The sequence below is a fragment of the Struthio camelus genome, chromosome Z (assembly GCF_040807025.1).
Source record: "Struthio camelus isolate bStrCam1 chromosome Z, bStrCam1.hap1, whole genome shotgun sequence".
Classification (NCBI taxonomy): Eukaryota; Metazoa; Chordata; class Aves; order Struthioniformes; family Struthionidae; genus Struthio; species Struthio camelus.
In genome coordinates, this window is record NC_090982.1 from 38,446,141 (window position 1) to 38,568,036 (window position 121,896).

Below are 121,896 nucleotides of genomic sequence, written 5' to 3' on the forward strand. Positions count from 1 at the left end.
CTGTAAGCAAGCCAAATTTCTTATGAGCATTACTTAGTTTCTTACTGCTTTTACCTGGTGCACTGCTGGAGATCCTGGTTTGTCTGTGTCTGTGACTAAGGGGCCGTCACATTAAGGCTACGTCTATCCTATTAGATTATGTGTAATCGGGGTTGTTCTCTGATGCTAAAAAAAATGGGCAGGGGAAGGCTTTTTGGACATGTTGTTAGTCTCCCTCTTTAGTCTCCAAAACACATGGGCTACAAGCAAAGTGCAGGTTTGGAATAATCTATAGCCCCTGCTAGCTCCAGAAGCACAAACAGGAATCCTTAATGAGCGTTAAGTGGCTTGGGCCAAAACCATCCCAGAGGCCGTTAGGACAGTTTAACTGGATGGACAGTTAAAAGCTAATGTCTCAGAACAGTCTCAGACTTCACGTAATTTTCTAAGGTATAGGTGTCCTGTAAAACTGCTATAAATACCGTAAGATTTCTGAAATCTGAGGCAGTCCTGTCATGCTTGAACAGACTTGAAGAGTACAGCCTGAGGCCTGAAGGAAAAAAGACTAGTAGCAGAGAGCTCTACATTGATGGAAAGTGAGGAAAACTTGTTTGGCCTTCATTTGAGAGAGAGGGAGTTGGAACTGGAGGGATTAAAGAACAAACGTAAATAATATTTAATTTTAAGTTTTATGTTTTGTCATGGTTGTAGCCCTTTCTCCTAGTGGGGAGATGGTCGATAAAACGGAGAAGAATGTGTTGTTGAAGTGGCGTGTAAAAGTTTTGTCACACTAACTAATTCTTGGGCATACCGGGGAAGAAAATGCTCGCTCTTACCAGTACCTTGTAGCCTTGGGATTCATTTTGCAAGAGCGAAATCACTGAAGAAGAGGAGTAGACCAAGGAAAGCCCGCAGCTGGGTCAGCTACAGCTTGCTGGATGCTTTGCCACCCAGCAAGATTGGTTATAGAGCCCTGGGATTTGATCTCCACATTTTGTAAGTGGAGAATTACTAGCAGAGGAGGAGGGGAACAGGCAGTTCTCCAAGTAACTGCGTGATCAAGAATTCAGAGGGAAGACTTTAAATGATTATTGTTGTACTTTAGGAAAAGGCATAGCAGATTATTGAATATTATTTTTTCTTTTATGAGCTCAGTATTGTAAAACATTTGGTTAATTGTTTTTGAATGAGGGCACATAGCTGACTGACCACTCAGACAGTCTTTCAGTTTTCCTTCCAGCATTTTCAGAAGGGAGCTTGAGCTGCTATTTATCAGGGACCCTTTATTGAAAATTGGCAGGCCCTGCCAGTGAGGTTCTCATAAAAGAAGTAGACCAGTTCTTGGCAAATGAGTGGATTTAATGTTACTCAATTTTTTTTTTAGCAAAATAATATAAAATTGATATCAGATAGGGCTTTTGTTATTGCGATCACATTTTTTTCAAACCTTTTAAACTGTTGTAACGTTTTCTACCTCATATGCCCAGTGCTCCAGTGTTCTGCAGTACACATACATCATGCACGTTAGGTCAGCAAAATGGTGTTTTTCTATGTGAAGTGCTAGGCTTGTTTTCTAAACAGTAGTACATTAGGAAAAGTAGCAGATTTTGTGTAAGAATCGTTATATATTCACATATGTATTTGCAATCACAGTCTTAATAACACCTATTTGTTACTTACATAGTACTGTGTCTGTTATAAATATACAATGTCTGTTACTCCACTGCTCAGAATAGCAAATATTAGTTAAGTGTGCTGACAGCTCATAAGAAAGCAATGCTGTTGACCCCAATTACCAAAATCTGCTTAAGAGGCAAACAAAATGAAATTCACTCACAATCTAAAATGTGTAATCTCCTGTCAGGATAAATTAATTGATGCCAGCCGTTCTGGCTAAGCCTGCTGTGATGTATTCACATCCCACCCAGCAAATCTCTTCTCTGAAGTTTAATATCAAAATTGTCATCTTAACCCTAGTTCAGTAGATTGGAACTTCTCATTCAAAAGTAAGAGGACAACCAAATGCTATATGACAAAAAGGTAAAAATGGCAAGCTCAAGGGATGTATGAAATGCTCCTATTTTGTGTTTTTGCAAGGACAAAACAAGGTTCCTGACAAATTACTCTAACCTGCAAGAGTTAATAGAAAAATGAAAAGATTCCCCTATGTTCTCTTGGGCAGTCTCACAAACAGTCACACATTTGGGAATTTTACTATGCTCAGAATTCCAGCTTGCAGGAAGGCCAGGAGCTGCTTTTCTTCCATTGCCCCTGGGCAGAACTGCAAGATCTAGCTTTAGGCAACTCCCCTCCATCTGCTCAATGCAAACGAAGCAGCAGTGCTGCAGCAACACAAATAGCAGGTAAACTGGCAAGGACTCGCAGTGAAGGGCGCCAGTTCTAGTCAGAATCAGTTTCCAAGCCAATACCCACATCAAACCCTTGGCGACAGAGACCACCTGGCCAAAAACATGTCTAAGGAGCCATAGTTTTGCCAAATGCTAGTGTCTGAAGTTTTTCTCTAAAATGATACCGATTTAACTGGCAGTCATATCCATAACAGTCTAAATACAGGGGGGAAAGAAAAAGAAAGTACAAAACCACACATTTTCCGTCCTACCCTACTTGAGAATTAAACAACTCAGTGCTTACTCAAATGGAATAATTGCTTATTTAAGTATCTGTTTGAGAAGAGAGCAGGCTCTATTGTGCTTAGCTTGCAAGGTCTAATGTTACTATAACCTGTGATGAGTGACCACACTCATCACATCGTAGTCAAAAAAGGTAGTCTAATGCTTCTGAAATGTTTTAACTCATGAAAACCTGAACGGGAATAGCTGATTGTGATTTTATCAGTGGGTATTAACTTTGTGTACACAAATGCCTGTGGAAAATACTTCCCTAGTAATAACCAGAAAATATTAAGATAGCAGACTCATGGAATATACTTATGAAAGAGGTCAATATATAGATAACACAATGTTTTTGAAATAGTTACTGTGTTAGTATATCATTTATGATCTTTGGGAAACATGTGCAATCATTTTCTAATTTTTGCTATTCTGTTAACAACTTTATTGTGTAGCACTGGCTTTTCTTAAATCCCCAAGCTAAATGCCAAGGTTATACAGAAATAATAACTCAAGAATATGCAATAGACAGTTGGGATGAGATTTGCATAGCTTGGTAGGTGATAGGGATACATAACACACATCATTAATTTTATATTTCTTCAAAATTAAGATGAAAGACTAATGTTTTCACAGCTAAATTTTTGGGTTATATGCATAAAGAGTCTCAGATTTTGAAATATGTATTTTGAGATAGATACATATAGATAGATAGATAGATAAAATTAGAGAATAAAGTTTTCAAAGGTTAAATTCATGAACTGAATAGCAATGCGTCCACACTGAGTCTCAGTTCCAAACATCCAGAATTTGAGAAGCTCAGGTCAGGCCGTGAATTATTCAGAGCTCTCATTCATAAAGTATATTCAACAAATTATAGGACATACTTCTCTACCAGAACTGGACAAAAGTAATATGTTACAGAACTGATCCAGAGTCAGCAAATCTATGAAGTTATATTTGAAAAGACAGATATAAGGCAAGCCAAGACTGTAGAAAGCTTTAAGACTTTGAAAAAGAAAACATTCCACAATAGACCTTAAATCACTGAGGGATTTCAGGGCTGTCAGTGTGCTCTGCAGAGTGCCCAACTGAAAGTTCATAACAAGAAAACAGACTTTCTAGTCGTCTTAGGAAAGCACTTAAAAGAGGGAGCCTCTCTGATTCTTTCTAGGGCAGTCAGGCTAGAGTTAGTTCAGCAGCACAGTACGCACAGTGTAATGGCTATGGTTCATGCTGTTGGAATACGGAATGAATCAAGTAAAATATGGAGGCATCCTGGATATGCAAATCTGGAGCAAATTCAGCCAGGGATGTTTTATCCTCCAGTGGCAAAATAAGGCTTGGACTGAAAGCCACAGAGCACAAGACTGGTCAAAATGCTAGAAGCTCAGAACAGACTAATCTGCAGTGGCAGAAAGATAAAATTGGTCTTTCACTGACTGTTGATCTGTTCACTGTGGGGATTACCCTGAAAGAATTTGATTAAACGTTAAAGCCATCTTTTTAAATGTTTTTCCAGGTCCTGCATTATCTTGTTTGTTTCTTGGTGCTGTTTCACAGCATAGTTAGTGGAGCAGAGACTGAAATATAAACAAGATAATGCAGCCTGTGAACAACATTCCCTTTTATTTTGGGTAACTGCCAAATCTATCTTAAGCAGCATAATCTTATTTTAAATTTCTGCCTTGAAAAAACTTTCTAGTATTTTCTTGAAAATTTTGAAATAATAATGACCCCAGGATGCTGAGTGATAGAGTTAGAGATCTTTCAGTAACCTCAGGTAGAATCATTTGAAGACAAACGTCTCCTGCTAGGAAGTCTAACATTTCTGTTCTGTTTGAGGAATTTGATAAATGATAAGTTTTCGTTTCACTGCGTCAGGATCGCACAGAAGTCCTATCATCAGCCCCACACATAGGCAGCTGTGCTGTCAAGATTTTGTCACTTATCCCCCAAGTTTGGTGCAGAAGAGGATCTTTTCAGTGAGAAACCCTACTAGACAATCAGACTTCTGAAGTTCAGGAAACCAGTCCAGTTCAGTTCCATACATTTTCTGCATATCTCTGCTTGGAGCACTGCAGTTTCTTTGAAAGGATATCAGATTTTAAGTCTGGGTCTTCGAAGCTACTATGTCCAGTCAAAACAGAGGAATGCTATTGACATTATTGACATTAGTAGTTTGGACAAAGGAGAGAAGAAAATGGAATGTACTTTCACAGCAGAGATGATTGATTTATCTGGGAATCAGCTGAGGTGGAAGAAACTTGGCTGCATGCAAAGGACACACACACACACACACACACACACACACACACACACACACACACACACACACACACACACACACACACACACACACACACACACACACACACAAGCTCTTGTTTCAGTGGAGAAACAGTGTGCAGAGTAGAATGAACTTAGCCTCTTTACAGGACTATAGATAAAAAGCAAAGGCTTCCCAGGGTATCACCTTGGATATAACATCACCCCAACAGTGTTATCCCCTTACCCGTATTTTGGATGGAGATGGGGCAGTTAACTCTTTATGGAGACATACCTTTCAGTTTTATCAAAGCACAAATGATCATTATTGTGTATGCAAAGAATTATAAACACTGAGATTCCTCGTGCTGTGTAGGGTGTGGTAAAGAAGACTTGGCCAGATGAAATGAAAAAAGAGGAAAAATTGGAAGTGATGCATTTGTAATGCATGACAGCTAATAATTGGAAAAAATGAAGAACCAGGAACAGGACTACCTTTTTTCTCTATATTGTGCTAAAGAGGACTTATGTATGGAGCTAGAAATGTTCTTCCAAGCAAAGAGTTAGGGACACCTAAACCTCCTCCATGTACCACCATAACTCCCTCAACATATGAGCTAGAAGCCCCTTATACCATTCATCACTCTTCCTCTTTAGGTTTCTCCATTTGCCCCTCTCTCCCTGCTCCCCCAAAAAGCTTGCCTGCACTGCTGTCTTCTATATCATATTAAACATTATCAGGTGTGAAGTTAGAAACTATTTTGCCTGATGTCAGTCCTTAAACAGAAGAGATCAAGTTTGTTTGACTAATCCATGGTTTGGCTGGTAAAGACGTTGACAGAATATGCTTAAAACTCTTGATGCTGATACTTAAAACTCTTGATGCTGTTCAACTTAACTTTGCAAAATAGTCCAAAAAAAAAAAACACTACTGCTGCCTAAATGAGGAACAATACACCACTGACAGTGTTTCTGTTAGGATTCAGAGATACATTTTCTTGAGTCCTTGTCAACAAATTTCTTACCAATAATAAAGTAGACTTTTTGGGTACTGTTGCAAAGTTTAATGAGAAAATATTGATAGCGTTATAGATAATGGATCTAGCTGAAAAAAAGATGAGAGCCATTGGAGTCTGTCAAACAGCAGTTCTCTCCATACAGCCAAATAGAAAATTTCTATAATTAGAAACATGGAACCTAAATTCTGTTACACAATGATTAATTATACCTTCAGTGGAAGAAAAGAACAGAACTGTGGGATAAAGGTGCTAACACTGCTACTGTTTATTTCTCACATACATAGGTACCTGATAGTAAGAGATGCAGATAAAGATTTTTTTCTGTCAAACTAATTGTGTTCACGCTAAGAATTATAGTTCTAGAGGAAGTGATAAAGATTCAAGGGACAAAGGGTCTGTCAATCTGAGACGGGCAATATGGGCTAAAGTGATACAGAAAAGGAACGTTTGAGGTTTGTATCCATGCTCTGTTAAAATCAGTCCACTTTTAGGTATTCAACTGAGACAAACACCAGTCTAATGAAGAGTCAGTTTAGGATCAGCAGGATTTACTAGTTTATGAGCAACGCCATGTGAACACAGCTAAACTACTTTCCGGAGCAACTCAGAAGGTCAGCCACTTTTAAGTAACACCCAAGACATGAAGTCTGGAGGACTTAATGTCTTTATTAGACTCCTCACTGCTCTAGCTTACAAATTAACCACAACATAGTATGCACTTGAATGGTTTCTGCATTTTTGATGCCCTGCATTTGAGCCAACATGACTCACCAGAGCTAGAGTTCTTGGAGCTGCATTAAAGTAACAGTTAAAGTGCTGCCCCATGAGCTAACTCAGGGCTTGCAGAAGGAAGCTGTGCCCTCCATGTATATTACATAGAACTCATGTTATCTGGATTTTTATGGTGTTTTGGGTATCTCAGTCCCTAACTATCCTGGATAATGGAGAGTTGTCTACTGTTAACTGTATTGACTATAGAAATGACTATGTCTCTTCATTGTACTTGTGTAGTTCTCCAGCCGTCTGACTCGGGGAGAAGCATGTGCTACCTCTGCTTTCTTTTGTCTAGGCTAGAAAAACTCAGTTCCTTCAAAAGGCATTTTCCAAATCTCCTCTGACGCAATCATTCTTAAGTTCTCCTCAGCATCAAGCTCTTTATACAGTGTGTTAAACTGCACGTTCTACCTACTTGAGGCATTGCCAGAAGTAAGAAGTGTAATCTTTTATGTCGCAACACCATTAATACATAGGAAATGTCTTTTTTTTAATAATACTCTTACATTTTATTAATATTTATTTGGCAACTCACTTCAATCCACAGATTCTTTCCCACAGCACTCCTACCTAGCAAGTTATTTCTTACTTTGCAGGTGTGCGTTTTATTACAGCTTCCTAAGTATAATACTATACGTTGTGTATTATACTGCCTATATTTTCTGAATTTCACCTACTTGATTTCCAGACCAGTTGGTATTCAAATCCTGTCCTACACTGTGCTTATGACTCCTCATAGCTTGTTATAAATGCACTCCTCTGTCATTAATATCATTAGCAAAGATGTGAGCTAGACCTGGAGCAGAACAAATTTTCTTCCAATTGACCAGACTGTCCCAAAACCAACTTGAGATGTCCTCCAGGCTGACAGAAAATTACTGATAACTTGCTCAAATACTGTTTTTCAATCAGTTATAGTTCTTCCTTACTGTAATTTCAGGAAGCCATATCTCCTTAGTTTATTAGGAAAGTGTAACATGGACCTATTAAAAGCCTTACTGATGTCAAGAGAGTTTCTCCTATCCTCTTTGCTAGGTAGGCTGTCAAAGAAAAACATTGGATAGGATTTTTTTCTTTGATACATCCATATTGACTATCTTTTATGACTTTATTATTCCCTGAATGCTTACAAACCGATTCATATTTTTTCAGTGTATTTCTGGATAACTAAGCTGGTTGGTCTGTAATTCCCAAGGTAATTCCTCTCTTCTCAAGAAGTACTGTTTGTCCTTCTTCAGTCCACTGGGATCTCTTCCCGTCTTTCTGAGTTGTCCATAACAGTCTGTAATGGTTCATCTAGTTCTTTAAATGCCCTGAATACATCTAGCTTGTCTGTGTAATCTTTGGCTGTTGTTTTCTCCCCCTGCCATCTTGTCTATTTTTTCTGTATCTCCATTGAAAATGATACAAACATACAGCTTTTTTCTAATCTCCTTTTTTAAAGATATATCATAAATGTTTATGCTTTTGTCAGATAAATTATATGCAAACAAATACAAACGAAGGATTAGATTACATATATTAAAAAATTTATTTAACATAAATAGTATCATCATCACCAATGCCTAAGAACTAATGTGTGAAGAAATGCTATAGCTGGAAAGTGGCCAACTATTGCCTGCATCTAGTCTGGCAGAACCTGTTCCCTGACCTCTTACTTGCTTTTTTCTTTTCTAAAGGTCACTCAGCTGTTCACAGGCAGCCAGAACTGAGACATTAAATATTTCTGACATATTAATCCCCTGCCACTCTCTTTCCCAGTCACATAATTCTTGCATCTCTCTAATCATATAACCACATGCAGGCACCTGGTAACACAATCAGCTCACTCCACTACATCAGGAACCTGGTCCTGGGGAGCATATATCCAGCCATATGACAAGGACCCATTTTGTCATGTGTTTGTAGATGCTTGCGTTTTGGTCAAGGAATGGGCACATGACTGCTCTAAGCCAAGGACCTCATTTTTGGAGCAGATCCATCTCTTTGAAGTATCTAATAGAAAAATTTCCAGAACAGCAAGAAAACAAAAGACTCAACGTTTGTTCAGCTGATGGAACTGTGAATATTTTCTTTGTTACATCCCTTTCCCTTGGCTACATTTCTTAAACAATTAAGAGCTTGGCTGCAACTAAAAAATTAACTTTTTTTCAGAAATTAATGACTTAGCATAATGTTCCTGGCAAGTAAGACTGTAAATGAACAGCTAATGTAATTTAAGATAATGAAGGGTTCTACTTACTATTCCACTTATGCATTTTTTCCATATTTGTGTGTCAGTTATATACCACCTTCTTTACAGTATCCAATAGGTTGGAAGTCAGCATTGCCTCATGGAAACCAATGACTCCTTGTGACTTTTAAAAATCATATGGCAGGATATTTTTCAGTAAGAAGTATGAAGGAGGAATTTTGACTTGATCTGGAATTACTGACGGAATATTGTTAAGTAGATTTCAGACTCCATCTGTAATACATAGCTGTATCAACTACAAAGATATACAAGCAATCGATATTCCTTTAAATTGGAAATCACCCACCCCTCTTGGCTATGCCAGCAGGGGCAACAAAAGAAAGGTCTTTTGAATAACAAAAATCTACTTGCACACCCCTGTGTACAAAACAAATACCATGGAACTGGAGGTCAGTGACTTTGGAATAGACTCATTTCCTGGATGTATCTTGTTTGGCAGAGTCTCATGCTGTAATTCCCACCAGTTTCATTCGTAACTTTTAAACTGAGCAAGTATCTAGATGCGGGCTGCTGTACTCTACATGTATTACCTTAGTACCACCTAGAACCAGGCAGAGGATGCACCCCTCTCCTTGACTCTGTAGCCTCGAGATTCTACCACCACATGATGTATCTAAGTCTGATGAAACAGTAATCTAGTTGTGAAAAATTCGCATGTGCTGAACATTCTGCAGGTATTCAGCACATTACCTTGCATCAAGTTAAGCACAAAAACAGTCACTTATAGCATTCATCACACTGTGCCTGTAATTGTGAATTTCTGAGATTTTTTTTTTAAGGGAATTTAGAACAACCACAGAAAATTTTGCATTCTCCATTACTGTATAAAAACATCGGCATTCAGACTGAATGACAAATAGAACTACTTTATAATGGGCCTGGTTGAAAGCCAGTAAACTTCAGTCAAATACTTTTTCAGGGAGGCTTTAAATGAAGTCCACTGAACAAACGAAGCTCATTTTTCTCCGTTGCCTTGTTGTATTTGGTCTATTTAGTTTTTATGTTTAAGGAGACTTTTTCCCCCTCTGACTTTATAAGCCTTTTTCAAGTTGCAAACTAAATTATTTTATTTAGATTTCCTGGATTTTATACAGTGTATTCTATTGACTGTGTTACTCTAGACTTCATTTTCTAAGGTGCAGTACAGTTTGCCACTGTTGTCTGAAATAATATGGTTAAGGGTATTTTTTGTAATTGCATAATTATTCCTTTGGAATTAATTGCCTGTACAAATTCACGTTATTTTGTTAACTAAAATAAATATATGCTTTAAGTTATTTGATCATATCTCTTCTAATATTTTGTTTCTATGGGGAGTAAGGCTTTTCTTGTATTCATTCTGTTACCTTAGCATCATTTATGGAAGAGTAGTTTTTAATATTATGTTGTTTTTCCCCAAGTTTCCCTATAAAAGTCTAACCTGTGCCGCTAAATTATTCCTTGTCTTCTCCCTTTCATAAGGTAGATAGCAGATGACTCGGTGTATTGTGCTAATCACCTTTGAACTCCATATCCATTAAAGATATTGCTTAGGTAACTGAATAGTGTGAAACAAGATATCCCACATATACTTTTCCCCCCTCCTTCAAGATGTATACATTTCAAAGGAACAGTGAATAAGCAGGTAGTTTTGAGGACAGAATATAGAAGAGAAAGGAAGACAATGCAAGGAAAAGGCGGGGGAAAAAAATCAAAGAAGTTGAAACTCAAAATCAGATACTGTAATTTTTTCTTTTAATTTTTCTGGTGAGAGACAATTGAGCTGGAAAAGTTCAGCCTACTTTAATCTTGGGCATTGTTTATATCTTCAGTAGCACAGAAAAGTAGCGGAATGTACCAGCCCTCTTTCACTCTTCAGTTTCCAGTTTTAAACAAGTAACTCCCTCCCCAAAAGAATTTAGCTTTCTCTGTTTTCCTTGTGTGTTCATTTTCACTTGACTTTGAACATCCACCCTGAGCTGCAGAAATACACTCTTCATTGTGTATACACTGATCTCTGTACTTTCTGGGGTATTGCTTTGAAGATTAATGTCACGGAAGGAACTCTAACCACTAAGCCGCACTTTTCCATGTTACATGAGAGGAGAACACAGGGGTCATAAAGGGTAGAAATAGGAAAGCGATGATCTTCAAAATACAAAAATTCAACATACGGCAAATAGCAAAATACAAAGTATTCCGTTTGTTTAAAGGACACAACGTATCCGAGCTGATTAAAGCAGAATACCATACTAAGGAAAATTAAGGGTAAGATTTCAGCTGATGTGAATTATTTCTATTCAGTTGAAATCATTAGAGTTATGTTAGCTCTATAGCAGCAAGGGGCTGGCTCTAAAACCTTAGTAACATACTACAGGCTCGTTAAAAGCCAGATTTCCCATAACCTCCAGTGGTCTGGTTGTCACAAAGCTGTCCAGTTTGACCTTTTCCCATGAGAACAATTCAGATTGAAATAAAGTAACGTTCTGCTTTGTAAACAAACAGGACCATGGAGGACGTGGGCAGCAACCTCCCCAGAAGAGAACGTTCATTTTCAGATTGCGAGAAAGCAGAGAAGACGTGCCAGGAGGCATTTCTTTGCTAACGGTTACAGGCTGCGCTCTGAAGCGTGAAGTAAAACAAGTGACTTTTCAGAGAGTTCAGGTGTTATACACGGAACATACTTCCCATTATTTTTGTCTCCTTCATACTAACAACCTTAGCGTGACCACTGGCCTTGCCTTATTATCCGTGTTGGTGTAGGGCACAGTAACTGTTAAGGACAAAGATGTTACCCCAGTACTACTCAGATCTAAGTGAGGGGACTTGGCTTTGGATGCTGAACACCAGTTCTATTGCTTAAGTAAGTATCTGCACTCTTGTTGCTGGACAGTGACTAGAGCATGAGGCCCCAAAGCACAGCAAGTGTCAGTTTATCCTTCCTGTGAGTTCCCTGTGTTTAAAGAGAAGTCAGTTCAGTATGCAAATTAAACACATTCAAACAGATTTTTGGGCAACATACACAGAATTTGTAGTGTCAAAATTTATTCCTGCTCTTCCACGAAACTTCAATGATTTTCTAGAAGCGCAAATACTAAAATCTCAAGCCGATGTACCATCAAACTCAGATTTAGTATATAGCGCTCCAGCTTACAAAATTAAAAGATTGCCCTCCATACCTGCAAAAGCCAATCTGCTATACCAGAGGAAAGTTCAGGTTAGACCCTTTTGAAGTTGATGAACAGATTTCACCTTTATGCAATATGTACTCTGAAAATCTGAAGCAATCCTACCAGTCTCTGTCTCACCCTGCAAATCTCAGTTGTTACAGCAGCAGATTAGGATGAATCCTTCTGCAGTATAACTTCACTGCTTATCTGAGTTGCCTGTCCAAGTTAATATCAAACTGGTCAAATTTAGGTCAAATGAGAGGTATGGCCATTTATTGCAGTTATGTGATAAACACCATATGCAGTCCAAAGAAAGTTTCAAGAGGGATTTTCCCTGTTGTTCAGTAGATTAGTCACTGTATCTAGGATACTATTTCCTAATTATAAATTATTGGGAATGTTGTATGCCAAATTAAAAGGTGGAGAGTGACGGAACACCAAGTTGATAGTTTGTGTTCAAATATACATGAGCTAAACTTGTCTTGCCTGTGCACAAAGCAGTAACCAGCGCAAAGGAGTTCAGTCAACTTAAATACTCAGAGCGCTTGGGAGGTCCCAAATGAGTCAATAGGTCTGGGAGCACAGAGGCCTCTGCAATGTGCCTCTCTGTCCTACAGCTGCTCAGAGTCCACTTCAGTGAATCAGAAAAGCAGAAGCTTTTAGAAAGGCCGCGCACTGGACAAGTTAAGTTCAGGCTTACTCCCAAGACTTTCCCACCCTTAAGATTATGTAGGTGCTGTCCTTGGATGTTTTATACCTCTCTAACGGGGAGTGGGGAAGAATAGCCTCGAAACTGCTAAGAATTTTTTGAATGTTCGCAGACTCTGGAAAGATCTGAAGACAATAGAATTGCAGTGGCATGTATGTGTGAAACGTCGTTTCTGGGTGTACAAGGACCATGTGGCATTAGCAGAACGTCCTGTAAGAATACCCTTTACTGCATCATATGGATGTTTGTTAGGAGTTTACCGTTCCAGCAGTGACTCACATGTTTTTGCATCCTCTTTCAAGCACAACTCTTATCAATCTGTAATCTAAGTCAATACATTAAGTACTGGTTATGTTAATTTATTCTATCCGTAGGACGCATTCTCTGGCTGAGAATTTTTAGAGATTTTAATTTTACAAAAGCTTTGCCGCAGATCGCCTGTGGCTTACTTACACTGTTTTTTTGTTTGGTGACAGAAAATTAAATACAGCATCAGTCTGTAAGAGAGCAGAAACACCACACTGCTCACAGACAGTCAGCAGGGTCCTCGCCGGCTGCTTTTTATTCACAGTGATTCTACATTGTTGCTAATTTAAACAAGACACTGACAAGTTTGTTAAGGACTTCTCAATCCTAGGACTACTCTGAAATTTTCCTCCAATATGTTTCCTCTCCCACCCATTCGCCCCAAGAGAATTTATTACAAGAATGCTGCTTTCTTCAGAAAAACAGTTTTGCTGGATTTTTCCTATGCTCCAACAGGAACATCGAAACATATTTTCTTTCAGATTTTGTTGGAGTAAATCAACGTAGTTTTCCTTTTAATCCTGAAGTCACACAATGTGTACAGGAACTGCTGTAGGGCATCATGTCATTTTCCTCAAACGCATACCTGAATTAATACCCCTAAGCTTCTTAGGTAAAATGAAATTTGGGGTTGTTTACATCTTAGCAGGAAGATCAATTTCTAATACATGTGAAGCTCTCATTGGAAAACAAGAGAGTACAGAGTGAAATTTTAATAACAGACTCATAGGGGAAAATAGGCATTTGAGAGGCTTTTACTTCATGCCTGCTCCAAAGCAGGATTATTCCTCAACTATTCTTGATTTGTATATAAACTGAAATTACTGGGAAAATTTTGCTGGAGGCACACTTTGTAAAAAGTACTTTTCAGATTGTCACACTTCTCTGAGCTTTCTGAATCAAGTCCTCAGCAGTTTAGGAGTACTTCTTGGACTGGTCTAAGTCAAGGAGAACTGGGGAGTTGTCCAAGGACAGGGGATTTGCTTCTTTACAACCCATTAAATAATTTTAAAGATCCAAAGTAATTCTAAAGGTAGATGAGCATTTTTCAGGTAGGCTTGATACTGTTGATTGATGAGCAGCTAACATGCAAAGATTCCACACTAGAAACAATAGCAACTAGTTTTCCTGTCATATCTCACTTCCACATGAAATTACAATTTTCTGGCAGGTACTCAGCAGCAATTCTTTACCAAGTCTATTTAAGCTAACATATTTTTACATTTTGCATGTGATCAGTGTGGAATGTCTCCCCCTCCTCCATTAGAAATGTATTCAAAATGTGTTAAAAAAAAACTTATGATATTGTGTACATGCACTTGTCTGGCGTGGATGATTTTCAACTGATTTCCCATTTGCTTTGCATGCGGAGTATCTGCAACAGTTCGAATGGAAAAATATTTTCGGCCAAATGAAAGATTATAGTCAGAAAACAGAGCAGAAGTTAAATGCATCCAAGTAAAAACCTAAGTCATCCATTAACCCTCAAGCCCTCTTTTGCTCTATCCAAATGTCTCTAGTACTGATCTAACGATAAATTCCCAGTATTGAATCCATCTGTGTCTTGCAGAAGGAAGTGACCAGGTCAGATTTAGCCGGTCTTCTCTTTCAAGAGCAGGATGGCAGTCTGGTCTTGGCAACACCTCGCAGACTTTAAATTGCTTCCCCCAGGGGGCACAGACATTTTCCTCCCTCAGAAGTATACCCCAGATGTTATGGAGAGCCTTCTATAATGGAAGAGGTAGTAAGAAAATCATCCGCAAGCTAGGTGTATTGCCTAAAACGTATTCAGCTACTGCCAAAGCCTGCTGTCGAACTAGAAGGGTATGCTGCCTGTGAGGAACTTCATTTTAGCTAGGTATCACTTCACATACAGAAGTGGGTGGAAAGGAGCACTGTCTGCTCCTATACTCTCTGCTTCCATACATACAGCAAAAGAACTATTTAGAGCCGTAACACTTTTTAAGAAGCCTGTGCAGTGAAGACAATTCTCTTCCTCTCAAATAGCCCTCAGGTTATCTAGGGGAAATTTCATGTTTCAGTCATACTAAATATAATGTATTAAAAAGCTGTAAGAAGCAACAAAGATTTGCTTAGCTGAATGGTACTCAGCATGAAGCCAGGACTGAACTACACAGCACTTTAGACAGAGCTTTTCCCCAGTGCCTAGATACCCATACAGCCCATCATTTAAAGCTTCTAAAATGACCAGCCCCCAAACCTGGAAGTGGCTTTTCCAAACATTCACCCTTCTATATAGATTCTGGAATAAGCAGTGAGCTGTTTAAAGAGAGAGAGGAATCTGGCTTCTGGTCACTATGAAAGTCGTAGAAGGAAACTGGATGAAAAAGAAAAACCGAAACAAAACAAACCCTCCCCTGAACTCCAGGAAGCTTCCTGGAAGTTCGACAGGCATTTTAAGCACAGTAAGCAACACTGTGTGTATGGCGAGGGGATGTTTTGGGGAAAAGTTTTTGCCTCTGTAGCTGCCAGTGACAGCGCGGTACTGTCTGTGCTATTCGGCTGCCAGAGCAAGTGAAAGGGACACGGGACGATGATTGGTCATTACTCTTTCCACCTCCAGGCAGCCCCTGGAATTCCTACTTTACTGACCTGGCATGCCACAGCTAAGACAAAAATATGCTTTTACAGAGTGCAAATAAGTACAGAAATAGAGAAATACAGTGTTCCTTTCGTCAGCAACTGAATCACAAATAAACTTAAACAATAGCCTCTTTGAAGTTTGGCTAATGCCTGAAGAGAAGAGGAGGAATGCAAGACCAAAAAAATCCACCCACAGTCGCAGCACACTGATAATTAAAATCATGCTTGTTTACCGTTCTCAATTGGTTAACCTTTTTGAGTCGCTTACCTCTACAAATTCCCACATACCTTATTGTAAAAACTACTTGTTACACAGCTGACATCTGAATTTAGATGGACTTAATTCTACTTCTGCAGAAATTTTGCTTGAATTATGTGTTAGAATATGCAGAACAGCTAGATTTTCTGAAAAATTATTTCATAAGTGCTCATGTCCCTAACAGCATATTTATTCCCAGTGTGATTAAAGCTCCCCAACTGTTTTGTTTAACAGAAACTACTTTTCTGCAATGCACGTTATGCCTACGTAATACAGGTGTCTAAGATTATCCTCTCTATCTCTCAGGTCTTCTGTAACAGGAACCTAAAAGGATCTTTTTATGTTATAACCATATTTTCCCTATCTGACATTAGAGACAATGGCATTTTACAACGCTCAATGCCTTGTTACAATGCCGCATTAAGAGAAACACTCTGCAAATGACAGAAGGCAATGCATCATCATTTCACTGCTTCACCATTTTATAATCACCTCCTCTTGCTCCCTTGACCCATGCCTTGCCTCTGGTGTATACGGTGCTGGTGTTGCCGTGACCTCGCAGCTGAGGCCTGTCCGCACTGGAACCACAGTTCCCGTAGGCTATGTCATGTGCAGTTACAACCAGCCACCTGCCTTCTCCAGGGAGCATGCCACCTTTGCTTTGAACTTCATCGCTTTTTTAGAGTCTTGTGGTTGTTTCCTATCTCATAACAGCTGCCTTAGGAGAGGCAGCAAGCTGCCAACAGCAGGATCTTTTCTTAACTATTACACAGCCAAGCAAGGCTTGAGCTCATAAGAGTTAAATATTTAGTAAGATAACATTCTTCCACTTCTGATCACCTCAGTATTTCCTACAGAATAAAGAGTTATTTTCAAGTCTACTCTTTGCTCTCCAGATCAGAATGGCTCTTGGAGGTGAACAGTCTGCCTCATTACTCTCAGGGAGTATTATTTTTAGACTCACTGCAAATTGTCCACAAAGAGTGATAAGATTATCATTTTAAAGGAAGCACCTCGAGACTAAGCAATCTGCCTGAATCTTTGTCCCATAGGTCTGAGCAGAGAGTACCTCCAATCTGTTCACAAGTAGGAAGGAATCAGTTTAGGCCATGGCTTTAAAACCGAGCAGATGTCTCAGCTTCTCTCCGTCTCTCATGCATTACAAAGGACAAGACAACAACAGCTGGGCCAACTGAAAAGCTATTTTTGTTCTAGCTGGGGAAAAAAAAAGCTATTTCTGTTCTACCTGGTGCAACTGAAGTGGAAAAATAGGTAGAAATTACTATGCATTACAAGAGGCATAATACCGCTGGGAAGTGAGCCCTGCGGAAAAGGATTAGAAGGAAGGGTATAAGGAGTCAAAAATATATCCCCGAAGAGGTGCCCCAAAAGCTCAGGCAGGTACAGGTTGCCAATTTGACTCCAAACGTGAGTTATTAAAGATTTCACCCATGAAAAGAATATGCTAAAACTGATTTTTCTCCACAGAATATAATGAGACAACAGCAATTTTCCTAAAGGAAAATATTTCTTTAGAAGTGTTTTGAGCTATCTTAACAATGAGGAGAACTGTCATGGCTCAGCCCACACTCACTCAGATGGCAAAGCTGGCAAGGGCGTTTAGCTTCAATATTATATTTTTTTTGCTATTGGGGACAGCATACTTAGGATTGCTTATTTCTTGAGCACAGCCTCATTTTGGCTGATCAGAGCCATATGTCTTTGCGCTAGTGTCTTTCTGTCTGTTTCAGCCACTGGTGTACAGCATGTAAATTCTCCAAATATCTCAGCATTAGTAAGCCGTATATCTGTTTGAGAAAAAAAAAAATTATCACCACAAGCCTGATATAGCTACGTTATTAGCTTGAGGCAGGTGATACATGTTAACTACATGGGGTCTATTTTTGAATATTTTGGCTCTGAAAAACCTTTTCCTAAGATGAAGGTATCTCAAACTTGGGCTTCTCAAACACATTTTGAAAAATCATGTGGCCACAGGCTATGGAAACTGTAGTCCTAAATCTTACCTATCCTTCAGGTTGCTTATTCCCCTGTTCTGCGCTGAATTACAAGCAAACAATCTACCCTGAGAAAAAGAGAAATATTTAATTGCCTTGGCAGGGGCGGGTGGGGGGGTGGACTATTGGGTCCCACAGTTGCTTTAGGAAAAGTTAAACTGCTAAGGCAAAGCAGTTCTGAGCTAGCTACCATATCTGTGCTGAATGTGACACAGGTCACTGGCTGAAGGACTAAGTTTAAGATTGGTGTTGCAGGGAAGGACTAGGGGACAGTGCCTCGGTTTGCTTTAGATGGCTGGAGACTCACCATCCATTTCCAACAAAAAAAAATGACTATATGAAAGCAAAATTTTGAAAGGAACATCTTACTCTACAATTAGACTTGATCACAACCTGATGGCTTGAGTGTACAAGGACGCTCAGGTCTCTGATCATTCTGGATCTGTTTGGCTTGAAGTGCTATGTACAGCATCCTATTCTTCCAAACTCCCAGAAGATCAAATTAGGATTTCCGTATTTCATAAGTTATAGGCAAAACCACAGTTTCCTGAAAAATGAAGTAAGATTTCACAGCCTAGAGAAGTGATGAATTCCTAACATTTTGAAATTGATTGTATTTTGCAAAAAAGTCAGCTCTCAAAAGAAATGTTCCATAGTAGATCAGCCCTGACACTGCTGACAAATAAAGGTGAAGTGTTAGATAACAAACTGCTCCCACTTCCATATTTCCTGTCAAGAATCTGAAGTGACAGCTTGTTAAGATTATTCTCTGATTTTTTTTTTATTTAATAAGCAGACTGACAAATTCATAGTCCAAAGCTTTGAAGTTTTAAAGTGTATAGCAGGAAGAGCGCACAGAGCATCTGCTTTCCAAAGGGAAGGGAGAGGGGTCATCCAGTTACGTGCATATAACAACAGCTCAAAATCCACAGGAGGGTCATAACCGATCACAAATCTCACTTTAAATGCCATCAAGTCATAACTTTTTTTTTTTTTTTTTTTTTTTTTTTATTTCTGACTGGAAGCTCAGATTCCCCTCTGAATGTTTCTCACATCTCCTTTTAGCACCTGGACACTACTAAACATCCTTTGACAGAAACAGAGCAACTCAGACCACAAGCCCTCAGCAATATTATTCTTTCTTCCCATTGAATGTAGTGATGAAATCTTCCATCAGTTCAACATATTAGAATCCAGCTCTTGTGGCTTCTTTGGTGAGATCTGTCTTATTTTCACAGCACACCAGCAGCTACAGATGTCAGAGCTTTCAATGTTCATTAGGCCTGCTTTCCTTTGGCACCTTTTATGCTGCACAATGTTGTTCAGAGCTTGCCTGTGGGTTTTGACCGCATTGGTATATGTTGGCTGGCATACAAAACGCGCTTTAGACATAACATAGCTTTACTTTCACAGTATAGGAGGGAAGTGGAGTTCTGCTTTGACCATCTTCCTACAGTGTTTGGCTGACCTGCCACTCACCTGCTTACTCTGCTGGCTATCCCCAGTCCAAGACAGGTACCAAATGCCTAAAGCAACATCCCCTACTCACAGTCCTTCTATCTAATTAATTCATCCATCCGTTGACTTGCTCCTAGTTTGTACTGGCATAGGTGAGATAAGAGTAAGGGCTGAAGACTTCCCAGCTATCCAGGAATATGAGCCTGAAGATCGAATTAAATGATGCAGATTTTAGATGACTAGGAACAAAACAAACCTCCAAAAAACAAACCAACCAACTAACCTACAAAGATGAATGAGAGTTCTGTCCAGGAATTCAGGCTACTGTTAAGGAAGAAATCCCTTCTTAGTGATAACTGTTAGTGTCTCAACTTTAGGTACTTTTAGAAAACATAGGCAACCTCCTTGGCTCTTGATTTCCGTGTGAAATTTCACATTGCTCATACCCTTCTATTCTCTAAGTATCTGCTTTCAAGCTGATTTTAATTACCACTTATGATAATAGTGAAGGGAAGCCAAGTGTACAAATCTGCTTTCAAAGGAAGCAAGTAATGAATAGTTGCTATAGCATCAGACTGAAAATCTCTGCTTGGCAAATATTCTGAAATAGCAAGATTTTTATTGTGAGCATTGATAATTAGAGTCTTCATGGTCCAATAGTGGACTACCATCTCGTTCTTCAGTAGAGAGAAAAAGCATTAGGAAATAGTCTTAAGATTCTGATACTGCTGGTAGTCACAAGTCCCTAGCCCACCTATAAACATACCACAATATGCTGTTGTAATCAGAGGTGTTCCCAGCTGGAATTCCAACCCCCAGTTTTATTTGACTGTATATAGCTGTGAATAGGTTATGTACAACTCTATGTTCAAGCAGTGACTTGTAAACTTGGAAGCGTCAGTATACTGACAGCTGAGCGAATCAGGAATTCTGCAGTTTTCTCCCTTCTGCAGAAAATCCAGAACTGCAGAGTCCTTTAAATGGGCCAACCAAGGGACCTTTCTGAGTCCTTATGCCATCTGTAAATACCTGAGAGGGAGAGCAGAATACCTCACCTTGAGTTCTTCTAGCTGCCAGAACGCAAACAGCATTTCAATATGCTCATAAGTAGAGGAAAGGGTATCATAGAAAATACCAAGCTCTATTCACAACAGCTGTAAGGATGATCCAGAGCCTCAGTTCTCCTGCCCCTCCTCCTCTATCACACAAGTCCCTGCACTCCAAACACACACACTGATACTCAGCCAACACAGAAGCATGTGTTTGCCCGAAGAACCTAGGAAAGAAAGGATAATTGCTAGGATTTCTGTCATGAGCAGAACTCAGGATTTTCTAAGGTATACCTTCCTGGTGCTATTGCCCACATCCTCTCTGTAGAGTGCAAATGCCCAGAGCACAGTGGCTGTACTTCATAATTTCACGAAATCACAGAGCTGGGCCAAAAGCGACGCCAAACCCAAGTTCAAGGTTTTGTTAGTAGGCAATAGGTGAGTTTGAGCTGAAACCTGCAAAACCATCTGTGATTTTGCAGACACAAAAGACTGACTCCAATACATGGTGTCCTTCAGATAGCAGAGCTAAGAGGCCTTGGTTTCTTACCGATTTGTATTCTCCTTGCAGCGCAGCAATTCCAACTCCTAACTTTTCCATTGCCCGCCAGCATTTCCACTTTCTGCTCTCTCCCCACAGGTGCCCTTCTACAAAGGCAAAAGGCAGTATGTCAGGGTTGGCTGACCCATGTACCTGCTGATTATTCTGCTTGGCTTGCTGGCTGACCACACAGAAAAGAACTCAAGCTAATGTGAAGCTGAGTGGGATATACTAATTAGTGCCTTATCTCTCTCTATCTTCTCATTAGTCAGAAAATTTCATAAACCTGGGGAAACTTGTCTGCAAGATCATTGCTCCTGTTCTGAATGTCACTAAAAATTTTAAATTGGTCCTAAAAATTAAGGGAGACAGCTACCATAACTGCAGAGGCTTAGTTTCTTAACTGAACTAAACATGAAAATGTTTCTACAGTAGTCAGCTGTCTCCAGCCAAAACCAAAGCACTCTCTACATAGCAAGGAGTAACTCTGGTTGTGAAACCTTGATTGAGCAATGCGTTAGCTCAACAGCCAACTTTTTTTCCTTGTATCTTTGTCTAAAGAGAGATTTCTGGCGAGTAAGTGTGCTGGGCATGGTATTTTTCCATGTCTTCATAGCAAATTCTAGGAATACAACATTGTCTTCTCTCCCACCCCTTTTTTGTTTGGCTTTTCACAGGGTTGTTTGCATTTTAAGGAATTAATATTTCACTGACTTATATGTTGTTAAGCTCCATTATATTGTTCTCCCTAATTAGAGCTTGTAGTAAAAACCCCTTGAGCTTCAAGACAGACCAGCCTAAAGTCCATTTGTTAAAACATAGGTTTGCTTAACAGAAGATGCACGAAACCTGGGCAGCTGATACGACAGCTATCTCAATGGTTATGGTCCTGGTCAGCAGCTCCATCAGTCAGGTTCTCTCTTTGACCTGCCTTAGGGTAACAGGGATCACAAGGTTCCTTTCATGCAGCTTCTTTTAGTGCAGTTAAGTCTAAGATCTTAGCTAAAAAGGGCCAGCATTTTTATCCAGGTATGCAGCAAGGGTTATAAGTAAAGAAGCACAACTCTTTAATTGTTGGCTTTGTTAGACGGTTTTGCTACATGAGTAGGAAGAAACTGTAGCACTATAACTACTGAAGTCTAGTGATACAAAATAACTTGTTATTTCACCTCCTTCCTTCCTCTTTTTCTTACTATGTCATTTTGCTACAAGCTTTTTCAACATCAAACTTTCATTAGCTAAAACAGCTGCTTATCACAGCAAAACTGAGACTGAGCCTATACTAAGTTCACCCTGTCTTCACCAGGGGCAGGCATTTGTCATAGGCATTCAAAGCATCACTAGCAGTGCTTTTTCAGCCTTAGAAAACAACTTTTGGCAGAGCAATTTTACCAGGAAAGTGGGTGAAGTTCCAGGTATGAGCAGAGACTCAGTTCGAGTAACCGTAATAAAAGGGCCAACTTACAGAAACGGCACAAATTTAATACAGCAGTCTTCACTGCTAAGTAACGCTAGTATAATAATATTTCAGATACAACACTAGAGATTCAGTAGTCTTTCATTTCGCTAGTTAGTGTATTTATGAGAACCATAAAGGCAGCTTTGCAAGACACCAACACATTATAGACCTGTAGATGGGTTGTCAGTGAACCAACCTCTGTGAGTCAAAAATCACCTAAAAGTCTAGCTGATTTCAATAGATAAAGAGCCCAGGAGAAGTAGTTTTACTATCAAACATGGCTAATTTTAGAAAGTAGTAGAAAACTGAAAGGCTTAGAAAGTGATCCATGCTATTAAACTAGCTCATAGAACACCTCTAATTTAAAAAAAAAGATGACAAATTTTCAGTTTTTTTTTTTTTTTTAAAACAGCAGGAAGAAAACCTTGAAGTGATATATTGTTTGAAAACAGAGCCCGGATTTAAAAGTGTTTGTCCTTGTACCCCACCCTTGGAAATAATTATTCAAAGTCTGCAGGCAAGTATCCCAACACAATTTAGGATTAGTTTCTTACTGGCAGGATGCTTTAGCTCTTTGTTCTGATTTCATGCTTTGAGACTAGAGGAAGGCCACTACTCACTTATGCACACATATACCCTTACTCACCTACCCCACTTTTGCTCGTCCGTATGCCAAGATAAGTAAATGGAAAACTGTGAGATGGAAGGTTACCTGCACCAAGATTAAAACAGTTTCGCTTGTTAGACACATGTGCTTCTTTCAAGATGAAGAAAAAAATATTACCTATATATATGTCATGCATCTATACATGCCAAGAATTCTGTCTGTCCTGGATGGCTAAGGACAAGAGTGGATCATTTTCCTCTTCACTTTTCCCTAGTTAGAATTGATTTACATGGTATGTTTAAGAACTGCAGGGAAAAGGACAGTCTCAAAAGTTTTATATACAGATTTGATGGCACAAATGATACCCAGAAAAGGCTCATCTACAGCAGATTCTTTTGACCAACATGCACAATTCATCAAATAAGCAGCTCATTGATAAAAATGGTGAAACAATTACTATTAATTACATAAAATTAAATATGTGGAGGAAAAGATGCATTTCATCTTCAGATAATGGCTATTTATTCTTGTTTATATCATCCTGTTTGTATCTTCTGACTTCTTTGTCAATACTCCTTGCATAAAGGTTTTGGTGTTGTTTTTTTTTTAAAGGTAACTTTCAACATTGTCCAATAGGACATGCATCTGATTTGTCTATTTTTAGGTCATCTCTGTGAAAAGGGATACCACGTTAAACTCCTTCTCCCTCAGTTTCTAAACTGAGGAAGATAGAAAAGGAAGGCTCATTCTCATGGAAAAGAAGGGGTAGGAGAGCACTTCATGTTAAAAGAGTAGGAAATCTCCAAAAATATTTTAGACACAGAGAGGAAATTTCATAGCAATACCAAGAAAGCTAAGAAGTAACTGAGGAAAACTGTCTGAAGACAAGCAACATGAGAGTGCTTGAAGGAGAGGAGTCAGAATAGCAAGCTTATTTAAAGAAAAGAATCAAATGAGGGAAGCTGGAATATACTGCAGAGACTGAAATGTCAAACTAAGAGAAAATTTTTACTTCAAAACTGGAGCTCAGAGGACTGCTGAAATCAGTGTTGAACAGGATCAAGTAAAAACCTCAGCAGACACTTCTGAGAAAGTCATAGCAGGACCACCATAAATGTCCTGTAGCAAGATTGCAGGCTAGTAAGCATGGCTGAAATAGCCCTGTGCTGAACAAAGCTTGAGAGTTGTAGTTCAAGAGAAAGAAAAAGAATTAACTGAGGTAAAACAAAAAAAAAAAAAGCCCTCTTTGCTAGTGAAGAAAGGGACAGTGCTCAGGAGTGACTAGCGATGAGGATTGGGTGGGGGGGGGCAAAGAGAGAGATTGCAAAAGACAGACAGGCAAAACAAGGTGATGGTACGGGGCACTATTTGAACACGTCACATTTCTTTCCCTACAACAACTGGGATTTGTACCACTGTCTACTTTAAGGATCGTTTTCACCGAATAAGCTGGTCAGTGCATGTTCACAGCCTGGCAGGATCACTCTTTTCCCTCATGTAAATTCTCTCCTGGGAGGTTTGTTACTTTGCCCGCTGCCTCATAGTTACATGCTCCAGCAAAGATCTCTAAGTCATCACTTACGAAGACTGTTTAGCTTTTTGGTTATTTGAGGCCAGCTATTGCGAAAAATGGAGCATTCTTGTGTAACAGAGAAAACTCCTCACATAGCGGAAACAAGGACTCGTTGCAGATGAGGCAAAAGAACAATCGACTCACTGTTGAAGAAAGGCATAAATAATTGAGAACGTCTGCAGAGGGACTAAGTTCTCATGAAAACTGGCTTTTAGCCACTGGTAAATTAAGTGTGAAGAGCACAGAAATAGGAACAAACAAACCTGAAATGATCAGGCAAAGGAACTGCCAAATACTAGTTCCATTCAGGCAGTCATTGTATTAGCTGTGGCTGTAGATAAAGAGTAACATAGACATTCTGGATGAGTTTGTAACTTCAGGCTACAGCCTTTTTTGACTGCATGATATGTGTGTGTTTGTGTGTGTGTGCGCGCACACATGCCCATTTGTAAAATAAGGCATACTCCAGTATGCAATACATGAGCATAGGACAGTTTGTAGTCTTCAGTTGCGGGAACCCCAAAAAGTTCTATTTGGAGGAACTTTTCCTATGGCATCCATATATCCAAGCTCATACGTCCTTTCACATGTTTGATGTTTGCAGTCCTCTAAGCTCATGCAAACCCTGCCATTCTTTAGAAGGCTGGACTTTTACCAGCCCCTAACATAAGGCAACATCTGCTGGGATCTTCATTGCCCTTTAGTTGCAACAAATTTGAGACTATCATTTCTCCTGGAGTCTAGACCCCTCTTTCTGACACTGTGAAGAAAAAAGGCCACACAGGCCTAGACCTGTTCTGCCTTTCTCAGAAAGATTCCTCCTTACAAGTATCAACAGCAAGTATCCAAAGCAAGAGGTTTTCCTCACCAACTGCCTATTCTAAGTGGGTGAACCTGTATCTGTTAAGCACTTTTCTTTCCCTTTGCAGCACAGAAGGTAACTCTGCTGCCTACATCAGCCTAATGAGAAGAGGGGGAGAGGGACCAAAAAAAAAAGCTCATCTCTGGGGTGACACATCCATCCCGTCTGTGAGCTGCTCGAACGGCTCCCCATCCCTGGCCCTTCTGGCAGGGTAAGACATTCATTCCGCTTTAGCAGTGCAAACTCAGGGCAGGAATTGCTCACAGGCTGTTCCCTGTATAGAAACCCTGGAGGACACATAGGTGCTGACAACTTACCTGTGCCACAAGTAGGAGTCTCTCATACTCCACGGAGTTACAGCCTACCACCAGTCTTGTTGCAAAGCCTTAACTCACAGCCTTGAACTTAAATTAAAAAAAAAAAAGTAGTTAAAGGGGCTATTTTCCCCACCACAGTAGCTCTAAACACAAGAGATTTCAGCTTACATTCATACAGCAGCCTGCACCATGCGTTCTTCCCTCTACCCCACCAGGATTAAAAGCCCTCAGCCAAGAATCAGAAACTTCTTCAACTGCTCCAGCTAAAATCCAGCAAGGCCGTGAGTAAGAGACCTCAGTCAGCCAGGGCCTCTTGCTACAGTGGAGGTGGGCCCTGTTATCCTTATTCCTTCTAGTATATGTACTACCTTCTCAGTCTTTTCGCTTACATTTTCTTAAAAGCTCCCGCCGTTGCATAGCAAACACTCACAATCATAGGGAACTTCACTCAAAATCAATCAATTCCTTTCAACCACACATCTCCTCCCTTCTTCCCCTTCCCCCTCAAGCTGGATGTAGCAGTATATATCCCGCTACACCTAAGCCAGGTTTCTGGCTAGAGAGCCCTCACACCGACTGGGCATGCCTTTTAACACTTTCCTGACTAGCTGCTGCCAAAATGTCCTACTACAGAGATTTAAGGTTAAGCAGCAAAGCAAAAGCCCTTACTGGTGTGATTGCAGAGGTTTTGGGTGGCATTTATGGAAGGCTTCAAGCTGGACATTCTCATTAAGATTTGCCTTTAATATAACAGGTGAAGAACAAATATCAGGAAACAGATGGGCTTTGTGTGTCTCCCCCCTCCAAGTGGCACTCCCAACCATCACTCACTGCAAAGAGCCAGGCTGTACCAGAAAATGCTTCCGGTGAGGCCTCCCTCACAAAGCCCATTTCAGATTACTTTGTAAGATTTGAAAAACATCCAGCAGCTTCATTAACTAGCATTTAAAAAGTCAATCACTCTAAACAATGCTTGATTTGCTTAAACTGCTCTGTTACAAAATAATTAGGTAACAACTGCTGCTCCTCTAACAGATACATTCAAAGAAACAGGAAGCAACCTTTGTTCCTTCTAAAATGGCCAGTTGTCCATAAAACAATAGATGGTCTCTGCTATTTCAGCCCCATGCAGTTTTTGGCAAACAAATCACAAATAAGCTGTACCTCTGTAGCTGCTGAGCTTCCATTTTCACAAGGGCGGCTAGAGCTGGGAAAGGTGATCAGGCACTGGTAGAGCTATGTTACTGAAAGGCCGGTGCTGTGTGATGATGGGGCTGAGCTCTGAGCATGACTGCACAATGTCCAGTGGTATCTCTGTGTGTCGAGCTGTACTTTCTCTTAGTCTCCTTTCTCTTGTTTTTTTGTGTACGTGTCAGTTTGGGTCCTGTTGCACACTATGTATACATGAGGCTGATTGTTTCTCTTTTCTTTCCATCTGGCCGTGTTTCCTTGTCTTTCTGCTGCAGTTTTTCTGACCACAATAATGTGTTTTTTTGGTGAGGAGTCTGTCTACCACTTTGCAAGGAGTAATACTCGTTACTTGCTAGGGAGAGCCCACCACCCCAGGGTGTCATCCTGCTTATATTCATATCTCTGGTATAATTATGGGAATTATCAGCACCACTCTGTGGAGCATGTATGGGAAAATAACGCCTTTTCTTTTTGCTCACCTTCAGCTTACGCTGTGCCGAAAGACTTACTTGCCCTCGGAAGGCACAATGCAGGAGATTTAACCTTTTTCCTCGCAGCAGCCGTGAGCATGACTCTTCCTCTCCAGGGAGATCCAGCCCACTCCATCTGGTCAGGCAGCAACTTGCAGCAAAATTGTGTTACTAGTTAACCTGTGCACCCATCAAATGTATGATTTCAAATTTTGCAAGGTTGATCAGCCTCCTGTTGACACATAGACATCTGTTTCACACTTTGTTGTGCATCTGTGTCGGCAGGTAACTGGTCAGCATCAAACCATTCGGTAGAAATGCTAATTTCTGAAGTGTTACAAACATGATTATGAACATTTTATAGAAGAGAACACTTTAATTCACTCAGTAAGTTTAGTCACCTTTACCGTCAGTACATGAGTAATACTGCCAAAAAGGATGGCCAAATCAATCTGCCTGGGCCAAAGACTTTCTCCTACATGTCTTCCACACCTAGCCTACTGCCAAGAGTGATTTAGGTCATAGTTACACTAGGAAGTAATTGCACCAGTTTATACTGGTGTGCTTAATAATTTTTTTTTTCTAACTTGCTATTGCAGCCTTCAGCTGAGTGATAAATTGAGCCAGCTGTAGTGATTTAATTGAAATCGCTATACTGCTGATGTAACCGTTTTGGGTCGGAATATGGAATCTTCTGCTCAGGAGAGATCAAACTTCAGTCTTATAAATGTCACTGACTGGCAAGCAAGCTTTGCCTCAATGTGAGCGTTAAATGTCTCATACTTACAGACCAGATATACCATCGTCAGTTTTGTCCTTTGTAAGAAGAAGCTGAAAAACGAGGAGAGAAGACAGGAAAAAATATCCAATAGCAGCACATGTTCAGTGCATCCACCACAGACAAAGTGCCCACCTGTGGCAGCAAGGGTCTGGGGGAAGCCCAGTGTCAGCTGCGGTTACAGGAGATGAATGCTCAGAGAATGAAATTTGCCTTAGGGATTCGTAAGCACCTTGCGAGTATATTGAAATAAACGTACAGAACCTGCTTGCCGTGGCAGAGGGTTGCGTTCCTGTGTTCAGAGGCCAGCAGCGGGAGTGATGCGCCTGCTCTACCCTCCTCCCTCCTGCCTGTTATTCTTTTCTTTCATCAATTCTTTCAGCAATTCTAACCTGTTTCTGCAGGTCTTTCCTCCCACTCTTCAGGCCATGTTTTCAAGCTCCTCCTTTCACTAGTAGTGAGAACACTGAGGAATGCTCTCCTAAGAGCAATTTTAAGCCTCTTGGGCTTGATTCGGGTTTGACATGTTTGATTCACTGCTTCCTTATGGCATTTCCTTGGCATGGGAGGATTAAGCAGGCACACGGACTTTAGCTGCTTTCCTCATAGCCCCAAGAGGAAGGTGTGCGTTTGGCAATGAGGCACAGCTGACATGCTATTACATATTCTGCTCTAGGTATCTATGGCAGACCAAATTGTTCCCTGGGGCTATAGAGAGCTGGAGAGAAACTGAGGCATTCTGCTGCACTTCTGTGCTCCAAAAGAGGCGCTGGCTGGTCCCGCTATTAGAAAGACGAAAGGAAAGTCTTAAATCAGCTTTTTTTTTCCTTCTCTGGTCCAGGCCATACTATGGTAGGCACAAGTAGGTAGGACCATTTGCTGCTACAGTATCTCAGCTAGCGAAAGTGGAGAGAACTTGCATTCCTCCTGCGGGGCTGGGGCTGCAGGTAGGACAGGCATCTGCAGTGCTTTGAGAGTCAGGTGAAAAACGGGGAGACTGGGAACATGGTTAACCAAATAACTTTGTAGAAAAGCAAAGAGATGCTAGAGCAGGTCCAATTATTTCTAGTTCCAAAAGAAAAATCTACAGGTGTTAAAAAATCCTGTTTCCAGGGACCTTACTCTATATTTAGCAAGAACTGAGAAATAACTCTCAAGGAAAGAAGAAAGGGAGTCAGCTGTGAAATGAGGGGCTCACAGAACAGCCCTGCTGTTTAAACAAAATGAGGTGAGCAGCTCCTCAGACGTCAACTGGGAGATCTGAGTTGCTGCAGTTGCAGCAACTTCACATGTGTAATGGGTGAATATTTAATTTTTCAAAGTCTGTCAGCTATGCCAATCCCAAATGTTCTCTGCAGTCAGACTAAGCTGTAAATGACCCTCAGTACTGAAAGCCAACACTGCGATGACTGAAACTTGTACAACAAAATTTATATAATTCTCCTCAGTTGACAAAGATTTTAAAGTGCCACCAAACAACATATAGGAAAAAATTACTCTCTTCTGTCTAGGAAAAAACTCCAAGGAAATTCAGTAGAGGCTTGTGCTTATATTTCCCAGTTCTTACACAATATTCTAGAAATATATTTTAATTACATAAAGAATCAGTGTTTAGAAGAACAGCTTGGTCCATTTCAGCTTCAGTATTACATTACCTAAGTATAGCCGATGTATCTAACACACCCAAGTAAATATTTTGCAGAGATGAAATTTTATCTCTACAATGTGAAGGTGAAACAGATAAACTGATTGACATCATGTGAAATAGTTAAATGCATCAAATACACTGCAGATCTGTTGATTTTTACATCCTGTTTTTCAGGCTCTTGCTAATGCCAAAAAGATCTGAATTATTTGTAATTTTTTAAAAAAGGAAAGAGCTAATTACCGAATATACAAAGTAGCACAGAGTAGCTGGCTGAATACTATTAATAATGATCTGTCGCAAAAGTTTAATACACATAGGAAATTTACACTAAGGACTTCAAGGGCTGCAGTATATTCGCAAATGACTTGTAATACCCCAGGGTAATCATATTTTTAAAGAGAAGGCAATGCATTTCAGTAACCACTATTTCAGTTTCGTTTTTAGGCACTCAAAAAGTAGAAATCGAATCAGCGTTCTTCCAGCTACTCACAAAATAAGGCAGATATTCCCTTGCTTACAGCGTGCAGGTACACACTGAGGTTAGCTTTAGTTTTGTGACAACTCTTCTATAAACAGTGTCACCAAATGGTCCACAGAGTCCTCTGAGGCAAGGTCTGGTTTAAAGAGCGGTGATTCTCCCGCTGCTAGGTAGTCCGTCAGCACAAACCCCAGGGCTAGCTGAATCCTGTCCTTTGTGCTCAAGCTATGGCTGTGGCACATATTAAATAGCTCAAGTGGCCTTCGTTATGGCCAATTCTACAAAAATACCTTTGATCTGGACAGAATTATTAGAGTAGAAATTGTTTAACCTGAAATTAATGGTATACCAAGCAAAACAATGAGCCAGATATGATAAACAATGGTTACATTTCAAAATAGTGTATTTTGAGTAGTGTTAAAAAAAAAAAAAAACATACTGTGAACAGGATTGCTCATGTATGGGAGACACGAACAGGAACAATGTCCATAAATGACAGGCTTTTACTTCATGATTTTTACCCGCAAACTGAAAGATACAAATGAACAGACTGAAATGGATTCCACTGCATCTGGAGTAATCCCATTCATTTAAAATAAACGAGATGGAAAAAAAAAGGCTGGTCCTTTTATTACTCCTTAGCTTCAGACTCAATCAAACTGAGCACTGCAACGAAGTGTCAAAGGCAACTGTACGCACCTGCTGTCCTGGGTCAACAGAGAGCAAAATGGTTCCCTTTTGCCACTTGCAGCTGCTGTCTCTAATTCTTTGCGATCTGTCAATTTGTCATTCCTTGTTCCCTGTCCCTTCGCATCTCTGTAACACCTGCGGTGTGTAGGGAGCAGGAGTGGAACAGGGCTGGCTTAAGGACCTCTCCCTCTTTCTCACTCTTGCATGTGCATGTATCAGACGAGCTTCTCGTTTGTCCCATAGAATATTTTCTTCTTGCTTTATACTGCTTCTGATAGGTACTGCTTTAAGTTGGGAGTTTGTACGAGACTGATATCAAGCTCTGGTTGATCTATGTACAAGTTCTTGTGATCCACTGAGTTTATTTTTATAGAGCTGGTAAAAGCAAGCAAGCAAACCATTGATTCCTTACAGTGGTCAAGGTGCAAAAGTAATCGCTTGATCTGGTATTAGAAGTCTAAGGGAGGTTTGTTTTTGCCTTAACAATAACACTTAACAGTTTCCAACTTATACAAAACTTACAGTTTTGCTCATCGGGTTCTCCGAATGGTTTTTCTAGGCCAGCGCTTTGTATTGTCCTAGCTTTTATCACCAGACACAGAGGGATAGTACTAAAGTCCAATTTTGTTTTATTGTACACAATTCAAGGCAACAAATGTGTGCACAAATAAAAGAGTATCAAACTCCCACCTCTGCAATAACACTAACAGAAGATACATTCACCAGCCTTACCATACAGAGGCCCTTCAGAGCTATAAATATTTTGTCAGTACAAAAAGCAACCCCTGCCCACTTTTAGGAAGAACTGGCAATGTTATCAGAAAGAAATGGAATAATACCCTCTTAGGCTCCCTCTTAGGCTTTGTACAGGCCAGGATTTTCAGCTGTGTAAGTCACCTCATGTCCCACTCTGCTCTTGAATCTGTAGCAAACAAGGCTCAGGTAGGCAGGAGGCAGGTTTTGTTTGTTAACTATGTTGTGGTAAATCCCTTCCGTGCCACCGCCTCCGCATGTGCTCTCCCTGCAGGGAGTTCAACGTCTAAAAATATCATTTGCAGGCAGTGTGATACAGCCTGAAGCTGAGGGCACTCAGGCTTAGCCACACAGAACCGATCTAATGTGGACCTTCTTCCCCCAAATTATAACCATATCAGTGAGAATCAGATGGAAGCCTGGAATAAGCAAAATCAAAATGCAGACCTTACACTCTTGTATTGATTTTGGAAATCAAAATCCATAGAAATCATCCGGTGCTCTAGATCAATAATAGCAATTAATAAAATAATAAGTTTACTTCAGCAGTCTGGAGCTCATCAGTAGACCAGCTCTCAGCAACTTCTGCTTTGGAGCATATTTGCTTTATTTGTTGAATGCTCCTGAGTCATGATTCTACAGAATTGAAATTTCCTTTTCAGTAGGTTGCTCTCAGATTTCAAAATTTCTCTCCTAGAGAAATAACAAGCAGGATTTTCACAGCTGATGACCCACAGTAGAGGGTCCTAAACAGAGGGCTCATGAACCCTATTTTGGAGCTCAGAAACTTACTTAAATAGTGAAACCAAAAAGCCTGTCCAGCCAGTCTCTGACATATGCAGCAGCTGAAATGTGCCTTTGACAGGAAGAGAAAAGCAGCTTTATGACTACTTCTCTGTGGATTTGTGTTTCAGCAATGATAATGATTTGTCATCAGTCTCCTTAAATGAAATAGTACTGTAGGCAACATTCCTAAAACCATTACAGGGGAGGCTGTCCTAATCAGTTGAGAGAAGGCTCAGTTCTACCCTCAGTCGCTACGTAACACTTCAGCATTTGATAACGCTATAGGTGTTCATGACAAAAAGGTCTAAGTATGTCAGGAAGATTATAGGAAGAGGTAATGTGCTTTACTAGAGTAACTGACATCATTAGGTACTCAAGGTATTCAAAGATGTTCACTGATAAGCTGTACAAAGAGAAAATAAACTGTAGGCTGGTCCTCCTCCTTTTCTCAGCTCCCAATTGGCATGCTAAGACAAGAGCCATCCTTGCATGCCCAAACGGCCATTGAAATTGATTGTAGGAAGCGTGTTGCTTTTGGTTTGTTTTTTTTTCCCCTCCTTCTCAACGGATGATGACTCCGAGGAGGATTTGAGAGAGGGCATAAATAAAAAGGAAACAGAAGATTTATTTTCCTACTGCCATCACTGAGTCATCAAATAAGCCTCCACAAAGAGATCTTTTTCCACAAAGGGATGACAAGAATGACATTATTAAAGTAGTATTTGGCATAACCCACACTTTTCTCTAGCCTCACTGGATTTTTTAATTTAAAAACTTACTGCCAAAATGGTCAAACAAAACTTTCACTGTTTAATTTTGTCTATGTGAAACAAAACTCTGTATAAAATAAGCTCCTTTCCAGCAGATTGTAGGCAGTTCCATTTCCAGTGTGATCGTTTCTTTAGAAGAAAACACCTGAAATTAATGAACTGTGTTGCTGGGGAGAAAACAACTTAAGCCAGCAGTGTGTCCTTGTGGAAAAGGCAGCCAACCCCATCCTGGGCTGTATTAACACAAATGTAGACAGCAAGTCCAAGGCAGCGATCCTTCCTCCCTATTCAGCACTTGCAAGTCCACATCCGGAGAAGGGTGTCCAGTTTGGGGCTCCCCAGTACAAGACAGACTTGGACATACTAGAGCAAGTCCAGCCAACCCCAAGGGGTTTGGAGGCTGGAGGACTTGATGCTCAAGGAGAGGCTGAGGAGCTTGCTTTGTTTGACCTGGAGAAGAGAATGCTTAGAGGAGATCTTCTCGCTGTCTACAGCTGCGCCCTCAGCGAGTGTAGACAAGACGAAAACAGACTTTTCTCAGAGGTGCACAGTGGAAGGGCAAGAGGCAGCGGGCACAAGTTGCAAAACAGGAAATTCCTACATGATATAATGAAAAACTTTTTATTACAAAGGTGGACAAATCCTGGGACCAGGTTGCCCAGAGATGCTGTGGGTTCTCCATCCTTGGAGGTATTTAAAGCCCAGCTGGACACAGCTCTGAGCAACCTGATCTAACCAGATCAGCTTTGAGCGGGCAGCTGAACTACAGACACTCCCAGGTCCCTTCTAACCTGTGTGATTCTGTGATTCTATATCCCTGTCAGTGCCGTCTGCTAATGCTGCTATTAGTGTGAATCACAAAAAAAAAAAAAACCTTTCTTGATATCTCCTGTTGATGCACCTTTTTATACATTAGCATAACTTCATTTTTTTCAAACTTTCTTTTTGTTCTAAAGAAGAATGACTGAGTCTTTCCTAGGGTTTTGTTTTTGTTTTTACATTGTGATGGCCATCTGAATGTAAAACTGTCATGGAGAGACTGCATAGCGATTTTTTTGCTCTACTAGAGGTACATGGCTAGTAATGGCTAGTGCTGCAGTCCAAAGGGACAGGGGATGCTTCTGAGGTTTACTCATTTAAGTATAAGCTCTGTATTTTGGGCAAGAGTACCAGAGTAACCAAGTACCAAGGCACTACTATCCAGGATTCATCCAATGCCGAGCCAAAACATGCTTTTTACTGCTGCAACTACTACCAGAAATATTTGAGCTTGTTACTCTGGAGCTTAGCTGTGTTGTCCTACATAAACTGCAAACAGAGTAGACATACTGTATATGTCTATGTAGTGCAGGCACACATACAGACTCCACAGTGAGGGGTACAAGGTTGACTCGAAGGAGATGTACTGCAGCTATTGTTTTTGTTTACATTGGGATTTTATGCTGTTAGCTATCTTAGAGAAACTTGCCTCTATTTGTTATGCCATAGCACTGACTGCTTGAGGTAGTACTATCATGTGTTTAGTTGTATGTAATTAACCTCATCTTGCTTTACCTAAATGCACTGTATTCTTTTGCATTTGTACAGTCAGAGGAAATTAAGTCTTTTGATAAAAGCAAGTTAGAACAGACCACAAAGCATTTCAAAGCAGGTAAGCTACTTTCAGCCAGCTGCAGCTACTCTAAAATCAAGGAAGCACCTATGTACCCTAGATGCAAAATAAGTTTTTAAAATGTGTTAAGTGGCATGTGTGCATAATTGTTTTCTAAACACACTGCATTGTCCTAGTCTTGATACACTATTCTATAATACTATTTCGATGGCATCCATTTGCTTTAGGCAAGAACTTTCTCAGTCTATGGCTTAATCTCCATGATATATGTAGGAAATTGCAATGTGGTTTATTATTTCTGCATCTGCTGCTGTGTAACCAACTATACATGTGCCAACAAGTATTTACTGTCAGTCAAATTCCACATATCTACTCGTTTTAGTCACTTCAAAACTTTCATTGTTATTATTGCACTCTTCCACTTTCATAACTGCCATTTTCTATATGGGCAAGAGAGGAGGTCTGGAAAAGCTGGAAACATTGCATCATGTGGTAACTTTACACCATATCATGATAATTGCTAGCAGGATATGTGTTGCCAACACATCGCAGTACTTCGCGGGGAAGAAGCTGCGTTTTTGAACGCAACCATGTAACAATGTCTTTTGAAGAACGATGGAAGTGACTGGTTCATGTCTGCACTAGGAACTGCAACGACTGAAAATAATATCCTTGACCAGGTAGCCCATAACCTAAATCACAGGGATATGGAGAACAGAAATAAAAAAATCATAATGAAACAGTTTTTAAGCTCTGATTGCTGCAATACTTTGACTGCGTATTTCGTTACCTTGGCCACTGCAACACCTCTTCTTGCATGACTGTGCTTGACGATGACCCTTTCTGAGGGCAGTGAAGCTTTGGCAATAAGCAGACAGAGGGAACAGAGCTGGGATTCCCAAACAAACAAAAGAACTGCAGTATAGAAACTAAGGCACAAAGATCTGAAACGACAATTTAGGAGGAGAAAAAGGTGATCAATCATTTTTCAGGGAAGCAGCAATACGTAACACAAAGTCTCCCGACACTGAGAAATACAGGTGGTAAAACAGAGGACACATCATTTTGCACAGCTTGCATATACACAGTAATGTTTTTGTGGCTACTCTTTGCTGGTTATCAAACTCTTCATTTTTCTGTTCATCATGAAAGACAAAATACAGAAACTATCACTCAGAGAGGTTTTCTGAAAAACTGATTAGATTTTACACAGGTGAATTTTTTTTTTAATCTATCAAAATTGATTAGAGGCCTTTGACAAAGCTGTTCCAAAAACCAGAAATCAAGCTTCTTTGGGAAACAGGATAATTTTCAGGTCTTCGCCAAAAACTGACCAAAGTTTAAACAAATCAAATGCAAATAAAAAACCTAAGCAAACAAAAATCTCAACCAACACTAATGCCTAGCCAGAAACAAAATGACAGAATAATTGTGCTATCAATGGTAATTCCAATGCCTGCTCTGTCAGACTGGCCCCTTAACTAGCAGCCAAGTATCACAAAGAAAGCTATATCCTGCCATGTCAGAAAGCCTATGAAAGTATGTTATCATGACGATGATGTTATGGTATTTGTAGAAGCTACTGAGGCTTACCATCTAAGGATGTTACTTCCTAAAAATTAGCTGATAAAAAATACTGATTGCACATGTGTTAAACGTCAGTGCCACCCTAGCAATACTTTGATGCAACTGCACGTATTTAGAAGCTTGGAGCCTGATTCATAGTTACACTGCTGTAAATCTGAAGTAGCCCAGCTGAAGGCAATTGCATTAAGCCAAGGCAGTGGCGAATCAGCTCCTATGAATGCGACCCGCCGACTACAGAAGCTTCATAAATTTACTTCTTTTTCTGTGGCAAGGATACTGTGGCTAGTATCGCAAGGTTAAAGCTCTTTAAATTTGCTTTGATTTACACTGGAGTCTGAAGTGATCACCAGAATCAGCTATAGAATTACAAAGATTTGGCCTTTGCCATTATATGTGACTCTTTCTCCTGTCTTGGGCTGGGGGCTGGTAAACATGCTCTGCACTAAGTAATTCCCAGAAGTTCGCCATGGTTTCAGTGTTTGTAAAGCAGTTCTCCGCTTAGATGATAACATCTAATTTTCAGTATCACGTTTTATGTATTTAAACCCCTTGACACCAATTCTAAGAAGCAAAGCAAGAAGTTAAACCAATGCAGATGATAAGGGAGACTCTTAACAGTCTTACTGAAAATCACATCCATAAAAATGGATATATATTCTAGTTCAGGCACAGGTTATTATGGAATAGTTAAAACAACTTTAAGTTCCTCCTCTAATCAAAAATCAGGAAACTGTAAAGGTAAATTTTTTTCCTATAAATCAAGCAGAGCTTCTCCTTTTCTGCAATTATTAAAGACTGTAGTGATAGCACAAGGGTGGCCCACGTTACAAGAGCTGAGCAGATGCTACCAGGGCATCAACACTGCACCAAATCCCCCTGCTCCTTTGGCAGTTCTTGCGCTAGCCTAAAGCATAGGTTGGGGCAGTGCTTCTCCCAGTAAAAACAGAGTTCACATAAAACAGAAGGAAGCCTGATCAGGATTGTTCTGTTTTACAGTTATACCAGAAGCAAAGGACGCATTACTACTACTCTCTCGTCTAAGTCACAGTGACTTCGGCAGAGGACAGGAACCTACACTTCACAGATCCTGCCTTAGCACTGATAGTAAGTCTTCTTTACCTCTGCCTTGAGAAGTCCTTAACCTTTCACTCCCTGCTCCTCCTTCTAGATAATGAATGCAGATCCCTGGGGGCATGATGGAGATTGATTAGTGGGTGAAAAGGGGGAAAATGCTATAAAGTGTCAGCTGCTTTTACGGTGACACTCACACAAGGAGAGCAGGAGCCACTGCAGCCTCACATATCAATGCTGCAGAAAGGATACCAAATCTATTTATTAAAAAAACCAGAAATGTTGCTGCAAAAATCAGTTCTGAAGTACTGTAGCACTCCAGAAGCACAGAGAATAGGATATAAAATGTGGAAAACTACTGGCTTTATTTTCATGCTAACTACATCAGCATCAATAGATGCTTGCTCTAATTTACAGACTCAGCGTATTTCAAAAAAGCCAGGTGACCAAAATGAGATTTTGGGCTGGCATACTGGTCATGGCCACAGACCCAGTCACGCTGCAGATGAATGGGTTTTGCCTTCTTGCCTGCAGCCCTGGACAGTCTGCGGACTGCTTCTCGGTGGTCACTGACACGAGCGAGTTTTTTGATCTTTGCACCAAACTAATTGAGTGAAAGTCCTACCAAATAGTCTATGGATCAAAATAGATATTGTACCTCCTAAGTTAGACCTCTTGAAGGTGCCCGGTGAAACCACAGCTCTTATGTGTGCCTCTGGCACCTCTGCATAGATCTCCAGCTTGCTAAAGCCCTGTGTACCAATCCCATCAGGCCCATGGGTCCAGCTCTACCTGGTACCTACAAGCCTTCTCCTGGGGACATGTGAAGCAAAAGGTGACTAAAATGACTCGCTGACAGCTTCTTCAAAATCAAGCATTATGCATTTGCTCAGGCTACATAGCAGGCAAAACAAAGGGTAGAAATAAGACAAGTTCATATTCATATTTCCTCTTATTTACGCTAGAATACCTTCTTGCAAACTTGAACTTCAAGTCCATTCAGTTCTGTAAACACCACCTCTGGTGAGGGAGAGGAAGCTTGCCCTGCTGCAGACCACATCAGTCAGTTGCCTGGGTTTCCTTTTGTCTCTCTTTCTGTTAACACAGCTGTACTCATGGATCCCGGTTAGACTTAGCTTTGAAAACGCGAGCTCTGGACCTGTGTGGCAATAGCAGACACGTATCAGTGCAGGTCTAATACGGGAGTACGTATCCAGCAGCAGCCACCACACGGCTCTTGCAGATTGCACAGAGCTATGCATTTCTGTGGCTGTAGCATTCCTGATACCTGAGCTAGTTTAAAAAAAAAAAAAACCTCACATCCACACGAGATACACCCAAACCCAATTGCAGTGGAGAAGCAGCATTGGGGCTGTTCTCACACACATACACCCCGCACATTGCTGAGAGCAGACTGGCGTTTCAGCTCCTCTTTCTAGGCCAGCAGTTTAATTCTACAGTTGTGACTGACACGTACAAGTCTTGAGAGCGTGGTTGGAGTGAAAAGATTTACTCCTGGGTATCTACCAATAAATAAAGAGTCTTCTCTCTGTCATTATTTGGCTTTCTCTCCCCGCAGTAGCCTCTTGACTTAAACTCCTTGCACTTAGACTGTTTGTCAAACAAACTAACATAAATGCGGTATTTTTTAAAAAAAGAACACACGATTCCTTCTTTCTCTGCAGTATGTAAAAGTGTATTTGCTTAAGCTATGTGCGGGAATATTTGATTTTAGAAGAATTTTTAAAGATTGCGTAGGATTTTCTTCAGAGACCAATGTAATGAATAAAAGCCTATACCAGCGTGATGCAGAGCTGCAGAGCTGCCTGAGCACAGCTGCATTAGCGCACAGATCCTCTCTTTCCAGCCTCATTAATATTTCAGGTCATTCTACAGTGAACACCTACTCTTATGAGGCATTGCTACATGCCAGGGGCTGCTTCGTGGGCAGGAATAGCGCTCTTTCCAGTCAAAGCCTGGCCTGCTTTCTGTGGACAAAGGGGGAGTAGGCTATCACAAAGCTGAACTGCCAGCACGTCTTTAGAAAACTTTTATTAGACTTTAAAGCAAATTTCTTTGCTATGGCAGGGGAATTGGTGTGAATTCCCTGTCTTTGCTATGGAGAGTAATTTTGCGATAGCCAAAGACAGGATGAGTTAATGTGACTGCCCAACAGCATTAAATTCCCCTTAATAGATTGACTTAGCCCAGTGGTTTACAAAAATGTCTCCTTGGACTGCTTCTGGACATAGCAAAGATGCTGGCCAGCAAAGTCTCCAGAACAGTTCTCAGTTATCATCTTCCCAACCCTGCACAAAAAAACCGTATCACCTCACACGAACACTGTGCTATATTCATTTGGTCAGGGACACCATCTCCCTCTTTAGCTGTGATTAGAGGGAAAAGCGTTTTTCTTTTAAAAGGAAAACAAATTTGTGGTGTCTTCAATCCCTTTTCCTAGCAGATCACCAGAACCTGACAAAGGACTGAGATCATAGGCCAGAGGGAGAAACACGTTGCTGCTGCTTCATAAATATTGAGCACGCATTACTTGAGGCAGCACTGACTCAACAACAGGAACATTTCTTGTATTCAGCACTGCTGCTACCTTTGGGAAACAATCCAAAAGTTTAGGTTTGCTTTAATGTAGGTGCCCTGGTGCTGTTGTGTAAGTAGCTAAAGCCAGTATGTCCCGACTTCTGGTGAACTTAGTTGTGTCACCGTCCCCTTCTGCCCGTTCCATCTCTGAAAACTGCCGTCCCTGCAACAGAGAGAAGCAAAGCTGCGTGCGTACGTCAGCCGCTCCCGATCGTAGCCTGGCTTCTTTCTTTGAACTCGTAGGGAAGCTGAGTTTGCTCTAGTTGCCATCCCGTGACGTGCACTAGTCGATATGCAGAGCCGCCCCTCGTTCCACTGCCCCTGCTACAAATAGCTGCAACCTTTAAGCAACAGCCAGGACAGGCAGCAAAGGGGAAATCAATAGCTCTGTGTGCCATGGCCAGAGTGAGAGCCTCAGCCTGGATGAGTCAGCTCCGCTCCAGCTGTACCAGCTACGGCCCTGGCTTTGCTCCTCCATTTAGAGGCTGCAAGCCAAAACACAAACAGAAAACTTTCCAGCTGCCTGTTGTTAGTTTAGTAAGTGTAAAGACAGATAAATCTAAAGCCGTCTCTTAAAATAGGCAAGGCGCTCCTTCCCTTCCCCATGCCATGAAATGTTTAACAAGCTGGAGCACGCTAGGACACTTTTCAAGATTTTTGGGTGCTCAGGACTCTGTCCTCTCCACACCTGGCAATACATCAAATGTTGTTACCACTGTGGTATTTCAGTACCACTAAAAACCGCTTACAAACATCCATTTGGACTCCTAGTTGTTCTACCGCATTTTATGCAATCTTTTAAATCTTTATCAATCATGCAGATCGGTTTTTGTTTACATTGACTTGTAGGAATGGTTTTGCATTGTACAAATTCATTCAAGGATATTTATGTGTAAAAGGGTGGGTGGTTATTCATTGATTCTTAGCCCTGATGTTTCAATCACCCGATTGAGAAACAAAAACAATGAAATATGACTTACACACCAGACAAACAGGCCAAGTGAATGCTTGAGATGCACAGTTTAAAATACACGTAGACTGAAATTTGCTTGCTTAAGCTGTTTTAAGAACAATGCAATAACCTATCCATTAGTAGAAATCAGTTTTGGTACAAAAAGGCAAAGATAGGCCAAAATCATTACATATTTTATTCACAATCAAGATTACAGCCAGCAGCTTGTTACTAATAAGCAGCTTACTCACTGTTTAATGCTGAGAAAGAGCATCTCGTTGAATGCACGGGAGAACATGAAGGAGTTTTTTTTCTCCTGAAGTTTTCTAGTGCTCTAAACCTTATCGTATAATATGGCAAACTTCCTTACCTGTCTTCAGAGCATGGAAGTAGAGTGAAAAAGAGAGTTTTGTGGGACTTGAAAAGTTTATTTACCATATACAGATCATAAAAGCACATTCTTACCTTATTTATAAGAGACCTTTCTCCACAGACTCTGGTTTAATGATAAAAAGGCTACCCCAGAAAAAGCTTTCTCTAGTATCTGCAAATCAGCTATTGAGATATCACAAATGCTATGTATCATTCCAATGCGTTTGAAGCAAAGTTCTGCTAATGCAAGTTGTGTCTTTTTCCCCCAGGAGGGGATTCACTAATCTACTGTCAAAAATTTAACTTGTTTTTGTATTTAATTTTAAAAAGATCAAATCAGTGGTGTGTTTATTTATATGTTGCAACTCGTACAATATCTGAAAAAAACAAAAACAAAGAGAGAGAGAGAGAGAGAGAGAGAAACATTCTAGGGTTTTTCTTTCTTTATCAGGGTGCTAAATAAGCCTCCATAATTCTCAGTCTCTAAGCAAGAGCATAATCAAACTGGCCTTTCTCCAGTCCATCAAGTCCATCAGCCCAAGTTGAGGTTGGCATACTCCGGTAAGGGTCGAGGAGAATTCGGAAGCAGCGAACAATGAGGACTCCCAGGAAAACAAATAATAAAATCACAAAGACAAAGGTGGTTTTCTGTTCCAGAGTCATGCTAGAATCTGGTGGCATGCTCCCAGGTGGCACCAAGGTGGCAGCGAATACCTCCCCCTCCATCATCCAGGAAAGCTGAAAGGAATAATCCCACAATCTCCTCCTTTTCATCATCAGTTTGCTGCGGTCAGAGATGAGGCCATTTAGATGCACTCGGTTACCTGTAGGGCAAGGGGGAAGCAACGTTAACTGTGAATGGCCCTTTCCCTTGATTATTTCTGTACAACTTCCTCTTAACAGAGGAAAATGAGATGGGAAAGAGCTTGACAATAGTTCTGCTTGCCTCTATGTCACATACTAGAGATCTGTTAGTAATCCTGCATGCTTCTGCTGGCAATACCATGCCAGTAGAGACCAACTACTGGTATTAAATGTAACTAGATCCTGAGCAGGGGGCTACTGTATCATTTGGGTTGGGGCAGAACATTTCTTTTCTGCAAAGAAAAAAATGAAGATTTTAATCACCCTGTTCCAACTATCAACTATAGAAATGGCAGGTGTAAAGGTGTGCCTTTCAGCATGGCAGAAGAACCGCAGCCGAGATACTGATTTGAGTAGCAGGGTGAAAAAAAGGAAGGTAGTTACAGTTTTATCCATGTTGACCAAAACTGTTTTGAGATGGGATAGACCAGGGTCTGCTGCAGGCCAACAAAACGCATGCATCTCCAAGAGGGCAGATGCACCATTCAGTGCCTGTAACACTGCAGCATTTAGGAGGGAAAGACATAAATAATGTGTATTTGAAATGAACATTTTTTTAGGAAGGCACCCTGAAATAAGTACTAATTTAGCTCAAGGGGAAATGTGCCTTCTTCTTACTTAAAATCACAACTAATTTTACAAATGCAGTTAGCAAGAAAATGGTTTTTATGTCACCTGCTTTGTAGCATCGAGAAGATAGCGAGGATTTGGCAGTGAACTTGGCTGTTTCTAGACAGCAGAGCATATGCTGTGCTGTAGCCTGCCTGGCACTTCTGCTTCCTTGACGGTCTGTCTGGTTGTCTGCCTGCCATTACTCCCACCTTTCTTACACATGGGATTTTCCTTCTTGGGATGGAAGCACTGCAGGATGCCACAGTTTAGATCTGGCCGTTGACACCATTGAAATCATCTGCAAAATCTGCTCAGGAAAAGGAAGCGTTCAAAACTGGCTGAAAGAGAACTGTCATTGCCACGGCCCTGCCTGCCATACTTCATCTCCTGTGAATCACCCCTGACCACTGACCAAACCTAATCTCTCCTGAGTTATGAAAACCATATGAAGGGTAATGGCTACGTATAGACTTTATCCTCCGTTGAACACAATGGAGTCTCAACATTTTGCATTAATGATAAGAAGGGAGGGAAAAAAAGGAGCAGAAGAACAGAACACAGTATATAGCATGTACAAGCAAAATTTTCAAGTAATTATAAATGATCTGTCACTGGACTGGGGTCAGTAACGATTTATAAATGTGCAGCAGTAAAATCAGTTAGTAGGTATAAGTGGATTAAGAGAGCACAATCGTATTGGTATATTGCTAGGATTATTCGAAAAAACACATTTCAAGCAAAACAGAGAAAGTATCAAAGCAACACAAATATAAGAACTACACAGCTATTACTGTCTGATTCAATTTATGATTAAATGGTAAGAAGATGCCAAAGATGTTAATTCACCATTCTCTGAAAGAGGGTTTCAGCTGCCAACTGATAACAAGTGCAAAGGACTGTCTAAGGAGAAAGCTAAAACTTTGGGAGCAACTAGTTTAATAAAGCTGCCAGATTTATCTGCGATACTGGTGAAGGAAATGGTGAATTCTAATGATAAATAATCTTGTTATAAAAAGGAAAAAAGCACAGAAAGTGAGACAGGAGTGCAACATTGCTGCAGTGATACTACAACGAAAGTCCAAGATAACGCTGCCCCCTTCTAAAAAAACCTCTATTTGTCTGATTTCAGAAAACTCTTCAGTATGTACGTTATGTCATGGATTTTTTTGTCATGGATTTTAATGCTATTTAAGCATGTTCTCTCAACTATACACATATTTTGCTTATTAACATGAAAACACTTAACAGTCTTTCCTAAAACTGCAATTACAAGATACAGTGTATTATGGTTGCTTTCAGCACAGCTCTGAGCATTTTAGGAAAGGTTTTATTGTCATCTTTCTAGGCATTATCTGAATACAGTTAGAAACTGTGGGAGAAAATGCAGATAGAAAATTTGTGACCATCAAGAATGATCAGTTTTTGACATGCTGGTATTAAATTCCAAACTTAGAATATACATATGACTCAGTACACAGTTGCTCTGCAGCTTTTGAAGAAACTTGATTTAAAGAAGATATGCGTAATTTGTGACCGAGTGATAAGTCAACGCAGCTCATTATTTTCCTGTAGGATCTGAACAGGCACTTAAGTGGGATAACGCAGAGAAGACCCAGATATATTCATTTCCGTACCGGTGAGCTACTATTGACTTGATTTTAGGAATCAGCAGAGATGTCAGATTATTTTGCACTTAGCAGCTTTTCACATTCAGACTGCTAATTATCACGCTATAGATTAAATGCGGCAAAATAATAGGACTGCATTGCAAGGCGGAAAGGAACTTATTTTCTAGGCTTTGGGCTTCCAGATAGCCTTCTGAGGAAGCTCATTACGCTGCGTGATCGCAAGCTTTTTGGGGCGAGCACTGTGCCTCTGCAGGATAGCGTAGTACCTGGCATAACAGCATCCTTTGTCCAGCGCGGACCACTCCTCCTGCAAGTTAAAACTTAAATGAGGCCATTAACAGTTTCCTAGGTGATAAGATGATGTTCAGCTGTCCCCACTGAAGAAGCATACAGGTACCTGAAAGCAGGACCTAAAGATATTAGTTGGGTAGAGCTAAAGGCACAAGCAATTAGTAGAGCCTTTGGAAGCACTTGAGCCACAGCAGCGTGGGCTTCCTAATTTACCCTGCTTTGAGAAAGCACAGCCAAGCAAATACGCACACAGGTCTTATAATGTCCACATAGCCAGCAAACAAACCAGTCCTTCAGCCCGGTGTGGCCTCTGTCGTTCATCTGGGGCAGCTGGTGCAAGGGAGTCCCCAAGTCCCAAGCCCTGCTCTCTGCCAGTCACCTTCTGCTGTGGCAGCAGAGCTCCACTGGAGCAGGGCACCACAGCCTCCGTCCGGCTAAAACTGTCGCCTCTCTAGGGGAACACATAGAAGTGGGAACATAATCTTAAACTGTATTATGTTGCCTGAGAAACTCTGCAGTCCTCATAGCAATTCCTCTAGTCTGCCTGAACTTCATCCCATATCTGTGGTACGGGTCTAGGGCTGACAGAGAAGACGGGAGCCTGGAAAAGGGTGCTAAGGAGCTGCAGAGGTAGCCGAAGAAAGCCCTTTGCGACAGTGTGAGGGAGATTTCTGCTTCTGATCCACCGGTAATGCAGATTCCAAAGGGCAAAAGACGAATTCATGAGCATGAGACACATTGTAGATATCCTCATTTTAGCATATATGTATCCATATAATAAATAAATAAATAAATAAAAGCAAATCATAGCAAGTGAGGTGGTAGAAACCAAGTATTAGTAATAATAATAAGAATAATAAGATTCAGGCCAGAATATTGATGGGCGGAAAAGCCTCAAGGATGTTTAAAAAGAAAAGCTGAGATAAACAAGGTTCCTCCTGGTGCTGTACTGCTTTTCTTTCTTTTTAAGGTCTAAGATAAAATTATAACTGACAGAACAAGCAGATTATCCTTCAAATGAAGGACTAGCCCTGCCTCCTTTGAATGCAGAGGTGCCCCATTCAATTACTTGCTGTAATGGGTTCCTTGCAGGTGCGACTAATGCTTTGTTTAATGAGTACACAGTTGCACATCGTTCTGTCCACATCAGGTTGCTATTACAATTTCTCCTTGCCAGTGTGCACTCATCCATTAGGTAGGTTGGTTATAGATCTCCCTGAAGTGGTGGTTACAATTCGAGTTACTCAGTTCGTAAAGAAACACAGAAAGAGATCTAAACCTGCATATTATATAATAGCATTAAATGGGTAGGTTAGTCGGTGGCACATCCTGAGGCTTAATAGCCTTCACATAGTTTCAGTAGCCCATTTGCAGCCCAGTAGCAGAGCTATTAGCATAGGTCCTGGTCAAACGTCACCAAAAAGCAGGCTTTCTGGTCGAGCCAGTAAGGGTTTTGAAGTTAAAATATCATTGAATTAGCTGGTTCATAGTCCTACACTTTCACAGGAAAGATGCAAATTGTCAGGGATCTGAAGAGTTAAACTTGTTCAAAGCACCTTTTCTGTGCTTTCAGCGTTTCACTTGTTTCCAAGTTGACTTTGCTTAAGATTTGCTCTGTTAAAAGGATTTCCTGGCACTCACAGTTTAAGGCTTCTTCTTTTGAAAACAATAGGACTAATGAATCATTCTAAGATCTGCTTCTCTGTAACATATTTACAATTAAACTGAACTTCACTCTGTTGTTTAAACTGCCCCGTTTATTACCATACATGACTTAAATGGCATTTTGTACCAATGGCCGTATGTGTATGCTCTTACAATGAAAGGCTATTGTACGTTTGTGAGCGGCCAAAGTTACAGAGACTGTAGGAAATCACATTTTCTCAGTTTGCTGAGTCGAATCTCACGTCTACCATTTTCCCAATTCTTCCGTCCTATGCGTTCATAAACTCTCCAGTGATCCTATTCATGTAACTGCAATACCTCGTGAGTAATACTCTGTGACAAGTGATAGAAATTCAGGAATTTATCTTCAATTAGAGTAAATTATTCCAATATAGTCTGAGGCACACACAGATTAGCATAACTGGTCCTTCATCTTTCAAAAATACTGAGGAACTGGTAACTCAACAAGTTATTGAAGGCATCGAAACTAAAATGTGACACGTGGAATTCAAGTGTACATGGATTTAAAATAAATAATAAATACATGAAGACTGAAACACCATATTGTATGTCAGCATCTGTTTTTGCTATTGCTTGACAAATCATTAGCTCCACAACTGTTCTGTGTAAATTATGGAAAACACATAGAAAAGTACTTGAAACGAGCAGGTTCAAAGGAGGCATCTGACCAGCAAAAAAACTCGTTGAGTCATAGGGATGAAGAGTTCGGTACGTTTGACTTGATGACTAGACACAAGGCCACATTTTCTGCTACTGCAACTAGCTACAGCTCCCTACTTAATTGCCATCGTGCCTACTTAACACTTTTTGATCTGTAAAATTCAAGTGCTAAAAATTACAATTAAGCAATAGATGCATCAAGACTAAGATTAAGCAGCATATTAAAACACCACCACCACTTGGGGACTTTCTTTTGCCATGCTTATTCGCTCCAGATTTTCTGGCTTCATTTTTAAGGGCAGAACGTGGGGCTATGTCTTCGCCCGTGCTTCACAACGTATGCTTGATATGTAGGTATCCTATATTAGAGGAGCAATTGGTTTCCATTATGGACTATCTCATGGAATGCAGCAGGCACACAACTGTGCCAAGCCCAAGTGCATGATTTTCCTATACCACCCATACTCGTTTCACTGATTAGTCACTTCCTTAGCTACAAAAATACATGGCAAGTTCCTTCAGGCTCAGACATCTGTACACAAACTATTCGAGCAAAGATATTTCCCTTCACTCACAGCTCAGTTGCTGTGATGGACGTTTTAAACCTACCTTAAATAAGCAAAATGGTACCAGGCTAACAAATGAAATTACGAGTGCCCTACCCTTGTATCCAAACGTGCCTCACATTCCTCTGTACAGTATCTTGTGCTGTTGCTGCCAATAGTCACTGCACAATCTAAGTGGAAATACCAGCAATGCTCTTTTTGCCTATACTTCATCTTTTTCCCCTCAAAAATTTGAGATCAAACTATCCTTGCCCTTCCCCTGCAGGCACGTTATCTCATCTTCTTCTCGACAGCTTTTAAAGACAGATCTTTATGTGGGAAAAGACCACTTGGTGCCCCATTCTGCTGTTGGCAGTGTTAAAGCAACTTGATGGGGTTAACATCAGCAATAAAACAGTGCTAGAAAAGGATCGGCTCTTTTTTTCCTATAGAGCCCCTCCAGAACTACGTGACCTCAGATTCACTTAACGCACTCTGGAATGCTTAAAAGACAACGTTACCTTTGAGGTGCATGTATACTATTTGGAATTCCGGTGCCGAAGGTGTGAGGAAGATGTGCATGCAGAAGAGGTCAAAGCTACTACAGAAGCTGGAATCACTTACTGCATTTGCTAAAGTATCTGCCAGCTTTATGGGATACTGGATGCGAAGATCTGAAGGTACGAATCTGTGAAGCATTGATATAGTTACACCATCCAGGAATCTGTGCAATGGTATGAAATACGCACACGAACTCCACACACTCTTTTCAAAAGAGGGATTACAGATATACAGACATCAGTATTGCAACTCTTCTCTCCAATGAATATCTTAAGTGTGTAATAGTAATAAGATAACCAAACATGCTAATGCTGTGAAAGCCAATAACGTGCTTAAGATCTTCATAGGCTGGATCCCACATGAATCAGCAGGTAGAGCATTTATTCTCTTAACAGTCACAAATCTTTACAAAACAAAACAAAAAAAATCTGCAGCTCAAAATGACACGAGATGTATTTTATGCTTCCTTTTCTTGCATTACTAAAAGAGGAACTGTAATGTACTTTCCAGAAAGAAAATAGGGAATATACAAACATCTAATCAGTACTTATTCATTTAATTGTTGTAAATATGAAAACCCAATGTCATTATTCCTGACCTGCTATGTAGGAGGTATTGTATATAGACAGTATTACTCAGGCATATGCAATATAAAGGTTATAACTTTAAGCAATAAATAAGTAAAATTAGACAATCAATTTCTGTTAAGCAAATACCTTCGTTTAGTCGAGAGAGAACTTGACCCATTTCCCACCGCAGCAGTTACAGGTAGTTACAAGTATCTCTAGTTTCCATTCTTCTGCACCTTCCTTGTATTCCTAAGCATAAAGGATCAGGGACTGCCAAGGAACTGGTGAACACCCAAGTTCCAAAGCTGTCTTTTAAAGGCTCACAATTTCACACAAAAACCAAACTTGAACGAGAATCCTATTTGAGTGTTAGGAGTAATTAGCTGACAATACTGTCGTTTCTTTCAAGTGAGGCTATAATTTCGGTTCTGCCTCAGCAACTCTTCAGTGGATTCTGCCTCACTGAGTGCAGCAGTAGCCTCGCAGCCTGTCTGAAACCATCTTCAGCAGAACATTAACATTCAAAAGGTGTACCAAGAAGAAGAAAAAAAAAAAAAAAAACCCACACGCACACACAGAGGGTATTCCCGTACCTTTGCAAAAATCAAAGCTATAAACCGACTAGCATTTCTCTCTTCCTCTCTATTAACTGTTGTCAGAAATCTGTCTTGCTAATGCCAATTAACACTCCTTTTTTCAGTCAATCTGAATATTGATTACAAGTTGTGACCTTCAGCCAAATACCTTAATGCCTTTGGAAAAAAGCAGTGGGTCATATGGATGCCTATGGTATACTTTCTTTAGAAATAAACTGACCTTGCAATGGGAGAGGATATACTCACCAGCATTCACTGCTGGGTTCTGGACTTACAGCTGCATTTTTTTGCCCTGGGAGTTGTATTTGTTTCCAGGTACTAAAGCTACCCTTAATACAGTGGCTTTTTATGTTGAGGGAAAATAACTCACTGAAGCAAAAAGGCTCCTGCTTTCCTTTCCCATAAGGAAAATGAAGTTGGTTTTAAAATATCACTCAGATAGACTGATTAAAAAGTACACTTCCCCCCCGCCCCCAAATTTCTACTTAACAGCAAGCAAAGACATACACATACACCAAACCATTTTAGGGCGAGAGAATGTCATATGTTTTGATCTCTCCCTGCGAAACTGAGTTTCTAGGCACACTATGTTGTCGTTACACCCCCCCACACACACACACAAAAAAGCGTATAGGATATTCTTCACTTCTCATTCTTCAGGCTTCTGATACGGACAATAGATTTGAAGGTCAAATCCCGCCAACGATCCTCTTTTCTCTGCTCCTTGCAGATTTTCCTGTAAGTTTAGAGCTACTCCTCTCAAAGGGAGGAAGGATGGCCACGGGAAGCAGCCTTTATTTTAAAATGGTAAGCCTGCCAAACCTATTGTGGAGTGTGGAGGCACGGTTTTGTGTATGTAATAGGACAAAATATGCTTTCAGAGATGATGCACAGCCGCCTCCCGAACTACCACAATGCAGACACACTCATTCTGTAGACACCCACATGGACCCCCAGAGACACCCATGCAGCCTGGTAGGACTGGCTTCAACCTATTCAGTCTGGCTTTTCAGGCTTTATACAGTTATAAAGAAAGAGGAAAGGACTGCCTCTCTCTGTCACATGAGCACCTCCACACAGGCCTCCCTACGCCCCCCCGTCCCTTGCAGAGGAAGCAGGTATCAGGGACGGCCCAGAGACCTAGGCCTGGCACACACACCAGTTCTGCACCACTGCGACCATTTCAGTTGCCAGCATGCTTCTCTGCAGAGTAGTTATACAAATACACGCACACCTCAGGATAAACCACAAGGTACTCTGCTTAAGAATGTGTTATGCTCACAACTGGGTATTCCTCTGCAAAAATGAATTTCAGAGAGGTTCCTCATTTTTCAGTCCCTTGTTCTCCTTGGCACCCATGGGCATAAGTCAGAGTCCAGTGCTCTGCTCTGTGTCCTCCCTGAGGATCTCAGTCATCCAGATTAGCTTCAGAAAGGGTCGTCTTAGGCCCTTTCAACCACTTTCCTCAGTCCCATCAGAATCTCACTTCTCTGACTTTAAAGATCCAATGTGTAATTTATCTTTTTAATTCTTCCACTTTCTTTAGTTTTTCCACTTTCTCATCTCAAAATCCTTCAGATAAACTAGATTTGGTCCACCCCGTTGTTATAGTAAACAACCTCTAAAAGGATAACGATCAAGGTTTCCCTCCCAGTCTGGAAGGATCATGATAAGACTTGACAGAAGGGGCTGGATCACATTCCCAGTAGATTTCATGACAGAGGGATTTCGTAACATCAGGCAGAAGTTTTACATTTTGCCTTTAAGCTCTCACATATCATCATACAAAGTCTTACAGTCTTCTGAGCACATCACTACAGCACCACTGCTGTGAGATCCAGACAAGCTGATGTGCCTTATAAGGGGGAACCTCTGTGTCAGGAAGAAACTCTTCATCACGTAGCTCCTTTTAAATGATTCTCATTGTGATACAAGTCTTCATCTTCTACTTCAGTCTACGCAGTACCAAGAAGCTAAGGGAGTCTGCAAGAAAAGAAGGCATGATTCGTTTCTTACAGGAAGATAGATCATAAGAGCAGGAATCCATAAACCGTGAGGGCACTACCACAGAAGGGAAGATCTGCTCCTATCACTCTTTATGCATTTTATATTAAATAGCCATTTGATTAAAAATATATATATACCAGAAACAGTTCTGGGAGCATAAAAGCTGGATGCTGCTGCCTCACTACATGAGTTGGGCCCCAGAGAAGGCTTATGCAGTGCTTTTCCAAGGATCTGGTCCGAGCAAGGTACAAGCAGGAGCCAGGAATTAAGAGGACTAGCCCAGATCTATGCCATACAGGCCCACAAGCAGGTCAGAGAGGGAAGCCAGGCAGAGAGCCTAGTAAGTTCAGGCAGATGTTAGGCAGGGAATATCAGGGGTCTGACTATGCTGTAGGTCAATCTGCTAGAGCTTGCAGTGAGTGCATCACATCCCAGCTCCCAATCCCAGGGACTGCAAACTCTTACAATCGTCTTTGATTTAAAAATAGGATGCTAAACATATGCCTAAATGGAAATAACACTGATTTCTGAAGTAAATACCAGAAACGCTGGTATTTCAGCTAATTTTCTACAGCACTAGTAATTAGATTCATTTGCATCTCCAATTATTTAATAGGAAAGTTCCTTTAGTGCTCTCCAAAGAAAGTTTTGCTCAGCCAATATCATTAAAATATTTTCCATAGCTTTGATTTACTTTGCTCTAAAGTTGTGCTTTACTCTTGATAACTTTTTGAAAAAGGACACTTGAAGATAATTATGTTTAATATTTACATGGGCTTCAGTTCCAAAATCTATATCCATTTTGAAAAGTGTAAATAAAGGCAGCCTTTCAGGAATCAGCCAGATTTTGATTAAAAGCCATATATGCAAAGCCGAGACATTCTCTGCCACTCAAAGACGTTTCTGCCAACTTTTTAACGTGCTTCTGGTTTTGTCTACTCACAGATCTGTGACTTACCTTCTGGGAGGAATGGGGGGGGTCTTCCAGTGCTGCTTCCCCCTGTTGCACAAGCAGCGGGTGGGTGCCCCTTACACAGAAGCAGTCTCCCACTTGCAGGTCCTCTTCCTTCTGCCCAGCAGTGCTCTCTCAGGAGGAGTCCAGGAGGCCCGTGCTGCCATCATACTTATAAGGAGGAGAAAGAACGATGACAACAAGCTTCCCTTTTCCTCCAGAAGCTGCTGCCCCAGAGCTTTTACTGAGCTCTTCTAACTCTCCTAGCTGATGCCACAGCCTGCCTTTCTATGTCAGACCAGGAGAGACAATGCAAGGGAGAAAGCTCACAGCTGTTTTGGCAGCATTCACACAGCCCAAATAACCTTCCTCTTCTCCCCCTGGGAAATGGAGGTAGGCCAGATGGATGTGGTCCACAGGCCACCAGTTAAGTGGCCTGAGTCCTTCTTCTCTGCCGTAGCGTTAATTACCATTGGCATCTGGAGGCATCCTCCCCTACCACATGTGTTTGGCTGGTCATTTGAGCAGCTCCTGGCAGGTGCATCACAAATGCTATACACACCTTGCTTGCAGACACAGATCAGCAGTCTCTTGGAGATCATGGAGATTCCCATTCCTGCTCCTTCTTCCCAGACCCTGCAGTACTACTACTCACACATATCACAAAAGGTATTTGAAAAAATAAATTCACTTGATACATTCATGCCTCTTCTCAGCCAACTGTCCCATCCTCTCAAGGAAATCCCACTGCTTTTCTTGTTTTGCACATGCATGGAGAAGTTTTCTTTGGCAGGCAAGTGAAGGTGCCTGAATATCCTCCTTAATATAGGTAATTCCACAATAATAATATCATACAGATATTTTCAAAATAGTAGGCAAGCAGCAGGCAAACAAAAGGACTCCTAATTCCTTAGCAAAACTATCTAGAGAGCACAGACTGCTCCCCGACAGTAACCTCCAAAGTAGGCCTTCATGCAGCATGACCTTCTCAGACTCTGCCTGGCTTATCTGTTTAACATGCTTCTACGCTGGAGTTTCATCTGTGTAATCCAAGTATTAGCCAGCTTTTTCCATGACAGTTGCTTGAGCAGCCCCATACATGTTCAGGTTGGCACATTAAACCTATTTTTGCGGGACTGAAAAAAAAAATGCAAATAATGAAAAGCCAGATCATTTTGAAATGGTGCCTCAGCCTTCTTGGCAGCAAACATCTGCAGTTGCCAGGGCAAAGTGGGAATGATAAAACGTTCACTTCTAAAGTAAAAGTCATATTTTAACTGAGATTACTCTGGTGACTCTGTAGCTTCCCTGCTTCCTGTCCTAACCTAGGTGGTTATCGGATGTCAGCATCTACTTTTACCATCTTTAACACCAGCCAGCACACAGAGATCAAACTGGGGAGGCTGGGATCTCAACTTGGCCAGAAAAAAACGAGAGGTTTAGTTTTGCATTCAGTGTAAATACCATTCCTACTCTGACTGTCAATGTCTATGTTTGTTTAAATGATCCTCAGCTGCAGAGAGTTCTGAAATCTGGCTGAGAACAAGGTGGAAATAGCACTTTTCTGTGGGGGGGGAAGGGGTTGTATCCAGAGAAAGTGAAGGGAAAACAGGAACAGTGATAAATTGTGGGTGACAGCACCCCATCTGGAGGCATCTAAAGCATCAACATGATATAGATAGCTGTAAATCAAGCTCTCCCATTCCTATTTGTCTGGTTTCGTTTTATGCAACTATGCCCCACGGGGCCAATTTCAGACCCTTCCCTAAGCATTTCTGTGATGGCTTTGCCACAAAAGCTGACAAAAGCCTTCCTGCTTCAAACTGCTCTGAAGTGCAAATCGAGTCGCTCTCCTCAGACTGACGCTGAAGACTGCCAGACCCGGGGTGCAACCACAATGGAAGTCAACATAATACTTAAAATGCCACACACCACCATCATCTTAAACCAGAGGTGGCATTCAAGTACTAAGTCATTGTACGCTGGTATGTCAGAACCTGTGTTTGCAAATGATATTGTGCTAACATGGATTTATTTTTGCCTTGATTTGTATTCTTTAGTTTGCACTGCAGTGATTAAAAATAGAGGGGAAGGAGTGAAATCCCCAACACTTACACCGTTCTTCAGAAAAGCCAAGATTTCAAGTGAATTTACTTTCTTTGCATTTTTCTCCAGGTTTCTGTTTTATCTTATTGTATCCTGGACGTGACACCTGCCATAACGTGTCAGCACTTCTGCTGCCAAAACAGAAATGATTGTAAAAATAAAAATTTTCTACTTCCCTCCCTACATTTGATTTACACAGGCAGCTGTGCAAAAGCCTGATGGTGAGTTAGCAGTGACTGATGCTGCCTGCATATAAGAATACTGGATACCTTGTGTCAGGTAGCGTTAGAAAAAACAATAGTTTGAAATTATAGCTTGCATAGACATAGCGGAGTAAGAGTACGAATAGTTCCATCTTTAATCCATAGGTTTATTAGCCGTTAAATGAGCAACGTGCAATTTTACCACTATAATTCTGAAAATTAAAAGACTGAATTAGGATATATAGTCTTCCAAAAGACATTACTGCATTATATAGAAACTGTGATTTGGGCTAACGTATTTGAGCTATGTCAGTCAAGGAACATTTTATGTCTATTAAAAAGAAAAAAGAGTAACATCACTCTGATGTTACAGATTTTATCATTTAAGAAATTATAACCTCTATCCAGCGTTCCCATTCCCACATTAGCTAGCCTGCCTTAAAAGTCAGCTCAGAACAACATAAAGAGCTTTAAAGTAATGAAAATAAAAATATGTGAGACAGCTTGAAGAGCAGAACCCCAGCTTTTTTTTTTTTTTTACTGTTTGACTTTGTCACGATTTTCAGGAACTGGGCATAACCGAGAGCTACTGCTGAGGAACAAGACAGGATTGTTTCAGCAGAGAGGCCGAGCGATACAAACGCTGACCTTGCGAGCAATTGAGAGTGGCTTTTCCTCTTTCAAGAATCCGGCCTCCTTTACAAAAGCTGCTCCTTTCTACAGCGATGTCACCTTGCAAGCGCATGTCATCAAGGAAGAGGTAGCTCTCTTTGATAAAGCCGTACAGTTACATTTCTGCACAACATGCTACACAATTGCAGGTGAGGAAGCCGGTAGCGCCCAAATGATTCTTATCCACTGTTTCGGTTACATTTGCACCTTCACAGGAAGGAGAGTCATCTTGCCGGCTAATCCAGAAATGCCAAAAGCAACAGTGCTTTTTCAGTAAAAAGCAGAGCACTTCTGTAATCAGCATTTTACACTTCTGACAGTACAACAGGTCACACTGACACAGCTGAAATAAGAGCTTCTTCCCCCCCCCCACAACTGATTAACTAGAGTGCTGCCACTGATATACTGTACACAAATGTTACACATTTATATCAGAAAATAACAGAATATAACAGCAAGCAATTTAAGTAATTGTTACTAATGGTTGTTTAAAATAAGAGAATACTATTTGCACAAAAGGCTGCAAACAATACATTTTGAATGTGAGCATAATGAATTTCATGTGACAAATGATTAGTTACGCAATTCTTTTTTCCAACTAGCATAACAACTAGTATATCATGATTACACCTCCTACAGCCCTGTCACATGGAATTTATAATTCTTTGAAAATAAAATTAGTCTCCTTAATTAAAGCTAAAAGCATGGGAGCCCACCCAGAGAGAGAGAGAGAGAGAGACACACACACACAGAGACAAAAGAGCTATTTAACACTGCTGTTAATTTACAATCAGGATAAATTCGCATTTTCCATGATTTGGGGCAGTTGATTAGGTTCTGTTTTAAAAGTTGGTACCAAATGTAATAGCTTTCTTTTTAAAAAGCCCTTAATGCATTAATTAAAATTAGTCTGAAGGATTCTGCACAAAAGGTACGATGTTCTTGAGCTGGGACAAACAAAGGAAAAGTATGCCATGTCCTCAGAAGTACATTGAAAAAGATAATTCACAAGCAAGGAAGCTTCCTTATGCCTTACTGCATTTTATATACCAATGCATTTGTCATTTACTAATAGAAATACACATAAAAATTTATAGCCTTCAACTTGAATTATATTACCACCACTAATATATCAATGAAAACAACATACATTTCTCCTTGGAAAAGTAATTGCTTGCATAGCCTTCACTTTCTGTTATAGGCTGGTATTTCAGTAACCTGCAATGAACCTGCTTTGGGATAGGCAGCAGCGAAAGCAAGGTAACCCTTCGCTTTTCTGCTCGCTCCCACAGTCTCATCAAGGTTGCCCATAGCACTTGCTGCTTTCTTCCACTGCAGCCACCAAGCGGGAGGAACTGATGACCTTTTCTCCTAGAGAAAGTCTGTAGCCAGCCTTTTATCTCCCTACTTCTTGCTTTAAGAGAGCTGCTTCACACTGCAGCAAAGCCCGTACATGAACTACTGCCAAAAAGGGGCAACCCCCCCCCCCCGCCCACCGCTCTCTTCCAGCTCTGAGCGTTCCCACCACTTCTTTGCATCAGACACAGCTGTTGTGCAACTATAGCATAAATCAGGTATGGAAAACTAATTTGGAGAAAGGAAAAAAATATAAAAGGAAAAAAAAAGCTCTCATTAGATCAGTTAGCATCTCAGGAGAGCTGGGTGCAGCAGGAAACCTGAAGGGAGAGGAGCAGCATCATGCCTTTCAGCAGCAGCTCATTACTAGATTGGCTTAGCTGCAACGTGAAACTGCATCCTAAGCCTTCCCGCAAAGCTAAGGAGAAGAATAGCCATACAAGCACCTCCTCCTCAGAGACAGAGGAAGAAAGATTAAAACAGATGAGGAGGAGCCGCGGGTGTGCCAGTGGGCTCTGGTTACTTTGAGGAGCAGATACGCATTGTAATAGATTGGAGTGTAATGGATCAAGGTTGAAAAGGAGCTAGTCACAGATGGACTGGGGTGATTTTAGTGGCTTTGCAGGTGAGCTGCATGCATGAAGGGAGGTGAAAAGAAGCTTTAGGAGGAGATAGGGAGGAAAAGTTGCAGGAAAGAGAGCTAAAGAGGGAGAGTTAATTGCAAAACAACAATTCCAGTGGGATGCGCATGAAAGCAAGAGGAGAGCTGAACAGCTGAAACAAAGCAGTAGGAATCTTCTGCCCATTAGGGTACCTGGGAAGAAGCTATAGGAAAATACCAGCTAACAAGAGGTGAGCATACACACGCTCACATGAATATATGGTATGGTATTCAGACTATAATCATGCTGTAAGCTGAAGACATTTCTGGAAAAGGAGCGGAAATATCATAGCAAACTACAAGGCTCCTGGCCATCTACAGTCACACTTCTCTACGCTCCCTGTCAGCAGCAGCAGTCACAGCCCTGCAGCTACGAAGTCCCCGGGTCTCAGTGGAGCTCTGCCTTCACTTCTGCTATCATGCAAGAGAACAAGGAGACAGCAGCTCACCTTTTCCTAGAGGCCCCATTTGCCGTAGTGTCTCACTCTATGGTTGCAAGTAGGAAACTAAGGAGGAAAACCCCATGTCAGGCTTTGGGGAGGTAGCTTCTCTATCACACACCTGCAGAGCAGAAAACAGTTTTTGTGGCGGTTTTAAACTTAATGTGATATACCAAAAGCCTCAGAAGGTTATTTTCTCCTTTTAAAGAAAAATTAAAAGGAATAAAAGCCCCTCCTTCCATGCTTTACCTTTCTTAATTTACTTTGATAGAAAAGTGGAAGCTATTTGATACATCTGACATGCCAGAGATTAAAAACAGAACAAACGGAACAGGATAAAATAGGACAACAACCCTTGTTCTGGGAGATCTCATTACGCATCATAAAGCTGCAAAAAAAGCCCACAATATTTTTTAAATCCTGTTCAACACGCTAAAATTGTTCTGATCCGTCTCAACCACTACTTGATACAGTATTTTAAAAGACAACTTCTGACGTTTTACCCTTCAGCCTTGTTAAAGGCAGACTGCAGCCTAGCTAAGAGCAGGAACAGGGGAGGTATCGCAGCGCGTTCTAGCTGCGGCCGACTGCAACGAGCACTGAAAACGCTATCAAAAGAGCATTTCATTGCTTTCTGTCACAGAGCCTTCATGAGCACAGGCATTTGTCAATAAAGCTTTTTGATGACACAAGAGCTTCATAGCCCTTAGGGCTTTCCAGATGATAAAGCCACACTTAACCTAAATTTCATTTAAACTTTAGATATAAAATAATACTAAAACAATTGTAAAACTTGTGAAAGAAGCTGACTTAACAAAACCGGAGACTGTAACTTCATCTCTCCGGCTCTGCAGCGGTGTGACAGTCTGTCTCCTATGCTGCCTATCAATATGCCTTTACTCTGGGGTCTTCTGGGACATCTGATGAAAATGAAAAGAATTAGTATTTATTCACTCGCTCCTCAACCTCCAGCTCGATCCAACTGCCAACAAACAGAGCAAGACAAGTGACACATTTCACAAAATCCTTATACGATTTCAAACGAAGACCTCCATTTTATTATTCAAGATACTTATTGGGCTACATACCGCATAACCAGTAGCATGAATCTCTCAGAAGGTAATATAATAGTCAGCTAGTTTATTTCACAAATGTAGTCTTTTTTTCTACCCACAGAAATTACTTAAAATGTTTCCTTTTGAAGGGCTGAGCAAGAACAACGTGCAATTTAGCTGTGCTTAGTCACGTATCATTGCCTCTTGTCCCAAACCCCAAGCACGCAAAGAGGTAGAGTTTCTGCCCTCCTCTGAGCCGTCTACACACAGCGTGATCATCCCTCCGTGGGGCTGTGCAATTACTCATTCAAAACAAATCTATTAATCTTACTTTCCATTTTCTCCCCATGTCTAGTCATTCCTAAAAATCTGCACGCATACAACTCCCTGTCTCAACCTTCCTCTTCTGCCCCCCCTAGCATCAAAGTGCTGTGTGCCACAGTTCCCATCAGAAGGCATTTATTAACCTGCTTTCCTCTGCAGGATTTCACCACTTGCAATTGCATCTTCGTCTAGTCAACAGAGGCACTTTATCACCCTTTTGGTCTATGTCTTTTGCAGAGAACTGCTGCAAAATAGCTATGCTCAAGGGAGGGTTTTGTTTTTTTTTTTTCTTTCCCCTCTCTGTCTCAAGTTGTCCTATCTTGATTGAGTGCAGCCATCCTGTAAAACAATCAATCTGCTGTTTTCCCATGGGCCCTGCATTCGCATACAGAAGGCAAGGAGGGTGCCTTTGCAGTACCGACACTGCAGGGCACCTTGCAGGGATACGTGAGCTTCCTCGGGGCAAGTGCTGAAGGAGACAGTGCAGCTACACTGCCAGCACTTTGTGTGAACTCATGTTCTTTGGCTCTTAGCAAGGCAATGCCCTTATGCCACAAAGTACAACCTCTAATATCCTTGCTTTGCCATGGCTGCAATAACTGTAAATATTAGAAACTGTTGCAAAATCATCCAAGGCTCTTGCTTGTCCTTCTGCGCTGCTTGCCAAAGCGCCTATCGTTTCAGTGAATTCTATAAGCTAACTACACACATAAATACTTTCCCCTTGCTTTACATTTAACATCTTCAAGTTTTACCCAATCCTTTATCACCATATTAAGACAATCTCTGCCCGTTTTTCAGTTCCATCAGAAAAGCCTGCTATGCAGGTTTCTTCATAGACTTCAGTAGACTTCTACTATTTCATTTTTCTGCATTTGATCTTAGCAAAATGCCACCGAGAGAGGGGGGCCTCTCCTGTGAGGGGGAAAGGAGACTTTGTTTTGACAGGCCATTCACAATGAGAAACTCAAACTGTGTTATGAGTATATCTCAAATGTCCCTGGAACAGAAATTTAATTTACTTTTACTTTATGAGAATTTTATTTCCTGAAGAGAATTTTGATTCTGCAGATAGTGCATTTTCCACTGAAAGGCACTTCCTCGAAAATTCTCCACAAGCTTTCATATTTTTTTCATTAAAAATATACCAAAACTATTCCTTCGTCAAAACATTAAAATAGGGATGCCTAACCTATTGTCCTATTCACACCCTCTTCCCATAATTATAAAAAAAAACCTTGAAACGGGTGTCTTTTCAGTCCCATTATTTGAAGCTGATGTGAGCTTATCCCAAGGCAAAACCAATTACACCAAAATTATTCTTGCAGATGTTTGTCTAACATTCAAAGGATGCTTCCCCTCCTCAACCTCCTTCATTTGCTGAGCAGTAGGGTGCCTTTGGATCCCACTTACCTGCTTCTCTCTGCGTTTTGATGGCTAGAATCTTCATTTTTCTTTTAGCGGAAGCTGAAATTCTCACATTGGCACATGCCAATAGGAACTGGGCTTTAAATAAGACATCAAGTAGTCATAAATAAACTGCAGGAGCTGGCAGTGTTATCCTTCGGAGTTAGCTTGCTGAGAGAGAGAAGTAGGAACGTTTCTGAGTAGTCAGAGACCCTCAAGGTATGTTCTGACTCGCACGGAGGGACTCCCTGACCGCTGCTCCTCATTTTGAGAGCTTCTCTTTGCACCTTCATCTAATTTGGCAGTCCTGGGGCTCAGCCAGTTTTCAGAAGAGCAAATCATAAATCGCTGTTACTACCACCCTCAATCACCAGGAAACACAGGCATCAGGTTGAGAAACTATGTTACAGTGCTTCTTCAGATACAAGTTTATTTCGAAGTCCTTTGAACACCACATCAGATATCCTTTATGGTAACATTTGCAAGCTTCACACATTTCCTTAAAGAGTAGCAGTACTTACCCTATCCTTACTACTAACCCTGAACCACTGAACCTGTGCCTGACTTGCTTTAAGGTGCAGTTGCAGTGCTCTCATTAAAACCATTATATTTTTCTGCTAAGATTTCCAGTCATTAAAACATTCTGTGAACACGTTCTGTATTTCCCACTGCCCTTATATGAAAGGTAACAAGATAATTTTGGACTTGTATGATTTTTGAATCATCACTTCCAGAAGAGTAAACAACTGGAAACAAAATTAGAAAAGGTTCACTCTGTGGGAAGAACAGAAGAAATCAATGTAAAGAAAACGCAATGTATATTAAGAGACCCAAACAGGCTGAAGGAAAGTAGGTGTGGATAGAGAGAGGTATTAGAAAAGACGTGAAGTTTTTGAAGGTTTATATGGAAGAAGAATAAAGGAATAAAATGAAAATGGCTGCAAGTCAGAAAGAATGAAGAGAGCATGCACAGTATTTTCATTCAAATCTATTTTTGCATAAAACAGAATACTGAAAATGCAAAGCTAATAATTATGCAACCCACATTCAGCTACCGCATGTTACATACAGTGAAGGCTGACATTTTCTCAAATATTATATTCTTGTTTAATATTCCACCAACATCTTATTCAATGAACGTGGAATTGTTCTCTACCTTCTTTTGAAAAGGTAAACTCTTCAGGTGCAAATCATTTTACACAGTGAAATTCTACCTAAAATGTTGTAATACTTTTTCCTAGAAGTCTACCTGTCAGAGCAAGAAACACAGCGCCAGCTTTTAAAGAAAATGACATCATTTCTTGGGATTTAGGGACAAAGAAAACAATAAAGACTGTTAAGGCAGCACAAGACAAAGAGGTTAACTGGACGCAGATCCTGCAGGACGTGCATCAACTTAGAGCAGGTACCTGATAAAGCTGCTCTTTCTTGTGAGCACGTTGAATTTCATAAGTTCCACTGAGATCAAAATGTAGCAGGAGAAGATAGTAAACCAGATATGGGCTTGAAGACGTGATAGAGACAATGACAGGACTAACTACGTAGGCATCATCTCCTCTGCAGACATCTGCTGAATCAGGGGACTTTCAATACAAGACAACACACAGAAAATTACTGAAGAGATAAAAACCAATCACAAAGTCAAAGAAAAATACAAGCCCAAACAAAGCAAGGAAGCAGCTTGTGTTCTCCTAAGAAGCAATAAAAGACAGAAAATTATATAGCAAGGAAGAAAAGAAAGGAAGCAAATCCAGGCAAAGCAGAGACTAGGGCTGAAGAAAAGAGGAACCAGGCAGGCAGAGGCTCAAGAGGGACTGCAACGCAGAACGGTCTGCGGAAGAAGAACTAAGAAACAACCTAAAGTTATCTTCTATTTTCAGTTCTATATTATATGCCCTTACCAAAGGCACGTGTAAGGACTAAGGTCTTTTACTGACGTAATAGGTTTGGTGAAGAATAAAACCGAGTATCAGCTCTAGGAATAATTGAGCATGATAACGCTAGTAGCATTTCTTTTCCAGTTCGCATCTGAGAGACAGTAAGAACATAAACAAAAATAAAATATGCTGATAAAATATAAAAATAAGAGAGACAGAGCACAAAGACATTGAAAAATAGAGAAGAGACAAGACATCCCCAGGAAGAAATAGGTAAGCTTGAAGACTCAAGTAACTGAAATGGGATTCATTTTAGAAGTAGAGATCTAGGTCATGCACCCAGGGACTAATGAAAACTTCTATTTGAAGCTGAGGACTCACCAACAAGAGAAAGGAAAGACCTGGATGCCTCTACCTGATCACATAGGATGAGTACAAGTGGCCAGTGTGCCAGAACCGAGAAAAAAAAGTGTCGTCACAACTCTAGTATATTAAGGATATCAGTATTTCCACTTAAATTAGCACTTAAATTAGGTTCTGAGTGTCCTTTACAGGACTATCCATCTCCAGAGAGCATAGATGTGCCTCAGATTCCCATGACCAAGCCGTGATGGCTGTTGGCTATGGGGAAACTCAGCATCAAAAGCTCGTTCCACTCGTTACTCGAATAATAAAATTAACTCAATAAAAGTTTACAGCTACCTGCAAGGGGAGGAAAAAAGAAAAGAAACAAACTCAGAAAAACGTGTGCAATAAATCTTGTCAGTCGCTACACTGATTCCTCATTACTTGCTACTTCTTCAGAAAGTCTGTGGAGCTTTATGGTTCTAACTTAATACGGAAACACGTGCAGAGCGTCTGCATTTAAGTAAGGATGGTAATATTTGATTGACAGATATTTGCCTGGAAAATGTTGTTTGACATAGCCCATATCGAATGTTGTATTCCATAAACATTAAATGTGGTCATTAGAGATTACTCCGTTTCCCTGGTATCGAAACAGAAACTTTCGGTATAAATAATTTTATATATATATATATAAACATGAATACAAATTTATATACGGGGGCTTCACAGCTTTTAAGTGCTGTACTTATTTTTGTGAAATGCACACTGTGACTGTTAAAAACATTTAGATGTGAAGCTGAGACTTCACAAGTAGGTCAATTACCTTGTCTTTGTCAACTTCTTGCACTGATTCATCTTATCATCTAAAAATGACTTCAGCTATATTGTAAATATGTTCTGAAAGCCATCCTCTCTTGCTCCCACAGTGTATCCCAGGTGTTTTCCCTGTAAAATAAACCAGTCTGTTTTTTCATTTTTGCCTACAAAATCAGCTGGAATGCAGACTGAGATTTTGCCATGCTGAAATGTAATGTCTGAATTTACTATCTTAAAAGCAAGCTAATATAAAATTGAAGATGAGAGGCAGATTTGTGCATTCCAATTTATACTTATTGCAAGTGAATGCTATTTCAAAAATTCTGAAGAGCGCAAATATGTTAAAAAGAGATATTTTGGGATTGCATAGTTGCTGCTTTCATTTTAAAATGCTGTAAAAATCATTTCTTCATAGTTTCCTATTTTAAAATATCTGAATAATATTACTCCCACATTTGGTGTTTCTTATTCAAGGGAATCTGAAGCCACCAATACTGAATTTCTTACGACAAACTGAAGAAACATCCAAATGGAATAGGATTTTACGTCTTTGTGAAATTGTTCCTGGGCTAAAAGATAGCGTGCAAAACGGGGTATATCCAATTTTATTAGTACAGGTATATAAACAACAGTAGAGTGGATTACTTAACTCATGATGGCACAAAATTCTGTCAGAACAGAACATTTGTAGCAAAATTCAGCTGTCTTGATATATTTTGCTTACATTTATTTTAAAAGATTTCTCTAAAGTGTGTTTTTCCCCCAAACTTTTCCTCTGGGTTCCCCCCCAAGAATTTTCCTCGCTGTCCTCCCAGCAGCTCTTTTCTTCTGCATGGGACCAAGAAACACAGCAAGATTTCCAAAAAAGCATCTATGTGGCACGTGATTAAATTCTTTGTGAGTGATAGGGTGTTCCCTCTGGAAAAATCAGCTCTCAAGTACACGATCCCTGGCATTTTCCCCTTAAGGATAACGTTAGAAATAGGGTTTTCCTCACAACCACTTTGGGATCACGCAACCTCCGAGCATTTGTCCTGAATGGACAAGAGTCACATATTTCCTTGCCAGCTGTGCTTGGATCCAGGTGTTTCCTCTTGCTCAATGACTGTATTGTGACTGTTTGTTAATCATAACTTATATTTCCACAGCAGTGACAGGATGGGAGTAAATATCACAGCACCTGAAACAGTCGTTTTTGTATTGTTTCCCAAGAATCCCAGTCAACATGGAAGGAAGTGGAAGTTTTTAATCCAAGTTCTCATTCCTGAGCAGGAATAGGCATGGGGTTAACAGGAACAGAAAGTAATCTGATATTTATTTTATTTTAACAGCGAAATAATTAGCTAGGTCAATGACTAAGCTCTAAATAACATTACCAGACCAATGTAGTCAAGAGAAATGAATGGGCCATCTCTAAACTAAATGCCTGCTATCTGTCTAAATGTCTTTGCAAACAGTCTCCACACTGAGACGCATTGCTCTTTGGAAAATACTAAATATATTTGCCTTTTCCAACATGTATTTTTATAAATACTGAAGGAAAAGAAAACGTTATCAGCTTTCTAGTTTGAAATCTGAAGAAATAAGTTTTCTGCCATATAAGATTTAGAGAGCATTTTTGCAAATTTTTACATATGGTTTGACTTGTAGGAAAAGCCCTGTTGACACTGAGTTGTGAGGCTGGTTTCATCATAGCAGATTCCATTTGTGGGTCAATGTTGGAAAATAGAAGAGATACTGATAAATATGGCTAGAGGAAACAATGGGCATGAATCTTCTCTACTATAGCCTCTCTTAAAGGAGTTTCCAGTAAATGAGCATTATTTCCAGTATTTTCTCCAGAAGCCTAACACAACTGGAGAAATACTCAGTTGCTGTAAATTAGTTCCACTTCCCTGTTTTTACATGGATTTAAACTATCTAAAGACCTACAGGGCTGTACTTCAGCAGTAAATCTTAAATAGAGAAAGTTATTAAAAACAGCTGTTTTAAATCACTTTCATTAAAAATACCATTTTGATCCAGTATGTCTCAACTTCTTCAGAAGCATATACTAAAAAAGCCAACAACAAGAAAAAAGAAAAAAACATTTTCAAGGCTTTAAAAAGATCTGAACATTTCAATTAAAGGCTGCAGTAAAAGATTCCCTCAGGGAAGGAGGGATAAAGGATTGGAAGATTTCCTGTATGTGGGAAGTTGCATGATGTTGGGGGAAATGACTTTCCCGATTTTTTTTTTTTTTTAATTAGAGTTTTCTGGTTTATTTAGTTTTAAAGCAAAGCTGGCTAAATTTAAAAACCAATTTTACTGTAAGACCTCCATGAGCTGATTGAAGTTATCTGCCCAAATACCTTCAGTATTTTCATGTCTCTAAAAAAAGTTAAAGAAAAAGTGAATGGATACCTGAGCTATCTTCAGCATTCTTCAAGTGGGAAACAACTTTGGAAAGACATCAAAAACATACAGAAATTACTGCATTACTAACGTTAAAAGCAGCTAGGTGTACTTTCTTAGTACCATTTCTGAGCTCTTCTATTCAAATTCATGACTGACCAGGAGATCTCAGATTTTGAGGAATCTGTCTTACAACCCCCAAATTTTATCCACTCTGCTTCGAAATGCATGTGTGGAAGTTCTGATTTCTGCTTAATAGAAAGAATTAAACAATTCATACAGTGCAGCTGCACTATATTTATAAATGCAAGTTTATGTTAACTACTTACATCAGGTAATACCTGCACCAGTTTGAAAATTAAGACTGAGCCTTGGCTAAGTTTCCAAATCTTTCGACATTCAGAGGTTTTAAGAGGAAATACTCACATTCAGAAGGTCGTTATGTGCACTCAGTCATAACTCTCCCTGTTCCAAGCCACTAAGGGGTTAAGCAGCTGTGGACTGGAAGGTAACACGGTTAACACAAAGTCATACTAGACCTATCATGCCTAGCTGGTAAAGGCGGCTACATGTCCGAATCACTAATTTTCAAGTTCAGTTTAAAATGTAACATTGTGTAAAATGCAGATAAATTGTTCTATACGCAGGCATTCTGCGTGCGGGCAAACACAAACTTTTTTATGTATTTCACATGTCAAGCTTAAAAAAAAAAATCAATATGATTCAGAGCTTGAGGGAGGTGAGGGGGTGAAGGGAGCAGACAGCTTGTGTTCCCCAAGTGTCTCAAACCAGTCACCACAATGGGAGGTGACGCTATTTTTCCCAGGCCTGTAAACACAATTCGGAAGTACATTCAGATGCATCTTGAAACTCCTCACATGAACATGAAGATTATTACCTTAGACCGCCCTGCAAAATTGTTTTAACTTTGCTCCAGAGTAGACAATCAAATAAAACGTATCCTGGATCATTTTAACAGAGACAACGCATAAATAGCATCCTCTTACGTAATATAAACTTGCTGTTGTTGTTCTTGTTGAAGCAGTAAAAGTAGCAGCAGTTTCCTTATAATCTAATACCTCATCTAAACAAGAGCAGAAGACAAAACAAGTTTTGCAAACATCAGGATCTGATCTTAACCTGTAAGGACACAAAAAATAAAGGTGTGTTTTCAAAAAATATGAGAGTACCAATAGCTGAATCAGCCCTGAGAATTTTCCTGTGGGTTCCCCCCTCCTGCCATTTTTTCCTGTTTTGCTTTTTATTCAGGCATTTCTTTTTATTCACGCACGCATGGTTAGACTGATATTGTTGCACTTGTACAAACACTTATCAAGGTATTCACTTCTAAGTGCTGTGCCTAAGAGCCAGTCTTTAGTCATTGGGGATATTTAGCATCACAGTTGCAACATTTAAGGCAAGGTTACCATTTGTCACGGTGTCAGAGGACCTTCCTCCTTAACCTGGGTTGCTGAAAGCCATTTTTTGCTCACAGGGCTGGACCCGGCGGTCCCAGCTGTCAGCCAGTGCCATCATGTGGAGACACGAACCGTTACCCTCCGCACGCCTGAAATGCATTGAGGAACACGTGTCCAAAGGCCCAGTACTTTGGCTTTGCAGGTGCAGAGATCCTCAGGAACGGATCTTTTCGGCTGCCAGATCTCCCAGACTTTCCTTTATCGCTAGCCAAGACGCGAGGATCAAGTAGTACGTTCACTTAAGAACTCGTGCTTGAGGTAATGAAATCAATTAGCAAAAAAACAACTGTTCACATTAAGGGGATTGATAATAAAGATCTTCCTTAGCTATTAAGATCACCCGTAGCACCAGAGACCTGTTCAGCTAGCTGCCACGTTTTCCTCTTAGGTTAAACTACAATGCCCTTTCCTTAAATTAAGGAGTAGTCTCTTCTGCTCTAAGTGTCTGAGAAGGGAGCATCCTTCAGAGCTCACTAGGTACAACATTTTCAGTTGCTTTCTGCAAGGAAGGCAGAGACAAATAAGTCTATTTCTTGACAGACAAGATAATGCCATGCCATGAAATCAAAGCAGGACACACTGCTTTCTGTAGATGTGTTTTCCTACAAATGGGTAAATTTAATAAGGTACCCACTCGTTTCATTGCTTGAATCCAGAGTGGTGGAAGACAGCAGCAAACCGCCAAAAAACATTTTGTTGTCCTGCCTCCGTCTTTGCCTTGTAACTCACAACAGGAGCAGCTGTAAAGATGGAAGCTGATTGACTTTCCTTCCTTCCTAACAGAGAAATGAATAGATTAGCTAACTTTTATTTTTTCCCGAAGTTCAGAGGCTAAAGATTACTTCCTCAAGAAAAACAAACAAACAAAACTATTTTTTTCCTGGGGAAGAGGGGGGAGGAATGACTTCTTTTAACCCCTCAGACAGAACTGGGGGGAGATGCTGAGCTCGTTGTGGTCACTGGGCATTTAGACTTTCCTGGGCCAGGATTTCAGCCTGTGAGCGTCCCAGAGTGAAGATCCAAAGACAGATCCATGCGAAGAAATAGAAATAAATGAGTCAGTTTGTGCTTACTTCCAAAACGTCAGAAGCTGTGTGTTTCGTAAGTCCTCTACATCAACAAAAGAATAAGTTGGGATGGTCAGGTGAAAAAATCCAGGCTACAAAAATCCAGGTGAGAGTTGAATTTCCTATTAGCAAGTGTCAAAAAGACACTGCTAAGGATGAACATTTCCTGGCCCATACGTTTCCTGGCAAAGAAAAATACACATTTGGCTTTTGCATAGCAAGGCATTCTTTTAGGGAGGTCAAAACGACCTTCAAACAAGCAAGCCATCAGTATTTCTTTAAACTAGCTCCAAGATGGCTTTTCTTGTCAGAATGCATTACTGAGACCAGCAACAGCATGTACCTCTCTATTCAAGCTGATAGCCTGTGGTCTGCCTCATCGCTATGGCTCAAACATGCGATTTAAAGATATAAACCACAGAAAATGAATGGTTATGCTTCAGCAAGTGTCAGAGGAAGGTCTGAAGGCCCACGAAGCAACCACAATTGGCCACATGAGTTTGGCAAAATTTCTTTTAATTAACTAGAGAGCAAATTAGGGTAAAGTCTTTATATTAAAAAAAAAGGTACATGAATTCTGAGATTCCTACAATGCTTTCTACTTTCCCAGGACACCCCGGTACGTTCTATTAAGTTACGAAGCCTCTAAGCAGAATAAGCACTGGGATGAGAAATAGTAAGTCTACCTTTGTCTTCTCGTTGCTTCTTTCCACAGGTGTGAAAGCATTAACCTTACCTCTCATATCAGAGGTAGTCACAGAAACAGGTTATTGTCCCATTCAGCAAAGAGTCAGCCTAGTGTGACACTTTCAGGATAAGTCATTCTTGCAGTGCCCAAACACTGTGGGTGTGTCTGTGCTAGTTTGCTTTAACAGAAAAAGAAAGAAATGGAGCAAACTCAGCTTTCCTTCCAACCTGCAGAAAGTTAATTTCGTTTTGGAGCCAGTGGACCCAAGAAAGGCTGTGTTACAGTTTAACACTTTTCTATGGAGTGCTCATGGCCTTGGAGAAATTAAAAAAAAAAAGCCAAGACATTGAAATGAGAAAGGGTTCTTTTTTCCCCTCTTCATACATATATATATTTGTATAATATTATATACAAAATATTTAATATTTATTATAATTAGTTATTTTTTGTGTCTAATTAATAAAAAAAGAAACAACCCTACTTCTGCTGAGAAGTCCGTTTCTGCTCTGTTTCACAGAAGGTGCTTCGTTGAAGGGGTGTTGCTTAGCCAGCTATTGCTTCTTCCAGTGGAAGAAGCTAGCTTACGGCAGGCCAGTAGTTACCAGCTCCTCCAGGTTATGTCAGCAGCTTAGGAGGATCCTTTGTTAGAGAAGAATCAGTGAGCTGGTCTTTGGGCTCTGTATGTATTAGTAAATAAGCAGGACCAAGGAAGGGGCTGGAGCACTGCCCTACAGTACGTTTAAACATTAGCATACCTGCGGGCCTGGTTCTGGCCTGGGCCGCAATATGCTCTGTCCCACGAAGCCCAGCGCAGTTTGGGACTAGCGCGTGTGAGGCCCTATCCCAAGAGGCGACTGGGATATGACCACTCTGCTTGGGCCTAAGTGAAGCCTTGAAATATCATTTTAAGCTGAGCTTGACAAATATATGAACAAACTCGGGCAGCGTGATCACAGCTAGATACAGAGGTTGGACCCAGCGACTCCAGCGTCACTTCAGGTTACGTGTTCCTACGTTGCCACCAAGAGATGGCAATCTTCCCCGCCCCAGATTCCCAGAGAGATCCCTGACCAGCTCTCCAAGTATTAGTCCTTCTCCTACAGCCCCTGCACACCCTCCCTCCCGCTGCCTCCTGCCTCAGAGTTGTGCTATAGTTTGAGTCTGCACAGAAGGGAGTTCAGTTATTAAACTTCAGTAGAAATAAGATTAGGCAACATACACTTTTCTTCTTCTCCTAGTCTGTCCCTGAGCTGGTTTCTCCAGTCCAAAGTCACTTAAACTTTTTCACTCCTCCCCACCCCAGTCTCATTCACATTTCTTTCTCCCCCACCTTAAACTCTCCATCAAGTCAAACAACTCTGTCTGCTTGCCTGCGCTTCAGTATCAGACCTACGTTTATCCTCATTTTCTTTATTCTATACCACGTTTTCTTTATTCTATACCACTTATCACGCTGAAGCCAGTCTTTTGGCACTCCTGTCTGACGGATATGTTGCCTTGAACACTTATTTTGTCGATAATTTACTAGGCCCGGACAATGTTTTCCTCTGCTTTTTGAGCAAGCAACTGATAGACCAAGACAAGTCTGTAATGATTGCAATTTAGGCTAGTTTAAAGAAGTGGCACCGCTGAAAATAATGAGCTGGATTTGCAGGGCAGACAGTTCAAATAGTTCCCCTCCGCAATCAAATGAGAACAGCAGCGTTGCGTCCTAGAGTTCATCTCATAAGATCCCACCAGAAACAGGGATCCTCAGGCAACAAGGCTTCTTTCCAGTCCACCAGTGAATCTCTGGTGGACCACAGTCCAGACTCTGCAGAGATCTGAGATCCAAGGGAAATCAGAAATAACCCTGAAACTGTCTTTACCTCAGCACGTTCCTTTCCGTTGAGTTTTGCACCAAGCAGGGTGAAAACTAAAGATCGAGGTTCATTACCTCTGTCAGAGATGCTGTCTAAGCCGGTCAGGAAAAGCAGAACAGAATGCTGCAAAGAATGCCGATATAGCTAATATGTATTGCAATGGAGTTGGCTAGCACTTTTTTTGCAACATGTTAGCGCAACCACCACAAACACCATGACACTATTTCAACCCTAACAACATTTCTAGAACAATAGCTTTTCTTAAACTGGGTACAGTTTTCCACTATACTCTCTACGATTCTGACGTACGTAAGTTGCTGACATACACGTTCCGCAGCTCTTTTCTCAGCCTCAAGCACAAGGATTCCTTCCTTAAAGTTAAGGGAACACAAATCAACGAAACAAAGCAAATACTAACGAAATGCTTGAGGGAAGTCTCTCTCTCTCTCTCTCTCTCTCTCTCTCTCTCACATGAGCTCTTAAAAATTTTCATGCTAAAAAGGGATGACAGCAAAATGCTAAGTTCAGAATAAATATCATGCTAAAAAAGGAACACTTTACGCTAAGGGGGTTTCATAAACCAATCTGTCTTTAATCAGCAAGGATACAGAGTAAATGTGCTGACTTTCCCTTTTAATCGCTTCCTTTGCCTGATTAACTTAAAATCCAATCCAGTGCCTCTGTGCAGAGCCTAGGTATTTCAGCTGGTCTGGAATTAGGTGACAAAAGAGAGTAAGTCCTACTATCACGAACATAGAGCTGCTTTGTAGAGTCATTACACCTCAGTTTCATCAAAGAGGACAAATGCACAACAGATGCTTGTGTGAGGTTAAACAGATACTTTTAGCATAATGAAAAATGCCACAAGAGAGCTTAGTTTTAGAGGCACAAATATATCTAAATACCCCTATGCTATCAATCACAGGATCCATGTGGCATATATCTTCTTACTTTGAGGTTTTTAAATAACTAAAACATATGCTACAATTCTATTTTAAACAAATTCTGTAGTCTCTCTCAGAAAACTCCTTCTGCCAAAAATTGCATACATTTCTGCTTTGGGAAGTTAAGTGATATTCAAGCAGGGGCCAGGGACTGGACTGACAATCCTGGAATATGAGCAGCTCCTCAACTCTCAGCTTGGTCAGGCAGGGTGATTAGATATTCTCCCCACTTGATTCAGCAGGAAAAAGGAAGTATCTTTGGGGATGGTGCCAGCTGAGACGTTCTTCAGGGGAAGAATGTATTCACTTCAGGAGATTGGCGAGGTCCCTGTTTTAAAGGGCCAAGATCTAATACATATAAGCCTCTTGTAAACAACTTCAGTGATGGACCTAAGTTTGCCAAATTGCCCTTCATTCACACATTTTCTTTGTGAGCAGACTGCTCACATTTTCCATTTTTCAATTCAAAGCCAGATCACTGACACAACGTATCAAATAAACAGAGGCCAGCAATAGCACACTAACCCCAGAAATCTCCTCTCAGCTTTTGATAACGATAGCCATTTTGGATCTTGGAAATATTTGCTCTGTTCCTCCCAACCAAGTTTTCAAATAAATTACTAATACTGAGGAAAAACAACTGCTTTTTATAATGTGAACTGAAGCAAATGTGGAGCTTGTCTGCACCCACATTTGTTCCTGATTAACTCCATGTGTGGCATCAAACTCAATGGGAACACGACAGTTTCCTGAAACAGGAGCAGGAACACATAGAATTACTCAGAAATAACTACTGTCTTTTTCAGTCCGTATCCTACTCTATCCTACAATCCACATTAACATTCACTTATAGGCAAGACAATTTCTAGCAGACAACAAAGGAAACGTCTACCAAAACTGTCACCAAGAAAAGATATTTTAAAACAGAACCATGCTTTTATTAAAGTAGATACATTAGTAGCATTATGGCTAGGTTCCTATGCATTTTCACACTCCCCAACAGTTAGAGCATACTCTAAGGATATATTCAAAAATCTCGAACTCACTGTCTCAGAACAAATCCAGAACAAAATCGCAACCGTGACTGAAATCAGTAGGAAGAGCCACAGTGTTATGGAAGGAAGAGGGGCCACAGCTGGGCAGCCATGACCTGCTGGCAGGAGAAGAGCATCCATCTCATCTCAGCACTGTTCCCAGTGAGGAACTGTTGCCACTTCTCTTATCCCTGTGTTAAAACTGCAGTATTTCAAAGTGAGCAAACTGAAGCTAAATATTGCTGCTGCTGTTCTACAAGTGGAAGGTCCACCTTAGAAAGATTCTTGGCCCAAAGCAAGCACCTAAATTAGGAAACAAGGATTTCTCTATAAACCCGAGAGAGTGAATCACTCCCTGGAGAAGCTTAACCTAGATTCTTGCTTCAGATTGCTCTCTAAAGCCCTCATCTTACCGTCAGAAATAGTGGCAGCCTGATCTTCCAGCTTTGGCGAATAACTGCCTGAAGTTGGGTCATGCAAATAAACCCCTCAAACACAGAGCATAAAGCAGCTTGTTCTCCAGACTGGAGCCTTCTCCACTGTACCTGCCTCCACTCGCTCCACATGCTCTCCCTGCTTGTTTGTAGTACAGAGTAAGAATAAATTTGCTATTTCTATTAAAAAAAAAAAAAAAGGCAAATTAAGTGAAACATCAGCTAAATAGGAGTTGGCAGCCTATCTGTAGCCTAAAATTCTATTTGCCTCAATCATTTACGCTCTGCATTCATGCTCTTTCTGTATAGCTGAGTTCAGTGAGGTCTTCTTGAAAAGTACATCTTTACAAATACCAGCAACTGTTAGAGTGCTCTCAAACAAACAAAAAAACCCCCAAACCTGTGCAACAGTGCCCTGCCTATCACTTTAAGGATTATTTTAACTTTTTCTTGTGAAGTACAGAATCATTTCCTACACTGAATTTAGACACACATTTTTTTCTTGTCACTATTTTTAGAGGACTAAACTGTGGTTTTATAAAAAGGATGCCCTGTGCATTAGAACATAGTTCTGCAGGCTGCAAAGCCATGCTGTAACTTGAGACATGTTACTGATTCAACAACAAAATGAAAATATAACTCTTCCTCCCACCTTCACTTAAAAAAAATAGTTATAAGAATGATTTAGAAAAGGGTAGAATTCAGGTTGTGTCCTTATTTTTACAATAACTAAATTTGGTGGCAAGAATTTGGCTCAAAAAACGTCCAGATAAAGACCTACATGCATCTGCCCTAGAAATCCTCAGGTTTTATCTTCTCATAGTTTGCTTGACAGGCTTGAGGCCCAGGAGCCAACCACCAGCAGGAAATGAGTGAACGCAATACACGCATTCCAAAAATGAGGTTTTGAAAGGAAAGGCACTTTCTAGACTAGAACCTCCTACAGTCTCCAGTGAATGCTGTACCGCGGTGGTTACTGCGCGCACAACACTGCCCTCCTCCGTAGGCAGTCACAACTCTTCAGCTGCAAGTCTGGCTCCATCTGTGTTGTGAGCAATGGTGGTTCCTTGCTATATTTGAAGACCTCTTCAAGAAGATGACAGAAAACATCACACAGAGGGGAAAAAAACCACACCAGGAAGACCTGAAGCATTAAGTATGCATCTGTGACTGCCAGACAAGCACTTCTCACTGGTGTTAAATGCTGAATGCAAAGGTAGAGGGCAGAAAGGGCAAGCAGCATTGACGGAGCTGTTCCTCAAAGAAGAAAGACAGGGCAACACACTAGGAAAGGCAGGAGGAATCAAAGTTCCTAACAGCATCCAGGGAGAGGATGAAGGGTCTATGAGAGCAGCGGGACTTCCCTAAAACAGAAACGAGCCAAGAAAACTAGATGAAGAAGTGGAGGTGAAGTAAGGGAGTGTCAGTGCATCAGAGTAAGCTGAGAAGAAATGAATGAAGAGCTAGACTAGGATGGCTGAAATAATACAAATCAGGAGAGGAGAGTTAAAAGCCCAGCAAAATCTGTCAGAAGCACAGTCATCATTTTTTCCTGTGTTCTGCTCCTTGTTAATGATTTTTGTAGATTAAAAACTGCTTCAAAACCATCTCAAATGCAGAGAATAATACCAGTTTATACTAGTGTCCTGGTATAAAAAAGCAAAACAAAAACCCCAATAATTCCTCCCTCTCCACCTCCCCAAAAAAGAGACAACCAAAACACCCAGGAGTGCTTCACTTTGACATAGCGTAACAAGTGTGAGAAAGACAGGAGTCAGGAAGAAAGCATGTTCACATGATCACGTTCACATATATCACACGCCTTACTTTGCCTTTATTTTCACATTTTCATCAGCTGGGCTTGTAAAATAAAACCAATATCCATTCAAACCGCCTGCCCTAGGCATCAGTGAGAGCAGAACACAGCAGATGTACACCAGCGCTCCACGTCAGCAGAGATGTGCCAGGAACACGCAGCTGCACCGGCTGCAAGCTGCGACACAGGAGCTCTGGCACCTCCTGTAACCTGCCCTGCGTCCTTGGCATGGGTAACCTTACAGTGGGCAATTACCGAACTGCTTTCGCAGTAGCTCATCTCCCTTTTAGAGGGGTATACAGAAGAAAATACACAGTGATGTATTACACATCCAAAATTTAAAACGCCAACTGCTTTCAGTACAGCACCTGGTGTGTGCAACTCAACACATGATGAAAAGCAGACCTTTGAAGACTAGTCCCTGCTCAGCAGACTGCTGAGAGATGCTCTGCCTGTGGTCAGAGGAAAGTCCTAGGAACTAGACTGCTTTTGTTGTACCAAACAGTGTGAACCTCAATGCTCTTATCTGAAAAATTCATATGTAAGTACAGCCTTAGGGCAGCCATATACATAGCACTAAATGCACGCAAAGAAAGAAGGAAGTGAACGTTAAGCATTCACTCCTCGGGAACTCGCCATCTCCCAAACAAGGGTCTAGTCAAACTGGATTGCTGTTGCATGCACAAGTGACGCAGTTTGCTCAGCAAACAGCCCCACAACCCATTAGAAGAACACCCAACTTTTGAATTCTTTTAATCCAGGCTTCTCACAAAGATTACGTCTTCACTGTATGAAATAAGAGCTAAAGAAAAGCCTTGAATGTCTTATATCTCACACGGTTCTCAGACACCATGGGAATGGTTATACATAAATACGTGGACAGATACAATTTCCCCTCTGTTTGCTCTTTTTGCAAGTGCTTGTCACTGTTACCTAGGCATCTTAGCGTGTGCAAAACCATATGCTGTTTATGACTGCTTTCAAGAGACTAAAGTTTTCAGAGGATTGTTTTCCATCTGTGTCTAAATGTTTTCCCTACAACACCTACAGCATTCATGCTACGTAGAACATATGATTGTATTCTTTACCAACAAATCTTTCCCCTCACTACACAAAAATAAGTAAGCAAAAAGATAGTTCCAGTGCCTATGTGACTAACCATCCCACTCATACCAGCCTACTAACAATTTGCCAGAATTTCCACTACAAGTCACAGTTTTCCGATTAGATGCTTTGGATACCTTCATTTTAACAGAAAGCGAATTTAAAGGTAATTAGGCAACTCCACAGTTAGAAGGATGCTATGCTGGCAGGGACAGGATGCTCTGCTCAACTGCATCCTGAAAACATGTGACTGGAGAGATCTGTTCTCACAGAACAAGGTTTATTTAGTCCCTCTGTTTAATACCAGATGAATTCAGTTAGCACTAAACTGGAAGGGTGGTTTTGGTCACAGCCAATGAGTAGCCAGAGTCATTTCAGAGGCCACAAAACACTGGGCAACATAGGAAGTCTTTTCAGTTCCCCCAACTACGAGGAGCTTGCAAGCTTAAGTTTCTGTGGGTTTCATTCAACTTCTATATCTTTGGATTCAAACCCAGTATGTTTTGGTTTTGCCGCAAGTCAAAAGTCAGAACCAACTGAAAAGAAAACATTTTATTCTATTCAATGAATTACACGGAAGCAATGGTTTGGTTTTATTCAGTCTTGCAGAACTTCAAACACTATCTTATGGCCTACTGTCATTAAAAGCTGTATTATGAAACCCAGTCAAAAATCGTAAAAACGTGGGCCTACCGCACCAGCCTGCACAAACTGCTACTCTTCCACATATGTTAACTAAACACTGATTTACACTAGCCAAAAAAGTCTGGTGTTTGACTAAAACCAGTTGTGCTTTCATTCAAGAAAAATGGGAGAGGGAAAGGGCTTATGTATCAAGAGAACAGGAAAATTCTAGGTAATATAAACATGCTGCAAAGAGCGGTAACTAAAATCTGCAAAACAAATTAAATATATCACTCAAAAGTGTAACAAAAGTCTTCTGTGGACAAAATGACAAAACCTTCCCTTTCATACTGATAATACTGAAATAGTCCTACTGGTAAAGAGAGCTAAGAAAAGGGAGCACTGTTTCCTTTTGTCTCTTTTGCCTGGAACTCCTTGCACTCGTGTACAAGCATCGTACAGGCTTTGCTAGCACTGCTCCAAACGCATCAGACAATAGCTAGTCTTTATTCTGGCTCATCTACCAACCCAACACGCAAGTATACACCTTTTACCATTTCCCATGCAGCATCTGACAGTCTTCCAAAAAAATGCAGAACAGAAGCACTATGCCTAGGGCAGCCATTTCCAAACTTAATTTGGACCGTTACAGTGGCAACAGTAGAAATGGTGACAGGTGCCACGGTGAAGAACAACAGCCTTTGCCCCAGCTCCAACCTGCACGCTTCCACCTGCCGTCCTTCTTGCTCTTAGTCCTCAAAACGCAACTCCAACCCCACGCTTTCATTCATCCGTACCATTTTACTGTACCCACCACCCCCTCCTTAATTTAAGCTACGTAGCTCCTTCCGCTACATACTTCATCATTGTTTGGGTCTTCCCAGCTTCAAGGCAAAAGTACAGTTCCCACCATAGACTAATTCCTTCAAACACTAATGGGAAACGAACTCCCAGATCTACCTGAAGTCAGTCGTGAGCTTTTGTCTCTTGTTCGCACTTCAGGAGCCAGAAAGCATGAAGAAATGGGAAGCTAACTCCCAAGGTAACAGTGACTCCAGGTGGTTCTCTTACCACTAGCAATACACAAAGTAGTATGAGAACATCCCTTCACAGATTTGTGGGATTTCTGGCACTTGATTTTTCAGAGTAAAAAAAAAAAACAAAACAAACAAACCACCACACACAAAACCTTACCTCCAGTTATGATTATCACAGTCATCAATTTAAGATCACATTTTGCAATTCTGATATTCCTGAGCTGAAGGCGGCTACAACATCCAAAAGAATTAGCTCTGCAGATACAAAGACTTGCGGGTTGCATCTACATGGCAAAGAGTGCCATAACACAATGCTTACAACCTTACAAGCATGAGGATGTCCACTTTTATAAAGACTTTGAGAACTGCAGATGAAAAGAACTACGTAAAAGTGCAATTATTACATTAGCAGTAGCTCACATTACATTAAAAATAGTTACTCCTGTCCTTTCCCCTTCAGATGCTTTTTTTTGTTGTTTTTAATAGGTTTTACTAAAAATAAATTGTAGTAGTGTCCTGCATGTGCATAACTATATTCAATCACCCTGCAGCAACACGTCACACATACACAATTATTTGTGGGGTAACTGCTGTTTGCCTCTTATGGGGAGACTTTCTAGATCTGCAAGACTTCTATTTTCACCTCGTTTTGGATAGCATAGCTATCTTGAGAATCCCACTACTGGTCAAAATATAGCTGCTTTAGTGCCTGCCCTGCACTTTCCCAGGAACTCATAAGTGCAGTCACCACACATTTGCAACAGTTGTTCCTGCAATTGTGAGAATTTGATCATGAAGATGATCCCAATATACTATGGATTAATGTGTGGTCTATCATAAAAGGATAGAGAACAGCTCTCTGTATGATCCTTGCAGAAAAAAAATAAATGAGAGTTTCACCATCGCAGTTAAATGCCATTCTTTCACCATTCCAGGCATTGGGACATGCCTGTCCCAGAATGGCAAATATAGCTGATCAGAGAGTTTAATTAAGCCTGTATCTCATATCTACTCATTTTCTCACCAGGAGACAAACTTAAATATATTTTTAGCACACAAGCAGGGCAACATCTGCTCATTTTGATTACAGAGGTGAAAGAAAAAAAGTCCCACTCATCTCCTTTTAGATGAGAAAGTGTTTTCCTGCATTAGGATATAGTCCCACAGAATTCAGAGTACAATTGATTCAGCTGCACAAGATGTAAGGCATGAACTTACAGACACCCAAAAGAAAGCTTTTTCAAGAGAAAACTTCAACCTCCTGAGAATTTGACAAGGGAAGCCTGAAATAACAGTTTGACTCAGTGGTTCAATGCATTGTTCACAAAGTTAGCGCATTAGTTAATTTTAAAAGTGTGGTCTTTTTCAAACACCTACGGTTTGTTTTGATCTGCCAGAAATAGATTAAAGTGTAAGAGTCTTGATGAGTCATTACTAGCAACAGATTAAAAATAAATAAATAAATGCATGTTCACTCCCGTGAGAGAGTGTACTTTTCTAGTACTACAGGAAACATTTTTGTGGTGAAAACCAAAAAACTAGACACAGAACTTCTACTTTTCCAATGGCTGTCTTCAGTACCAAAAAAAAAATTCAGCTGATCTCTCCTCAACTATATGAAGTACTTTGCTATTACACAGGGAAGTCCATGGCTACACTCACACGTTTACACTTGTAAAATGCCGAGACAGTTGGAAATAACTTCTCAACAAAAATATATTTCTACGTTTGCTGGTAACCTTTTTAAAGCTACTTTTACTTTGATACCAGTTTATGAAAAAAAATCAATTACATTAGTTCAGAAACAGCAGCTGAGTGTTTCTGGATCTGTCATTCCTCTGCAGCACTGTGTACTCACGATTTAATTGCCATGTCATATCCTGGCTGCTTTACAAAGTCAACTAGCTGGAATATCTAAAGCTTTGACAGAATTCTGCACAATGAGATGATAAATCAAAACAATTAACATTTTTTTCCTTTTAGGAACTGTAGCTCTATACACCATTCATTTTATGCAAATAGTTTTTCCGTAATTGTATAACTATGGATGGGACAGAGCCATGAAGTCAAGGCCAAGCAGCTCCAAGGTCCAGTACGTCAAAATGTGAGTTTTTGATAGATTACAAATAACTTCAACAACTAAGTCTAAGATCCACACTGGAAAATTAATCAAGTTTGAAGGTATTTTATACTGGTTTTCAACTCTTAACAATTTTTGATGGGACACAATGTTCTAATTTTGCCATGTGTTCCAGTATGTGTTAACCGTAAGAAGAGAAAAGCCAGCTTTTAAAATTTGCTTAGTCAAACCTTATCAAAGGAGAAATGTAATCAGAAGCTGGACTCACGAGTTTTGGCTTTCATAGTGAACACTGTTTAGAGATAACATCTGATCTTTTACCTACAAACTCTACATCGTGCTACCACCAAAAAAAAAAGACACTTACAGTACTAAACTAATTTTACAAATACACTGAAAAATTTATTAAAATTCCAGATTTCACAGGTTTATACTGGTAGAAGTTCTTCAAAAACCTCCCCCTTGAAAAACACAAGCTGAAAAACCTCGCCTATGCTGTATGCAAAGGCAAACATCGAGGGCAACTTGGAAACTTCATTAAACGCATGTGTTCAATCACAATTACGCTGCCCATCTCTAGTGTGAGACTCGCATGACTCTTCTAAAACTGGCCAAAATCAGAAGACATATAAGTTATCTTTAGAAGCATTTGGGAAAGACACCATGTTCCTGTGCGCTTTCTCAGCTGCCTTTTATTTCCTGCATTCAGTGCATGGAATACCTCTTTTTAAAAGACAGGTTTTGCTGCTGTACCTTTTTAGGTCTTAGCTCTCCTCCGTTCCTAGTCGGAAATTTCTACGACTCTGCTACTTTTCTGATTTCTTTCATTCTTTTACACTTCATTCCTTTCTTTGCCCTCTTCTGCCGCTGCTCACTAGCTCAATAAATTCAGCAAGTATCTTTGTTTTAAAAAAAGAAAAAAGAGAGAGAGAGAAGACTGACATTGGACGGCATTTCTAAAAAGCTTTTGTTAGAGCAGAGCATTTTGAAAAGCATACGGGCCAGTCAGAAAAGTGGGGTTCTCATCAAGGCTTAAAGGTAATTTGTTTCTGATTTTGCAACAAAACGTTTCACCAAAATAAGTTATATTTGATGTTTCAGCAGGCCCACATATCCCACCCTCTCTCCACAGAGATTTAGAGCAAATTTTTTTTTTTTTTTTTTTTTTTTTTAAGGTAGATCTGAAGAGGGCAGTTGGGTGAAAGCTATCCAGATTAGTTTCAACAGATGGGTGGAGAGTTTTATAACCAACATCTTTTTAACAAAGTGGCTTGGTTCTGAATGGTGCTGTGACGAAAAAACTGAGGCCAGGCCAAGAACAGTAACTTTCCAATTCAGCTTAGCTGCAGCCAAAACACAACTTCAGCTGATCACAAGTAGAGGGCACTTACAATATCACCTGTTCTGCTAGAGACCTCTCAGCAGGGGCAGAAATCTCCACCAATGGGGCTGTAATATCTTTAGCCCTTACAGCTGCTTGCAAAGTCACTATCTGACTAAGATCACAGCATCAGAGCAAGAACTAGGGTAACTATACTCCCTCTAAGCCAAAAAGCGCGTCAAACAGACTACTGACTTTGAAAGTCCGGCAGAGCGCTTTTTTAAAGTGGCAAAGTGGTTTTTGCACACTTACATTTCTAGCCTTTCTCTACTGATAAGCCCTGTCACATCCTCCTTCAACATCCTCATTTGTGACGTGGTATCTAAAATTCACATACGCAATCTTAGAAAGCAAGGCCACACCAGTATATTTGTTCTAGAAAGTACTTACACACATGAAGGAGCTGGAAAGAATAAATGACCACTATTTGCTCTTACTCATGGCTGCTGTAACTTCAGTTAAATCAATCAAATTGCCACGGGGCTGAATCTGACCCTGGCACGTATTCATAGCATACGCCTCACTTCTAATGTTTGTGCAGTCCTCCGAGCCGTGTATATTCCTAGGGTAGGTTACGATAACAAGACAAAGGTGGAAAGGCAGCACAAGTAGCCGTGCTTGCGCCACCTGTACCTTAGCACAACTAAGGAGCATCAGAAGTGGTGCCAAAGGCTTTGTCACAAATTAACAAGCACTTCAAACCTCCCGAGACCCTAATTATGCCCCTGCTTTTTTCTTTCTGTACTCACCGGTACTAACAAGAATAAAGGCAGCCCATCCAAGCCCATCTCTGCTGCAACCCCACGAACACGTTGCTTCACAGATATACTCTTAACTCGTAGGCATTAGTTCCCCTTTTTGAGGACTTCACTACTGATAGGTATTTGGCTTTTTTCCAAAGGTTTCAGCTTGGACCTCTGTTGGATATCAATTATGCAGGCTACAGGAATTCCCAATAACACGGGGTTCTCTGTTTCAGTACATAACTTGATACAGAAAATACCCGAGCGACACAGAATGTCATTTTAACAGGATGCTTGTTTAAGTAGCAGTTGGGTCATTTTTCCCCTCAAGGATATTAATTAGCCTAACAAAAATGGGAACGGTTATCTTTGGCTTTTTTCTGATCCACTAGAATCTCACTTGCAAGAAGAAATAACTCACTCTTAGAGCTGGCATCACACACACACGCAAAGGAACTTCAAATTCCTCAACACTCCTGCCAGAAGGAGCTAGCTCCCATTTCCTTACAGGAATTCATTAAGCCCATAAACTGCATTTTTCAGCCTTAGAAAAAAGGACCCTGCATTTTTTCTCGCATAAGAACGAACCTTGTGAAGATTTTTTTCAGACCACTGACCCTTCTCTCATTCGCGTGTACAATTCAACCTGAATTTAGTACAGCCTTGCTAGTTACTATTTTTCATAGCAGCTACTAAAATGCTGCTGTTGTACAACCCACAAGTGGCCTAAAAGAGATACCACCTTAACCTGTACAAAGCACCTAAATGCTTAGCATGATAAGGGGGGCTGCACAAAAACAGCACAAAAGTAGCAAGTGTTACTGCTCAGTAGGATACCAGGCAGCTCTGAAGCCTGCAGGTAATCTGTGGCATTTTTAAGATTTAGCCTCAATTTAAAGGTCTGTACCTGTATGTAAAGGTCTGTTACAAGTTAACCTAACCAGGAATAATTTAGATTTATCTAAGCTACCTCTCTTTGGAACTGTAATATACTGGATTTGAACGCGCTCTAACATGCATACAGGCATATAAAGGTTTTTAGTCAGAGCATCTCAGGCAAGGTTATGAAATAGCTATTAGGCAGTGCTGAGAGGCACTGGTGCGATCACCTGTCACATTCCAGCCTCAAGGACCTAAACACACCACATGCTGGTAGCAAGCAAAATTATTGTATCATTGTAAAGATGTGCAGTAAAAGCAATCAGTGCCCCCAACACTAGAGCAGAGCATGCAGCTAAGACCACACTTTGCCTTACCTGCAGATGCAGACCCATTTCTCACAGCCTGACCTTACGCTCCGTGCTGGTTACAGTGCCGTAACTTTGGTCACAGTGAGGCAGGAGCTACAACAAAAGCAGGTCATGCCAAATTACGTGCTTTTTACAGTGTTATTTATCAGTGTGTATTTCCTGCCGAGACAACAGTATGATCCTTGAGGCAAGTATCTCCAAAACATCGTGACAGTATTGTCTCCTGAAAAAGTCCACGGTCATGGGGGGAAAAAAAAAAGTTATCAGCACTGTTTGCTAGAAAAGATAAATAATTGGCAACAGCGATTCCACATCTGCATAGCACCTCTGCCACCTTCATGTGGCTGGTCTCCCTTCTTTTTGGATGTTCCCTCACAACTGCTTTCAGCAGTCGCCCATATCCTCCGTATCCAAATGTCAGAGCTTTCCTGGATCTCCTTTCATTCCTCGTGACCCTCATATTTGAGCAAACTTACCCACTCACAAAGCAGCGGAAATGGCTTCTACAGCTAGCAATGATTGGCAGTTGAGAGCTGTCTTTACATATCCAAATATCTTTGACATCTGCTTTTCTAAGTTGATTTCAGCCTAAATTTAACATAGTGATGTCAGTGTCCTATCTGCTGAGCTTTCTCTACCAACCTGTTCACAACGCTACCCAGCAGATGGTTCAAAAGCTGAATATAATTTTAACTCGCTCCATAATTCACTCATGTCAATGTGGCTCAGACTCTGGAAAGGGCTTTCACTCAGACGGGAAGTAATTTAGAATTTAATCAGCTCGACAGAGCGTACTGCAGGCACTTTTGCTTTTCTTGACCTTTAACGGAAAAAGCTGAACTCTTGGCCATTCATACCAGAACGTTATTTTATATATACGTGAACAAACAATGCTCAGTAAAGGGAGAGAACTAATGGAAAATTATCAAATCAAGGCATTCTGATTTGCAGCTGATGACTCAGAACTACAGCAAAAGCCCTTCATAGAGCCAGAGATCTTGAATGGAGAAAGACTATCTCACTTGACCATATCATGTCCCAGCACCCAACTCCAAGGGGAAATTACAAAGAAGAATGCCAACCTCTCCTTTTGGGGCAACGAAAGTAAACTCCTATAGGAGGAGGAAAGATTAGACCCTTAAAAATTCTCCAGCGAAGGTGAGGACAGCTGTGGAGCTTGTCACAATAGTGGCCTCACAACCTGGCAGCTGGAAGGCTGGTCCACTGCAATGACATTGGCTGTTCCAGGTGCTGCCAAATCAGAAGATGACTTCTGCCTCCAGTTATCACCTGTGAAAAACAATAAAGGCCAAGCCCAGGCAAGGGAGAAGGAAAACAGAAATTCCACTTCAATTTTAATTCATGCCAGCACACAAACACCTTTTGATTATTTCACTTCCTCTTCCATCATATCATGAAAGATGCTGGGGGAAGGGGGGCAACAAAAGACAATTTCACATATTATACACTGTAAAATGAAATTACAATAAAACAAGCTGAAGAGCAAACACCCCTTTACTGAGCAATGACAAACAGAAGTCCCTGTACCACCCTTTCAGTTTATGATACAAAGAGCAGAGGTGCTCCCAAAGAGAGACCAAGACTAAGAGAGTCAGGTTCAGGGCTGGTTTTTTTCCAGACAAGACAGACGGTCAAAAAATGTGCCAAATAAGTAACCGGACCGTGTAAATGTAATTCCGATAAACACTGTATACCAGCTATATTAAAGATAAACCTTTAAAATAGGTACAATCATCTAGGAAAAACATTTATTCAACTAATTTACAGAGGAAGCCAGTTAAGGCAAAATATATTACTTGGAAATAGACAGGCTTTCACTGGGTACAAATACAAGCTGGCTTAACAGTATACGGTATATAAAAGTGTCCTTTGAAAGCATTTAAGAAAGGTAAAGGCAGAGCAATATAAGCTGAAAAGTTTTTTTTTTTTTTTAGACAAACAAAAATTTGTTCTTTGTTTTTAAAAAAGTATTTTTAGCAAAATATTCTCTCACACTTACTTCTATATTTTTGAATAAAGATTTAAGTTTGTGTGAGCATATAGGGCATTCTTAGCTATGAAAAACAGACACTAAAAAAGACCTACATGAGAAACAATGCGCCCATGACATCAAGAAAGGCATTTAAGATTTATAAATGTTTTAGAAAATCCAGGATAGCAAAGCAAGTGGTATAAACGTCACCATTTTCCACATTAACTTGCCGATACCCACAACTTGATTGAAGAAATTACATAATTCCATATAAAACATGAAGTTTGGAAATGCTGGAGTAAATTACGTTGTTGGAACTGCAATGCTGAGAACGTTTGTTGTTTATGTGGTACCTGATCTAAAACCCACTGAAGCAACTTGAAATTTATCTAGTGTTTCAATGGGAGATGAATTTCATCTCTGCTACAAAAAAAGCTATATATAAAAAGAAAAAAGATGCAGCATGGAAAATAAGAATTCAGAATTATTTGGCTCAGACTTCAACTAGCTGAGCATGAATCTGTGCTCTTCCTCAGCAGCTCACTGTTAGATGTTTTAAAAACTCCTCAGCATCAGTCCTGAGAACTTATATACAGACACCAAACCCGTCAGGTGTAAAGTACTACCTAAGCACAGGCCCCAAGAAAATATCTAACACAGAAGGTAGTCTCTCTGGATTTAAGATATAGATATCTAAGATATATATGTTTATATTACTAATACAATAGTAATAGCTAAACAATAGACCCCTTCTTTCAAAAACATACTGAGTAAATAAAAAATTAAACATCTCAGCAAATGCCTATTAAGGTGTCAAACAATAGCACATCCCATTTTACAAACTGTAATGCTATTTGTCCCAGTTATAAATATATCTGTTCTAATTTCCTCTTTCGTAAATCATATTGGAAATCACCTGCTTATTAAAAACTGGAATTGCTCATTTCCACTACCGGAAAGTACCTTCAATTCTTAAAAAGTAAAATATAGTTACAGGCAGATTACAAATCTGTGTTGTATCCACTGAGGATTAGAATACGCAGCTTTCATTTCAACTCCAGAAACAAAAACAGTATTCCTTAGTGTCATGGATCAGCCTTCCTTCAAACAGTCCTGGGTGGTAAGCGTTGTTTGTACATTCCTGCTAGAGCCTTGGCTGCACTGTAGATCATCTGTCGACGGGACATGCCAGTGAATACCACATGCCAATCAGTCCTGTTGACATTCAGTAAATTCTTCTCAAGCACTTCACCCACTGTCACCAACAGGCCTGACCATCTCAGATTGTAGTCCTGAGGAGTGAGACTCTGAGCCTGGGTAACATTTTGAGAAGAGATTATTTAAACAAAGAAATGAATAGCTTTGTTTCTATCTTCAACACTACCAAGTTTCATCAATAATCATTATCAGTGGGACTATATGAGAAATAAAAGGATATTGGAACCCAAAGTTACAACAGCCCCATAATTTGGCTAGCCAGTACTGCTTTTTGGCTTTACATGGAATTACGATCCTAGTGACATCTGAACAGTTTAGAACTGAAATACAGCACAGTTGAAGTAAAGCTGTTCTGTCATTATCAGGAAGCAGTCTTCTCTCAAAGTAGCCAACAACTGGAATCGACAGTTATACACATTCATACAATGACTCTCACCTTCCAAAGCTTTTCCAAATGCTTAAAATGTCCCAGTGAAGTAGACAAGTAACCAAGGGCAAAAAGAAAGCTGAACTTAGCAGAAGAGGAGACCAAGTTATTTGCACGAGATCACAGAGGAAGCACGTACTGAAGTGGGCAATAATTCCACAGAGGACTGAAGCTGGAAGCAGAAGGGGAACAGTGGGGGAAGCATCACTGCATTTATCTGTTCTCATGCTCATCCTAGGCATCCACCTCCGGCCGCTGTTGCGAACAATGAAGGGCTAGATGACTTTTAGCCTCGTTAAAGATTGCTCTTAGTGTTACTTAGCTCTTCATAGCAATACATAACGGGCCAAATTCTTCATACAGATTTTGACAAAGACCCGAGTTAGTCTCTTTCCATTGTACATATGGCAGATAAAGGCTAATAGTGTGTTCCAGCCTTGCTAAAGGCTACTGTCTTGCAGCAATAACAGCATATAGGTTTGTCTGAACACACATCCTACTGTAATACTGAAATGCTTTGTTGTTAACAAGATGTACATGTACATAAAAGGTGGACTTCCTAAGCAAGAGGTGAGGAAATTCAACATTTCTCCTGACCACTCAGAATGGATGGGCAGTAAGAAGTAGATGACAGAGTGTCTCAAACTGCAAGAGGGAAGTGAATATGATTTATTATTCCCCATTATGATCCACAATTACACTTAACTTCACGGATGAATTTTTTTTTCCAGCTAGAAATCAAGTAAACTTCAAAACAGAAAAACCTCGTAGCAATTTCTCATCAAAGTTGCAATCTCTAGCTCCGGAAAGATGGCACCAGGTGTCTTACCAGAAACAGTTCTCAAAATAAGCCCTCAAATACATCCTTTTACTGCCTCAAAGCAGACAATATTTAAGAGTTATGAACAGCCACGAGTCCCACATTATGTGCTTAGAAAACTTTATGCTACTGGGAAAGGCACATCATCTCCACATTTACTGTGTTTAGTCACTACAGCATTATCAGGTGACACTGTTTCAGTACAAGTCTCAAAATCATCACTCAGATTTCATCTGAATACAGCCCAGCTTCACTATGCCTTCTTTGAATATCTGATGCAGAAAAACCTGCATTACTTTGGAGAGGATGTAACAAAAGGCATATTGTTGTATTAACCCATCAACAAAAAAACATTACCTGCTCTATGCAGATGGTTTTACCATTATTTCCATTACATAAAGCAACAAAACATGTAGCTAGCAAGAATCTCCACAAACATAATTGCTTTTTGTCTGCAATATAAAAGACTTGATATAGACTTAGTAAGACTTAATTACGTAGTAATCTGGATTTTAATTAAAGATATTGGACTGGATTTAGAGAAAAGCATGTTTCTTGCATGTACCTAGGAGAAACGTACTGTGATTCTCGAAGAGACAGAGAGGGAATGAAGATAACTGGTGCACATACATGACCAAGAGCATGACCAAGAGCATGACCACTATATAATTCACCATCTCATTACGCATAGATCAACTGAAACATCTAACAGCAAGACTAGGGAAAAACTAGCTCTGAAGATTAAAAAAAAAAAAAAAAAAGCTAATTCTCACTGTTGATGTATATGCAAGGACAGTCGTCTTCAGGTAAGAGAGCAGAATTAGATTGAATTCAGGTTTCAAGATTTACAGTTCCACTGAATCCATGTTATACACCAAGTTATATTTGATAAGTTGCATATAAGTTAAAACAAGAACGCTTTCTGCTATTACACGATAAACACCACTTTTCAAAGTTTTGAGGTATGTTTACCTGACAGAAAAATATGATCAAAGTCAACTGTAATCAAGAGTTAACTCTGGGTTTTAAATAACAAAATGGAGTATAGCATGTGAAACCAAAAAAAATTAGAGACAGCTATTATACTCAGCGTTAAGATATATAGAGAGATTAGTTCACATAAAAAATTGTCACCATCTCTGTGGAGCACTGAAGTAGCAAATTCACATTGCTATCCTTATTTTTAGGTGGATTGGCCAATGGCTCTCAAAAAGTTGTATCTGCTTAATTATTTTTTGCTGTAGCTTTGTATCTTTTCTACAGTCTTTTTGAGAGCGTTCTGGAAGGCAGAGCAATATTTCCCCTTTTGCCACTGATCAGCTTTTCAAAGCTGTAAGAGCTCTGAAAAATAAAAACTAAAAGCAATCCCTCAGATATTCACTCTATTAGAATTGATATTAAAAAAGTAAAACAATTACTATTTGTTTTCTCAAAACAACCCCCTGAGAAACAAACCCTACACAGTTTTGTTTTGCAATTCTTCACAGAAACACGTATTTAAAAAGAGATTTCAGACCAGAGTTAACTGATGCATGACTCTCATTTGCTGTCAGGCAACATGCAGCGGCTGGACTTGGGGGCCGTTCCCAGGGGACGGCCAAAGAAATCTTAACAATCTCACAAAAAACTTCCACCAGCTATATTTAAGAAGTGCACAGTATTGCGTTATTTTCAATAGGATGAACCACAATATTTCCAAGAGTTCAATCTTTCTGTTTCAGAAACTCTAAATCTTTGTCAAAATAGCACAAGCAGAAGAGGAAGTCTGCTTTGCCTTTTAGATGAGAGTCCACATGCTCATGCTGGAATAAAACTCACACAGATTTGGAGAAAATGCATCTGCTATTTATTAGAAGTGAGTTTTAGGGTCACTAACAAACACAGTATGCTATCAGTTTGCTGCTAAGTAACACCACAAACACCTAGGTTTTATGAGCATTATTAAAATTTGAGTGATGAGATCTCTATTTATAAAATTGTGCCTAAGTGCAAGGTAAACTTACTTCACTGAATGGCTAATACATACACGTGCACACACTTCACTTGTACATAGCTTTGTTGACCTCAGCTGAAACTCAAGACATATGTAAAGTCAGTCAAGGAAAGGAAAACAAGCCTCCGCTTGGGTAAGAGTGCTTTCTGCACTTAGTGCACTTGGTTAAGGCATTACTTAAGCTGCAAAGATTTCTTCATCTGAGAGAGAATATTCTTATTTTATCTGTTTCAATATTTGTGAGGGCTTTTTCTGAACCACTGAAATGGACCGATGGAAGTGTTACATTGATTAAAATAACATTCCCCTTTTGAGGGAATTGTTTTCTGGTTAATAGAAAAGTAAAACTAGTGCTTCCCAGTGTAATGCTTTGCAGAATGAGAATCCTGACCAACAAAATAAATAAATAAATAAATCACTTTGCCATGAATGCCTAAAGATTTTTAATTAATGCAAAAACATGACTTAAAAGTCAGTACAGAACCTATTATGCATAATCTAACCCAAGTGTCTGCATTAGGATACTGCAAGTGAAGTAGGCTGCATTTAGATTCAAAGCTTCCTTCCCTCTACCCTCTATTTAAAATCTGTAGCAAGATTAAAGCTACAGCCTAGAGTGCTAATACATTCTTCTAAATCTGTGCATGTCTGTTACAACTTGGAGGCTGCCATCCTTCCCAGTAAGGCAAGGAAAATGACGAGAAAATATAACGAATCAGCAGTAACCTGAAAACCACACTTTAATAATTTCTTTCAAACTTTTTTTTTTTAAATAGAGTAATTGTGTTTCTTATGCACACTCTAGAGCACGATAAAAGTTGGCTTTTAGCAGTAGTAATTCAAATTTAAGACCAGCATTTATATCCATTATGAAATCATGTTTTCAAACTACCATGCACCTACATCTTCCCAGGCTATTTTTCATATTTTCAATTTTAAAAGTTAAAAAAATTACCATAATGATGGTTTTCTTGAGAAAGTGGTAGATAACAGTTAAAAGCAGTTAATAACTGCCTTTCATAGTTACAGTTAGGTAGTTTTTAATCCTCTTTTCATAAAATAAAAATTCAGATGGAGCACCAGGTGCATCACCAACAAGAACTGGTATCACAAATGAAATTAAAACCTAAGTCTGAGGCCCCAGCTGGTAATCCTGGGTTGGTAAGAAATCAAAAAAACTCACCTGCTGAACATACTGTAAAGGCACTGGCGTTGCTTGGGTAAAAGCCTCCAGACGTATTCCATGAACCGGATCCTCAATAATCAGACATCCTATGTCAAACCACCTGCAAAGACATGCAAGTTACTGTACTGCTGAGCAGCGCCGAGTATTACCCAACTGAAGAACAGCACGTTAAAAGCTGAATTCTGACTCGCTCATTTTACAAAACTTCGGTAGGAACTCCACACAAATATAGATACATGCAATAATGAGTTTCATCAACATGTTCTGATACTTTGTCAACTAACGTACAAGAATATTGTAACATACATGTAATTTATTTAAAATACATGAAACTTGCAGATCACAAGGAAACAAAGGAAGCTGGTGGGGATGCGTACAGATAAATTCTTTCAGACATTTATTACGCTGCAGTTTTCATGCAATCTTCGTAAGAGTATGTATTTCTTGTTAAGATAACTTCTAACTATCAAAAAACCCTATTTTTCATTCATGTTTTATATTCAGAAGACATTATTGGTATGCCTAACCTTATAACAATCATTTAAATGGTCTATTTAGAGAAACAGTTCTGCATCTTTCAGAAAAAGATATTCCAGTAAACTACTGAAACAGTATCTGAAATGTTTCCCTGCCTAGCTTGCCAAAACTTCAAATCATTTCTCCCTAATAACAAACACTGACTTGATCCAAACAAAATCAAGGCTAATGCATCGTCATTAACTCATTTTATTCAATTCCCACAACAGAGTGTTACAGGTAAGTCACCACAGGAGTATTTTCTCCAGGGAAAGCACAGGCGCAAACGCAAGGCCAGGAATCATTATATAAGATTTAGAAAGGAAAATATTATCACAGTTGTTATTCTATACATATTATATATGTGTGTACACATAAATGGTATTTTATTCTTTAAACTGCAGGAAGCTGGATGCTGCTATGATGAAAAGAAGAAGGAAGACTCCAGCTTTAATAAACAATTGGCTGGGTCACCTTAGTTTCACATCAGAGTAAGTGCTCAGCAGAGTCAGAGAGGAAGAATATTTACTTGCATCTTTGTAGGGAACAGAGCACTGCAGTGCTCTATGATAGACTACTCTCGCATGCAACTAAAAAACTGCTGAGAAAGTGTCATGGTTAAGGATAACTTGCTCTGAATTAATAAAGCAATTTGAGTCTAAAAGGAAACATACACATAAAAGACTTTTCAACCTTCTCTGCAAATAGTATTTGGAGTATGAAATTGGAAGGGGAAGTAATGTCCTTCAGATAGCTGAGGCATAACTGAAAAATTTGGCCACGAGCAGTGACTGATGGGTTAAGCGTTAGGCAATTGACCTCTTAGGACTGGTGGGTGGTTACCTGGAAACTCCTTTTTCCATTAGAAGTCTGTAAGTACAGTCAAGCATATCAGTAACACACACATTGGATGCCTCATGTTAAAACTATGATAGCCCAATACCCGTTTCAGAACCACTATTAATTACTCGCTAGCACCATGACCTATCATTTCACTGCAGAAGTAAAGAGTCAGAAATACTTTACGTGTTTTTCATAACACCATGCAAAAAAAAAAAAATCTTTCAGTCCCTGCTGTTGTATAAAAATTAAAGCATGCATTAAGTTATTCTTTGTTTCTATTGTAATTAGTATCAAAGTTAAGGATATTTTGGGGTCTGAAACATGTGGAGAGAAGAACTAGCACTCCTTCCAATAAGACTGAAGTCCTGGGTCTGCTCCTCCATTTTGAATACTTTAGACAACATTTTCAGATTTAGGATCAAGTAAATTCAAAGGAGGAGAACAGTAACTATTTTGAAACACAGATCTTGTCATAGTTACTCCTTTGTGGAGATATGACAAAACACCTAAATCAGACTGGAACATGGAAATGAACACTAAACAGAAAAGTTAAAACACTTCCTAATTCCGTTTACTTTAGGAAAATCCATCATCCATCTTCCACTGAGGATACTAAATGGACTTTTAAAAATTGAGCAAAAGCAGAGCAAACGTCAAAAAAGCCAGCAAAAATGCAAAGATTAAAAACGTTACTTAATAATATTATTTTGGTCTTTTAAAGAAATAGCATTAAGAAAAACATAACATTGTCCTTAAAGCTTTGGAAATTGATTAAAAAAATTAAAGAACTACCTGTCAAAAAACACATTAAGAAATCAAGTTATATCATGCTATTTGAAAAAAAAAAAAATTATGTCTGTGCAAGAAAAATGAAAAAAAAAGTACATACTTGGTGAAAGGCAAATAGATCATACATTATCTGAGAAAATCATATTACTACAAATGCCAGAACATCTCTCAACATACTTTGTGACCTGAACACAATTTGAGAGAGTAAAAAGTGCATTTCTAGCCGACTTCCAATTTTCACAAGTTCTTACTTTTGTCAGTTCAGTACAACTTCATCACGTTTTCAGATTGTGCATCTTGATAAACCTGTTAAACTGTCAAGACTCTCTGGACAGAGAGCTGAACACCACCACCAAAATCAAGTCTGCCAAAGCAATACTGCAAACAGACTGCTTCTTTCATTTCTTCTGCCCAAAGTGATACTACTAACACCTCTTTACAGGCCCTTGAGCCAATAATCCTTCTCCTTCCCTCCTAGGAAAATATTTAAGGTTCTCACTTGTCTGGAAGCAATTCCTCAATGAAGCTTTCTACAGATACTGCAGGCTGTTTTTCATGTATTACTCCTGTTCGACGCAAGCTGTCTATCCTTTCTTGGGCTCCCTAAATGATAAAATAAGCTGTTAGACAACATTCTCTTTGAAATCCAGCCTAGCACAATACTTACAGAAGAATAAACAGAACTCTAGAAGAATGTATTTTTCAAGTTAAGTAGAACATATATATTAGAGATTTGTAAAAAATGACTCTTATTTTGAAGTAAAATAAAGTATGAAAACCCAGCTCATTCTGGAATTCCCAACACTAAAAAAACTATGATAAAAACCAATTAAATATTTCTAGCATGTTATTTTTTCCATGAAAGAGACAGACTAGTATGCAAAGAATTCCCAATCTGTAACTGTACCAAGTTTCACTATCAGTTAAAGTGTCCGGATATATTGCTGTTACTCACATAGACATTCTTACAGTTTCAGATTTGGCTGTTTTCAACCCTTTACAATGCAACGGCTTTGGATGAACTTTGCAACACCAGAGGACAGAATCTCTTTGTCCCTCCAAGTAAAGCTTTACGAATAATTCACCCCAAACCTGTTATCATCTGAAGTTATAATAGCAATACTACTACCACACTGAAGTGGTCAAACTGGTAAGAAACGCATATATTATTTCCTTTTCCCAATATAAAATTGTATCAGCTAATACATTACCATAAGGATAGGTTTAACTCTATGAACACTGCCCCACCTGTTAGGGGAAAACACTTCCTTCCTAAGGTATAAGTGAATTGCTCGCATTTAAGAATCGGGATACTAAGTTTCTTTGCACGTTTTTCTGGGTATTGGCCAGGAGGTGGTGGCACTTAAGTACACCCAAGGAACATGGACATTTTTAAAGTCTTGTGAAACGGTCTTTGCTGACCTCTGCTCTAGGCTAGCTAGCACAGCTGTTTGTGCAGTTGTGCAGCAAGTTCCTACTTTTCAGGGTTAGGCCAGTTCCATAACCCACTTCACCCATTCAGTTCCACAACCAGCAGCGCCAGTAGACTGCAAAAGGCAACAAGAGGTAGGAACAAGCAGTCAGAAAACATAAGAGACTTCAGCTTTGCCACTGGAGAGACACCGTTTGAATCACTGTTCGATACGCTTGTTCCTGAGTAAGGCCTCACCTGGAGGAAGCAAAACTCAGCGCACAGAATCAGATCTCAGAAACTACAGAACTGTGCATGCATCCTAACAGTTCCCCTCCCCTTCCTCTGTATATCTGTTTCTGAACCTATTAATTTTGAAAATCTGCCACTACAGTAAAATACATTTGTTTTTCCCTATCCCCTCACACATTTCTAAAGGAAAAAAAAGAAAATCAGGGTGACACAGGTATTCAATTCCCATTAAACATTTCATAAAACACAGACACTCATCTACTTTCTCAGGGCCAGTTCATATCCTGATATTATAAATTGGCCATACCTTCACTAAATTGCATAGTCCCTGGTATATATTACAAACTGGTAATATAGATCTGTTTCGAAAGACCCTTGTGACAAGCGTTGACCAAACAATCTTAGGTCTACAGAATTAGTGGGGAGACAATAAAAACCTCAGCGTCTCAAGTTTCTAATATTCCCAACACGCTGCACTGGCAATAGATTGACAGAAGTCTAATATACTTTGAAACCACAGTATTATGACAAAATATGCTAAATGAAGTGGCAATCAATGACAGTACAAAAAAATTGCATGTTTCTACTCTTCATTTGCTGTGAATGAGTTTACAGCAAGAAATAAGCCCTTCCAAAAAGCAGTTTCAAAGAGATCCAGTGATCCAAATGGCACAAAAAGGAAACATTTGCTAACACTATAAAAAGATTTTCCTTTTACGGAAAATATGATTCCTCCGGGCGAACTTTTCCGCACTCTCTCTCTCTGCATTGGAGGCAATCTCCTTTCAATGCCTTTAGCGTTGCTATATATCTACTTACTTTTAATCCAGCGGCATAGCCCACAGGCTGTGGTGCAATGTTAGACTGTGCAGCCTCTCCAGTAACAACAGCCATTCCAAAGACTTCTTGAAAGGCATCTCTAATTGCTGCGACTTTTACTTCTTTATTAGAAGTAACCACTATGTCTAGTTCTCCCCCAGTTCCTGTAAAAAAAAAAAAAATATATATATATATATACACATAAACTAGAATGGTTATTACATTATTACTATAATATAATAATATATTAATGTTAATATATACATTAATGTTAATATATTATTATTACATTATACAAACATACACACACAACCCCTCACACTGCAGTTATAAAGCTAGTTCAAATACTTTCTATATCTTAAAGTACGCTTCAGCTGGTCTCTTTCTCGTGTACTATACGAAACTTACTTCACGAAGCAGAAGTAACTGAAGTTAGCTAGTCACTTAACTTTTACTTCCTAAGTGATCTATATACATTGAAAGAAAGACAACGGGAACTGGTTGTTCAGCATTCTGGAGAGGAAAAAAAAAGCCCAACCACTGATTTGAAAAGACAACTCATGGATTCAGGAAATAATTCTTGCATCCATTTCTGAAGGGTTCTGTTTTCATTCTCTGGAGAGTGGTAAGGCGTGTGGGTAATACCGAAACTCTTCCTTATGACAGGGACCAAGAACACAGATTTATTTCACAGAAGACCATAAACTGTCAAATTGAAAGCCTCAAAAGAAAGGCTCATATCGTCTAGTTGTCCTTGGACTGTGAATTCTGTATCATTTCATTGCTTTTCTGTTTCTCTAAATATTCCACAACTTTGTACTTTTTTAATGATACGGAATAAAAAAAATTGACAGTATTCCCAAACATATTAAACCATAAAGAGGGAAGAGTTTTTATTAAGTTTTGTTTAACCATAAAACAAAACTGCTCATAAATAAAGAGAAATCTAGAACTACTCCAGAAGACTCATGAACTCAATTGTAAAGCACATCCGTGTTTATTATAATTGAATCATTTTTACTGTCAAATTGAACTTGTTTTATCCAAAAATCTTGGAAAACTTCAGATATAAACTCTGATTGTCCTTGCTGTGACAAACCACTTCAGAACAGCTTAAACATTTTTCAGACATGGAATATGTCACCACAGAAAAGTTCTGTGAGCAGACTGCATCAGCAAGTTTAAAGGAATCAGACAAATTCATGGACAAGTTCAAAAACAAGCACTAAAAGTAACAGGTAGGGACATACCCTTTACCATCCTCTGCCCAATTACTGCGGATGATGGAGGAGCGCAAGGGGAACAGACTGCCAAAGTCACCAGATTGACCAGCATTTCCTAAATAGCATCTCCTGCTGCTGGAGACAGGACACTGCGCTAGAACCACCACTGGTCTCACCCAATAGGGCATGTCTTATGTTCTCACAATGCATTTGATACTGCTTAAACCGTGAAATCAACATTTTGACAGAAGTAGCAGACCAGTAAAGCATCAGTCTTTTAACCTGTTATTTCTCAAGCTCTCTAACTGTACAAAGACAAGTTAGGCTACATCTTAAAGAGAAAAAAAGGACAAAAGACACCAGCGGTTTTGCTTCTAAACATTAACATTCCACCTAGGTACACCTGCTGATGAAGTCTGCAGTATTTATCCCAATCTAAGAAAGATTCCCATGTTGGTAGTAATAAGCCTGAACCTTACATTTAAAAAAAAAAAAAAAAAAAAGCTCATATTATTCAGCACATCTCAATTTCAGGAAATATCATATTTTTATTAAGAATCACCAGAGGCATGACAGAACATTAATAAAGGATGTTTTGTGCAGGGTTTTTTTTTTTTTTTAGGTTTTTAAATATCAGTTGCTGTGCTGCATGGAATTGCATGTACACATCACTGAACTTTGGATGATTATTTTAAACACTGTGAAGCAAGGGGACAAAAAAAATTACAGAAATTAATGCAAGTACCTCTTTTCACTGATTCCTTCATAGTAAAACCAAGATAATGAACATAAGTAAATAAGTGCTTAAAGTTGACCAAAGTTTTTTCTGAAGTTAGCCTTGTTTGAGTGCCTAGGGTAGAAACTGTTAAGAACTTTTAGAGTAACTAACTCGTAATATACATAAGAACAGTAACTCCATCCCTACTTTGTGTTCTGCACTAGCAGAACATAATCTACCTTCTTCTGAATTGAGGATCATGACATATCAAAAGTATGTCTTCACTCATCACAGGCACCACAGAAGAGGAATGAAGGTATTACATGCACAAAAAATAATTTCTGACTGGATCTGTCAAGCACTATGCTAATACAAAAATATTAAAATCTAAAATATATGAATCAGATAGAGGTGCCACATCAAGTTACGCTCCGTTTCCTGAGCCTGGGATTTCATTACACCTTACATACACTGTAACTTGAAATGACAGCTCCACATATAATTTAACATTCACTGTCTCCTTTCGTTATAAAGGCACTGATTTTCACGTGGTAACGAACCATTTTTTGTGCAAATCAAAGTTTTCCAATCCGGCTGCCTGCCTCAGACTGAAATCCTCACAATGTGAGAGAGAGAGAAAAGTTCAGCTGTTTCCAGGAAAGAGATTTCAGAAGTAATATTTGCTCACATTACAAATTTCTTGCAATCACCTCATCGAGAGGTTCCGGTGCTTCCAGGCTTTGGTGTTACGAATCTGAAATTTATTCGGAATTGCAGCAACGGAGAGAAAGACGAAAGAAGCAGAGTCATTTGCTGTACAGGACATGACTCTTGTTGATCCCAGAAATGTTTTTTGGCAGGAAGTGAACACTAAGTTTACAAATCTCTGCCCTACTCCCACAACCTGCAACTAAAAACTAAACGCAGTATACTAACAGTCAAGATGTATATAGCAGCTTTCATTTTCAACATGACTTGAGAAAACTTTCAGTAACAGTAAGTGAATTATATGGTTATCTGAATCCTACAAGCAAAGCATTTTATTAAAGACTTCCTACTTTAGGTAATGCTATCCTTTCTGATGAATACTGCGTCAAACGACCCAAAGATCTCTCCTCGGATCGCTAAAAATCCTACCTTAAAAAGGGCCTGTTAAGGCAAACGTTAACTACGGTTCCCTGAACTGTGCATAATCAACATTTACTGCAGCTTTGCATTGTCCCCAGCTCCTCCTCTCAGCAAATACTTTTGTTTCAGTTGTTGGCTGGCCTTCTCAGTGATTTCATATCCCACTATCTCTCCATTAGTGAGCTGCTGGGATGTTTTCACTTAAATTTAAGACCATTAACTACTAGTCAGTAATTAAGCCATCTTCCCCTTTTATTTCACATATTGTCTGCTGCATTAGTACAATAGCGCAGCCACATGGTTAGCTAGATCACAGAACAGGTCCAGCTCAAAAACTGCCCAGGAAAACAAAAAACAATTAAAAAATGTTGTAGTTACTTCTCAGCCAAATCAGTTTCCTGATCTGCTTCACTTACATCCGGACAAAAGGCTTTACCGGCACAACTAAGAAGGAGGACTGACTGCTTATGCCAGTACTACAGGGTAGGGAGCCACTCTGGTCAAATTATGCCTTTACTTTCATGTATTAATGAGGTAGCAACCTCAGATCACTTCTAAAGTGGCATATAATATATTCTAACCACTCAAAAAATGTATTGAATACCACAAAGTTTCTGCCTCTCAGAAATTGTCAAGCTGTAATGGAAATGCAGTGCTTTTCCTTCCAGGCTCAACGCTCCGTAATGCTTCAGAGTTCATCACGCTGTTTTAAAGTTTAAACTATCCTGTTAACTGAAGCAGGAACTATTTTAGACCTGCCAGACTTCCTAAAAATATTATAAATACTTTTGGACTAGAAAAATGGAGCAGCTGCAAGACAGACGGAAGCCTCAAAAGCAAGGTAAATACTTCTGCCCTATGCCTCTCTGAGCCTGTCTACTGCCTTTTGGATTCTTTTAATCTTAATATGGTGACCTACACAGCAGTCAAGTATGCCATCTGACAGGATTCATATGGATGGTATATTCTGAAGTTAACTTTGTAAGAAGACTACAAGCTCAAACAGAGAAACAGCAGGAAAAAGATAAGCGTATGGAACTCAGAGACAAGATCTTCTCATTGTTTTTTTCTTTAGAATTTCCTCATTTTTCACAAGTTACACTTAAGGGGTAAAACTGCGCAACTGCCTGAATTGCAGTGAAACACAGAAATCAAATGAACCTTAAAAGACGGTGAAAGAGCAGTGAGCCTCTACCAGAGCGAGCGATGCGTTGGATAACACACTTGAGAAATCAATACAATACTGTGAATATGAATCAAGACACCACATACGCAAGTGTACAAGTACTGTGGCCTATTTATCATTTACTATTACTTCAGCCTATTTGTGAATTAAACTTGCTACTCAATGGTTTGTCACAAATACTTACTGATATATGGAGCCATGCCAGGATCCAGTGTTGTGATCATGGTTTCTACTGAATGTTTGGTTTTATCAAGAACAGACTTCACCATGGGATTCCCAGCTACACCCTAAATTTAACAAACAGATTTGCATATTTAGTCTTCCGCATTTTCCCCAGAACCTGAAAATATTACCACTACAAAAAACAAAACAAAAAAAACAAAAAAACCCCACCCCCCATCCTTCAAATATCAAGCTGCTTTGTGTTTTCCTCACCACACGTACACTCTGTAGCACCTACGGTATGGCACTCCTCAGCATAAGTGTTCCAGCCGGTGATTATCACTGTATAACTCTTGATTTGCAACATATAGTTCAAACATCATCTTTGTTATCTTCTACATTAACATATTACTTAAAGGACTTACAAAAAAACATCCCAGTCAGTGGTAACAGGCCACACACTTGATTTAGTCATATTCTGGGACCAGAAGCCTGAAGCATAAAGTTGTAGGTCCCCAATACTAACTATAGGTATCATCAGACTAAGAGGCTGGATTTAGACCGTGCTAACTTGAGTTGAAGAGTCTCTTTTCTAACCTTTTTAAAGACAATAGGAACTATTTTTGAATGGTCCATTATTAGCAAATATTTCTGGAGCAACAGAGCTGAAAGTTCTTAATTTATAAATAGATTCTAAACAATACTGGAAACATGTTATACCCTCTCCAGCCAAATTGTAGGTGGAGCTGCTGATAGATCTAAAAGTTTATTAAATATGAATACAAATACTGTCCTGTGTCTTGCAAATCCTAATGAATGTCTGTATCGCTTCACAACAATTTACATAACTCAGATAAGATCAAGAGGTGAAAGAAGAAAGACACCAACACTGAATCACTGAGAGATAAGGCACTGGAAACTATTTTAGAGAAACCTTTTACATAATTTCTTTAGTAAACAGACTGCTTTAAATCTAATATTAAAACTGCATATGCTTATATTTGCTTCACTAAAGGGCAAACATTACAAAGGAGAGCACTGTACGTGTACATTTTCTGTAAAGTGCTTGCTTAGTATTTCAGAGAACTGCAGAATTAGGAGAAGTCATTTCGAGATAATTAAAATTGCTGCAAAGCTTTTCCCCCCTTTAAGTAAGAATGTTTTCTATTTCTTTATTGCAAGGTTAGCAAACAAAAAAACCCCAAATTCCTAAAACGAGTGAGATATTGTATAGCTAGTAATAAGGATTATCATATTTCATGCCACACATTGAAATATTTTGCCACTGGGTTCAGGTATTCTCACCATTGTGCAGAGCACTAAGCTGGAGTGCACAATTTGGTAAAGAAAACTAAACAATTACTAACCCTAGCATAATTACACTTTCTCAAGCCAGATCCCACCACAGGCTAAAAACTTTAATATGCAAGTTACTCAGTGAGGACTTCAGGATGAAGTTCTGCACTGACTACTAGTTGGTCTCCCAGATTCCGCATGATCTTTGGAAGATGCAGCACCTGGTACGTGCTCATTATACACATCAAGAATGAGATAGCTTCAGTGTAGTTAACTCCTCATTCTCCCACCTTGGAAATTCTCAAAGAGAGGCCAGTGAACACTCTAAAGATAGGATGTTTAACACTTAAACTCAAAATTTGGTTTTTAGTACTGATGTCAAAGACGTGCACTTTCTCCAAGACTAAAGACAAGATATCTTTTGAATCTTACTGGTGTTTAGGCAACAGTAACGTGGACAAGATTGACTTGTCAGCTAATTTGTAATGGTGAGCACTAGTACTTTCAACAGGGCAACAGAATCATGTTACATGAAAAATGTTCTCTTGCAGAATGTCACCATTCATGGCAAACATCAAGAGTAAGATAATAACTGAGAAAAGTACCCTCTCTCTCCTATTAGCATCAACCACAGATTTCAAGAGGACGTTATTATTTAAAGGAAGAAAGAACATATTTCCATTATCATGAGAAGATCTCTCTCTCTGAAAAGTGCAGTGCAACAATCGTATTCTCACTGTACTGATGAGGGATTAATTTAGCTTTTTAAGACCGTACCATTGTCAAGAGGTATACTGCTAAAGACAGGGCCAGCATAGTCTGTCATGTCAAAAACAACTTTCTCCCAGCTTTGCATGCTCTAAGGGCCTTGAAAGTCCCTCCAAGACTTTGCCTTCCTGTTGGGACAATCTTCTTGACTCTCACTTCACACTTAGTATGAGTCAGTACAGAAAATGCGGTTGCTCTTGAACACAACTCAGCATTCATGCATAGCCCTTTGATCTTTTTGCCACCATCTTCATGATGCTACTTGCAGGTGTCATTTGTCACAGCTCCAAATAGGTCAGGCTGATGGAATTCTACTAGTAAATTTTGCTGTTTGTTTCCTCAGGATGATCAGACTGCTCCAAAAAGAGTATCTGCTTTGTACTATATAATTCATGCCTTCTAGTAGAGGAGAATAATCCTATAAAGTACCTTAGATGCTTTTCAGGCAAATTTTCCTTTGGTAGAAGACATATTTATTCGTGTGTCATTGAACAGAGTGATCTGTTACAGAGTAAGAAGGACTTGTATCCCATAGAAATCAACTTCAGTTCATTACGAAGTGATAAAAAAAAAAATCTAGAGAAATCTGACCAGGTAAATCAGCTTACTTCACAGTAACTGGACGCAGAAAAAAATAAAAACTAGTTCTTAGAGCCTTCTAGAACCTTAAAGAGGTTCTAAAGCTTCATCCGATCTAAGAACCAGTGACAGAACCTGTTAACATATCTTCCTGTCACAAGCACTAAAATGAACCTAGAACACCTATATTTATGAAGTCCTCCTTCCTCCATACAGAGGAAGGGCAAAAGCACAGCCTCAGCAAACACCACAATTAAAAAAACAGCCACCTTGCACATGAGGCATAAGACAAAAAAACATACTGACACACACACACAAAAAAAAGTCCTATTACAGTTTGTAAAAAGTATTTCCTTGTGAACAGTAACAGATTTAAAAATACCTTTATAAATCCCCACAGTCCTCCACCAGGAGCTCCACTCTGGGCAGTAGATATTCTGGGGTCTTCACGCTCCTCAGGAAAAGTGATTGCGGAACCACTCACAGTCCCAGGAGTCAAAGGTGATGAGAGTGTTGCTTGTTGAGTAACAGGATCTGCCAAAACACCTAGCAAGAGGAAAAAAAAAAAAAAAACAACCACACACACAAGTGTATATTTATTTTTACTGCATTTAATTTCTTATAATGAAGCAACATGCAATTGTGTAACAGGAAAATGACCAGAAAAAAAATAGAAAAATACTGGGCTCATTGATTTTCATTTCCTGAAGGCCTGAGAACCATTCTGCATGCTAAAGGTTAGCAAGTTTAACTACCTTAAATGACTTGGACAACATCTACTAATAGAATTAAGACTGCCCTGCCTGCACATTATGTATAAAATTAAACATTGATTTTCTAGGCAGGTTAGTTTAACAGTGGTGCTTTTTATTGCATTCACATTTTAAGAATAATAAGTCCTCAACAGCGGAATAAGAGGAATCGGTTGCTCTCTAAATAAAGATGTAGGAATGTTCTCTTACACAATAGAAAAAAGAGAGAGAAGTAAGTTTTCTAAACCTGAGTGCTGGAAATCAGTAGGAACAGAAAAAGAAGCAAACAAATGAAAAGATGTACTTGTTTTAAAGGAAAACAGGAGAAATTCGAATAGAAAATTCAAGCCCATTACTCAGGCCTCTTAATAGCTTTTCCAACACTAGCCTTAATTAGAAGTTATTTTTATTTTACACTGCCCAACCGATAGGTTTTTTCAAACACTTTCCTAATACATATCACTTAAAAGAGAGTCACTAATAATAGTAAGAGCCTAGCAAATCACAAATGAACAATCAAGTTTCCATCCTACTAGCAGAAAATGACATCAACTCAGCAACTACAGCAACTGCTTGCATGGAAGGCATGTATTTTTAGCTGTCCTAATGCAATTTAGTGGCTGGAAACAAGGAAATAGAAGCTGGTGTTGTGTGACAGGTGGTCTGTTCTAGATAAACAAAAAAATGAAAATGATGAGATTATGGCCAAAGATATGATTCCATAATATGGAAATATAATGGCTGAGCTTTACTCTGTTCTAAACAAAAAAGGTATACATATGTACACCTGGGCTTTCCTGGGTAAGTTAATCAAAAATACACCTCTCAAATCATGATATTTATGTAAGTCCAGATCCTGGGAGAACTCTCCTAAAAGAGAGTCTCTATCCTAGATCATGACTGTATTTTAAAACCTACTTTCATTTTGTGTGCACCTACATTGACTAGATGTACCTGGAACAATTCAGCAGTTGAATTTGCAGCAGTCTAGTACAGCGACAGGATCAGCCGCCCAGGAGATCCCCTACTCTGCCTCACAAACACAAAGAACACGAACAAAAGGTTACCTGTGACCGGAGGTGCAGAAAAAGATGGCATCAGCGGGCTCTGTGGTGCTCGACCAGCATGACCTCTGGTAATGTCATAGGTTGAGGTCATGGAAAATCCTGAAATGGGGGGACCAGTGGGTGGTGCAGAAAGACCAGGGCCAGGAGTAGAGCTTAATGGAGGAGGTGTAGAGAACTGGGACATGGAGGTACTAAAAGCTGAAGGGGCAGCAGGAGTTGGGGCAAGACTCAGAGGTGGTGCAATAGTAGAAACAGTTGCAGAAGGCACAAATGGAAGAGGAGCTGAAGTCATCATAGGAGGAATTGGAGATGCTGCAGCTGGCAAGGGCGGAGAGTATGCAGACGACGACGACATGCTTGGTGTAGCAAGGGGACTGGATAAAGCTGGGAAAAGAAAAAAAGGCATTTTAGAAAGGCTGATATCTGAGAATAATCTCAGATATCCATTTATTTCTAAAATATCTGAACAAACATATCAACTTTGCACTAGTCTGCTTCCTCCCCTCCCTCCTCTTAAGATAAATCTCACTTCTGCTTAAAGTTGCACACAACACTGATTCCACTCAATTTTTGGCGATAATATCTTGTAAGCCATGTCCCTCTTTCTTGCTTGACCCTATTTGTCATAAGCTAAAAAAAAACCAGGATGAGTCAACGTTTGACTATTGAATTCATAGCAGCCGAAGCCTGCCTAGAACTTTCTGGTTAGTACCGCTCTTTCTGAGTCACTGTTGAATAAATAGGAATTATGATGATGGAGGAAGTACCCATCCGTAATAAGAATGTTATGACTTACTCTTTCACCAGTGCCGAGATGGAACAGTCAAAGAAGTCTGATCTAAATAGAAGCTACCCGAAGTTCATTTAAGCTTACAAGTATGATACATACTGCTGTATGTTCTGTCCTGGATATCTAGATAGTATTGTCATAACTGTTAATGGTTGCCATGTTTCACTTCAGTAACTGTTTTATTTCAATGCTGCAGAAAAATTACTCTTCATATGAATGCCATAAAAATATTAATATGCAGAGGAACTACAAAGAACAGTGAAAGACGACATCAATGAGGATCATACAGTTCAAAAATAGTTTAAAATGCACATATCAGAGACAGCAGAAGATTTAATTAGGAAAAGGTAGTGTCATTAAGCAGTTCATGATTCCGCCTACTATCATGAACTCTGCTTCTGTACTGAACTGCAAGTCTCTATATTGTTTTTCAGACATTATTTAAATTTCACTTTTCTCTTCTTAAAGTGAGCACAAAACTAGTGAAGAGGTGGGAAGAAAATCTCATACTTTAATGAGATTGAACGATGGATAACTGTTACAATTTGAACTTTCATTACATCATCATTGACCAAAGAGTTGACCAAATGAAAAAAAACAGGTTCTGTCAAATTGGCAAGGGGTCGCTTAGTTGGGATCTTTGACCATCTGACGATGACTAAAAGGGAAGTCAAGAGTGTTTGTTTTGTTAACACACACACATATAAACGACAAGGTTATTCAAGTATTTCTCTAACACATCTGCTAAAGCCAAGGCAGAGGAAGCTGGCTACAGAATCCAAGAGACATGCAAAAATCCTGCTCACCAGATTCAGATGCATCTTCAAGGACTCCTAAAAGAAATATAGCGTACAGCGTGACATGGCATTCACATATCTGTCACTTACCTGAATCATGGATAATTTCTTTGGCTATGAATAAAACACACGTCATTAGAGATTTCTCCCCCCGCCCCTTCTTTTAAACAGTGTATCAGTTTGCCTTAACCAAAGAAAAGTGTCCACTAGAATACCCAAGGTCAGAGATCTAGGAAAGTGTGAGGAAGTAGGGAGAACGTGGGAGAAAAAAAAATGTACTTTTTGTTATCCAGGAGTTTGATTACAGGCTAGCTCAAAGAAGGGAGCTATAAGAAGGCAAAAAATACACTTCCTATATCCTGGGTAAATTAGCTGGGCAACTGTGTGAAAGGTGAATGCGTTTGTGCAGGACATGTGCGCACCACGCATACTGTTGATATCATGAATAACCATCAAAAAAAAAGGATACCAGCTTGCCTCCTCCAAATTAACAGTCAAAACTACTTATTTTACTAAAAAATTAACTTTTTAAAAAATATTTTTGCAAGGAAATAATATGCACTCCTATGTTATCTACAGGGTTGCAGGGGGAAGAAGGGGAGTTACTTCAAGGATGTGGTTCTGTGAGATGGGCTGAGCACTTCTCTCCTCCCCTGCACCCAGCTTCATACTCCTCTTCCTTTCTCTGTTTCAGTCTAGCTCTCAGCCGATCCCTGGAGAGGCAATTTTGCTCACTAAACAAAATTTAGCCAGCAAATTAAGCCAGAAAAACACAAATGACTATTTTTGATTACAGTAACCTGTTTGATGGGCTCAAATATCTCACAGTCGCAGCTTAAACTTCAACTACAGAATCAAACAGCCTGTAGAGTTGTAACCTCCCTGGAGTGTAACCAGTGTAATATCAGATGTGTCAGAAAATGAAATATTTGGTATGCAGAGCGTGGTGTCTATATTCTTGATATATCGGGCCAAGTGGCCACATAGCTTAGATCTCCATCCACAGTATTTAAAAACAAGTGATTACCCAGATTAACTACTATTCCCTGCAACAGTGTAATTCATTTTCATTTTTTCTACTCTTCATCTGTGCTCGCCATCTAAGTGTGCGCTCTCATGGGAGGGACTCCTTCTCTGGCTCCCCGTCCTTAAAAAGCACAAATGCACCTGCATAACCTCACAAAAAAGTTTTAAGAAGAAATAAGCAATTTAAAGTATCCATGAAGTCAGATTAAAAAAGCACACCTCCACAATTAAGAAACAATTTTAAATCTTCAAATTAGTCTGCAGAACAGGACTGCAATTATACTGATTGCAACATTTTTTGGATGAATTGCTGTGCTTCCAAACTCACGAACAAACGCGACCAAGACGACGTGGAAGTTTCTGTACCTAGTGAGATAGGCGTAGCAGAGGCAGCAGCAGCCCCTCCTGTGCTTGGTGGGGGGGTTCCAGGTGGAGTTGTCTCTATTCCACTCTCTTCCATCATTTTCCTTCAGCTACAAAAACCTGCAAGGAAAACAAAACAAAAAAAAGCCTATCTTGAGAAACAATACAAAAGATTTTTAATGAAAACATGAAGGTCACACAGCACAGCGACCTGTGTTCCTGAACAGGACTGGCGATTCAAATGCCAGCCCTAGGGGGAAAAAAAAAAAAAAAAAAAAAAAAGAAAAGATCTGAGTAGCCTCAAGCACAATATGTCTCCGTTCCCCTGCACCTTCCCTTCATTTTTAGCACTATGATAATATTTCAAATTCCAAACCTCTTTCTAAAAATCCTACTGCACATGCTCAGTTACTGTTGTTAATATATTCTGGTGGTATTCAGATGAGCAACACTAGAGAAGCAACCACACACCACAAAATCCAATCCCATTTTAAGGGGGGAAAAAAAAAAATCTTACAATTGGGTATTTTGTTTCATTTAGTGAACTGTAGCAATTTGAACACTGATGTGATATTTTCAGAACCAGGGCATGAAAGGAAGCAAGCTGTGACAAAAGGCAAGAGAGGACCAAAGCCTCCCCCTCCTGGCAGCAGAAAACCACAAGATCAGCTCTACTATCCAGGAAACTGCAGCCTTCTCAGGTTTTGTAGTTTCACCCCGTGTCCCTGGACATTACACCTCCAAGCCCAAGCACCTTGCTAAACATCACAAACAGCCTCAGCGGCACAGCCACCAGTCCAGGAGTCCTGACTCTGACCTCAGCTGTAATCATGACATTGCCTACCTTAAAGCAGCAGTGCTTTTAGGTCAACTATATTAACCCCCAGAAATGCCACAACAAAATCAGTCAAAATTCATTTTCAACATGAATAACATTGCACCGAAACTGGTTTAACATGAAGGGCTAAGATTATCACACTGAAAGAGTTAAGCTTCTTCAAGTCTTCCATACAGACAATTCCTAGGAAATCCAAATACCATAATAGCCTGGTGACAGTGTAAGAAATTTCAACAAATGAAAAATTCAGGTTTCATCTTGCAGGCCACATTATGGTGGCAGTATCTTAACATCTTAGAGAAAAACCTTAAAAATCCACTACTTCTAAAAAAAAGTAAGGCTATATGCTTATTTAAAAAAATATATATATAAAGGTGTGGGCGGAAAAAAGGAGAAGAAAAAAATGAAGACTTTCTTTCATTAACACCTGGAGATTTTTGTTCTTCAGTGTAGAGGCAGCAAACAAGAAATCGTGCCTCCCCCCAAATCTCGTAAACTGGACAGCAGTGATTTAGACCCCTCCCTGAGGTAACAATTCTTAAGGGAATTCCAATGAAATAGAAGTCTTATATAAAATAATTACATGTATGAAAAAGAGAGAGGCTCAATAAACATTTTCCACAATATCCATTACGTCAGCAGCTACTGAGGACTGCCAGCTTACTCCTTTAACAATTTAAAGAGGAAAAGGCTTAGATAATGTTCTGAGTAAAAATACCCATGTGTATATAAAAAAAACCACCACTTAAAAAAATTACAGGTTTTTTCCTCTCTCTCTGTCAAAAAAAATCCTCATGGTCAAGGGTTTTTTCTGCTGCTGCTGTTGTTCTAAATGTATATGCAGCTCAAGTTTAACCTGGAGAAAAAAAAAAATCTTACTATTGTTACCACATTTAAAAAGGCAAACAGTAGGAAGTCACTATTAGTCTTAGGCTTACAAAACTTCTAAAAAACAAATGAAAGCATCAAAATCACATCGAAACAAATTCTAATCCCTCTGACAAGCATGCTTTGCGTAAGTGATTGAAGATTAAATGTTTGAGCCCAGCCCCAGAGAGCTAGCAGGTACAGTCTATGTGCAGTACCTTTCATGTAAGCTCTATGACAGGAAGATTTCAGGTTGCCAGAACCTCTTTAACTCCCTTTAAACGTCTCTCTTCAAACAGGATGGAAGCAAGGGTCAGTAATTGCCCTGTGGGGAACGGATCGTCCTTTCTTTGTACATCTGTCTTATTATCCCCTAGAAAGGAACTGCACTTGGTTTTCCGTTAAACTTTACCAAGTGGAAAAATTTGTAATGATAAGATTGTCTTTTACATGAGTTTACACTCCCCCATAAAAGTACTTCTAAAGCCATTTGCCTTCCAATTATACACTGCAAAGCAAGAAAGAATTTTCCATTGTGCAGCTGAAGTCTTCACTGACCAAAAACTCCTAGAAACATTTTATTTTATCAAGGCTCTGTAATCTGTTGCTTGATTTCAGCTAATGCCATGATTAAAAGCTGTTGATAGGTGCTTGCTTCCTAAAATAAATACTGCGTCCACGTGGAATGACGGAAAAGGCTCCACGGAGACGCTTTTCAAAAATTCCATACCAAAGTTTTTCAAAGCTCCCTAGAGCAATTAGAGGTTCAAGTTGTGGCCAACTCCTGCCCCATACACCTCCCCTTTCCCCCCCCCCCAAACTGACATCTGGAAAAGTAGGAGCAAGCAGAAATGTAGCTAGACTCTGCAGTTCCTCTTCTCTTTAACATCAGAAGTGAAGTGAGTATTAAATAGATACAGCACTACCCACCCCAAATTTGCAAAATTTGGGGTCAGTTCCTCAAATAGAATAATTAAAAAAAGTCATGGAATTGATTTAAGAGTTTGAATTATGAAACTATTAATTCCCCCTCACCCCCCCCCCAATTTGTAACCCTTTGTGGGAAAGCCAACCGTCTGTAAGCGTACCCCAGCCAGCACGTGGAAGCTTGAGAGGGGAATCCCAGCAACTGCAGGGCCTACCTCTGTTCTCTTGGACTCGGCAGTTCTGGGTACGCGGAGCTGGGCAGCGTCACCCAGTAAGCTGGGTACGTTCAGAGTGGCGCCCAGTCACAAGGCTACACTCACTGTCTCCTTACTGTCTTAGGTTTTAATCTTTTAACCCTAATACACCTCCTCCTCTTTCATGTGTTGTCCAACACATGTTTTTTTCCCACTAGCTGGGGAAGAAAAGATTTTTCCCTATCTTCATGTGGAGGGTCTGACAAATTCCCTTGTCTCTCCGATAACTAACACACAACCACGCTAGCCTGTAATATTTTCCTCCTACGCTCAACTTTTTTCCTTCCTTTATTACCCTTTCCATCCCTCCACCCCAATCAGAGGTCCCTGAAGCCTAAACTCACCTTACATTCTTCTCCATTTAGCTTACCCACCCCCTCACAACTTCTAGCAGCTCCTATTCCTTGACTCACCCCTGGCCCAAGACAGTCTTTTGCACCTTTTTAAGCAGTTTTGAGATAGGAAGACACAGTTATGGAGTTTGAGTTACGGATACAGAGAAAGCAAGATCATTGAGAAACTTCAGACACCAATCAAATGCATTGTAAAGTCTTGAGCCGGCAGGGACTAACACTGAGCCCACAGAAATAACAGGTTTCTAAACACAGAGTTCTCAGCATAGGAGGTCTGCAGTTTGCACGTCCTCCATGAACAAACAATTCTAAAAAAAATTAAGGTTAAGGAGAAAGAGAAGACCTAGGAGAGGGGAAACACACGAAAGTAAAGAAAAGCAAAAAGTACAATGAATGTAATTGAAAGCTAATACCCTCACCATGTTGAAAGAATTCAGCATTATATACCATTAAAAGAAGTTCTGCAGGATGTATGGGTTAGCACTTAAGTCTAAGTGGGCTACCCAAATCCAGTTCTATGCGAGAAATCAGGAGGCATAAAGGTAGGAGAGGACCAAGAAGAGAACAAGCAAACCACAGGCTTAAAGTATTCAGCCTACAACAAAGCTTCCAATGATGGCCCTTAGGGGAGTGGAAAGGAAGAAGTTCCCCAGTAAGATCAGCCTCCAAATCCTTACTGACTGCTGGGTCTGGAGCTGGCCTGTCCTTCTATTTTCATCTTAAAAAGCCTATCATTCTTACTACCCCAAGCCACAAACACATAATTAGCAGCAACTAGCCCCTGAAAATTAAACTTCACTTAAGCATATGAATCTTTTCAATCCTGTGATTTCTTAAATCTTTATAGAAAGGCACGGCGAGAGTTTGTTTTTATATAGAACAAAGTTTTCATTGTTTCTAACTTAGCGCAAAACATTGTTCATTATAGCCAGCCATGCTACAAATCTGCAATCTACTTTGTTTACTCCAAAAAAAAAAAAAAAGAATTTCCTTGTCAGTGTGCAACTTGCCAAACTCTTGGTTATTTCCTCCCTTCTCATCTAATGCTGCTTTTTTTGTCACTAAAGATTTTCAATGAAATATTGCCACTTAATCTAATAGGTACAGGTGTAAAACAGACTTACACACAAAAAAACCCTAAAAAATCCAGTCCCTTGTCACCAATCTTACTCATCTTACTAAATTCTCATCTTACTACCTCATCTTACTAAATTCAAGAGATAAGGATTAAAAATCTGAGAGGAGAAAATAGAAGTATGCACAATTAGGTGAAAATTACAGCAGCACTGCCATCTACCGATTTGTGATCAGAAGTTCACTTCATGAGTTTGACAAATCTCACATTTAACAAGAAGAAAATATTGTCTTATGCTTATACGGAAGTAAAAAAGTAGAGCTATAGTAAACAGGATAATAGAAAAAGACAGAAAAAGCACATTCCAAGTAGTTATTCACCCTTAAAATAACCCTTTAAGAAGTAGAAGCATGAGTTTGGTTAGGCTTCCATCAAGCAGTTGGCAAAAAAATCCGTGTCAGTACTAATGAAGATGCACTAGGGATGACATTTAACTCTCCCATTACACTAAGAAATATGTCCTACACACCGGGGTGCACTGGTAACTACGTTTTAATGACTCTCATCAGCTGAATTTCAGCCATAACTCTACTTCCCCAAAAGAGGAACCTGCGTATGCTCAAGGAAAAAACAGGCTAAAGTTCAGACTGGAAGAGTTTAACAGAGATACTGTTAAAAGCAGAAAAGGAATAATCGATTTAGAGACTAAATAGCTGAACTGGCAATCATTCATCTTTTGACTTCAGTTTAATGTGAAGTGATTACACTTGCTCTAATATTTTGCAGTAATCCCCATGACATACCCATACTTCAAAAGCATTCTTCAGGTTATTACTCTAAAATACAGAAATTGACAGGTAACAATAAGATTACTTACAAATAAAGATTAGCAGATTTCACAAGGATAAAAAGTGCACTATCTACAAATCAGTCATACTTCACAGTTTATATCAAGGCCATATTTTCAATAGTCATCGTTAATTAACCTCTTTTTGTATTTCAGTAGATGTTCCTGCTAATAAAAAGCTCACAAGAAACTTATGAGCCCTAAGAGGCCAAATTATTCTCCAAACAGAAAGAGCTGGAAATAGACCTAAAATGAAAAAAAGAAAGAGAAAAGAAAGGGGAGAAAACACAGAATGCTAAATCCAAATGCTCTTAAGCTTCTCATCTTTGACCATAAGAAGCATAAATAAATTAAATGGAAGTGCAAAACAGAGTACTGCTTACACACTCCGCTAACAGCTAAACACAAGTTAACCGCTTGCCAGACTCAGCGGCGATCACTATTTATTTATTAGAACAAATAAACCATTAGGAGCCACTAAAGCAGCAGCCACTTCAAATAAAATGTTATGTCCTAGGTCACAATAACAGAGGCGGATCCAGAGTCATATACTTCCAGGGAACAGGAGAGAAGTTAGAGGCGAAAAAAGCCCAAGAATGCATAAAGATGCCACTAAGAGAGATTTAAAACAGAATAACCCAGAGGAAAGCAAGAAAGAAAACAGACAAAAGAAAGACAACAGCTATTAAAGATGACGGGAAGCTGAATGCCAATCAAGAAGGCAACATGCGCGTGCACACGCACACTAAGACTTGAACTGTTCGTATATTAAAGTTTCACTTGAAAAACCCTCACGTTTATTTGTTTCATTTTAAAATGGGAGAGAACAAAGTAGGGGATACAATTTTCTTCAGCTTCTTGTCTGTTAAACACGGGCACATCCCAGAGAATATACAAAACCTCACTGAAGCCAAGGGCTATAGAGAGATCATTGGTTTCACCACCTGGTGACTGCTCCCAAAGTCCAAAGCCTTAAAGAGAGGTAAACAAAATACAGTGAGAGGAGAATCTTCCTATACCAGTTCTATCTTCATAGCATAGATGATGTTAGTTGAGACACCCGCAAGGCAAATTTTTTTTTAAAGGCATCTGTTTACCAAACAGTATCCAGTAGGCCTCAGACCCATGACAGTACCAGGAAGCATGAAACACCAGCATACCAAAATGGCTTGTCCCTGTCTCAGACTACTACAGTCAGAGATATCATAGGTTATAGCTAGCATAAAAACTAGAAGTTCAATTTTAAGTGATACACAAATTAGTCATTTTTACATTTCTAAAAGCTTCCTAATCTGAGAATTATTTTATTTCCAAGATTTTCTTCTCCCAGGTACCACATCCAACGATCAGGACTTGTTCCAGATCACACGCACGTTTGTTTTCAAATTTTACTGGGCAATATCACAAAGATGATTTGGCTCCACAGACCACTTTGTTCCAGACAGCTGATGACCACAGTTAGAGAACTGCTGATTTAGTATACAACATCACATATGACTCTACATTATACCATCAGAGAAGCAGCTAAACAGAACCATGTACATCCTACCATTTTGCAGCAAGAGCTATACCATATCATGCGATGTAACAGCTTCTGCACTTTTAGGTTTTCTCCCCTCCTTCCCCCAAAGAAATATGACTTTTTTATGTGACGATGAAAATTTTGAATAGATAAGTCACAGGCAAATCACTTCAGTGATGCCTGCAGAGTCCATAATAGATCTGCTGAAGTATCACTTCTATCAGATACTAACAAATCCTCGAAGGCAAAAATTTCCACTGTCAATCATACTAACACAAGCTGAAACCACACAGGTTTAGCAGGATCAGCACTTCCGTCCTTAGCTGCGAGGCAGGAGCGCAGCCCTGGGGCCAGGCATCCAAGCTGTCCACGCAGCGCCTGGGGGAAGTTAAACAGTTCACAAGGTGACTCACAGGAGCAGAGCCAGATACCCGACCTAGCGAGACACCACGACCAGCCAAGAGGAAACTCTGAGGAGTGCGGGTATGTGTGTTTGCAATGCCACCACTCACCGAGGCAGCGAGGGGACGTGCCCCAGCTGCATTCACAACCCGCAGCCTCTCAGGGTGCTCTTTCAGCCAGCAGCACAGGGCTTGCTGCTTCCCTTCACGAGAAAGTGGAGACAACCGTTAACAACAGGAATCAACCTGCGTGCCAGGGGCAGGCCCCAGCCGCCCCTCCAGGCCCAAGGCAGGTGAGGAGCCGACAGGGAGCCCCCGGAGGGGCATAGCGCCCAGCGGGCGTCCCAGGGCCCGGCCCGGGGCATCGACGTACACCGACCCGCACTCGCACTGACACAGGCGGGGCCGGACCAACCGGGCCCCTCTCCCCTCCCCCGCGGCGCCCAGCCGCTCCGGGCCCCAACGGAAAAGCAACCGTCACCCCGCGCGCGGCACAGAGACCCCCCCCGCCGCCGCCGCCGCCCGGCCCGGCCCTCCCCGCCGCTCCCTCCCTCCGCCGCGGTCCTGCACAGCACCGTCTCCCGCCCCAACGGCCCGGGCAGCCGCGCTCGCCTTGCGATAGAGCCGCACCCCGGGCGCCGCCGACGATGAATGAGGCACCGGCCAGCTCCGCCGCGGACTACAGTCCCCAGCAGGCCTAGCGGCGCCGCGCACGCGCACTGCGCGCCCGCCCAGCGCCACGCACTGCCACGTCTCCCGCCGCCCGGCGTACCTAGCGACGCGGCAGCCGCTGGCCCCGGCCCCGGCTCCCGCCTCCTCCAAGCCGCTCCCTGTGCCGCCGCGCTGCTTCCGCCGCCGCGCACCTGCGTGCCCCAGGCTGCGGGTCCTTCAGCCCGCGGGAAGCGGTGGTGGGAGGCGCCGCTCGTTCCCTGCCTCCAAGATGGCGGCGGCGGCGAGGGGCAGGGCGCCCCTTTTGCCACGTTCGCGGGCGGTGCCGCGCGGGGGGCGGGGCGGCCCAACGGACTCTGTCCGCGCGCGCAACTGCCGCGCGCCATAGGGGAGCGTTCCCCCTTCCCCCCCCCCTCCCCCCCGCCAACCGCCCCAAATCCAGGCGGGTTGGCGGCGCGGAGTTACCGAGAGATCGGGACCCGGGCTCGTAGCTGAAGGGAAATTGGGGCTGGGAGCCGAGGCGAGCGCCTGGCGACCGGGGTCGGCCCGGTGCTGGGCTGGGGAGCTCGTAGCTCGGTGGGAGCTGGGCCGCGTCCCGACCGGGAGCTGTACGCGCAGCTGCTGGAAAAAACCGCTGGCGTGCGGTTGGGCCGAAGTGCCTGCAAGGCCTCTCTGAGGGAGCGTGGAGAGGAGCTTGCGAGGGGAAATCAGCCTGTTCGAGCATCCGAGGAGCAAAGTCCTGTCTGTTCTCACGTGGCGGTTTGAGCCGTCGTTCCTACCACGTGCGCTTACGTTACTGCGAAGATGAAAATGCCTTTTTTTTTTTATTTTAGCCTGACCTTAGGCTCATAGGTGAAGGATGTCGTCCGCTTCACGTGTATAAATAGCCCCAATGCCTTCTTCCTCTAACTTCCAGAGATTCCAAAATTAGTGGATGCGGTTGTATTTTACAGCCGTTACAACAAGCCAGCAGACGCCTCATATTTGCCTAGAGTTCTAATTACGAGAAACTAAATTTTGCTTATAATCACCGTGGAAAAATACAGCCCTGAATGGTTGCATAATCTAAATGTAACATGTGAATAATGAGATATCAAAATTATATCTGAAGAGCCTCTTTGCTGTGGCTCATCAGTATCCCAGCTTGGAGGCTTGCCAGCCACCCTTTGACTTGAATTTTACTTCTGTGTAACCTTCTGCAGTGAGATGTAATTACTGTTGATCTTCCACGTTGAGTTCTGAAATGCTGGAGAATAATATCTGTTGTTAGTTTATTACACAAAAACATAATAGGGGAACCTAATAATTTGTTATAAAATTTAACTCATAGCCTAGTATGCTAGAAGTTTGTAAAAAACGTTGTTTTTAATCAGAAAAATAAATTGCCAGTGCAGAAGGGAAATTCCTCAGAAGAAGACTGAGGAATTTGGAGCCACTGAACTAAATGAAACCATTAACATACTTTTTTTATTTCTGTAAGAACCACCATCGTTTGTGCCATCTTCGTTCAGCAATGTGCATCAGTGGGACTAAATTTTACTTATTCCTTGCATATTTCCCCTTTTTGTCTGAATCGAATTGTGTCTGTCAGGTGGAAAAGAGGATGCAAAAATGTAGTCTTCTTTACCAACGCTCTATGGAAAATCCTATATCGTAAACAGAGATTCAAGAGAGAGTTCTCTGCCTCCCAGTTCAAAGCTTGCCTTTCCACTTTGTACTAGCCCCTGAGAACTGGCTCTCTCGCTTGTTTTCTGAGGACTTAATATCAGTGCTTTTGTTACTCTCTCCTGTGTCCAAGCTGCTTTTTCTGCTGTCTTCCTTGCCCCCTCGGCAGAAAGCCAGTCAGTCAAGAGCCACTGAGTTGAATTCACCCTTGTCTTTGGCGGCAGCTTGCCAGTATTTTAGCTATCGCTAAATAAAAGACCATTTAATTACTCCCTCATTTCACCTGAATGGAAGACATGCCTATCATTTTTTTCAGCATGCTTTGTGATTATTCAAAGGTTAAGTATAAACTCACCAGGAACTGCCCAGAATTCATCATGACATTGATGAGATGGCTGAATAAAATAGTTTCCTAAGTCAAGACTTCGCGCACTGCATTCTTAGGAAACCATTCCTAAATGTTTTATTTTATCACCCTAAATCTGTCTTGGTACCGACTCTTTGGTAACCCTCTTAATTAACACCATGTCCTTGAAACAATTTCCAGCAGCTAGGAATGTAACTCTTAAATTTGCCTAGTCTAGTTTTTTTTCAAAACTGCTTCCATACTTTTGAACTTATCTTCATAAGTCTTGTCATGCCCATTATGAAATGGTATAGTGAACACAAAAAGAAGTGGTTATGATTAACTCTATAAAGTACTTAACAAAAACCCTGCCCTAGGGCAACTATCAATTAAATGGTTCAGGAAACATCTTTCCCCGCCCTTTTCAATAACACATTTTTTCTTTGATTTGCTCTAATGCAAGCAGCCTCTTCAATACTCTGATGACAATGGTTTTGTGACGGTCCAGATATTTTGTGGGAATGGAAAAAGTATATAAAATAACTGCCACTGTCTAAAGTGCTTCAAGAGATAAAGGCGTTTTAAGCGTTGATCATGAATGCACATACACAGCTGAAGGAATGACCTAAGCAACAATACCCTCCATGCTAGGGCTTCCCTCTCTCCTCCCAGTGAGCAGATGGGATGTAACTGGAGGGGCGAGGAGGAGAGTGGCTGTGATGCCTTTCGGCAATGCACCTCACAGCACAGCTGGCACAGGTTGAGATATTCCCTTATCCTCCCAAAGCAAGTAGATGAGGGGAGCTAGAAGAGCACTTCTGAAGTACAACTGAAGATTGTGTCATCTGTCTTGATTTTGTGCGAGAGACTGTAATTGCAGACTAGAGCTGTCAGAGGTTTGACATCATTTCCTTCATTGCAGCAGTTGAATGCTTCCCATCTTAATTGGACTGGGACAGCGATACTCCTCGTGGACTTCGTGTTTGGCTCTCCTTGCTCCTCTGGTCTTGGGAGGCTTGAAGCAAAATCAATTAACTGTTCAAGAGGATATTTTAAAGCCATTAATTTAGCACATTTTTAAACACACTGAAAGCTTTATAAACACGCTCTTTTCCAATGTGTTTGTTTGCCGTTCTGCTCTGTAGAGGGAGCTCATGTTTTTTTCCTTTCTACTACTGTTTACATTAGTGGTTCTGCTATTGCTGCTCAGGGGAAGAAGCCCAAAATGCTTCTTTAACAGTCTCTATCAGTTTGTATTTTCATTCTTAGCAGCAACATTGAAAACTGAATTGAATTAATTGGTGCATGGTTCCTTAAAGTTTGGTTAACAGTCTTCTGGAGGAGGTTAGATCGTGAAGGATTATCCAAGAACAGCCTGACAGACCCGGGTCATCATTTAAGATATATACGGTATTCTTAGAGCATTTATGATAGCAGAGACTTGTTTCGCATTTTGGCAAATCTTGTTGTCCAGGCACTGTGACTACGTGGTCATAATAGCGGGCCTTCGTTCTGCACAAAAAACTGCTTAATTGGCATAAAACCTGAGATTTTTAGCCTCTGGTTATTTGACCTGGAAAGAAACTTTTGAAATGTGACACAAATATAGAAAGAGCTCGGCCTAAATTTGAAGAACGTATGAAGCAGTAGCCGTGAGGCATTTGCTCTTCCATTCTCTTCCATGGCTGTCAATTTAAACGGCAGTGATGTCGCTTGGAAAGTCTGCATGCTATTTCACTGTCCATCAATGGTGATAAAAAATAAAAGTCCTTGTATTTTTCAGATTTTTACTATTCTTTCCTGCAGTGTGTGTGTACGATATACATACAAACAAAATGTCAGCCACTAACAGACTGCAGCAGCATGACCTAAATCTGGCTGCAGCCACAAAGCCTGTGACATGCACTAGCACTTGTGTGTCTGCACAGTGAGCTAGATTCAACTGAGAATTAGCTCTACATAAAAGTCATTACTTTTCAGCTACATGAAATCCCTGAACCAGTTTACTGCAGAATCACACAAACGCTAGAGTTGGCACAGCTAGGGAAAGGGAGGACAGAACCACCTCAGTTTGGATCTGAGCCAGCTTAAGCTATTACAGAAGAACTTCCCAAGAAAATAGGCACAGAGATTTCATTTGCAGTATCTTTCCACTTGCTTGTTGTAGAAATCTTCAGTTTCTGTGGCTTTTGGGTTTCATTTTGATGAAGCACCCTCAAAGAAATCCAGAACATCGTTTTTAAGTTCATAACATCAAAATATATGGAATAGTTCAAGGCAATGAGAGTCACTGAAACATAAGCTATCCTGCTGACCACATGGAGCTGCAAAAATATCTCAAGGAACACTGGGTCAATGATGTGGGCAAAGGCAGAGAAAAACATTTACCTCAAAAACCTCTAATAGAATCTCTGGGCAAATTGTTAGAAAATAAAGTCGTACTACAGGAACGAGGAATGGCATGAGCCGATTGCACAGTACTGGATGAAATATAGCTTGAAATGGGAAAAGAATGCTGTTAAGTTCACAAAATGACAAAACAAGTAATGTTTAAGAATTCCTAAGTTTAGAGACAACATTATTTTTTTGCAGACCCACTTCACTGCTATCCAAGGGTTGGACTGCATGGTTGATATAACCATGGAAGAAGGCCATACATTCTTCTCTAGTTCTTGAGTTTTCCTCCGATAAATACTCTGCTTTTATTTAGAATATATTACAGGTCCTCTTGCAGGAACACGGTTTTATTTTCAGATTCATTTGCATTTCATTTTCATTCACTTGGTAGTTATTTATATTTGTAAACCATTGAAAGATGATTCAGTGCTATATGCCATATTATCTAGACTAACTTTGGAATAAAAGATCGTAGAAAAGTCATTTATTTCAGCTTCCTTTTTAAGTATATCATTTGGAAGTATTTACATGAACCCGTTTTATATATATATTTATACATATATCTACATACTTAATTGCCTATGGACTTCTAGGCCCTATATTCATTGCCTTTGCTTTAAGCCTGGCATTACTTTTAATAATTAAAGGGGTGAAAGCATCAAGCTTGTGCTTCTGCAGATAAGAAAGCAATAAAAAAATAAGGGAATGTGCCTCGAGACCTTGGTGACTAGAGAGAAATTGAGGATGAAGTAAAACAGCTGGGTTTGGATGTTGGGGAACTGTGATGAGTCATGAATCATTAGGAGTCTTCTTTAGCTAGAATCCATTTTTAGAGGGCTGTCATATATGCTAAATATATTCTAAATAAGTGCGTGTATGTGGATACTAGGTCCTTAGCATCAGCTGCTCCACTCTACAGACCTGCTCTGATTGCACTATGCTACTTGCCAATGCGGACACTTCCAGGGTGTTCTTTGCTAAGCTGCTTCAATTTATAGCCTGGCAGAAAAATACTTAATTTTTGGTCCAGTTAGTTTTTGGTGGATTAATCAGTGGAACGGGCTAATTGAACAGTCCAAGGATGCCATGAGAACAGAAAATAACGTTGCCTTTTAGCTTGAATTGTTAGCAAATATTCACAGACTTGCTAAGCGTTTTCCCTGTGGAACAGTAATCGAGGACTGAGAATACAAGACAGGAAGGCTTCGATGCAAGAAACATAAAGAACAGATTTCTTCAAATATAGTGGGATCAAATACCTGGAGCTTTCAGATCTAAGCCTCCTTTCCACCTTCACCTTATCCAGAGAAGCTCCCGCTAAGGTTCCTCCCATGGCCAAACATCACTCACTCAAACATGGCTCGCTTTTTCCTACAGTTCTAGACTAACCACCGTTTTTTGGCACAGAAAGGCATGAAGATGCCACCAAACCATGCTCTTAACCTGGCAGGTGCAGTCGGCCCAGGGCACTCACGCTGGGGTGGGAGGGCGATGACAACTTTGGCAGGTGCCGGTGGCCCTGAGGAGCTACCGCCCAATGAGTCACCAAGTCAGTCTGCACTTGCAGGCCAAGGCAAACCTTTTTTAGTCTCACTCAGTCCAGTGCCCTGGGCAGGTACTTCTATTTTTAGCCTTTGCCATAAACAAAGTAGAATTTGACTGCTACTTTTATTCAGGCCAAAGGAAGTATCAGCAGTATATAGCCATCAGCTTCCGAGCCTGTGATAGCCATCAGTCAAAGATATACCTGCTGGTGTCTTCTACCGTCTGCTAATACAACAAGAGTTTCTTGCAGAAATCAGCCCATGCTGAAAAAGAGCTAAAAATATCATTTTCTCACTTTTCATGAA

At 40.3% G+C, this 121,896-nt stretch overlaps 2 protein-coding genes across 16 annotated transcripts; both read right to left on the reverse strand.

Moving 5' to 3' along the window:
* Positions 1-41,401: 41,401 nt before the first annotated feature.
* Positions 41,402-84,989, reverse strand: LOC104150269 (cortexin-3). Of its 2 annotated transcripts, XM_009684413.2 has the most exons (3): positions 83,770-84,989; positions 58,010-58,121; positions 41,402-42,415 (listed from the first exon to the last, which is right to left on the reverse strand). In XM_009684413.2, exons 2-3 carry the CDS (start codon positions 58,026-58,028, stop codon positions 42,075-42,077), a joined length of 360 nt encoding a protein of 119 aa, XP_009682708.1. In that variant the 5' UTR covers positions 58,029-58,121; positions 83,770-84,989; the 3' UTR covers positions 41,402-42,074. The 2 variants fall into 2 exon arrangements, with proteins under 2 accessions (XP_009682708.1, XP_009682707.1); XM_009684412.2 differs by lacking the exons at positions 58,010-58,121; positions 83,770-84,989 and adding an exon at positions 49,155-50,752.
* A 114-nt stretch (positions 84,990-85,103) lies between these two features.
* On the reverse strand, positions 85,104-115,955 carry LOC104150300 (protein PRRC1). 14 transcript variants are annotated; one of them, XM_068927134.1, is made up of 10 exons: positions 115,833-115,955; positions 107,889-108,005; positions 106,506-106,532; positions 104,910-105,293; positions 103,473-103,636; positions 100,470-100,572; positions 96,031-96,194; positions 94,048-94,151; positions 91,398-91,500; positions 85,104-87,069 (listed from the first exon to the last, which is right to left on the reverse strand). In XM_068927134.1, the coding sequence occupies exons 2-10, from the start codon at positions 107,983-107,985 to the stop codon at positions 86,860-86,862; spliced, it is 1,356 nt and encodes a 451-aa protein (XP_068783235.1). In that variant the 5' UTR covers positions 107,986-108,005; positions 115,833-115,955; the 3' UTR covers positions 85,104-86,859. The 14 variants fall into 14 exon arrangements, with proteins under 14 accessions (XP_068783235.1, XP_068783232.1, XP_068783234.1 ...); XM_068927131.1 differs by having other exon boundaries at positions 115,742-115,941; XM_068927133.1 differs by lacking the exon at positions 115,833-115,955 and adding an exon at positions 115,600-115,689.
* Positions 115,956-121,896: the final 5,941 nt, after the last annotated feature.

Coding starts and splice junctions, on each gene's coding strand:
- LOC104150269 (XM_009684412.2), bottom strand. CDS start 49,185: ATGGGTCAAGTTCTCTCTCGACTAAACGAAG. Junction 42,416..49,154: donor TCTCTCTCGACTAAACGAAG/GTATTTGCTTAA, acceptor CTTGCCCTACAG/GTAACCGAGTGCATCTAAAT.
- LOC104150300 (XM_068927134.1), bottom strand. CDS start 107,985: ATGATGGAAGAGAGTGGAATAGAGACAACTCCACCTGGAACCCCCCCA. Junction 100,573..103,472: donor GACTGTGGGGATTTATAAAG/GTATTTTTAAAT, acceptor TGTTAAATTTAG/GGTGTAGCTGGGAATCCCAT. Junction 91,501..94,047: donor GAGGAATTGCTTCCAGACAA/GTGAGAACCTTA, acceptor ATGTCTTTGCAG/GTGGTTTGACATAGGATGTC.